General features: G+C 37.0%; 3 protein-coding genes across 6 annotated transcripts; 2 read left to right on the forward strand and 1 right to left on the reverse strand.

Moving 5' to 3' along the window:
- Window positions 1-9,813: 9,813 nt before the first annotated feature.
- LOC136759851 (UAP56-interacting factor) lies at window positions 9,814-16,292 on the reverse strand. Its single transcript, XM_066714944.1, has 9 exons — window positions 15,874-16,292; window positions 14,657-14,815; window positions 13,301-13,431; window positions 12,828-12,955; window positions 11,834-11,924; window positions 11,084-11,139; window positions 10,918-10,992; window positions 10,506-10,620; window positions 9,814-10,039 (listed from the first exon to the last, which is right to left on the reverse strand). Exons 1-9 carry the CDS (start codon window positions 15,944-15,946, stop codon window positions 9,944-9,946), a joined length of 924 nt encoding a protein of 307 aa, XP_066571041.1. The 5' UTR covers window positions 15,947-16,292; the 3' UTR covers window positions 9,814-9,943.
- Window positions 16,293-18,275: 1,983 nt separating this feature from the next.
- lrch2 (leucine-rich repeats and calponin homology (CH) domain containing 2) lies at window positions 18,276-75,586 on the forward strand. Of its 3 annotated transcripts, XM_066714945.1 has the most exons (21): window positions 18,276-18,518; window positions 46,163-46,307; window positions 48,773-48,899; window positions 49,157-49,262; window positions 49,364-49,500; window positions 51,145-51,275; window positions 51,971-52,058; window positions 52,922-53,024; window positions 56,608-56,711; window positions 57,243-57,310; window positions 57,409-57,516; window positions 58,103-58,180; window positions 59,151-59,216; window positions 59,650-59,698; window positions 61,160-61,198; window positions 67,392-67,448; window positions 70,367-70,427; window positions 72,200-72,312; window positions 72,945-73,082; window positions 73,793-73,870; window positions 74,140-75,586. In XM_066714945.1, exons 1-21 carry the CDS (start codon window positions 18,284-18,286, stop codon window positions 74,257-74,259), a joined length of 2,151 nt encoding a protein of 716 aa, XP_066571042.1. In that variant the 5' UTR covers window positions 18,276-18,283; the 3' UTR covers window positions 74,260-75,586. The 3 variants fall into 3 exon arrangements, with proteins under 3 accessions (XP_066571042.1, XP_066571043.1, XP_066571044.1); XM_066714946.1 differs by lacking the exon at window positions 58,103-58,180; XM_066714947.1 differs by lacking the exons at window positions 67,392-67,448; window positions 70,367-70,427; window positions 72,200-72,312; ... (1 more) ...; window positions 73,793-73,870; window positions 74,140-75,586 and adding an exon at window positions 61,642-62,228.
- A 12,530-nt stretch (window positions 75,587-88,116) lies between these two features.
- On the forward strand, window positions 88,117-101,975 carry il13ra2 (interleukin 13 receptor, alpha 2). Of its 2 annotated transcripts, none has more exons than XM_066714948.1 (10): window positions 88,117-88,204; window positions 93,253-93,368; window positions 94,289-94,440; window positions 95,389-95,542; window positions 96,690-96,810; window positions 97,078-97,262; window positions 97,524-97,669; window positions 99,021-99,165; window positions 99,369-99,474; window positions 99,608-101,975. In XM_066714948.1, exons 2-10 carry the CDS (start codon window positions 93,281-93,283, stop codon window positions 99,678-99,680), a joined length of 1,170 nt encoding a protein of 389 aa, XP_066571045.1. In that variant the 5' UTR covers window positions 88,117-88,204; window positions 93,253-93,280; the 3' UTR covers window positions 99,681-101,975. The 2 variants fall into 2 exon arrangements, with proteins under 2 accessions (XP_066571045.1, XP_066571046.1); XM_066714949.1 differs by lacking the exon at window positions 88,117-88,204 and adding an exon at window positions 92,061-92,210.
- The last annotated feature ends 17,023 nt before the right edge of the window (window positions 101,976-118,998 follow it).

Consider the following 118,998-nt stretch of genomic DNA (forward strand, 5'->3'; position numbering starts at 1 on the left):
ACAAAAGTATTCAGTTTTCCCACTTGAAAGAACAATTTTACAAGGGGCTGAAAAGAATGTAGCAGCACTGTGCAATTTACAGGAGCACTGAATGCAGATATATAAAATGTGTTTTTTATACTCTAATAAAGTGGACTATTAGTCATGCGCTGGAAATGGTCAAGCGGTTTGGAAGCACTTTCAAGTACCCAAGTCAGCCTTTGTCACTTTAACACAAGAACCTACAGGTTTGAGCACAGTGTAGTAGGCCTACCACAACACCATAAATAGCAGGCACTGTCTGGAAGTTGTAGTGATTGATTTATTCATTCCTAAAGATCTAGCAGCTCTTTAAGATTCCATATATATAGGTTTTATGACAGTATGTGTCTTCCATTGTTTTCAGTTAAAAGTGTGTATCTTGTCTATACGTGACAAACTTGTGCTCTACAACATTGAATCCAGTGCATTTCACAGCCTCTATCAATATTCTGCAATAGCCCCACCAAGTGGACCTTTGGTCTAAATGCATAACATTAGGATTAAAACATGCTTACCCCCTGTGTCTTTGTAGTTGTCATATATGTTTATAACTAACCTAGAAACTATCACTGAAACTAACCCACAAACGACCATGAAAATGATACATATTCATATATTATCCAAAGAGTCCTGTCACACGCATCCGGCAGATACTTACATGCTGTTTTTATTTGATCCCACTTGATGTCGCTGTCCGACTCTTTACCTGTTGTGAAGGTCACGTCAGCTTGTGCTGAGAGTCTTTCATTGGGTTGCTTCTGTATTGAACAGCTACTGCATAAACAGTAGCTTTTATATGTATACATCATTTATATGGTAATAAATCAAGAGAGCAAATAGCTTTCCATGGTTTTCAGAAGTAAACCGGGAGCCAAGCCAATCTGGGAAACACCAGTACAAAGGCCAGAAAGGAGAATAATGTTTATATAGAGTCGGATAGACATATACATAATAATTATTAATAATATTGTAATGTAGTGCAGGGTGTAGCACTACTTGGCCTGCAACCAAGGCTGTGAGCACAGAGGAACAGAGAGCCACACAGGAGTTCCCCAACGCCAGGGTGATCGGCTCCACACTGCTGTCCCGGGCCGGCACCCCTCCACACATCACCAACAGCTGCTCGGCCTCCTCTGCTCCAGGTTGCTGCACTGAGCCACAGTATCTGGACTGGGTGCCACTAGGGAGGAAATACCTGGGACTCCCAATCTAATGAGAGTTCAAATAGATAAAATACTTTGGTAACACTTTACAAATTACAGTGTATTAACATAGTAGGTACTCAGTAACTACATCTTAGTTTCTCATAATAACAGTGTAATTATGGATTTGTTAACATGTACATATATATGTCTTTATTTGTATTTATACTTTATTTCATTTTACTATATTATTTATGTATTATTTACTGTTTATTAGTTATGTGTGAAAACTGCTTTGGCAATACAATATTACTCCTGTTTGTCATGCCAAACTTAAAGCAAAAGCAAACTTGAATTTGAATTGGATATATATATATATATATATATATATATATATATATATATATATATATATATATATATATATATATATATATATATATAGATATATATATATATATATATATATATATATATATATATATATATAGATATATATATATATATATATATATATATATATATATAGATATATATATATATATATATAGATATATATATATACACACTCACCTAAAGGGAAAAACATCCAGTATGTGGCAGTCATGTGGGTGAAAATGCCTTGTTGATGCTAGAGGTCAGAGGAGAATGGGCCGACTGATTCAAGCTGATAGAAGAGCAACTTTGACTGAAATAACCACTCGTTACAACCGAGGTATGCAGCAAAGCATTTGTGAAGCCACAACACGTACAACCTTGAGGCGGATGGGCTACAACAGCAGAAGACCCCACCGGGTACCACTCATCTCCACTACAAATAGGAAAAAGAGGCTACAATTTGCACAAGCTCACCACAATTGGACAGTTGAAGACGGGAAAAATGTTGCCTGGTCTGATGAGTCTCGATTTCTGTTGAGACATTCAGATGGTAGAGTCAGAATTTGGCGTAAACAGAATGAGAACATGGATCCATCATGCCTTGTTACCACTGTGCAGGCTGCTGGTGGTGGTGTAATGGTGTGGAGGATGTTTGCACTTTCTTCTTAATTGATCAGTCAGTTGTTGCATTTCATATCCACATACTTTAGCTTACCTTACATAAATGCATATTTTAATTTACATTTTTTTAATGGAAGTATTAGAAGTATTAAACCTTCAAACCTATGTTCTATATTACATCAATATATTAAATACATTATTAAAAAAAGCTGTTTACATACAACTAACAACAGTCATAGGCAGGCTTTTGATGGGAAATGTAACTCTTGCTGCCAAGCTTTATATATTATTATTATTATTATTATTATTATTATTATTATTATTATTATTATTATTGATTTAGATGAATAATTTATCAGACTAAGGTTGCAAAAGTTACATTTTCAGTATTTTGTTTATAAACACAAAGCTAATATGAATTCAGTTATATATACTTAGTTACAGTCATTCTATGTAAACATTTAACATGTTTTAAATTTGATTTCCTCATAAAATGTATTATAGTAATTTTATGTAAGGATTATAAATATACGACGTGTCAGTTAAATCTATAGTGTAAAGAATTGTGTATACATTTAAAAATAATCAATGATAAATCAATGTTAAAAGTCTAACTTTACATTTTTCATTATATTAATAATATTCTTCAATAAATTGGCAGTGAGATCATTTCAAAAACCTATTGTAGCATATGTATATTTTTCTGGCCATGTCTTATCTTTGGCATATGCATTCAAATGTTTTAAAACAACATATTAGAATATGATTTAAAGTCTATTCCTTTATAAAGTAGTGCACTACATTTTAAAATGTTTTCTTTCCATATGGGATAACACATTTGCTTCTTTGTACAGTTCCCACTTTGCCTTTGTATCCTAGTTTTAAGATGTGCTATATTTATTATTATTATTATTATACAAATCTTGTCACTCTGTTATACAATGTGTTTACAGCTATTAAGAAATCAGTACAATTGGATCAAGGGAAGTGGTTATTCGTGTTGGAATTTAGCCCGGACTCCGGGTTGGTACCCCTACTCTATTTTTACACGTGCCATGGGATCTGTAATGACCACAAAGAGTCAGGAGCCCAGTTTAGCATCTCATCTGAAAGACTGCTTGGAAGATATTGTGATAATGTAACACAAACTATCAGAATACATTTTACAAATAGTAATATTTTGTTCTGCAGTGAAAGCAATATTGAACTTTATCGAAATATAAGGTGATGCAGTGATTTACTAGACACTACTAGTGATATACATTGCATTATGCTTGTAAACACATTTTTAATGTATTGATACATTTTGTTGTAATGTAATTTATGTTTTGTATCATGTACTTACAGAATGAACTTTTAATTTCCATCTGTATGCCTGAGTGACAAAGGAGAAGGAACACTGTAGCCTCCTCACTGGACAACGTTTATGCCAAGTGTGTGCCAATGGATCAACAGTCCTCATAGTTTCTCTTGTGCTGCATTGCTGTCCCCTATTAAAACAAACAAACAAACATAAATGAATAAAACACTACAGTGCTGGTTGAGGCCTCATCCTCAATGTGTAAAACCATTCTAATGTATTTTATGTCATTTTTTTGACAGGATCCTTTGTGAGGGAAAACACCTTCTTGTCTACATACACATACACGAGAATACTGGAAAATCAGAGGACAATGAGGAGTGATGGCAAAGGTCAGCCATCATTCAATATATCCAAGAAACAGCTAGAGCTATATCTCTCAGAATATGGTGTCACCATTTCTGAAATATGACTTCAGGTGTTTTCGCCAGAAAGAGTGGGGGGGTGGGGGTGCTGACGGTGTTTTCACCAGTAAGAGCGGGGGGGGGGGGGGGTGGCTGTCTCATGGCCCACAGGCCAAAAATGTTTGAGGGCGGGCCACCTATTGCCAAACCCTGCACTATGGTCTGTAAAAGAAACAACATACCATTGTCTGGTCACAAACATCAGTTCACACTACAGAGTTTCCATTCTTCATTTCTGTAATGTATCAATGGATTTGAAAGTAAAACCATTTGTTTCAAAACATGTTTTGTGTTTACCACTGGTTATAAAAAGACATACTATTGTTGTACACATAACACCCACTTGATGGTGCAGAAGTGTACATTTCATGTTAAAGCTTTAAAACATACACTTCTGCACCATCAAGCGGATATTATGTGTACTGCAATGGTATGTTTTTAGTTTGGTATTCAGCATATTGTAGAAAGGTGTCCAATGGCGCTGTGCAGTTTGAAGTTGAATATTTATATTTTATAATGGCCGGCTTCATCTTGTCACGATGCTTCCCGAGCACTTAACGCCTCTCCTTATGACGAGCATTCATAACTGAGCCAAGCTGCTAGAGAGTGGACATACTTTGACATTGTGAAAACCTCATAAAGCCATCTTCCTCTCGTTATAGCGAAAGCCCAGGTGTTGTAAGTGTTGTTAGAGTTTCTGTTCCAACGTGTGAAGTAGTGTGAATTAGCCTTCAAAGAAGAAGATGTTGTGGTCCTTCCAATGTGCCATTTAATGACTCCTGATTTTTTTTGTATTAATTCGAAAAGAACCTGCCATTTCCTGACAGTGGAAGTGGATTAACACAGATCTACAGCCCGTGGAAACACAGAGCAGAGGAAGGCCTACACAGCACCGGCCACGGGCCCCCACTTACTCGCCTTCCCCACCACCAGCTCTTTCTCTCTGGCACAGAGGACCCAGCTCTCTATCATTATTTTAGTTTTTTCTTTCTACCTAAGAATGTGCCAAATAAAACCTGAGGTACTTTTAAAATAAAAAACTATGAAGTGTTTTGCACTGTCAACTGTCTTGACTACTTTAAAATTTCTCAGTCAGTGTAACTAACTTACCATGTGACTTGATGGGTGGGTCCCAGTCATTCCGGTGTACCCACTGCTGCTGAGAGACCAGAGTTTGACTGGGTTTCCATTGGGAAGCGCAAACTGGTTACGCTGCTGCTCAAATCAGTGTAACAATCACTTCATGTCTATACACTCCCTCAATGTCTGGATTTAAGTCTTATCGCACTTGTAACCTGACTCAAGCTGCAAGGACTTGGTTTTAGCAATACAGCAAATTAATATAACTTTTAAGCTAAACTACTTTCCTTCCTTCTAGGAAAAGATCGGTTCTCCATGGGAGCTTCAGCCTTGTCACGCTGCTCTACAAGCATAGGTAAAAATAAATCAATCAATTAATATATTTTTTGCATTATCATCTCTAATGATCTTGGACTGGAAGCTGATTTACCTCTTTACTTCATCTTTCAGCTTTGCTTTTTTGTTCACGTTAACCTTTAGCACATCACAGCTCTATTGTGGATTATCAGACTTTCGTGACTCTCTAAACAATAAAACTGAACTCAACCTAACCCAGGTTGCCTCAGTTACTGAACTGTGTAACCAAGGCTCTGCACAACCATTAAGAATCTAGCTGTTTTAAAATGCCTTTACATGCTTTGTTTAATAAGGAGTTTTGCAGCAAACAGTACAGAGAAACCCCAGAGAGGAGAGTTACACACCATGTCTCTCAGTAGCCAAGTCCCCCCTGGTTTGGGAGTGTAATTGCATGGATTTCTTTCAAATTACACCCCTCTTTGAGGATGACTTATTTTGACCTTGAGACTTTTGCCATTTAATGTTTGAATGTAATATTTCAATGGAACTGTATTTGTACATTTTTATTTGTTATCCTTCCAAAAGCTTCCCCCACTAACTAGCTGAATCATTGTTGTATTCCTGCCATTGACTGAGGCCCTGTATTCTTTCCCTAGATTTCAAACACACTTTGTTATTTTATGATCCAACCAGTAAAAGGCTTCCCGTCTATGACTTAAGACACTGTATAAAAGTGTTTTTAAATAATTGAGAGGGGTGGGGGCATGACACAGTAATTGCTGGTCTCACACACTTCTGTGTGCTGTTGAAACTGAAACTGTGCTGGAGAGGAGTAATGTTTGTTTGAGTGTGAGTACGGGAGAAGATTTACTTTTGGTTAACAGGACTTTTTTTATGGACTATGACAACGATTGTGGATTATGGACATTGTATGGTTGCTGTTCGTCTTTTGATTAGTTATAGAGAGGGATCTGTTTCAACATGTTTAGACTCAAAAAGTAGTTAGGTTTTTGGTTTTGGTTTTGTATGTCTTTTGTTTGCACTAGTGCACGGTATAATAAACCTGCACTTATTTTCCCACATTCCTGCCTTGTGTCCCCTTAAACATGCCTACGAGCACCAACAGTGCTGGATCAAACCCTACACTTTCACTATACACTCACCTGAAGGATTATTAGGAACACCATACTAATACTGTGTTTGACCCCCTTTCGCCTTCAGAACTGCCTTAATTCTACGTGGCATTGATTCAACAAGGTGCTGAAAGCATTCTTTAGAAATGTTGGCCCATATTGATAGGATAGCATCTTGTAGTTGATGGAGATTTGTGGGATGCACATCCAGGGCACTAAGCTCCCGTTCCACCACATCCCAAAGATGCTCTATTGGGTTGAGATCTGGTGACTGTGGGGGCCAGTTTAGTACAGTGAACTCATTGTCATGTTCAAGAAACCAATTTGAAATGATTCGACCTTTGTGACATGGTGCATTATCCTGCTGGAAGTAGCCATCAGAGGATGGGTACATGGTGGTCATAAAGGGATGGACATGGTCAGAAACAATGCTCAGGTAGGCCGTGGCATTTAAACGATGCCCAATTGGCACTAAGGGGCCTAAAGTGTGCCAAGAAAACATCCCCCACACCATTACACCACCACCACCAGCCTGCACAGTGGTAACAAGGCATGATGGATCCATGTTCTCATTCTGTTTACGCCAAATTCTGACTCTACCATCTGAATGTCTCAACAGAAATCGAGACTCATCAGACCAGGCAACATTTTTCCAGTCTTCAACTGTCCAATTTTGGTGAGCTTGTGCAAATTGTAGCCTCTTTTTCCTATTTGTAGTGGAGATGAGTGGTACCCGGTGGGGTCTTCTGCTGTTGTAGCCCATCCGCCTCAAGGTTGTACGTGTTGTGGCTTCACAAATGCTTTGCTGCATACCTCGGTTGTAACGAGTGGTTATTTCAGTCAAAGTTGCTCTTCTATCAGCTTGAATCAGTCGGCCCATTCTCCTCTGACCTCTAGCATCAACAAGGCATTTTCGCCCACAGGACTGCCGCATACTGGATGTTTTTCCCTTTTCACACCATTCTTTGTAAACCCCAGAAATGGTTGTGTGTGAAAATCCTTTAGGTGAGTGTGTATATATATATATATATATATATATATATATATATATACTGTATTTATAAACACACGAATGGTTGATGTCTTCTGTGAAAATGTGGGTAATTAAAAAGGAGGGGGTTTGCATTTCGTTTTCTCTAGCTCAACAAAGAATTAGTGCCAATAATTGCAACCACTGATCACAAACCCTCCTAGCAGTGAGAAGCAGGGACTGTGTGTCAGTCTGTAGTCCAATCAATATTTGTATTCCTTGAATAGCCCAACTGGTTCTCAGTGATGGATTCTACCAACTGATCTTATTGTCCTGTGATTCAGGAAAGTTCACATAACAGACTCTACCAGTTGCTTGCTGCGTGTCATATTTGTTCACCTCCTTGTCACTCACCCCTGACATTGATTGAAAACTGATTTTGCAGCATTCTGTTTTAATGTACAGTTCACCCCCAATTTCAATTAGTCACTTTGGGTGAAAGTGTCTGCTAAATGATGAATGTTTTGTTTCTTTAAAGTATTTTTGTTTCAGGGTTGGAAAACTTTGGTTTCCTTTCATTAAAAAAACAAAACAATAGGGATATGTGAGGAACCCCTCTCTTCAGATGACTAAGAGATCTCTTAGGATCTGTGACTGAAGGCATACTGGTTTAGTATGTGCTGTTTCATGCACAGGGAGATTGACAAGCAAGATAGACCATTAATTAAAGCCCAGTTTGTGTATTATGTGCATTTTAGCTCAAGTCTAAGAGAAAATCAATTAGATTGATACTGCATGATATTTGTAACTGTGCTAAATATACTTGGATAGTGTAATGCATGCAAAACTACAACCAAACCACATTTTCTACAAGAGGAATCTATTTTAGCAAAAAAAAAAAACACAGCAATCTCTCAATCTGCCAAGATTGCATTAAGCATCAAGCTCTGTAACGCAAGATGATGTTGTAGTGTCACAGCTGGGGGAGACCAGCTCTGTCCAAGACTGTATTTATTCATGGGCCAAGGCTCCATCAGACTGCACCAGAATGTGGCATCTGACCCAATATCCTGATTTTTAAAGTTGACTACGCCACCCTTGTTATATGATATTGAGTGTATGATTTAATCTTCCCATCTTCTAGATTGTAATTTAGTTTTTTTTCTCATCTCTTGGTATCCATTCAATAACTTCCTTTGTTTTATTCTTGCATATATATATAGGTCCAAGGTCAGGTGCACAAAAAGTGGGTTCGTTAGATGGAACAAGGTGGTACACAGGAAATCCAATACACCATTTCATTCACAATCGTTTCAGTTGCCAAAGCACTCCTTCACCCTCCTACACTTCCATGCACTGAGACAACAGAAGAACGGTCATTTTAGTCATGCAATTCCTTTAATTCCAAATGCTGAACTACAGTGTGTTAGTGTTTCTGTGTTCATGTGATCACAAAAATTAAGGGCTCATACATTTGCATGACTTGAAGTCACTATATAAAAGCTGATCTCTCTCTCTGAAACTGTCAAACTTTGCTTTATCTACCTGCATGAACAATCCTAATAAGGGTTTTAAAAGTTAAATGACCATGCGTTTCAACGGTTACATAAAATATATGAAAGCGGCCAAGCTTAGAATGGAGGGCCATGAGAGAGAGAGATAAGGTCTGAAACATGCAAGTTAAACTGGAAACTGTTAAAGTCTGTGCATTTCAGATTGGAAACAATTTACTGGAAGCCTTTATACAATCTATAACATTATATTTAAGTTTGACTTTGCAAGGTGTTCTGAAATATGTGTGCAGAACAGCACTACAGCACTTAAGATTGGACAGGTATCCAGTCCCACACCAGATATATACAGGATGCTGAATAGGAATTATTGTGGGTAAGCACAGCTGACATTAAAGGGGAACAATATGGGTTATCCTGTGTGCCCCCCTGCTGGTATGTGTACCTTCATCTGTCCACCCTGGCTCCATAGTAAGTGACCATGACAGCCTTCCTTCCTTTTCCCCTGTGTGTGCGAGTGTGGTTTGATTAGTGTGCAGCCCACAGTAAGAGCTGTATAAGTGCAGTTCCTGTTTATTGCACAGTGTGGTGTGTTCCTTCCTCTGAGAACCCCCAGTTTCAACCTGTTACAATATTATGTTAGTCTTTTGTAAAGTGTATTTTGTGATAACTGTAAGTCATCCCGGGTAAAAGTGCCTGCTCTGATCAAATTGATAGCATTGTTGAGCTATTTCTGTGCGTAATCTTAAGGTGTAACACCTGTAATGCCATTAGCGCCTTACCCTAATAATAAAGGCAACATTGTGTGAGGTTTTTTTCTTGTCATACTGTTCTCGCAAAATGAAGCAGATTTTCCAATCCCCCTCCCCATTTGACTTTAGCTATACATATACATGTGTAGTAAAGACAATTTTTATTTAAGGATATAGAGAAAAAAACCGAATGTCACAGAGATAAATGAAACCGAGTTTGGAGTCATCCTCTTTTGGTGTTGGAAGGTGGCCACAAAGAAAGCGCCCGGCCCAGTCACTGCAGCATCACTGTCCGTCTCCCTCTTCGTGCCCCCCCCGAGCTACCTCTGATCTTCAGACACGTGAAGCGTTCATCCAGAGTGACTCTCGTCTTCAACAAAGAAACGTTGGTCCAAAAGTCAAGGCATTTATTATCTATTATGGTTGTGTGTGCAACTAACATGCAAAATTACAGGCCCTTTTGATTTCGTGATGCATATTATGTTGATTTATCTGCCTTTTTAACAGATTGCTGGATGATGAGATTCATGAATTTAAATTTATCTACAACTAACGGCTTCCTCATGTAATATTTTGTGTGATGACGATACACAAGGAAAACAAGGTAATCAAGTCTGGATTTTTGTGTTATTTACACAAATATTCATTTTGAGAAGAGGCAGACTGAAGATAGCTAACACTCAATTCAGTACCAATCAGCACAAAATAGAATTTAGCCAAGAGGATAACTGCTTATGATAATGGGAATAGATGAATGGCATGAAATAAATAACAGATGCATGTTATTTGGATCCAATTAATTAAAATATGTCTGTTCAGCTGCAGAACTAGGTTACCTGGTTGGCTATGGCTTTAAAGTTGTATCTCAGAGGGATTCCTTTTGGCTTAGGGGGCGAGACATGTACACCTTCTGTGGATCCTTCTGGCAAAGCTGGCCGCTTAACCCTAAAACTGGGAGATTCAGAATGTGTGAAACATTTCTATAAAATATACATCATTTAAACTCAAGGCTTATAGTAACCTCAAAATACTTACCCCTTCGAAACATTAAGATATTTGTTACTTGGACTATGCAAGCATTAGATTGGCACTCATTGATAACTCCCCTTGACTTCTGTTTCTGCATATAAAGCATTGTCCCCCCTCATCCACTTTTATTAAATAATTATATTCTTGCTTACGATCTTCATAATACTTTGCTTCCCTTCTTTAATGATGGGGAAAAGTATGAAATGTGTTCTTACTGACCCTGTTTCAGGAGCTGCCTTTGAGTTAGGGACAGAGACCGTTAAGATGGAACCAGGTGATGGAATTTGTCTCCAGCTTTAGTGTTGAAGGTAAAAACAAAATCATTAAATAGGGCATGTATAGAATTCTATAATCATTACAAAAAGTCTCAACTCTCTTCTCTTACCTTCTAGTTTTCTGATATTTCTCCACTATGTTCCCATTGTTTCTTCGAGTATTAAACTAAGAAGTTAAAAGCAGAACAATTGTTTTTATCACAGTTCATTTCTGTTACTAATCTGAATAAAGTACAGAAAGTAAAGTTGCACTGAATTTCTATGTGAAATCCGAGAGGAAACACAGTTATCAGGCTCTCAAAGAAAGCACCGACTTTTCAACAACTTGTACTACTACAACTATACATGCAAGCAACATTTTTCACTTTGATAAAGAATAATCATTATATTCAGTAAAATTATATTCTACAGAACAAGAACATGTATATATGTGTGTGTACAAGTGTGTATGTGTGTGTGCTAAACATGTGCCTTGTAGTATAAGGATTCTTATCATTTGCAATTTCAGCTATGGGAATAATATGCCTAAATAAAATAATAGTTTACATTTTACAGAAAAAATCTAGTATGTAGAACATATACAGCAAGCTTAAGTCCCTTAGGGGATCTGGGTTATTGGTTAAATAAAATTGTGTTCAAAGCCCGACAGAATCAAAAGCTGTAACTTCCTTAGATTTCAAACAGGGCCTTCGGCAACTGCACAGCTACGTTACATAGCAGCTACTATAATTGCATGCGTGATGAAATGAAATAAAGCTATTTTTGTAGCTATTTTGTTGACCCCCCAGCATCAACACATTTTGGTCTATTATTATCCCATTGTAGTGAGGCATAAAAGTGAGAATCTCTAGACTACACACCCTTCTGTTGATGCTGATTTGACTTTGCCTCCCCTGCATCTGCTGGTGTTGTATTTGTTCTAGACTTTGTCCCCTGTTTTCCTGTGAGGTCCTGGTATAACAGAAAAAAGAATAAGCACAATTACATAATACATACAATAATTAAATAGGCTGATTATTACTGCTCCCTGAGGAACAACAATGCTTAAAACTGGTTAAGCCTTGCCATTTTTAACCTTCTACATTCATTGCTTTGAAAGCTCTGTCTATTTCCTAATGACTGGTAGAGCACATACAATAGTTAATATGACTTAAGGCTAAGTCATTACTGTTAAGCAGGGGTTCCCAATCTCTGGTGATAGAGGGCCAATTTCCGGAGGCTGCATGGAATGGGGGGCCGCAGTAGAAAATGAACCACTGATGAAAACAAAATATGTCCCAATCCATACATTTTTATTAACTTTAATTGTCGTTTCATTATTTTCCCCCAAATTACATGTGCAATTTGTAACAGAAAATGTTCAGAAACTGTAATAATATAGTAAAGGTTCAGAAAGGGGTGGTTTAAGGTTGGCTTTGAGGGGTTGCACCAAACATCCTCGAGGGTTGCATTTGGCCCCTGGCCCGCAATTTGGGAATCCCTGCTGTTAAGAGTCAGGGCAGTTACGTTCCATCTACAAAAGCGGTTAGTAGGTCGAAATATTGCATCTTAATTGAATGTAATGCTTCATTTATGTATCACTTATTTGTTAATGTATTGGATAGTATTAATATTTACCATCAGTTGTCAGGATATTCCTGGAATATGTGCTGAGTTTCTTTTATAGAGGAGAAGAGCCTTTTCTTTCAATAGACTTGCCACACATTTGTTGGGCCCTGCTAGTTTCACAAATTAAGACACAGATGTTTGACCATAAAATTACATATAGATCTAATTCAGAGAACTTATCCAACCAGTAATCAAGACTGAAAGCAATTAAGATGTGTGGATACATACGCACACTTTCAGATTTACCTTCTTGACGTAGTTGAAGGACCTCTGAAAGGTTGCCAGAACTTCTTCCTGAACTGTGGTTGGGTTTTGAGTTGCCTAAACTGCTCACCCAATCTATTGGTTGGAACAACACCTCCCACTTGTTTTCCCTAGGAATAACAAAATATACCACAAAATATATTAAATGTTTGCCTTTAAATGCGAGAGACATGAGAACAGAAGTTGTGACACATAATCTGAGCCTGTCAGCATCCAAGCTGTCACACTCAGTCAGAGGTATCTTTAGGGATCTGTTTTGTTTTGGTATCTTAAAACCAAATCCCCTTCATGATGTCTCAAAGTCTGCTCTCTGAAGGCAGGATACAACAGGTATTTCAAGATCCTTTCTAGTTCATTGCAATAAATAATTAAGCAATTAACAATTCAGTATGGAACAAAAACAAGAAGCACTGTGCATCCTTTACATACCAGACAACCTTGCGCTTATAGCGTACCTTAGCACTCCAGGCTTTGCGGTTTAGGGGGCTCACTCCTTTAGTGGCTAAAGTGGTCTTTCTCAAATTATAAGGCATTCTCCTGTTGAACTCATGCAAGTCTTGACCCATGAACCTTAGTCGGTAGGGTGCTACCAATAAAGCAGAAAACAACTCTCAGTTCTAATATACCAGGACTGCAGTAAAACATATTTTTTTCCCAAAATATTACAGGTTAACGTTTTTCTTTTCAGGATTTTTGTAGAGGCCTGGACCAAATCAAAGCTCAGACTCTACCACTCATTCCACATCAACAACACAATTCTTGATGTTGGGTTTGCACTAAGCAGAAGTAAAATAAATAAAAAGACTAGTATATAAAAATATAAAGCGGACATCCATTATTGAAATTAAGATCTTCCATTGGTGAGTGAGTCTAAATTTGAAGTTGCTCCAATCCTTAGTCATGGTAATGATTTGGACATCACTGAATTTTTTTTTTTTTAATTTGAGTTTGAGCAGATTATCAAAATGATCAAATAAGTGTTACATTTTGGTCTGAACTAGCATTAGGGTTAGAGTTTTAATATAGGATACTAATAAAGGAAGGATAGGTCTTACCATTACATTTAAGTTGTTTGCATTGGGGTCAGATGGAAATGTAGTTTTGTGTACGACTGGGGTCTGTTGTTGAAGGTAATGTGTTTGGTATCTTAACTGTCATTACAACTCAGCCTTCAGACCAAAGACAGGCTGCTAGAAAACTAATCACTTTACCACCTTCATTTCAAAATGTAAACCTTTGTAATACTAAATCTAAACTTAAACATCATCCGTCACCTACTTTAACACTACTAGATCTTAAATCGACTAACAATAAACTGAAATGTACTGTTTCTTACTAAGCCATGTCAACTATTGTTGGACTAAGAAAAATCAAACTTTATACAAATAGACGTCTAAATTGAAAAGGAACCCTAAATCCTAGTTTTTAACATTTATGTTGATTTAAGCAAATTTAAGACATTTACAAGGATAAAGAAAAAACAAAAAGCCAACTCATGCACATTCTGATTCATATCTAGTATGCTGTGAGGCTGTGGCCAAGTTGTGAGCTTTGGACTCTACATCTCACAGAACATCCTGCTTCTCCCTGCATTTCCTTTGTACCCAATGAACCCAAAAGGATTGTCCTTACTAGGTGTCTACACAGTGGACTCACTTTTCACCCAGGAGAATTACATTCCTCCCCAGCCTACATCAGATTCTGAGCAGATGTGACAATCCCTGTGAGGCCATTTTCCAAGTTTCAATCATTACATTGTTCATTTGACAGGTCATGCAATGGTACAGGTGGGTCACCAAGTGGAATCGTACCTGACTGCAGGTAATATGCCCCTCTTCTGAACGGGGCCCACTGTTGTCTGTTTATTTTCCCAGCTAGTCTGTTTCTGTTAGCAATCTCCTTTTTTTTGTCCTTGAACGTTTTTTCTTGAGTGAATTTCTGTTCCTTTCTGTTGAGCTTGATAATATCATCTAAAGAAAGATTGACCAGAAAAAGGACAATTAATGTTATGAATAAGATACTGTTCCAGCAGTGATGGACTCCACTTGAAAACACTGTCGTAAAAAGCATCTGCCATTTCCAAAGGGTCAGTGGACCATCATCAGCTTTCAGATCGACCTCACCCAAATGCAGGGGAGTTGTTAACTAAGCTACAGTACTGTGCAAAAGTTTTAGGCAGGTGTGAAAAAATGCTGTAAAGTAAGAATGCTTTCAAAAATAGACATGTTAATAGATTATATTTATCAATTAACTAAATGCAAAGTGAGTGAACTGAAGAAAAATCTTCATCAAATCCATCAATTCTTCTTGGTACACTTAACATTTAAAGTAAATTAGTTAATCATTTCCCTATTGATGATAAGTGAGTTATATATATTTTTTAAATATATAATTCTATATAAAATATAAAATTCACAACATTAGAAAAATATTTCAAACATGTATTAGATGGAATTGTTTATAGATAAAAGGAAATACATTAGTGTAGTAAATATGATAAAGATCTGTAGTTTACAACGGAGTGCTTCTAGTTTTGTCTAATTGCATGCTAACAAACGGAATGCAACCTATTCGAAAGGACTGAATTCAGCAAAAGATCTTAATGAATCTTATTTTAGAAGAGATTTCACTGAGCAATAATTAGAGTTATTAATTACACACAACCTTGTCCCAAACACGATAGGTGCAAATACATAGTCCCTCGTCTATGAAATTACGTACATAATACAATAAACCTGCTTCTGGACAGAAACCAATGTTGTATTTTTATTTTAAGAGGTTTTAATATTCATAAGCATGCATAGCACAATACAGTGTCTGCAGACTGCTTCTATGGGCTTCCAAACTGACGCACACATCCTCACTGCGTTAATCCATATTTAGTCCTGAAATCTCTTGCGGAGGAGGAGCCCTCAAAAGCCCTGAGTATTCAAACTAAATACTTGTGAAAATGTAACAACAACAACAAACAACAACAACAACAAAATCTATATTAACATTTCAAAGACTTCTATTCAAGAACACCTACCAAGTGACATATCAATCTTCTCTGAGCTGCCTTCTACCTCCATGGGCGCTGGATCTGCTATGCTGTCTCCCATTCTTGTTTCTTGTCGTTTTTTTAAAGGATGTATCAGTTGAGAGAATCCAAACTTTTCAAGGGTTTTCAACTTGTACAGAATCGGCTGTGCACCGAGGAGGACACACGTTGTTTTTTGATCTTGGAGAGCCTATGTCTCTTCTACCGTCATTCACTTCAAAATGTTCTTTGACGCATTTAACAGATAAGTAGGGGGGTATTACAGAGGTATGGAAATCGTTACTTGAATGTTATTCTATTCATAATAATTACTTACAACTTATTAATAGTTAATTAAGAACAGATTATTTTTCTCTTACTGTTATTATTCTCCTAGTATTTTCACACAGCTGCTTAGTTTGACGGATGTGCCGTCAGACCCACATAGAAAAATGATATTGGACGGGATGCGTAACACTGCTTAAAATAGCTCTAACAACCGAACCCCTCACACTGTTTTTAATTTAAAGGAGCCATGATGAACTTGTAAATTACAAGTAGATCTCAATACGTATCAGTTAATACACTAATTAAATCACCCTCTCTCCCATTACATTTTAAAGATTCGTTAATATATATATATATATATATATATATATATATATATATATATATATATATATATATGTGTGTGTGTGTGTGTGTGTGTGTGTCGCTGGTATTTTTATTTTGGATCTTTTAAATGTCCATCATCTCAACAACACTTTTCTTGAGCAAACCAAGACAGATGGGAGACAGATGGGTGGAGACCATCTTGAGAGAAGGTGGTTTTATTGGTATTTCCTCTATCAGATTGTTACTTCATACTTTTAAGATGGCTAGTATGAAGTTCACAGAGCAGAAACACCAAGGCTTTTTTCAAGTGTGACGGGATTTGACAGCTTCTGCCTGTTATATAAAGGTTGCAATGAGATCAAAGGACACTTTTTTCCAAATGTCTCTTGTCCATTGTTCATCTATCTCTCTCCTCCCTCTGTGAATCTGTGAGTTTCAATCCCCCAGCTTGCTCAGGCCTACCATATTATACCTGTCTGAGGCAGTGCTTGGACTAAATACAATCCTAGATACTGCTCAAGCAGGACATTGGAACGGGATGAAGGATCTGCGAAAGCAGTAATACAGTTATATGCCTTATGCATTGTAACAATGTGGGAATGAGTTCTGCATATAATTAATGAAAACTCATAACAAGATAACTAATTTAAGGACATACTGCAGGGTCTCTAATGAAACTTGCTCTGTTCTTCTTGACTGCTCTGCTCTTCCTCTCAGTGACCTAAGCTTGTCTAAGTCTTTGCAGAACAAATGTATCTTGTTCTCAAACAGCTAAATAAGATGTCAAAAAACAAAAACAGAGTTATACTATTAACACAGCTGGCAAATAGTATAAACCCTTGGGTGCACCTTTTTCATACTGTCTAAGTAGTGGGATAGACAGATACACATAGAAATATATAATTAGACAGATAAATAGAAGGACATGGTTTTGTTAATCTCGCAACTCATACTAAGAATCATTCATAAGAAATGAATGACTTTCCTGTATATGTATAAGACTTTAAGCAGGATTTGAGGGGAGCAGAACTATGGTTCCCCTTGTTTTTTTTGGGGGGAGGAGGGATACATTCCTGCTTTCCTTTTTCATGCTGGCTAACACCAACAAATGGAGACCCTTAGGGCAACATTTGCTCCGAGTGAATGAATCAAACCATTCTACAGAAGGAATATATTTCTGGTTGCATGATGTCAGAAGAAGCAATCCATATCCTGCTGCTATTAATGTATAAATCGGGCCTGAAGACATACTGTGCCCTCCTCTCGTTTGTAAACTTTCTCATGTATGTTCTTATGTTCTATGTAAAATGGAGCCTTGAAATGCAATGAGACCTATCACACAGATATGTATTTCATACACACACACACACACACACATTTTTAAAATATAGGGTGATACTCTGGATATGCAGAGCACTAAATATCTCCTTACTACCATTAATAGGTGTTCATTCACCTGAAAAAGAAATAATATTATCAAATTAAACAGTACAGGATCAACCACAGGTCACACATCTGATTTTAATATGCACTATAACAACAGCAGTGGTATTTGTAATCTCATTATCGTGCAACTTTTGTTTTAGTGTGGCAGCTATGCATACTTTCAACATTAAAATCCATTTAATGCATAACGGCAAGAGTTTGATAAGGCTTGTACCTGTGACCGGGGGTTTTACACAGAGCCTCCCCTCCTGGGCTCTGCAATCACCAACCCGTCCCCTCTCTTTTGCATGCTCCCTGTCGTGCGCATGGGCGGGGAGGCCTCTCTGTTATTATTGTCAGTGTCACTTCTCTATTGAAAATGGCGGCGAGTCAGGGAGGCGGAGGAGCGGTAACGGCTTTGCAAAGCCACCACTACCCCAATGGACCTCACTGGGGCCCGGGGATACTCCACCATCAGCACCACCTGCACACGGCCAGGAGCTTGGACCGGGCCCTGGACGATGCGGTGTGCTCGGGGATGTTAAATCTTAGCGGGAGAAAGCTGAGAGATTTCCCGGGACTGAGCTACGACCTGACCGATACCACACAGGCAGGTGGGTCTCAGATACTGCTGGAGCTGCCCTGGATCTGGGCTCTGATCAGCATTTTTTATTTCACCCTGACTGGAGCTGATGCAATTTAAACTATTTGGCTATAAATGTCTATATCTATAGCCTACCTGTCAATATCTGTATAGTTCATTATATGGGGTCCGTTATTTGTATGCATGCATGTAGCTATCCATTGTACATTGTATCCACACAGTACAATACAGTGTAGCTCTGGCACAGTGGTTTACTTGATTTTCCTCCTGTTTCATATTGTGTGTGTGTGTGTGTGTGTGTGTATACACGTATAATTACATATAACAATTGCTTATTTTGCAAATATTGCATAATTTATCTGTGTTTTGTCTGCCTTGTGAAAGTGAATTTATGAATGAATATTTAGGCTTCTAGCATTTAATAGTAAAATTAGTCTGCGTTAAATTGAATGCACTCTGGATAACACTTTCCATTCAGATTGAGAAAAACGATTAATTCATAAATGATTGGGGGGGATGGACTGATCATGGTACCCCCCCCCCCCCCCCCCCCATTTTACGCTGCTGAGCGATGTGCAACACTGCTTTCATGGCATCTTTCTCGGATGTGTTTTACAATATTAGACAAAAGATGTAGCCTAGTCCCTCAAGGCGTCATGTGTTTAGCTAGTTGATGTGAGTGTTTGTTTCATTTTCTGTATGCTGTTTTTTGCATTGATAGAAAAGCACAGACGCCTTCATTCAGTTCCCTATTTTTCTCCTCATGACCAAATCGAAATCGAGGATGCAATGTGTCCAAATCAAATATGATTGTTGTCATTCTTGTGAATATATATGATGTAAAATCAGTACTGTCATTTGCAAAGGTTTTGTCGGTTGACATTTTTGTCGTTGTGTTTTTTTCTCTGTCAATTAGCTGGTTCAGGACAACAATAGCAGGAGTAGTTCTCGGACAGCTTGATCCTGGCGATGGTGGTTGTTGTAAATCGTTTTATTCACGTGGTGCATCGTCCCATAATATCAAATTGCCGAATATGATCAGTTAAACGTTTAATGTATTAACTTTGTAGTATCCACATGCTATGAAATACGAAACTGGTTCAGCAGCAGAAACAACATGATTTTCTGCCCCAGTCCGTCCAATGCATGCCATACACCCGCAGTCCAACGTAATGGTGCTTTTGCTTTCTTACTGCTGCTGAAGGATGCTGCACTGGAATCTGTCATTTAGAAATGTATTATTTTTTAAATGTATCATATTGTCTTTTTATTTTGTCATGCATGTTAATGAACTGATAACTATGCCTATAATAATCTTTAGCATGCAATAATGTAGGTTCATATTGTTTCCTTTTTTTGCAACAATTGATCATTGCATTTACTTCACAATCTTTTTGGGTGGCCAACATTGAATAGTGTAACACTATGTATGACCTTGCTCACACAATGTATATTGGTTGATGTAGACATATCATAACAAATGCCTTTTGGCATGGATTATGGACAAGATGCACCTTGAGTATCTTTGTGTTCAGAGTTGCACTGTATGTAAACTGGCCATGCTTAGGGTTTATTCTTTAAAAATAATCATATTTGTTTGCAGCATACTCTTCTTATCTTTTAATGAAATGCAACTATATCTAACAAAAAGTCTGTGACAAAGTGTGCACTTGATTACAGCATTAACGTCTCCTTTCAGAAACCCAGATTAACATTAGTTTTGGACTACCCAATATTTGGAAGGGCGGTCTAAGATTAATGCTATTCGGGGCCTGTGAAACCAGCAATCTCTGTTTTGGGGTTTCCTTGAGGATTAGGTTTTTTTGTCTCACTAAAGGGCATGTGATTATATCTCAAACAAAATTAACCAAAAACAAACCGTGAAACATATCCCTGTTCTACTCATTGTATACTAGCCCACATGGGGAAGTGCTAGCATGAGATCCTGAATCAGCTCAACATGGACAGTGAGACAGAAGTCAGTTAACGGTGGATTTTAAAGCAACAGTGTCAGAGATATCTCAATGCGATTGACAAGGGTATGTCAAATGTAGTGCCTATAGGATACTTTAAAACAGCTGATTGAGACCTAGAAAGGGTTAAAATAAATATTCAGCAGTTAGTGAATAAGCAGCTTAAGGAAGAGTTGGAATTAAATAAATCAGTCTGCTGGCCCAAAGAACTAGACGTGGACCCTTGCAATATATGACTGTTTCATTGTTTTACACACTTTTTGATGGAGTAATTTCTAAAATAGGTGCAATAAATTAGTTTATTACTTAGTTTGTGCATCCTACTTGAGTTGGACACACACATTGAATGAGGTGGATTTTATTATAATTCGCCAGGCACTCTACACTGAAATTACATTTGCCGGGAATGTCTGGTTATAGAGGAAAAGGCACTTATTGATCAGATTTAATCTAAAAAAAACATTTGTAAAATACAGATATCAGTCTCTTAGACAATGACTTGGGACCCAAGCATTAATGGATAACTACATGTAGGCCTAGTCAGTGCTGCCTTTATTTATTGTAGATGCTTCTTTCTTCTACATAAATATAACCACTATCAAGTTCAGATTTGAAGTTTTCCTTAAGAGGACTGGTCAAAGTTTAGATTTTTTTTAACATAACCATTTGGTTTAGGCTACGTGTTTTATTTTTGTTTCCTGTGTTTATGAGTAGATATTAAACTGATCAACTGACCATGTTGAAAGGTTTATATGACAAATTATGATGAAACTGTCCTCAACTTCAGTTACAGTGTCACTGTATTGAATATTGAACAAACCAATTAATCTGTGACTAAGTCTTGTTTTGCTCTTTGTTTTTCAGCTATGGCTTAATTTCACTTGTACCAGACAGACAACACATATTTTAATCACCAGCACTCTGTATAGCACTTGGCTTTCACATATTCTTATGTTTTATTTTTATTTTTCATGGTCCTCCACCTTCTTTGCTTAATGTTTTTCTTTCCATCTGTCTCTCTCTCTCTGCATCTCTTTGTGTGTCTGTCTTTTTATACTTCTGTCAATCTGTCAATCTCTGTGTAGACCTAAAGCTTATGTTAAAGTTGGCTAGGTCTACAGTATATATGCATCTATGATAAGTATGGTGTTCATTTTTTTTTCTTTCTCTTTTCTCATGAAGAGTCATGCGAGTGTATCATGGCAGGAAGTGTCTGTCCTATTTATAAAATGCTGGCCCTGTTATAGTCCGCAAAGCAGCAATGGTTGAGCATTAATCTTTTTGCTTCTCTGTATTGCAAAAGCACAGGATGTTAGTGCTTTTCAAGTGAAAGAAAATGAACGTATTCTCCCATTCCTATGGCTGCATTTTAGCCCGTACACATCTGCAGTGCCCTGTAATCTTTTGAAAACATCAGATTGCTGTGGTGTTAACACTATAGGCCTTTCTTACCCACTGGCAGTTTTTTTTTTTTTGTTTTTTGTCTATGGTTGTACAAAATGCAGTGTAATAAATTGTGGGATATAATTGGTTAAACCAGTTTCTGTTTTCAAGTCTTTGTTGTAATGGCAGCCTTTATACACTTCCCTATTTTGAATCAGTATTGGAATTCAGAAAGTGTACTGAGGCTTAGATCCTGTTTACAGGGAAAATTTGGCAGTTGGTCTCCAAGTGAATATCACAGATTAACATCACAACCTTAGGGAAAATACCCTTCCAAAGGAGAGTTAATTATAAATATCAGGCATTATCTCTAAATTGTGGTATATAGCCCATATTATGATTGTTACTTGGTTTTCATAATGTGCCGCAGGAGAAAGCTTCCAATTGCCTGGACTAAATCTAAATTCAGATCCATCCATCTATTGCAAATTACCAGTGCAGTTAGTTTCTCCTGATTGGTGGGCTTCCATTGCACTGGGTAGATGCAAGATGCTTCAGGAAAAAGAAAGAAACCTGCTATAGTATTGGATTATTAAGTTGCTGGTGGCAGGTGGAACAGTTAGAGAGTGTCATCATGCATTAATTTGAAAGGTGTGGTGCTCAGACCAGCCCTTCTAATGTATCATTGCCTCTGAGCACCATGTCATTTCATTTAATGGCTGTACCTTTGCACTCAACCTATCTTTGGTAGATCGTTCACCACTGTTCGTGTGGGTGTCTCTCTCAAACCCAGGTGCAAACATACAGTTGAGAGCCCTTGTCTTAAAGCATCCTCCCTAAATCCCTTATTCTTGACCTTATTGTCTTATTTTTATTTTACTATCAATTCGTATAAATGCCACCAGTGTTTCACAGTAAGATAAGTCGTTATGTCAAGCTCTTTAGTTGTTTATTGAAAAATATACATATCTAACAGGTGTTTTTTAGAAGATGAAAAAAAAAAGGGGGTTAAAATGCCTTGCTTTGTGAATTTCCTTTGCAGGTGTGATTCCACAGTTTTACTATATCTATTAATTTTATTTATTTATTTTATTTGCATAGCTTTTGTCTGAATATTCAAGATGGTGTTTTCCTACATGGTTAGCCAGCTAGCTCTTTTCAACATACTGGTCACATTCAGCGAATTGTACTCACCTGATAAGGTCCCACCCCCCCACTAATGAACACTGACAGATGGTTTGCATTCATCATTTAAATAATAAGAAAATCCCAAACGTTCAGAATTACTGCATATTGTGTGAAGGATGAAATATAATTTTACAACCCTGTTGATTATCATAATGAGAGAATTTCTGGAGGACACAAATCCATTTATTTTTACTATAAACTAGGCTGTCACCGTGCAGGCTTAACCAGATGCAGCATGACAAAGTATAACTAATCATTGTATAACTAGCTCAGAGAGTGACCGAAACGAGCGAGAGAAAGCTGATCATAGTTCGTTTTTTCAAGCTCAGTAATACAGGTAGCCCTATAGGGTTACAGTCTTGGGGGCAGCTACTGAAGGCTGACTGAAAATTGTTTCCTGTCACATGCATCTTGCTCAGCAAAGAGCAGAGGTTTAAAGATTAGTCTTGAGGCAATCCTTCTACCTTTTGAACTGCCCACCACAAGAATACTTCCCGGGCCTCAGCTCAGTGTCATCTTGGATTGTAGAGTACAAGATATTTGGACCAAGTGAACGGCCTGTTGTACTGTAATTGTAGCATTCCTATCTTTGCTGCTGTCTCTTCCTCTCATTAATTATTCCATGCCCAAGTAAGTAATCAAATGAGTAACTGGTGGACCGGCAAACACTACTGCCCTCCAGGAACTGAGTTTGACACCCCTTGTTTAGGCCTTTTGTTATCAGGTGACAAAGGAGCACAATTGCCGATCTCGGAAAATCGATTTCCCTGGAAGCTGGATTGCAGTCCTCAGAGTGACATCGGCCTGAAAGTCCTGCATAGTAACACTGGCTGAGACTGTCCTTGAATTTTAATCACACTTTTAAAATGCGTATTTAATTCCTTAGGGCTGTAATACAAGGAAACAGCCTAGATTTGAGACTGCATGACTCTGTACCGTTATCTGCAATGGTGGCCATTGTATGATTTATTGTACAGTAGTAAACGTGAAGGAGCATTCCAACAAGGGATTTATGTTGGATAAAAATAATTAATGGAAATGTGTGCCTTCATAAGTTTCTCGTTAAGATGGTTGTGCGCTGTGAAAAATCACTGGGCGTTTAATTTTACATAATGTAGGCGCAGTGCTATATTTTGTTCAACACCATTTCATTTACAGGAAAGCAGTTAATTGGCTGGAATATTGTAGTATTGTTCTCCTTGGATTTGCTCTGTTAGTTATTCATAGTTCTGTACCATTCAAGTCTACATTTATTGTTGAATTCCTTCCAAGTCTGAAAACATATTAGCATCTCCTCCTCCCAAGTTGTCTTTTCTCCTAATAATCTCAGTGTGACAGGCTATTTGGTATAACAGAGCAGTGAAGCACTTGTTGGCTTACAGGTATTGCTTACAGTTAAAATGTAATTGATTCCCTTTTTCAGGGTTAGATGGCTCCTCAATGCATGGTCTTGATTTGGGACCTGATGTGTTTGTGTAGGCTATTATTTGATTAGCCTACTGGAAGAGTTTCTGGGCAAAGGCTTGCTACTGTTGTTGAGATGCCTCCTTACATTTTTTAAATGAGCTGCATGTGTCTTCCATAGGTTCTGTCTTTTGGTTTTGTACAATGAGCAGTTTGCTCCGTTTGAGGGTGTTACGTGTCTTGATTTTGCTGTTCCGGGAAGAAGTAGAAGTAGGCCCCAGATGATTGCTTTATTCTCTCATCATAGTGTTAATCGGTGCAGGAGAATGACAAGCAGCAAATGTATCTGGGATTTGCTGTGATATATTTCTGATTATTTCTAGGTTTTGAGATTAGCTGACATCCATGGATAGTTTGAAATCATTAAAAAGTTATATTTGAATAGGAAATTGCCTGCAGTCCAGTTATAGTGCTCTATAGTGTATTTAATACTTCTGTGGAGTAGTACAATAGCTTGCCTTCTGGTAATGTCTGTGCAGTGGTACAACAGTATCCTTTCCAGACATATTCAGAGTTTCAGCATGATGTTAATTTGACCTAGTAGAAGTTTTGAGACCACTTTATAAACCCTGTTTCTCACAACTAATCTGTGACCTGTCTCAGGGTGGGAATTTGTGGCATCTAGAAACTTACAATAAGATATAGGCTAATCTGCCCATTCACAGGTTCTGATGTAAACAGTGAAAGATACTGCAGACTTTCCAGTAGTAAACCCCTCAGTGTTTTAAAATCACCGTTCCTCACAGGAAAAGGGAGATATAAAAGTGCCATCTGTTCACCATTAATAAAAACAAAGGCAGTGTATTCAAAAAGGCAATGGAGCTGGACCTTTCAAGTTCCAGGTCTAATAGAGTTGATGCCCAGAACAGAGAAACACATTTTTATTATCTCCTGATTGCCTGCAGATCATCATCAGCTGTATTGTAGTAGTATAATTCAGACTCGTACTTGTATTATTTTCCAGGTTTCAAGGACAGTTTTTATGATAGGTGGTGCTACTCATTTCCTGCAGGCTGTATTTTCTTCTGTGTGAATGTTTGAGTATTGCATAGTTTTGCAAAGCTCTATTTTAGTCCAGGAAAGAACTAAACATTGTTTTATTTTTATGTATAAAGGGTTTTATCTGCTTTCAGCATTAAAATATCATGCACTTCCCTATTTCAATGTGCCTCAGTCTGTTGAGGAACCCTTGAAGTTCCTCAGTTCCAACATGCACATAATGCTGTTATATGTGGGCCTAATTTGTATAAAAACTACAAGCATTTCAGGTAAACCAGACATTTGAAGATCTGATCAAAAAGCCTTTTTCCTCCTCAATTCCATCCAATCTGCAGTGTTAATATTCCAATGGGGTCGGTCTGTTAATTTAGCTTGGCACCATACCATAGGCTGCTTCAGTAGTTTTGGGAAGGGAAAATAACTTTAGTAAGCAACATGAAATAGATATTTTGTGCATAATTTAAATAGTATTTGACTTAGTATTAGAATATGAATTGCTAATATAAATGCCCATGTAGGCATGCAGTAGAACCATGCATTGTCTCGATTCAGGAGATACTAAATCAGCCATTTCTGGCTTTAGTTATTATAGCTGAAAAAACATGATGGTTATCTGTCTTATGGGACATCTCCTTAAGTTGATATTAATTTAACAAGTACAATTTTTTAATTACTTTCTTGCATATCTATTACATTCTATGTTTTGCATTTATTATACAGCACTCCATTGCATCCAAGACATTTTAAGGTATGGTTTAATGCTTTCCTCCTACATAATGGCCCACAAGATAAAATAATTAACATAACAGCTTAGTATTTGAACTAATTCACCTCAGAATATGATGTTCCTACAACACCTTTGCATGATTATGATCAGTCATGTAATTTGATTTATTAGATTACCAAAATAGGCCACAGGCCCACCTAATTAGGCATTTTATAATTTAAACATGGGCGTCCACCTTTTCATGTAATCAACCTTTATGAGATTAAACATAATGAACTCATAAACCTGTAAAAGAGTTACATCGTACAATTCCTTGATGAATAGTCTAACAAATTGCAGGCTACACCATAAACCTAATTTGTTGAGTTACACAGTGAAGCAAAAAATAATGTGCATGGTTTGAATTTAAGTTGTATCGGTAGCTGGGAGTCTCGAAGGGTTGGAACATGATTGGCACCAGGAGAAGGATAATGTAAACCTACTTAACCGATTTGAGGCCGATTTGAAAAACGGTCAAGACATGTTTTCATTTAGTCCAGTTCTTATTGCTTTTGTGATTGTGAAGAGAATGTCTTCGTTATTATTTTATTAAATGAAAACACGCTATATTGAATTAACTGTTCAGCCTCGGCCTTTCCATTTAATGTTGTTACCAATCAGGACTGGTTCCTTCTAATCTGAAACTAACTAATTATAATTTGTGACGGTAAGCTGTGATAAATTCAAATTGCCCATTTTAATCTCATGGCAAACATAGCAGTAGGTCTAAAGGAATTCTGACACTGACGTTATTCCCGCACTGATGCACTATACTGTGTGTGCAGAAAATCAGACAGTTAGTCTCAAAATAACACCCACATTCCTTGTCTTGTCTGCCTTCTTTATTTTGTAAACTACTTTTAGACTGATGTAATGTTTGTCATGCTTTGGTTTTAAATGCATACTAGTTGTATTTGTCTTTTTTTTATGGCTGGATTTATGGGATTTAGTAGCTTGTGAATTATTACCAAGGTCCACTGGATTCATTTACTAACATTACTTGCAGTAATCTTTTTTATTAATGATTTAGCTACTTACTTAAACAAAGCTTGCAGTTTGTTAGTAAAATGGCATCTGCAATATTTTTTCATCCACTGCAGCACAGTTGTCTGTTTCAGGCCATGACAGGCCAGGGAGGAGATTCTCAGAGCTAGCATTTAGCAATCCAGTTTCAGATTTATGTAACTAGCAGTAACCTTACATATTCCTGTCCAACATGCAGGGCAAAATCTCAGATGTCCGACTGGAGAACTGAGTATGCACTTTAAACACATTTTGTTATTTTATATGGTTTTGCCTGTATTGGTTTCATTTGGTATAAAGATTTTAATTATTTTGGTTGGCAAACCCAAAATGTGTTAATTGGTGCCGAACTGTTCTAATGAATTCTGAAGGCTTATTCAGAATGCCTTCGTACATTGCCAAATTACTCATGTTCTCTCTGCCCTATATTCTTCCTGCTCTGAATAATTTTCATCGGCATTCGGGTCACTTCAAATTTGAATCGCCGAGATCAGAAAAGACCTTCTCTTCACTGATTGTTTTATTTCACATATATTTATTTATTTTCCTCTTAATTTTGGATATGAAACCCATACCATGCCAATGATGCATCCTTCTGGGAAAAATAACACGTTACCACTAGAACCTTTGTCATTTTGTTTCTACTGAGCCCCTGTAACAGTTATGGGGAATATTTGTTTCTATTAGTTTACTATACTTAATTTTTTCCACTTCTGTCAAAGGGAAAGTAAGAAATGAATTCTTGTAGGTACTCATTCTTATCATTTTTCTGAAATCAGGATTGTGTTATACAGCCACTGCACCATTCCAGTAAGACTCCTGTCCTAACATTTGTAAAATCTGAGAAGCATATATGGAAATGAATGTCTTTCCAGCAATGCACTATTCTGTGTGGGTGGTGAGCTTCAAGTACTGCCTTTAAATGGCTTTACTTTTTTGGTCACAGCTGACTGAATTTATCTGGGCACTAAACATAAACGTGGAAATTCAGGAAGGCTTTCTAATTCAAAGATAAACGCTGCCAGAGAAGCAACTGGAAATCTTAACCATCCCGGGTTATATAATGTAACCCTTAGTGCATCAGAACACGTATGCTGATAATAGGACATATCAGTGAAGGAAAATCGTGATAAAATATTTGTATATTGTACTATAACTAGAATTTTATTACTAGAGAATTGTCTAAAAATAAAATGTATCTATCATCCTGCCCAAAGAAAATGTACATAGAATGGAACTTTTTTGTTTTTTTTATATATATATATATATATATATATATATATATATATATATGAATGTATTCAGGTGAATTCATATTTAAAGTCAGCATTTTTCATTTTTGGACATTGTGAATGCTTCTTGCATTAGCCTTTAATATATTTTGAATATGTTTGCCTTTATTATTAGGGAGAGATTGCATGTGTCTGTCATTACTCTGCCATTTGTGGACTGCTAAAGATTTGAAGTCGAGCTTCTTTGTCCACTCCTGTTTCATATTTATTTGTGTGAAAATGGCAGTCGTTTCTATCTAGAGACCTGTCTCTGTTCATGTTCTTGTAGTAATTTAAATGTCTTCATCCCGGCTCATTTTTAGAACTTCAAAGATTAAGCCAGAGCAGATGCTGGGGGAATTGCAAAATCTTTTGTGGTAATTGCTGTCTTGGAGGTGCCGTAACTGATCGTTTTAATGGTGTGGGCAAAAGAGGGGAAGCACATTCAATGCCGCTCATATGTGAATGCTTAGGCGAACCCAAACAGTGGCTGTTTTTCACTGGCGCACTTTGGGGTGTAGCAGGCGGAAAAAGTCTGTCACCCTTTTGGAAGCAGATGGTTTGCTTTGGGAAGGCATGCAAAAATGGTCTTGCCTGTCTTCTCCTCTAACATCCAAAGACTCACTCCATCTCTTTTTCTTAGAGGATTGGCAGCTTTTGGCACAGCCCAGTAGGAGGTATTTTCAATCGGATGGAAGCCTGTTTTGCAATTTCAGGGTCCAGTAAGGAATAAGCCAAATTTGAATAAGCTGTGGTCTTGCAGTGGGTAAAAGGCATTGTGGCAAGCAATATTGATCAATATCTTAACATGACTTTGTAAAGAGTGTTTTTAGATGTGGTAGTCATCTGATTATAAAAATACCCACATTCCAGTCGCAGTTTCCTTTCAATTTATTTTCATTGATGATTTTAATAAAAGCAACATGCATGTGTATTAATCATCACCATTGTGAGTCTGATGTGGCAACAAGAATGATCTAACTGTAACTAAAACTACAGTGTACAGGATTCAAACTACATGTGACAGTGAATCTATTTGTTAATACAAAAAAAACTGAAAGCTGATGCTGTAGTTGTTGTTTTGTGAAAAAGCTCAGATGTACACTAATCTATTGCCAGGCTTAAATCAGAAGCAGACTGCCTAGTAACATTGGTAGAAATTTGAAATATTCTCCTTTATGGTGTCAATTGGGCTTAAATCCATTTATTTTCAATGAAATCTGGTCAACCGTCCGGATTACTTTAGCCTCTGAGAGTGTTCCAGCCTAGATTGAAGCATTGTCTGTAACCACACAGGAACGAGAACAGAAGCTCTGCCCTGGTATGCATTTAAGAGACCATTCAGATAAGGGTAAGAACTTAGAAAGTGACTGGGAGCGAATAGAACAAAGAGCTGTACTAGACAAAAAGGTCTAGGCCTTTTAATTTTTAATGAAGTGGATTTGGGTGTATGTAAAGATCTGTTCCTTGGAGTCATCCTTCACAATGTCACAGAAAAAGAAAATCTAGGCTCACCTTTGCTTGTGGCTATTGCTGTAATGATGCATGCTGTGCTTCTGGTGAGGGTAGCCCATTGTCAATTATTGACCTCAAGGGAGACGAGGGCTTTAGAAGCCCATTGCTCACAGCATGTGGTTGGCATGGGGAGTGGGATAGAGAGGGGAGGCTTTTGTCATTTGTCCGACTGATATTGAATGGGACAGGCTTTCTTTATTAGACATCAGCAGAAAAGAGGGCACGTGGAAGACCCGGTCATCGATTTGAGCTTGATGCTTAAGAGCACTGATGTTGGACTGTATTTTGATATTTCACTGTAGAGATGAGTTCCTCCTTGCAGTATTCAACTCTATATATTTTTGTGGTAGGGGGCTGCTGCTTTAGGAATACATCTGATTTCTCAAACAGAGTTGACAATACATTTGAGCGATATCTCTTGAAAGTTGTTTAGGTTTCTCACTGCTTAGAATGCCTTAAATTAGAATCATATTCTACAAATGCAAGTCACTTATTCACCACAGGATTTGACAGGCTTGTTCTTGTACAGGTCTCTAAGTCTTGCAATGGATGCTCGTGCATACTGTTAAAATGGTCAACACCTGGATTGGAAAAAATGCCATCAGAAAGCCCTGATACAGCTGACCAAGATGGATGGCTTAAGAAAAACAGAGACGTCACAGTAAACCTTAGTAAACCATATGTCCTATTAGAACTTTCATTTCTTCATCTTGTATTTCAGTCTAGATCTGTCTGTGCACTAATTATGTTCCTTACTGACTTCTCTGTCTCAGCTGCTAGCAGCTTCAGTTCCCAGTAGCCCAATTAAGTTCAGTATGAACTGCAACAACCAGAGACACAAACCTGGGAAATAACCAGCACAGTAGCAGACAGGAGACTATCATCTGGCAGTGTTGATCCAGACGGCTTTACTGGGTTGACCCCTTCCTTCAAAGCTCTTAGTGTGTGCTTTGGATTATATACTGGAGTATAAATTAGGACATGGACTGTGGGAAATTGAGGGAAACTAGGGCTTAATAATGACATGTCCTACTATGGCAAGTAGAGTCCAAGTGGTGTCAAACTACCCATTAAGAGATTCAGCTTTGAACATGTTTAATTTTAGGTCTTCCTTCACAGCAGGCTTTTTTTGGTGTGAATCTATTGAATTTAAACAAAAACAGTACAGACATGCTTATTGATGGGATTTCAAGTATTGATTCAATCTTTATTATTATTATTATTATTATTGTCATCGTATGGTACTGGCAGTGAGGAAGTACAGTGACACGTTATTAGGAGGTTGTTTATTTGATGCACCATTCATTTATTTTATGGAACTGCAACTATTGTAATGAATGTGGTGGCGGTTTTCTGTTTCACATTTTGGTTTACATTTCCTTAAAAGGTGCCATTCCTTTTACTCTCCATGTAAAAATGTCTCTTCACCTTGACAGGCTGCTAAAAGCTGTTATGGGACATTTTCACTAGTTAACAGTTAGAAGTGATGAAAGGCCTAAATGTTCTATATTACAGGAATGTAAATGGCAGAAGCCCTTTTACAGCTTTGCCCTTTGCCATTTTCTGTGGAATCCCTAAGGTTGGTTCTGTCATGATGGATAAAAATGAGACTTCACAAAAGTCTGTGAAGCACACATGTATAGGGCCTACTCCTGGGGTGTGAAGACTCCCTGGCTGTTGTCACAGGCAAGTGTTTGCAATTCCATGTTTATCCAGTGCTGTGGAGTGAATGAAACATTTCTGTGCATTTGGCTTAGATTACCATCTGTTTGTTAAAGTTTCTATCCGGTGAATTTAGACTTCCATTTCAGTGTGGTAGCAAAATAAACTCCTCCATTTCCCCATTTAATGTTGTGTGTTTTTGGCCAATTTATAAATATCTTATTCCCTGGTCAGCTTTTAAATCCCAGCCACACAAAAATGTATTAATCTATTAATTAACAGAGATTTGCAATTGTAATTAAGCTAGAGAGCGAGTCTTAGCAATGCTTTTAACTATTTATTATTATTATTATTATTATTATTATTATTATTATTATTATTATTATTATTATTGTTAGACCTCTTTAAGGAATGCAAGCTTGTTCAGTATCACAGACAAATCACATTTAATATCCATCATGCTCTGAACTCTGTGTTAATAAAGGGCAAGTTCAGAAAGGAGATTATTTCAGCGTCTAGTATTCCATTTTAAGATTCCCATGGCCTTGAAGACACTGTATACTATCCTCTAAATAATATGTCTTTAAATGTAAATTACCTGGCAATACTTGATTGGGAAGTGATTACTTGAAGTCAAGCACAAACATCTTAATTTTTATAGCATGGCACTCTTGGACCCTGTCCTAGCTTGGATCATTCAACTGGAATCTTTACACTTTTTTCACATTCAGATCAGGGTTCAGGAAGCCCTCAACATATGTATGATTTTAAAATAATTATGTATGGATGTGTGTATCAAGAACAAACCAGAATATGTGACATCACTGAAATATTGAAATTGTTAAAATGGCAATGGGCCAGACACATTGCAAGGACATGAACAGATGAAAGATGGACCAAGGAGGCTATTGAACGGATACCAAGAGATGAGAAAATACCTAGAAGATGACCACATAAAAGATGGAAGCTTTTGCAGGCTTGACATGAAAAAGAGAAGCTGTAGATCGAAGCAAGTAGAAACATCTTGGGGAGCCTTTATCCATAAGTGGATCAATATAGACTGATGGTGATGGTGATATATAATCTTTGTTTTTATTAACAACATTGATTCAATTGTGAATCACAGAATAACATTATTTCAAATGAAGGGTGTGAATAATTCAGCTACAAGTGAATGTGTATATTTTGCATTAAGTGTTTGTTTTTCTTGTAAGTCCCCATGGCTTTCAGAAGCTGTTTTATTTGTTTTTAGATAACTCTTAACATTTAAGCAGAGAGCCATTCAACAACCTTACTTCTTTACTAACCAGACCATGCAGTCTGGTGTTATTCCACAGCACTCAGGTTCTCAGACTGTGAAAACACTGAATTAAAGGGATTAATCCTTTATAATATTGAATTACTTGTTGTTTCCCTTTGGTAGAAGAGATTTTGGCCCAGAATACAACCGAGAGAGTCAGTTGTTTATCACCTTTTGGCACAAAGGCATCAATCCTGTTATGTTTGTGTCATGGATATCTAACACAAACATTAGGAATTAATTAATTACTTAATGGTTGGTTAAAATGTTTGTTTGTTTTTTCCGATAAAGGGATAATGGTTGTACTGTATTAAAAAAAGATTTCATATGTAGTTTAGAGTTCCCTGTAGTCATTGTTAAAAGCATTAATTTGGGATCTTTATGGTTTTGGAGAAGATTGTCTATATGAGTTAAAAAAAAAAAACATTGATGTAGATATAGATACATTCATTTCCTCATGAAAAGGGTATTTTTTTACTCCAAATAAATGAGATGCCTGAGATTGCTCTTTAGTAAATGATATAACTTTTTTGTTTTTTTTGGAAACTCCCCACCTTCCCAGGGAGTGATAGGATGATGTAAACATTCAGTCGAGTAAACATTAAATGTTCTTGGTTTCATTTATCTTTTTTTGGCTGCTATCACTATAGATCCTTAGGTGACTGGTGCTGAAATTAGTACACCTGTAAAGTGATTTCCACTTCCCCGCTGTGTGTTAAATGTGACTATTGCATGTGTATGCCTGTGAGATGCCTTAGTCTTGATTATTTTTAATATTGAGTGGGTAACTGTTGTTTTGTTGGGTTCGCCGACCTGTAGGATCTGGAATATCTTTCAAAAACGTGACAACAGCTTAATGGAGTGACTGCCAAAGCACCTTTCCTTAGGGGCCATGCTTATTGTAGATGGCAGCAAGCTTTTTCGCACTGTTCATGAACGTCTCCGGCTGTTTTGAGTCAGTGCTGCTCCATTTACAGCTCGGCGCTGTGTCTCTCGGGAGAGGCGCGTGTGTCTGAGCCTTGAGACTGATGGTTTTCTGGACGTGTCATTGTGGCTGTTAGACTCCATCCTGCAGTTATGTCCCCTCAGGCATCCCTCTCCCAGAAAATACTCTTTGAAGACAGGAGGAGACCCAACTAACACAATCTCCAATGTGGAAGATAATGGTCACCCAAGGGAATGTTTGCGAAGAGGAAGCTGGGCCCATTCTAGATTGGGTTTGAATTCCATCATTCTCCTCTTCATGTGCCCATTCTAAAAATGAAGATGACACTAATGTATGGGCTGTACTGTACTGTTCTCGTATACCACATTGTGCCAAGATGTCTGGATTTGCTGTGTACTGAACACACACAAGTATGCATTGTTTTGCTAAAAATAATACTATTTATTTTGCTTTATACCCTGTTTCATCTTGATTTTCAAAGCTAATACCATGGAGATGTGTTTGAGAGGGCATTATCTTCTTGGATTATGCAATTCTATACCCTCAGTTAGATTCTAAACCTTTTATTTGCATAGGTTCCATGCCACAGGTTTTACCCTCAGGGAGTTTTCTTGGTATTAATTACTGGAAATGAAAATGAGACTATTAGATCCAAATTTAGTGGAAGGGTAATTGCTCAGATGTGGGCAAAATCAAATGTGTTTGTGTAGCATTCTGAATTTGTGTGAAATATTATACAATCAAACAGTCTTCAATTTTGATAGCGTTGCAGGTTTTTCAATTTCAGATGTTGATTTTATAACACAACAAATGAAAACTATAGAAGCTTTAAGTGTTCTGTAAGGAAATCAATACTTTTCCACACTACTGTATTGTTCTTTATCGTGAATTAAAAGCATTCTGAATGAATTCTCAATTTAGTTTTAATTACAAGAATATTTGATTAATTGTAATGCAGGAAAATCCTTTCCTTGTTGATGATAGTCATTTAGCTTGAAGATCAAGTGTGCAATTAACATCCTGTACTATAGGATGTTGATGTATATTCCTAAAAGTCTTTTACCTCACTGCTAAATTTGGCTATCAGTTGTGCATTATGCATCCACTTCTGTGGCCATGTCAGTATAAGCAAATTATACTGTCTCTCTTTTGAAACTCTTAATTCTCTGTTAGTCTCTAAAGCGTAATTCCCTGTTAGTCCCTGAAGCGTTGCTATGGGAAGGAAAAATACATTAAAATACAAATCTGGATTCCTATTTATCTCTGCCAGTTTTAAATGTTTTTTGTATTATTAGTAGGAAAATATAATTGGGTTCTCTGTTTGATATGATATGTAATACATTGTCGTATGAATAGGACAGAATACAGTGCCAGTGCAGTGTTTGCAGTGTTACAAAGGGACTAATTTATCTGTCAATAACCAATTTTTCATGTTCTGTGTACCATATTATAAGAACTGCAGTCTCTAATGGGGAAATTAAACCAGATAAAAATAAAACAAAATAAATTAGGAGTTTTTCTAGTCATGGCATGAATTGAGATGACTGACATTTGATTCCTTACATAATTTGTTGGATGCAGTACAATGCAGTAACCACATTACTTGTGGAAGTTCCCAGAATCAGCCATTGGCTATTCAACTTGCTAAATATGTTAATGGTAATTGTTTAGAACCAAGTTTAATATAATATAGTGACTGTTCTCGCTTTTCTTAAAACATACTTCTGAAATCCCAGCCCTAGATTAATGCTTTAATACATTAAGACTTATTTTGTAGTCTGTGTTAGTCAAACTTAAGCATGGATCCTATCTCCAAAGTGTAGGCCAATTGTTTTTTACTTAAGAAAAATGAAGACAAAAGTTTCATAGTAAAATTCCAAAACAATCTCTAGGATGTACAGACAGGTCATGCCAACCCACCTTACTTGATGAGTTTGAATATTTGAATGTTGGCCTTTCATTAAAAGAAAAGAAGATAAGCTTTAATGCAAATGTTTTTATCTTATGGAACGTTTATGCATTTCGTACAGAGGGTTTCAACCGATACAAAATAACATGTCTTGTGGTCATTTTGTAACAAGAACCGTATTTAAATGTTGACTAAAAGTTTAACATTGTATTTTGAGTGTATGCTGTTCAGAACCATGACAATGGCTGTAAGTTGTGACCAGAAGCAAGATTTAATAAAGCTGGTGAAAAAACATTAATTGAAAACATGCACTTAGTTGAGCATTGTATTCAATTTGATTAATTTTTTCCATTAAATGCATTTGTCTAATTAATTTCAGCACTATTAATTTGGGTTGGTAGATGCAATGTCACAGAAATATTCTCATTTTGCAAACAACCTATTATTTATGCAATTATAAATTGTCTCAAACAATTAATTTCTCTTCAGAGCTTGTGAAATGCCATGTTGACTAGTTATTGGATAGATTCTGCCTCTAGACAGAACTAACTCATACTACTTACCTAGGTACTGTAATTTGGTACTTCCATTACAGTATTCTGTATAATTTGTTTAAAGAGATCCATATTTATGTTTCCAAGAGTATGTTTAATCATAGTCCTCTTGTGTTTCATTCACTTTGAATTGCTCTGATATTTTGTAAGTCGCCAATGGACAATGACGTCTGCTAATAAATAAATAAATAATAAATATAATAATGGCAGCCTCATTTATTGTAGGCACATACATATAATGTAATGCTCTCCCAGTCTCTATTGCCCCACATACAAGTAGACATCAGTTCAGGGCACACTTGTTCTGCACTGTGGCTTTGGATCACTCTGTCAAATTAAATTCTTCATTTTAATCCATTTGTCTGGCTACCATTCAATAGCTTATGTTTTTGCTTTGCCGGAGACTGGCAGCTCAGTAATTTGACACACAGACTCAGAGGGGTTGTCATCTTGTCTGTGCCTGATGTAGTGCTGTAGTTAGATATTCAAAGATGTTGCCTGAGGGCCTAGTAGGGCACAATTGCAATTTAAAATTCATATTGTAACTCTTAGCTGTACACCATTCAGCTTTATTGGTCAATGGACACCTCCTTGGCCTTTTATAGTATTCTTTTAATTTAATTCTTATGTTACAAAAGAAGGAATGCATTTGCCTGTGTGAAATCTAGATACGCACACATGTTTGTAAACATGAGTAGCCTAAATAAGCACAATTTAATGCACAAACCAAAAATGTAATGTAAATAATTATAATTATTCTCAAAACGCTTTGTTAAGCTTCATGTAGACTTCATCAATAGGCATCTGCAGTTAACATAGATGACCTTTTAAAATGTATTAAAAATTGTTCCATAACTCTGAAAGGTACATTGTAATAAATTACACATATCTGTTGGTTTGGAATAGGCATATCGATCCACTGCTGGATGAAGCTCTCCCCAAGATATTTTCCATGCCACGCCTTTAAAGTTTATGATTTCATCTTTCATTTAGGTCTGTTTTTATCTCTTGGGATCCATTCGATAGCTTATTTTGTCCATCTTTGATCTGTTCTTATTGCAATGTGTTGGGCCCATTGCCATTTTAATAGTTTCACTCTTTCACTGATGTTGTATATCATTTGTTCTTGGATTCATTCATTTATTTTTCTTTCTCTTCTTGTTATTACAAGCATTCATCTTCCCATCCTCCATTGTTTCTGCAGTTTTTGTGTTCAGTGACCAGGTTTCACATCCATAAGTGAGCACTGGTAATATGCATTGCTCAAATACATTTATCTTGAGGCAAATGGGTAGATTTCCTATATGTAGATATATAATTTCTTTATTCCAAAGTAAAGTACAAAGCTATGCATTGCACACAGCAACTATCTGACTATATGTTATAGTATGGTCCTAGCAGTACATTTCATAATTTAAGAAACTCTAAAATATGTCTGTCTTGGTATATATGATTTGCAAGCACTGCTAGGAGCCAGAAACATGCCATGTGTACCCGGCAGTAAATCGGCATACAGATTGTCTGAGCTACAATAAGGGGAGTCCCCCTTAACCTACAAACTCAGATATGCAGGTGTCCTCTGTAATCCAGATATGGTTCATTAGCAGTGGGGTGAGTATTTCAGGCTTGGCATTTGCCATCTCGCAATTGGTAATGCCATAGTGCTGAAGAGACTCTCTCTAACCATCTGGATCATCCAATTTACAACATTTATATCTGTGTTTCCTAAACTGCTTCATAATCGGCTTACTCCAAGAAACTCTCTCATCTCTTTCCAAAGTAAAGCTTCATTTCGACAGTCAGCAGCTTATAGGCAATTGACAGTGTTTGTTTAAAGTTTGCCAGAATTAAATCGGTTACTGAGTGTGGGCAGAATGCATACGAAACATCAATTTTTATTAATTTATGTATTTATTATTCTGTATTAAACAATTTCCTTTTCATTGGTCTGTTTTGGCATTGTTGCAGCATCTTAATGTATGGTTGACTTACATTTCATATGTATATTATTTTTTTGCAAAGGTTGAATTTAAAGAACAACAGCAAACAAGCACAGGCCTTGAAAACAAATGTCCTCATCTAAAAGAGAAAAATAAAACGCATGAAAGGACTTATGTAGTTTAGCTGACATTCTTTCAGGTCCTTCATACATGAATGTACAGAAGACTGGTAAGTTGCAATAAGCACTAATACAGTAGTTTTCTTGTGTATTTGTAAGATGCTTCTGTGTCCCTTTCTTGATAAAGGTATTCATAATATAGCTGGTGCCTAATTGTAGGTTATTTCTTTGGCCTAATTTCATTGGATGGAGTGTACAACCATGTGCAAATAAATGCCAAACCCTGTGATGGGACGGTAGCATGGTAGAAAATTTAGGAGAATCATATTGCAAACTGGTTTACTCTGCTCTTACAGGTACACTTTTTCCTTGTCAAACATTGTACTAAGCAGGTGAAGATCCATTAAATGATTAAAGCATTGGATCTTCTGCTGAACCCAGTTATAATTTTACATTGCTTTTGAAATTAAATGAGAAAAATAGATGCACCCAAATGAAAAGAGAAAAAGATTTATCCCGACAGTGGCAGTAAACTGAAAAGGACTGTGGACAGCCTTTAGTCAGCTATATCTACTTGTTCTTTCATTGACTGGAGAACTTATCAGAGTACTGTTAATTAAATAGCTATTGAACTGTAAAATCTCTGGGCATGTTGATGGCTACAGTGTTACAGCAGCTCCAAGACTGTCAACTGTGAAATCGTAACTATTATGCACAGACAATGCTTACATCTTCTCATCAACCCAAGATGTTAACGGGAAGGATAAGGACAATGCCTGCTTCTGGCTTACAGGTCTTAATTATTAATAAGCATGCACAATAGTGCCGTCTTTAAAACACTGAGCAGTAGAGAGGTTAGTGTAGCTGTGTTAGACATCTCTTGGCAAGAGACAGACCCAGCAAGAATTATTGTCATTCCACTAGTTTAACAGTTTGTCTGTAGTGGGAAGCCTTTCCGTTTCAGAAGAGTATCATCTACGTGCGTCATTAGAAACCTCTTCTGCATTCAGCTGAACCACATCAGGATCTGGTCTGCATTTTGAATGGGATAGATGCTTTTTAATGTTTATAGAGTTGCAGACAGTGATTGTTAACCATGTGCCTTTCTCTAGCTCTGTTAGCAGACCCTAATGGTAAAGCACAAAAACCCCATCTCACAAATACTGTACTCACAAGTTTTATTGCATGCATCAGAAATTACAAACAGACTAGAAACACAAAGAAATGGGTGGCTAATAGGGTTCACAGTGTGACCGTAATACTGTACTGTGTGTTTTTAAATGATGCACTATTTACAGACGAGAATGTGTAATCACTATATTTAGTATAGTAGGGCAAATGGTGAAAGAAAAAAATGTTCAGGCCTCCTATAATTAACAACAGAAATGTGGCTTAAAAATAATTAGGCTGATTTATATTCAGAGGCATGAGCATTTGGCCTATACAAAAAAAATGGTCGTGTACCTCTCAATCAGCCTCAGTCCACTATAAATATAAGTTTTGTTTCTTAATAGGCTTGAATTATATTTTCATTTTTACTTCACTCGCTTCTCACATTTTGCACTACTTAAATTGTTGTTCTTAGATTATGTACCATTTTTTTCAACTGAATCTAAAAAAAGAATTGCACAGAGAGAAAATGCAACCAAAAACAAAATACTATAATTAAAAAAGGCCAGGTGGTAAACCACTCCTTTAAATATATTGCCGAATCTTGATTTTTCAATGCATGTATAGCTAGCCAGCTATGTCACCTGTTTTAGTTGAACCACATGCAGTACCTGCAGGTCTAAGTGTGAATGTTATCTAATAAGGGAATAAACTAAAGACCCTGAGGCCTGGCAACTGCTTGTGTTTCCAGGGTTTGGCTTCCTGCAGATAAGTAAAGGAAAACAGTGTTTGAAGCTGGGGAGAAAGCACACAATTATATGGCCTGCTTGAGTGCAGAGGGAAGAGTCGGCTGTAGGATTGTTTAATGAAATTACTTTCCTTTCGCAAGTTCATTGTAAGAACAGTAGGACTCTTAATGAACTTGCCAAGTTGTTTTTCTTAATATGAAGCAAGCCTGTATGTCATCTTAACATAAAGAGAAGGGTGTAAAATGAATACATAAATAACCTTAAAACGGAACAATGGCTTAAACGTTATTGATTACAGTGTGAAATAAGGAATACATGGAAGTAGAAAATATATTATTGTGTATTTCATCTTTCTGTTTTCATTTTTTTAGTCAGATTCTGAAGAATATACCAGACTGCTGTACACACAGTATGTGCTGCAAGTTAAAATGGCAGTTTTTTATCTATAAATAGGCTCATTTTGGCATTAGACAATGTTCTTGTTTAGTCTCTTTGACTGCAATTTAGTCAATAAAGCAATATAAAAACAGGCCCAATGTGAGGAACAAACTTGAACATTTGCATACTGACAAACCACTGAGAGAGACCAACGGATGCACCATTCATTTCATAGGTAGTGTTGCCATGGATTCAGGAAAATCTCTCTGTGGAATCAAAACAGAATATTTCTGAGCTTTCTCGCTCAACAACAAGTATTATGGTCTTCTTAGTCTTTCTACTTCTAAATAGAAAGGGGAATGGCTTTTATTAGACTCCAGAAAAACATGAAGTCATAGTGGTATAGTTTAATAGTGAAAGAGAAGGAAGCACAAGAATGCTTTGTAAGTGAAATGCCATTTTCTTTTTGGTTTTACACTCTTAATAAAATATAAAAACATTAATAGCAATGAACAGAGATTCTTGTTTTGATGTTGATTGTATTTTTTTCTGTCTCTGTCTAATAGGAAACACAAGGGTAATCCAGGACAAGTACTAAAAACTCCAGGCTTGTATGATAGCTAAGAAAATAGTTTAAAAGTTCTTTAAAAGTTTAAGAGCCTCAAACGCATGTTGTGTCTATATCAAGGCAGTCTTAGATTAGGTTTGCATCTATAAATAAACCTTTCTCTGTGCGTTTGTGCTGGGAAACATTGGCATTCTTCCTAAGTCTGGCCTTTGTCCCAGTGCAAATTAAATGACACCTGATACTGTACCGAGAATATGAGACATTGAGTGATGCTGTGTGTGCAAAAGCTACCTGATCAATTAGGTTCAACAAAATTAATTTTCAATATTTCAGTGCAATGCTGCAGGTAATATTTTTGTCTTACACAACATTAAACAGAAGATTATTCGGTGTAATTAATGTCATATACAGTATTATAATATAGTTTGTAGAGTTTAGTTTATTCCATCTGTCAGTGGAGGAGAAAACAATCACATGAATGGGAATAAAAACATCTTTAAAGGGAAGAAAGATTTGTATTCTGGGGTTCACTCTTATGCTACACAACCTCTCAGAGCAAGAATAATCTCACAGGTGATGGAAACTAGAGCAAGTACATGACTCAGCCTGCTTCAATTCAGTTCATTGTACTGTACATTGGAAACCGGGCCAAACTATAAAGTATCCTCATTCATTCCATTGATTATAAATAGAGTTGTTGTCCTTGTCTTTGGAAATTCCCAAAAGTCCCTGCTGATTTTTTTTATTTTTGTGGGGGGAACTACGTCATTCAGCCCCTTGGTCTAGAATCTGTTATTTACAAACCCTAAACCTGTCTCCGTCTCTCTCCATCACAACCTTACTTATACAGGACAAACACTATTTCGAGTGGCCAGCAAAGTTGTAATCCCATATCTATCACTTAACAACAGCAGGGCTAATGCACAGTTGGCTTATGCTCGTATTAAGTCTGCAGAGTAGTGGCAAGTTGGTGCATAAGATATTTTTGCCTATTGTTTTACAGACGTTAAAGGAAATGTCCAAATTTAATCAGTCTAATCTCCAATCAGTATTACATTCTTGTGAGCTTCGGTATGCAAATATATACAGCTTTCACTACCAATTGACATGGGTGTCTCAGTGCCTTTAGGATCTCTCCAAGGTTTGGATAGGGTTCCCAATGAAACCCTTTTTCTTGTGGTATAATGTTTAGATAGTTGTTACTCAGTTTAAGTCACTAATACAACATGGTTTTTGGGTTGTGTTCATCTGGCACATCAAATGAAGCCTGTTTTTACAGCTTCAGTTTTAGTTTGTAATACAGACAAAAATTGCCATGTGAATGTAAATCCAGTAGTCTGATAATAAGCAGTTTCGGTTTTAGTTTTACAGAACAAAAGAAGCTTGATTAAGGTGAGAAGACGTTAAGTTATACCTTGGATTTTTTTTTTAAACCGGCTATTGATTAAAATGTGCATTTTGCAACAAAGTATAAAAATATAATATTTGTCCATTTAATATATTTTCTTTTACATTTGCAATTGCCCCTGTTCTTTAATGCCCATGCAGTCAATACATCTGCAAATATTAATCAGCTTGGTTCACCCTCTATGACCATTTACACGCGTCCTGTGAAGCCATCCTGCTTCCATCATGCAAACAGTAGAGCTACAGTGTTGTAGGGGAGACAAATGCAGCCACCATGAGGGCAATACTGGTCACAGTTGTCTCTGAACAAGGAAGTCTTCACTGTTGGGCCCAACCTGCACTGTTTAGTGGAGACATATACTTCAGTCACTCGGGAGCTAGTTGAATGTATTTTAAATGAGGTCAGCCTACTCCTGATATAGAGCGTCCTTTATTATTCTACTCTTTTGAGACCCGGCTGACCTACTGTAACAAAACCTCTGAGAGCTGAAAGAGTTTAATATTTTCTCCAAATGTAATCCAATCCAAGACCTCTGTTCATTGGGGATATAGGTGTGTATGAGCACACATGCTTTCCGTCTGGGTCAGTAATCTCATCATACTTAATTCAATGTACTTCCCAAGATATTCATTGAATTGGTGGTGTGGGAAGCCATACTTGTAGGGAGAGCGATTTGGGTCTTCACTTAAGTCAGAAGAAATCTCTGTAACAGAACTAGACAAAACAGATCAGATATTTTGGTGAGGTTTAATTTTTAAGCAGTCCTATCATAGTTTGTGGCTGCAGTTGGGTTTGTCTTTAAAAAGCAGTTTGCCCTGTGATCAAATTGCTTTATTCAATTAAACTATTATATTTGTGGTTTGTTGTGTTACGATTTTGGCAGTTCAGACAATATAGATATGTAAACAGTGCTATTAGGGATCATTACCTACAGATATGGAAACAGGACTGTCTTCAGTATGCCGAGTCTGTAAAAATCAACTGTTAATTAGTATTTTAATGTGTTGCCTTTATAATAGTAATCTGATACCCAGTGCATTATGTTTACATAGAAAACCTTTTTAGTACTGCAAAGTGATCTACATAATTATAATAGTATTTTTCATATGCTTTACATTTTACCTTTACAGTTTGAAAAGTACCAAAAAATGCCTGTAAAGATGTGGATCTAAGATGTAAACACACAATAACTACTAAGATTCGCCTGTGTGATATTATCCAACATTAATCCTGATATGGACAACTACAATAATGCAATCCTTGTTTCATTCTTTAACATGTGATACTTAATTTGACCACTTTTACAAGTGTTTCCATGACTTGGGGTGTGCACAGTATCGGGAACTTACAGTGTGGCAGATGCTGGTTTCATAGAGACAGTTGCCAGGCAGCACAGCTGGTGAAGTGAAAGCTTCAATAACCTCAGCACTTCACATCAAATTAAGGTTAGTGTGTTAAACCTACCTTAAAATGCAGCCCCACAAACCCTGCGAATGGAAGACAGGAACCTTGAAGGAGAGGCCTTGTGTTTCTTGGGGTGCCTGCCTGGGATCTGTCTGTGTTCAGAAGATTAATTAATTAATAATAAAGCAGTGTTTACCGCATGGCTCTCCCTGAAAGCCCTGAATGCCTCCAAAGAGGTGTACTGCATGATACAATTAAGCAATTAACATCATATCATGCTCTGTGGCATGTATAAAAATGCTGAGCAGGCCCAGTTCACCCGCTTTTGCATCAAGATGGCAAGAGGAAAGGATCTAAGTGAGGGGTCATTATTGGGCCACGAATGGCAGGAGCTTCAGTCACACAGACGCTCAACTGGCTAGTGTTCTCAACAAGTGGGCAAGTGCATGTATGGTGACACCAAGAGAACAGTACAGGCCTGACTGCTTGACTACTTTTTTTTTTTTTTTTAAAGTTTCATGCATTGTTGTCTGCAAAATATTAATTGACTAATGCATGTTTTGCTTATATTGTTAAATTCTTTTTTTTGTGAACTAGTTGTCTTTCTGTTGAATAGCCATTCATGGTATTTTCATAATTGTTTAATAAGTCTTCCATGTGTGTGCTTACTGCTTAGGTATTTAACTCTAGCCACCTATTCCAGCATAAATCACTTCTGACGGGACTTAGTCATCCATTTTAAGTTGTTTGTTTATTTATTTATTTATTTATTTATTTACCTACTTATTTTGTACTACTACTATTATACTATGCCATTTCAAAATGAAACACTGGATAAGTGGCTAATGCAGGTTCAATCTATATAAACTGTACCTGACTTGCATAAATCGGATGCTATTAAATGTTATAACTGCTGAATGATCTTGATCCATCCTGGTTAATTTGTAATTTTCTGCTTAGGATGCAAATGACATTTCACAGGGACTAATGATATAGAGGGCTGTTCTATAGATCGATGCAGTAATGCTCTGGCTCGCTGACCCATATATTACACTTAAAAGCATTCTGAAGCTGCAGCTACAAGGAAAAGGATCATAAACTTAACCGAATCCATAGCAGTAAGGCCAGCAGGATGCCTGTGTTAACTCAAGGAGTCTGTTCTGAAGATTTAAACAAGACGCTTGACAAGTGAGGCTGGGAGATGATTTTAATTTAAGGGATTTTGAGCTACTGCATGGGTGTGCAAAGAGAATAAGTAATTTATACCAACATGGATTTTATTGTGTAAGGATTTTTAGACACCACCAACAAATTAAATCAACCAAAAAAGTTAGTGACAAATTGCTGCTATACACAGGGAGCTGTCAATAACCAATACTTTTTGTTTTAGGTTTACTGTAACTCCTAGGCTTCTCTTTGTTAGTAAGTTTGCTCTTCTGTGCTGAAACAGATGACATTGCAGTACTTGGTCTGTGTGAACACGCCTAAATCATTTTTCATTTCAAGCATGACATCCTTCATACTTCTGCAGCTTGTTTCAGATTTATCAGAAACCCCTTATTTCTCTCGCTCTCCTGCTTCTCTGCTCATACATTCTCTGCCACAGATATGAAGGTTATGGACTAGCCATGATGGAGGTGAATTTAATCACACCTACAAAAATTTCCTAGAGGATTCCTGTGGTAAATAGAGGATACTATATTTTAAAGGAATGTCTGACATTTCACTGTCTTGAGAAGGAATTTGCCCTCAGATACTCTTGACTTTATTAACCTGGTCTCAGATTTAATATTTGAAAGTTTGTAAGTGGCATGGTATGTGCTAGTAATAAGAGGATGGCCAGTTACATAGGTTTGATGTTAATAGGAGCTTAAGAGGGATCATGCACTTTATATTCTTTATAACAAGAATCCTCTTTCAATCAATCAATTTATCACTTGAGTCTTACTGATACTTTAGCATGCCTCTAATACAAATATTATGCTGCTCAATATAGCACTGATTTTTCCTCTTTTTCTATTACAGATCTCTCAAAGAACAGATTTACCGAAATTCCTCCAGATGTGTGTCTCTTTGCGCCGCTGGAATCTTTAAACTTGTACCACAACTGCATCAAGTGCATCCCTGAAGCGATCATAAACCTCCAGATGTTAACGTACTTGAACATCAGGTGAGTGGCCCTCCTGTAGGTGCAAGAAAAGTGATGTTCAGAGAAGTGTTGGAAATCATGCAGGCAGAGTGTCACTGCACACGTGAAAGTAGAGGCTTTTGAAAATCCTTTGCACATTTTTTAGTGTAAAAGTTGTTAAAGGATAAATGATAACTACATCTGCCTTGCTGACCATCTTCCTGCTGATCTTTATCTGTCTCCCTGTCCATATATCTGATAGACCATCGTTCTGCGTTGAACATCCAATCACATTTACAAATGTTCACTTGAACGGGCATAAAAAGCTTTAAAAAATGCATCAGTCCCTTAATGTTGACAGTTGAGCTAAAAATACGATGGAAAAAAACAAGCTTTGAGCTTTTGAAATAAGTCTGCTCCAGGTTGAATTCTGAAAATGCTGAAACATTAGAATTACCCCTAAGAGTACACTTTTACATGGTCAGAAACCATAGAGTGAGGCTAATATTTTCTATTGGAGGATAATAAACTGTCCTCAGAAAACAATAGTTGAGAAGGAATTGAATGAAATCCCTTTTCAGAAAAGTCATCCTCCTACACCCTGTGTACACTCACTTTAAATTAATATCCCACAATGAATTGGAAAGAGGGATGTTTCCAAGTGTCAAGTTAACATTTAGTAACAGAATAGACCGATTGAAAGACAATCAAGAATTGAAAGCCACAAGAAATGCCTATACCCATCTATACCCTGAACACACAGGGAATTTATATTGCCGCACTTAGTCCAGACTCTAATGGTTACATTTCTTAATTTGAAACCATAACCCTAGTCCTAATGCTGTATATACTGTAGTGTTTGCCTTGGGTAGGTTTAAGGGTCACAGTAAACTGGAGCAGGTAGATCAGATTAAGGGAATGGTTAACTACAGATACAAGTGAAGGTAGGTGTGATCTTACTGTTACATTTAGGTTGTTTCTAGAGTAATATTAAGCCTCTTTCACCACTATGTGTGCACAGCTTCTGTAAGCCTATGCCATCAATCTTTGTAATGTATCAGTGGTATTGGAAGCTTGAAGTACCACCTTACATAGCATTCAGACGTTACACAAAACATCACAAAGATTTGTATTTGGCAGGGGACCCTTTTACCATTCCTGCAGTTTGTCCTTGACACCTAGCCTGACAAACTCCATTTGGCTTTAAGCTTTAGTGTCATCTCTCCTCCTTCAAGCAGATAAACTGTATGAAAAGAATATATTTTTATAACAAAGGGAACTTTTCATATTTTTCCCTTTCAAGGTCAGACTTCACCATCACTCCCACATCTCTGTAGAATATCAGTGACCACTGTGTTTAAATGTGCACATTTAATTCTTGTCACTTCTGTTATTATGTAAATGTCATAGGTGACACTTCTGGGCAATTGACTAGACTTCTAGGTCTTCCTTTACCAAAAAAGACAAGTGCCAAGAAACGTCAAATCGTTCTTCCAGTGGGATCTCTAATTCTGCAATTTTGACAGCTCACATTTAGGGATATAGCAGTTAATTATGGAATAAAGAATTACATTAGGTTTTCTGGCACGAAACATTGCATTTTGAGGGTTATGTACTGTGATGTCTCGTGACAGTTCACTAAGAGATCTGCAGTGTAGGTCAGGCTGGAATATTTCTCATAAAAATAAATATACATTATTTATTAATTGTATGCATATACATCAAATTAAATGTTTTCCAGACTTGCAGTGAATAAAACTGTTTACCGTCATTTAAAGTTTGATTTTATTTCATATATTTCAGAGTGACTCTGTGGGGATTGACTGTTGACATCCATAAGTTTCAAATTGCATATTTTATTTGTGTGATACTAATAGAGAGCATTTGAAATCTGATACAGAATTGCTTAGCTTCTTCAATTACGAACTCTCTGGTAACATTTTCACAGTTTTGCAGTCATTGGATTTTTCGATGACATTGTTTATCAGTAGCCATAGTAAAGAACATGTATGTCAGGCCATTAAACCCTTATTGTAACAGGCACTTACATCAAGAAAACAGTTTAAAGTTCACAATTGGGAAATGTATTATTTCCAGAGACAGAGCTTGTGGTCATGGATTCTCTTGCCACTTAGGCTATCTGCCTTAACAATTATGGCAAAAAGTGTCAAGACTGTTCTTTTTTGTAGCCCATTGAATGGGATCAGGAGCATCTGAGTACATTTGTCTTTGCATTTTGCAGAATCTACATAGTATTCTAGTCACCAACGATCTGCAACCATACACAAAATGGTTTATATACTTCTGTAAGTATTATTTTTCCAGTATAACACAACTTTTACAGAAAGAAATCTTGCCCAGTCATTTATCTCCAACGCAAATTGATTCTTGAGTTTTCTAAGTGAGCGTTTTGTGTCTTGCTGCCCTATGGCTAGGTCTCCTCAACTTCTGTGAATCCAAAGCATCTTCATTAACCCCCCACCTATTTTTAATTTTCTTTTTTGCAGTCGAAACCTTCTGTCCACCTTGCCAAAATATTTGTTTGACCTCCCACTGAAAGTGCTAGTAGTAAGTAATAACAAGTTGGTGTCCATACCGGAGGAAATTGGGAAGTCAAAAGATCTAATGGAATTGGTGAGTCACCTCTCTGTTGTCTCATATTTTACCATTCCCAGTGAGTACCACTATAGATAACAACTGAGATGGTTATGTACATCCTCAACTAATTGTCCCTCTGAAATACCTACAGATTCCAGCAATACAGATATTGGAATATAATTTTCACAAGATGTGTTTGTAAAGAACTTGCACTCCAGTCTTCTCTTGTTTGGCCAAAGTGTGTGTACTGAAGTGGTGGAGATTAATGGTTTTGGTGTTTGTTTCCCATGCAGGATGTAAGCTGCAATGAGATTCAGGTGCTCCCCTCTCAGATGGGCAAACTCCATGCTTTGCGAGAGCTCAATATCAGGAGAAATTGCTTGCAGGTTCTGCCGGAAGGTGAGTTAGATATTGTTGTTTTTCTTTATTCACCTTTTGCTGAAGATTCACAGCAGAAGCAAAACCATCTCCAACTGACCGTTTTTCCCTATTCCTTCCAGAGTTGGCTGACCTTCCTCTTGTCAGGCTAGACTTCTCTTGCAATAAGATCACAGAGATCCCTATAAACTACAGGAAATTAAGACATCTTCAGCTTATTATACTGGACAACAACCCAATGCAATCTCCCCCAGCACAGGTGGGTAGAATAATTGTTTAATAAAATGCCTTGTACTACACTTAAGTACTAATAATGTGCTTCCCATACACAATTTTAAATGCACTGGATAGAAGTAGTCTAGCAGTACTATAGTAGCTGACAACAGTAGATTTTAATTTTGTTTTATTATATTATAAAAACCTCAGAGAAACTTTATGAAATGAGACACCACTGCCACCTAGAGGACTGGATGTTCCTACATGCTTACAGTTAGTCCACAAAAGAATTTCCTATAATTGTGCAGACTTGTATCCTGTAAAGTGTAAACCACTGTTTTATTTTTAGAAACCACTATTTTCAAAATACATATTTTGGGAATTCACAAGGTCCAAGAATAATACTGATGCTTTTCAGAGTACATTTCAGATATGCAACAAAGTAGTATAACATCCGGGGAATTAAGGTTGCTTTACATTTAGACCGTACATTAATTAAAAAAAAAAACTATCAATAAAATCCTATCAAACTTTTAAGAATTATCTCATCAAGATTAATCAATAGAAACTGGGGATGTTAATCAGCCAGCAATCGGTATTGGCAGATTATAGGCAAAGAATGTAATTGGTATCGGCCGACTACTTTAAAATGGCCGATTACTTGCGACCGATTGTGGTGTCTGTAAAGGCATCATGCTTACCTAATCTATATAATAGGCTAACGATTTATTCTCCAGTGACATGTCAATGACACATAATGGTGCCAGGCTGCTTTGTTGTACAGTGAGGGAAAAAAGTATTTGATCCCCTGCTGATTTTGTACGTTTGCCCACTGACAAAGAAATGATCAGTCTATAATTTTAATGGTAGGTGTATTTTAACAGTGAGAGACAGAATAACAACAACAAAATCCAGAAAAACGCATTTCAAAAAAGTTATAAATTGATTTGCATGTTAATGAGGGAAATAAGTTTTCTGTCTTTGATTTTAAAATGAAACACACTTCTTTCATTGACGTTTTTAATCTTTAAAATGCAGACGGTGTTAATAAACGGATTTTTAAAAGTAAATGTTTAAAAATTCGTTCTTTTGGCTGTCTGAAACTCGTCTGTCTGAAATATATAAATGTTCCTTCCCCGCTCATTTCAGATAACATACGCATAATGCATGAAGCCTGTGCATTGACGTGCATATTATCCTACTGCGTTCCTGTATTGTACGTTATTAAACACACTCTGTAAAGAACTCACAGATCATGTGTTCTTATTGAAAATGTTACCACAGTATTCATTAATTAATGCCACCAACGCTGGTACCGCATTCCTTTCATTTCTAAAAAATACACCATATGTCAAATTGGTGGCCTTTTATCCTGTCTGAATGGGGTGTATAAGTATTTTCTTATTCAAATATATGGAATAATAACTTGTATAATTAATATGAGCCGAATTTAGAAGCCTCATCAGAAGCAACATTTTTATTTAATTTATGACAGGGTAAATGTCAACACATCGGTATCCGCATCGGCCAATTATTTTATATGAACATCTGCTATGGTTATTGGCCAATCATTTTCTTATCGGTGCATCTCTAATAGAAACCTTTTGTGGAATTGACATGCCTTATTTTGTACACCTAGTGTGCTGCCTTGATGTAAGTATTTGACCATTCATTTGTTTCCTTATAGATTTGCTTAAAGGGTAAAGTGCATATATTTAAATACCTGAACATCCAGGCCTGCCGAATGGACAAGAAACCCGACTCCCTGGACCTTCCATCATTAGGAAAACGCAACCTCCCTCAGCCCCTCACAGACAGGTATGCTGTCCATTCTTTTCTTAAAATACACCATTATACTACAGTTCACACCGCTCCCTGCTCTTCTCCTTGTGTTCTGCTCACAAGTTTGAAATAACATAATTTGACAGTTGATCTGTCTCTATCTGGACCTAGTCAATGGTGTACAGATTTTAGAGTTTATTTCTAAATGGGGATACAAGGAAAATGACATGGTTACACTTCTTCAATAAGTTGTAGACATAATGTTGTGGCCCCAACAGAAGGGTAATAATAAGAAATAAGATCTGACCAAATATTAATGCTGTAGTGAACATATTCAATTCAGCATGTTCCTACCAAACAGTGTAGACATCCATTTAAAAAACAGTGTGAATTCCCACACACCACAGCCAACACCCATAGATTTGATCAACTACAGTAATTATATTTCAGTGTGTGTGCGTGTGTTTGTCTGTTAATGTGACATTAAATTAAAAGCAGAGTGTTAACATTAAAAAAAAAACATCCTGACATAATGCCCAAACGCTTATGCACCTGGTCTCATGGACTAAGACTATACTAATCAGTCAGTGAAATCTTGTTTCACTTAAGGATTTTAGTGCTGATAAGGCTCATACAATACAATGCTGCTTTTAAGTAAATGCAGTAAAAATTCTTGTTTTTTTTTTCATATCATATTACTCTATCATATTTTCCTCCCTTGTCCTTTCTAGCATGGAGGATTTCTACCCAAATAAAAACCATGGACCTGACTCTGGCATTGGCAGTGACAATGGGGACAAACGGCTTTCTACAACAGAGGTACACAGCTGTAATTCTTTATTTATTTGTTTGTTTGTTTGTGTATTTATTTATTTATTTATAAACTTGTGCTTCTTCCCACACATGAAAACACAACAGTTTTTTCTCAAAAGACTCTTAAGGCTTTATCACCGTATATTAAGTTTACTGCAGCAAAGACTAAACTCTGCAAAGTTTTTTGCATGAGTAATGGAAAGGGTAATTGATGTTGGAAGAGCAAATACAAGTGCATTACTAACACAAATGACTAAGTCTGTAGAGGTGTGTTTTAAAAAGAGAGATAGAAGGACAGATAACCTAAGCTTTACCTTCAAAGCCATCTAAAATCCTTTGCTCTGTTTTGCACATACTCGTGAGGACTTGACACAGTGAAAGAAAAATACTCGACTGCAGTTTGACAAGAACTTGTTTTTATTGGAAAATACAGAATGTTAATGTTATTTGTACACCTGTTGAGATTAAACTGATTACAGACGAGTTTAAACTTGCATTGCAGCACAGCCAAAATGTATGGTGAAAACAATATGTACTGGGTATACTTTTTCAGTGGGTGGTGAGACTTCATACACTTAACTATGTGTGTGATGCAGTTTATCATTTGTACAGCTTACAGAGAGTGTTGTGCGGGTTACTGTTTATTTCAAAATCAGAGTAAGGCTAGCAATATGGTATTGAGCATAGTGTCCAATCCTAGTCCTGTTCGTCATGTTTTGGTTGCACCTGAGCACTTGAGGTCTCCCATTGTGGGCGTTTTATTTATTCATTGAAATTATTTATTTGTATTAATATAAATCATTTGTATGGAAGAGGGAGGATGAGGGGAGCTAAGGTGGTGTTACTCTGATTTTGTTTCTTTCTTTCAGCCCTCAGATGATGACACTATCAGCCTTCACTCTCAGGTGTCAGAAACAGCCCGGGAGCAGGTGAAAGCGGACAGTCACTCGATTAAACTGGACTTGAGCAAAGGTACATGTTGTTGGAGTTTACCGCTTGTTTATTCAGCTGTACTTCTTTGGAATTGCATTAAATGTTGCTAGGTATTTCTTGGCATGGGTGCCATTCTCCTTTTTCACTGGAACATACATCACTCATCCCAGGGGCAGTGACCACAACAAAAAACAACAAAAAATCTTGCATGTCAGCATAGATCCAAATATTGATTTTGAAAGATAAAGCTATTCTATCTGAAACTCATCTTTGCACGCTTGGCCTTCACTTGTTTATTGGTCCAAGAATTTGGTTGAGTCCTTGCTTGAAAGATCTCTGGAAGATGCATTCAAAAATGTGGTTTGGAAGTTTGTTCCAGATACACACAGCCCTAATTAAGCCTTCATGTCCAGCCCAGTAATACTTTAGTTAACGAAAGTCGATGTTTTCCATCATGTTGCTTTCTTATCAGAAATGTGATTTCCAGAGCCAGTAACATAGGAGAATAGAATGCATCTGAAAACATTAAGAATGCACTAGGCGTGAGGTAGATTGCTGCACAGAAGACTTCACAAGCCACTTCTCTTTGGACCTTGCAATCTGCATTTTCGATTCCAAATAGATGGATTTACGATGCACTTTTGTTAAGTAAGTAAGACAACTGGTGTTTGATGGTCGTCAGGATGGTATAGCGGGGGTACTAAAATTACTGTATCACTACCAGGAATGCAATGAAACATTTCATTATGAGGAGCTTGAGCAATGAGAGACAAGTTATGTATTGCTGGAGCCCTGGAGACATTGGAATGTGTGAGGAGTAACTGTCAATAATTTTGTAGGAAAAGTTTGTCAATCACTTTTTATGCGCCACTCACTTGCAGAAGACACTTGTCAGTAATTTTTTATGCAGCCAATCGCCTTTCTCATATGCAAAAGGCATGAGAAAAAACTAAAAAGAGGGAGGAAACAAATATGCACAGGGCCCCATTCCTCCTACCTGGTTTAAGTAATTCAGGCTAATGAGCCGGATTCAGTTAATCCAATTTAAATCAGGCTATGGTAAATCTCCCATGGTAATTTACTCAGTTGGTCTTTTAACTTGCTTTGAGGAATGGAAAATGCCAGACTTCTGTCAAGTTATCCTGAAAGTTATCTGTCTAGTTAGCAGCTACGAGGAATGGTGTCCTGGTATGTTTCTTTCTAAGAATTGCGTTGATGTTAGTAAATGGATAGCTAGTAGTTTTGAGGTCATTAATCAGGAGAGGCAACTGCTTAAAAGCAGCATGATATTTTTACAATTGGACGGGTTTTATAACTTTATTATATTATTTTTACAATCATTCACTACATTAACATTTTTTAAAGCAATGGAAGTTAGCTTTAGGCAACGCTTGTGATAGGACAAACAAAATGATGTGACATTATATTTTGATGAGCATATTGACCTGGTCTTAAACGATTAGAGTAGAAGTACACTGAACAGAGCTACAAGTGTAGGTCCTTGTAGTATTACCAAGGCTAATGTTGTTGTTTATTTAAATAAAAAAATAGCAAGTGTGGTATCATGTGCATCTGTAACTGTATATAATATTTCATTATAATCAAAAGTAACAGTAAAATTAAATAAATTAAAAAGGTGATTGGCTGCATAAAAAGTGATTGACATGCATTTCCTGCAAAGTGTTTGGCTGCATAAAAAATGATTGACAGTTACTCCTCACACATTCCAATGTCTCTGGGTTTGCAGCTATACCCTACTCATGAGAGAGGGGAGCCTGACGAAGCATACTGCTGATTGAACCAGTTGAGGAAGACTCTTGGAAGTCCTCACTGATTCGCTGCTGATAATGTAATCTACTTCATTCCATTTACAGCGCAAGTGCATTGTTCAAATTTTACTCTATTTATATTGTTTTTTTTTCCCTTTATTTTTCCATGGGGAAAATAACCCCCCTCTGCATCCATTTTTTTTTTAATAAGGAAGCTTAATTCCTGTTGGATTCTTTATCTGAGGTATTGCTGTACATAATCCATGTGCCATTTTCATCGGTGTTCTTATTTAATACATTGCAGTAGTCATTGGTAGTGGTGTTTTCGTAGAAAAATAATATCCTGCCATTTCTAGGGGTCTTGAGATCCTAAACACTAATTACTCAAACTGCAGAACCTGAGGGCCACTTTTGAAAAGAAGTACAGGGGGACAGGGGTTGGTTGTTGAAATTAGATGGTAATGGTAGCTGATTTCATTTTCTTATGTGTCTGTTTTATTGTCACAGAGCACAAAATCAATGGTAACATAATTGCTCTGTAGCTGAAGGTGGCCTCATCAATTCTAGGTAGCACAGCCCAGGCTTCGTTCGGGCATGTCCCGGTGAGACAAATGAAAGCACTTTGCTCAGCATTTTGATTTGTCAAACCATGTTTTGAAATTGTCCATCAGACCGCTAAGCAGTGCTTCCATTGTTGTCAGTGCAGGTTCAGTTATAGAGACATCACACAAAGTGGGAAAGTGTAACTTGGAATGTGGAATGCACTCTTTCCAGTAAGTCCCCAACACTTTTGCTAACCCCCTGCAGTTGCAGATTTAGTTTGTTTAGGTGGCTTGTAATGTCAAAAAACACCTCACCGTTTGTGTTAGTCATTAGGTGCAAAAGGCACAGCAACTCCTCTTTGAAAGCACTACCATCAAAGTATTTCACGAACACAGACAATTATGCAGTATCGGTATTATCCCTCGATAATCCACTGATTTTAGATCTGAAAGAAAAGACAAAAAACAGTCCACATACAAAATTTCAACACGGTGAGTAATCTCATCTCTGTTTATTTCCACAGCAAAAGTTCCTCTTCCATTCCCAAAGTGCACTGTTTGACTTATTCAACATCCACAAATGGCTTGCCTTTTTTATCTTGCTCCCAAGTCACACAAAGTGAAGCAGCAGTGGCCTTTTCTTGAGCAATTGCTGCAGCTGTCAGGGTGGTTGTGGAAGCCAGATAAGAACCTTTCAAAACTGCAATATTTTCTCTTCTGGCTGTGCTACCAAGCGGGAAAACGCTGTGTAAGGCACGCCTAGACTTGTAGTGGCGCCTGATATTAGCAACCTTGATTACTGAAATAGTAGATTTGCAAATCAAACCAGTGGGTCAGCTTTGACATGAGATAAAATAAAAGCAAACTCATCCGTCCAGTTTGAATTTAATTGCCTGTTTTCGCTGTCAGTCTTTTGGCATTTGCTGCAACTCGCCATTGCTAGGTAAAGAGACAGCAACTGTTCACATGACTGGATCGTGAAGTATGCCAAGCAGGCAGTCTGAAGCAGGTGTGAGAGCAAATCGGAAATCCATTTTTAATGCAGCCACATAGTACACAACTACAGAAAAGTTGCTGTTTTAGTAAATTTATATTTTAAGAACCATTTAATGAAAAAAGTTAATCTGCAACTTTTGTTTTCACAATAATAATTCATATTTTTTTTAAGAACACTGATTGGTGGGCCAGATAAAATTGGTGTGTGGGCCAGAAATGGCCGACGGTCCAGAGTTTGAGTAACAGTGTCCTAAAAAAGGGGTTCATGAGAAACAACCATTTCTGAGGCGTGAACCTTTTTCTGTACCTTCTTAGATCAGGAGCCATATGACTACATTGACCCCAACACAGAGGAGGATACGCCACTCTCTGAAGCAGGAGATGTTCAGCTCAGTGCACCTTATGTGTCCTGTATGAAGGTATTTCACATGCCAAAAATATGAGTGAATGCTTTCCCTTGAAAAGATAAGTCAACTCCCTAACCCCAACAGAAGTTCCTCTCTGCTGTAGGTGGTCATGGTTAGGGGTGGGGTCAGGTAAAAAGTTAGACTGAGATAACACTTTCTGTTCAAAGTACATGTCACAGGTTGTTTTTTTTTTACAGGAAATAAACTATTATTCCTTGATTTATGATTATATATTTTCACGGTTATTTAAGTTTTTAATTAAGTTAGATGCATAATGTCTGCATTGGTTTATTACTGAGTACAAAACAATGGCTTTGGCAGCTAACTGCTAGCAGTGAAAGAGGAAAAGAGGAGTATTGGAAAGCAGAAATATGTAAACTGTAACTAATACATCAATTTAAAAATAATGGTACCCCTTCCATGCATACAATTTGAAACACAATGAAGTGCTTTCCTTTCATTCAGACATTTTAATGGGGGAATTGGTATGAGATATTTTTAAACACAATTGTATCATACTTGTTTTTTTGCTTCATACTCCAGGAGCTGGAGAGGGTTCTGAATAAACCGCAACCCACGGAGAAGGAGGAGAGCTGGACAGAGGAGTCAGGGTAGGGAAACATCATAGGTTAATATAGATCTACGTTGGCACTCTGCTTCCTAACACGTTGAATAAATCCCCCAGCATCCTTGTGTTCATGTGTTGCAGCTCCGAGAAAGAACAGCAGATTGCCGAGGAAGAAGAGGATGAGTTAAAGGAAGTAATCGATCTTCGGAAAATCGCTGTTCAATTACTGCAGCAGGAACAGCAAAACAGGTAGAGTCCAAACCGTGTTAGTGTCAGCTGAGCCGTTCAGTTCAAATTGTGATGGTCTATTGACCTTTACCAGCTCTAAAATATAATTATTTAAAATGCCTCGGATGCTGTGCTTAGTTCTGCATAAGGCTTTTTAAATATTTGCTGGAATGGTTTGTTACAAGTTACAAAGATGATCATCTCACCTCAACATGGTCATTCAACCCCTGACTGAAAATCTCAGGGGTATATATATATATTAATGGTGGGTGTGTGTGTGTATGTATGTAATATAATAATATAATATTATTATTTATTTTTTTTATATTGTTTTGCTAGAGACTTCTGTATTACCACTTTCCCAACTTTGCATCTGGTACATGGCCTTTCACTCCTGTCATTAGGATTAATTTTGCGCTCCTGCCATGGCAATTCATTGATAGGACACTAACTGATCTTTCTGATTCTTAATGATTCCCCTTCTTTCTCTGTACTAACAACCTCCTGTCCTTTCCTCATCAATGTCAAACTTTTCTTTTTCTTCTTTACATTACCTCGTTCTTTTCCATTCTTGGGTTTGATTGGTTGACTTGACATATGAAAACAGACGGAGGTCCTTAATTTGTAGAGCTACATTCAGTGAGAGCCTTATCCACCGCCGGAGGGCCGCAGGACGAGCACACAGGTATATGATGTTTGCTGATGGTGCTCAGAGTACAAGGGAGAAGGGTGTGTGTGGGGAGGGGGGGTTGGTGACTCTGTCGTATTGGGGGGGTCTGCTTCCAGTGTTGTTGTGTTGCAAATTTATACAGATTTCCATTGAAGTCCTTCTATACCAGACAATTTGTGTCTGTTTTTGTTTTGGAGGCTCTTGTATGACAAATTACATAACTCAGGCATAATAAAATGTTGTGGAAATATATGCACAGTTTGTAATACTCCTGCAATACACTAAGCATGCCTGCTGAAGTTCAGTCCATTTGTTCTGGGTGGTTAAGCACAGAATTTAAAAACTAACAAATACTAACCCGAAACAAGCTATCCAAGCCCTCATGACCATTTTTCCCAAAAGCTTAGGAGCATTATTTTGTAAATCAGAAAGTCAACAGAAAGTTAGTTCCTCATCATGCCACATGCAGTGCCTGTACCTTTGGTATATCCACCATAATTACAGGATTGTATGCCAAAGCTTAGCTGGTATGTTATTCAATGTTCCAGAAAATGTTCCCAATCCTAGCTTTTGCCCTGATATGAGATGGTATGATCCATTTTGTTCTTATACAATTTATATTTAAGTCCTTATAATGTTAATTGCTTTGTCTTTAACACTTCTGGAGAAAAAAACTATTCTATACGTGCATGTATCTTACTGTTTGCCAATTTGAGACATCAAAGGTATTTATCAGCAATTGATTATGCATTTGGCACATGAAGCTGACTTTTTCATAGTGTTTTAAAATTCTTCGCTGTGAATGTAAGGGTTTGTTGGAGGAATATGTTTTGTAAACTCAACTTTTCTAAGGGGCAAAATCACATTAGTAATACAAATCAAATCCAACCACTTTTAAAATTTGATTTGTGGGGATGCATAATGTCGACAACGTTATTTGGAAACTAAGTTTAGATTGATTATTTGTTGATTTGTTGCATTTTAGATTTCTCAGTCAATCTGGAAGCAGCCCAAGCAGCAAGCAAAGGTCACCATCACAATCCATCAGAAGGTAAATTTAAAGGCCATTGAAACTTTGGGGATTTTTAGATGCATCCATTTGTGTATTAATTGGGTGTTGAATAGTCAAAGGCATATTTAATTCCTATTAAGGTATATCCTTAGGTATCTAAGGATATATCCATTGATAAAATGGTGATTCTTGTGTTTGGTCTGTGGTTATAAACTCTTGATTTCCTGGAACTGATAATTCAATTCATAGGGTGTATTTCTGAGGAAAGCACTTGGAATGTTTCCAGCAAATATCTCATTCTTTAATTATACACTTACAAGTTACCTGTATTTCACTGCAACAAAGTGAAAGTATGTAAAGCTAACATAACTGATGTAATTACTGTTTATTTTTTTTTAATTAGATGTATCTTTTATAATGACACTAATGACTATGTATGTATGTATTTATATGTTTTTCTTTGTGTATTAAGTGCATCATTAGAGGAGGGAAGTACAGCCATATCTGCATTCAGTGGACAGGTACGTTATATTTAGTTGTTATTTGTGCTTTCTACAAAATAATGTTAGATCTATTTAGTTACTTATTAAAAGGTAGCTGCATAATTGTAACCAGATAAAAGAAAAACACACACATACAACTGCTTGTTTTGTTTTTTAATGTTTCAAAACCTTTTATATTTGTTGTGATCATACATATTTTACCTTATGTCCACAACAGGTTTACTTTCATGCTTTTCCCATTCCAACTTTTTTTTCTCTCACATAACCATGACTACTTGTTCCCCATGAGTCATTACCTTTAATATTCAGATAAAGCACCCCAATTGAACATTTCCTCCAGGAAAGGCTTAGATGCTTCTGATTTTGGCAGAATATTTATGAGAAATATTCCAAGCCAAAATTCAGATCTACTACACAAACAAATTATTATAAAATGATACTGTCTTTCCAAGTGCTTTGTCCAAGAGCATGTCAAGGCATATACTCTCACTTCCCAGACAAATTGCAGACCATTAGAGGGAGACCACACTAACAAACTTCTGTATGCAAACCTTCATCTGAATTTCTTATTACAATTAGTGCAGAATTGTGTGAGTTTAATATGATTTTATAGTTTCTGTCACATTTAATTTTTCATTTACTCCTCAAAACACTGACATATTCTTTAAAGAATGGAAGACCCTTACATTACTGAACACTAGTCTTAAAGCAGTCCTTGTAAATAATCTTAGGTTCTGAATGAAACCCGGTTAACTGAAAAGAGAATATTTCCCAAAGGAGGATGGGACATTGCACATTACCATTGAACTCATGAACGAATCTTCCATCAAAACTGCCTGTAGGCCGTAGTGACATCAGAGGCCAGTAGTACCAGGATGCACAGACAGGTATATATCAAGAACAGAGGTGGAAGGCCACTTGTCGACCACCAAAATGCAACAATACTGCACTAAAAGCACCGATTATCTGACACAGCAGATGGAGTTTTTCACAGTTTTGTACCAGGTTATAACGTGTGCACCAGATTGGCAAATACACCATTCTGCACAAAGCTGCACCAGCATGCACCGCACAGCAGCGAGTGAGGCAGTAACAGCAAAACCGAGGCCAGAGAATCACACTACTAGCACTGGAGATAGTAAATGTTGTTGCTCAAGATGTGCGAAGTGGAAGGTGCCAGGTTTAGCTACCCAATTGTCCCAGAGCCTTGAGAGAATATTGGGAAGCAAGATCCCTGGCTGTAGCATTTCATTTTCTGCTGCAAATAAATAACCTGGAAATTAAGTTTCCTCCTTAGTTTCGTGCAATGTCCCATCCCTCTTTGGCTAGTATTCTTGACTTGAAAGATAACTACAATTGCCTTGAAATATAAGGCGTTTTGGATATCTATTTTAAATTTATTTATTTAGGTATTTATTTTCTTAACAAAGCTGAATGACTTTTAAATCATCAATTCTCCTTTCCTTTTTTCTTTTTAAGGACCCTGAATTGACTGATGAAGACATCCCATTCTCAGAGGTCATTCTTTTAATTTATTTTTGGTTTATTTATTTATTTTTTCCCCAAATCATTTCATTCACATTACATTCACACAGAAAACATATCTGTTCACATATCCTCCACATTCACAAGCATTGTCTTTTGTTTGACTTTGTATTGTTTTGATTACAATACAAAAAACATAGTATTAACGGAATTTTATGTGGATTCATTGATCCTGTTGAAATACTTCTGACTGTTGTGAAAGTATTCGGCACATAAAGCACCCTGTGTTCGAACACAGAATACATAAAGAAATACCCATTACCCTTTGCTGTAAATACAGACATTCTTTGAATTACAAAGTGAGACTGAGAAGGAAATGTGACTCTGTACAGGTACATATGAGAAGAGTTGCTTTATTCCTACTGGCGGCTCAGTAGCTCAGTCTTGTGAGATGGTGTTTGTTGGTTGTTTTGCAGCCCTCAGGGTCTTTTGATGGTAACCAAAAGCAGGACCAAACAGACTCAGAGCAAAAATGGCCTGAAGTGCATCCAGTAGTGTATCAGAGTGAAGACCGAAGGCGAAATAAATATTTAAGGAAAGATTATATAAAGGTATTGCATGCACTATGGCTTTGACCACCATGCATTTCTATGTGACATTTCATAACATTCCTTCCATCTAAAGCATGTATGAGTATAATGTCCTGTCTTTTTGGAAGAATATCAACATTCAGTTTTTAAATATTAAGCAAGAACAGGTTATGTAAACAAGGGAGATACAGCAGGCATTGAAGTTTGTTATTTTACAGGAAATATTTATTGGCAGATGCCCTTATCCAGGGCGACTTACAACATAAGTGCAAAAATACAGAGAAGTACAAGGCATCAATCATTACAAATTCAACTTAGCTAAAACATAGCAATTCAAAATAATACATTTTACAAATTCCAATTACAAAGTAATTATCATTAGATCTAAAGCCTTTTATGACAAAAGCTTTAATTTACATTGATGTCAGGAAATGCTATACCAAGAGATTGGAGTATAAAAAATTACAACAGATCAGTTTCCAGTCAATGGAAATATTTTATGTCATATTAATTTCCCTATAATAAGTTGCAAGACAGAGGTTTAGTCAGTGGCTTACTCCTATCATGTGGAGAGTTCAGTTTCTGTAAGCCATACCTGTTCCATAGAACTACAAGTGGTGTATTGCATCAGTCTGTACATTTAACGATTTGTGTATAATTAAAGGAAATCAGAAGCAGAGGTATGGAATAATAAATAGTTTCAAAATATCCTGTTGTGGTAAAAGTATAATTCTGTGTTATGGAAGGCAGAGTTGTAACCAAGTCAATGGGTCTCGAGTCGAGTCATTTAGGAGTAAAGACTCAAGTCCAGTCAGTGACATGCCAAGCTCGAGTGGAGTTACTGAATTTGTCGAGTCGAGTCGCCTATCTGGCTCAAATCCATTGTGGTGGTGTACAGAGCCAAAATTATGAAAATTGTCACTGTCCAAATATTTATGGACCTAACTGAATATACAAATATCTGTGCTCAATTGTGTTGGATGTACAGTAATAGGTAGCATTAAATGTTCTCACTTTTTCACAAGTTTCACTACACTGTTTTTCTTTCAGACACCACATGAAAGGAAATTTGGTGGGATTTAATTCCATATGGTGACAAAAGAGAAAAATAAAACAGGGTTGTAATGTACATGTAGATGTAATTAATATAGAATGCATGTTTCCATTTTTCTCTCAAATTTCTTGCTCATTAACTTTTTTATGTACTAGACTGCCAGCATGTGTGTGTGGGCGTGTGTCTGTTACTGTATGTGTGTATCAGTATGTGCGTCTTATTAATAATAATAATAATATTATTCATATTCATATTATTATTTATTCCTTGGTAGAGACCATGATCCAGGATTTTATGTTTGCAGCGGGGGCATCGATTGTTCTAAGTGGGCATGAGTCACTCTTGTTCATCCGTAGTAGTAGCTTACGCTCTAGCCACAGTTGTTGGAGGGTGGTGGCCTCCCTGCTAACACACAGTGTTGCCACAACATTACTGTACTGTTGTGTCTTCTGAATGAATATTAGAAAACACAAGACGAGACTAGGCAGATACATTATGCGCACACACACACACATACACTGTTCAATGTTGATATTATTTTTTAGCATGCGGCTCTCCATATTGTTGAATGCACTGTTAAACACTACCTTACACCGACGTCTTCTCCCCGCCTGCATATTAGGTCGCTTTCTGGTACCGCAGATTTCTGTAGGTCTATGCAAAATCTAACAATTTTTCCAATGAATTCACAGTATCTGTGCAGATTCTGCGCAATACCCTTGTGCTTGCTGACATTATGGTCACAGAGCTGTGCTATAGGCTGGAAAAGCATTTCCTTAGCAGCGATCTTGCCAATCACTGAAGAAGCTGGTTCTGTTTATGCGACAAGATGACTGCGTGTAGAGAAGGGGCATTTTTGATTTTGTTTTGATTTATTTTTTATTGTAAAGACGAGTCAGATGGAGGGACTCGAGTGGAGTCTTTTGGAATCATTGACTCGAGTCAAGTCATCAAAAAATGTGACTTGAGTAAAGTCATAAAAAATTGTGACTCGAGTCATTACAACTCTCATGGAAGGTTATACAGTCCTTAAGTGCAATGGAGCAAAGGTTATTGTTATTGATGGCTAATTATGCATTGAACAAGGCTGTGATCCATTCAGGAGGTTCTTAGCTGAAGTCTACTTCTGCTTAAGTTATTTAAGCTGACAATAATTAACTGATGAGCAAACCTTAATTTGTTTTGCTATCCAAAGTATTAAGATTAAAAAAAAACATTAACAAAACATCTAAGATCACAAAAATACTTCCTTTTATGTGCACTAAAAGTTTCTGCAGTGCATTAGTAAAGTATGTGATTCCTTGGGTGTGGGCTCTTTCATCTCACTTCTGCCTGAAGGGAAGAAAGAAAAAAAAATCTGATGAGATAAGAATTCATTGGAATTGAATTGAACACTTTTTTACATCATAACATTGCAGTTTGTTTAAAGAAACAGTCTGTGGTGTATAAAGATAGTCATTGTTTCTTTGCATAGGAGTGGAAAGGTTGTAATTAAACCTTGTCATGAAGATGTATATTATTCATTGCAATCATGTGAAATATATTATGGGATGATGCCAAAGCTTCCCTTCCTCAGTGGAACATGATGTTGTTATCATCGTCGTCGAATTTAGAGCTGCACCACACAGTGGAAGTTTTGACATAATAATGAAAGCCATTTATTTTGCTGTTCTCTTTTTTAATATCTTTTTTTTTTTTTTTAATGTAGTTTTAGGTGGAAATCTGTACACCCTACATTTGGAAGATTACTATATGGTCCATGCAGTTGAATAAATATTGTTGATTAAACTATACCCTCATACTTACTTATCAATTATCTGCTAGCCTGCTGAACACTTTCAGCCTAGAGAAAACTGTACAAATTCAAACTCATTTGGTGTATACATTGTACTGCCAACACTTTCATTTATATTGAGTGGCATGCACAGGTATTTTGATAGAAAATTCACAAACAAAAGGAAGTTGTTTTCAAGTTTTTGTTACCATAAGCAATGTATTGAATAAACACATTCTTAATCTCTCTTGGCACAGATGATCTCTATGACTCACACAATGATGACATAAAGCAGTGAAGTTCTCTTATTTTATTTACCCCAAAGTCAAATATGGGGCGCCAAATGTAAAACAGTGCACACTTTTTTCGAGTGTCTTTTTCCACACATTTAACTTAAATCTTGTAGGGGTTTTTTCCACATTTATAAATATTTCGTTTTTTTAAATAAATACTTAAATAAATGCAAATCTGCGTTTTTGAAAAATAAATATTTATTGTTTGATTAAATATTTAGCTAAATCCTAAATATGGGATTTGCAAACTAAACATTTTAACTTTGAAATAAGTATTTAGTCTAAATATAAATGTAAATGCTAAATATAAATATAAATGTTAAATGTAAAAGTTAAATATAAATAAAAATGTTAAATGTGGAGTTTGCAAAATAAATATTTACCTAGCATGCAAATACGCCCCTCTGGTCAGGCCAGCCTCTCACAGCAGTGGGGGCAGGGCATGTTCCCTTGAATGGTGGTGGCTGAAGTGTAGTGACAACGAGTCCAATATATAATTTGTTCTGTTATTAAGAAAAGAGAGATCCTGTCCACACACTGCTTTGAAAGGAAACAAAGTCAGACTTATTTTTAGTTTTTTTGTGAAATCAGGTCTTAAAGGCTCAAGAGAAAAAGCAACTTTCATCAGTGCTTAGGAAGCACAGCTCACAAAGCCCAGTTTTTCTGTAATGAAATTAACTTCAGAGAAATTAAAAACATGTTGAAACTTCATAAATGCATATCTTACGAGACATTCTAAATTAAACTTTGTCTGAATCTCATGATCTTTCCTATATTGAGTGTTTTATACACGAGTATCCAACAATGCATCTGGTTACATGCATGACCCGGCCACTCTCACATTGTGCTGGTTCAGTGAGTGGACCAATGATGACCAGGACTGTGTGTTATTTATTATAAATCCAATATGCTGGTGTGATTGTGGACCAGTGTCTCAAAGGGGAAATGTTTCTCTGTGAGTTTATACTACACACCCTGGGCAACTGCTCCATTAACTGCTCATTGTATATAACCCTGCCCTGACACTTCTGCTGCATGTGCAGTTCGGTGAATGTTTTTAATTAAGTTTTTACTGGGAGCCAGTGTCCACTCAGTGGATCAGTGACCACTAGCTCCACTGACCGCATCACAAAAACACAATCAGACAATTTGGTGCCCCCACGATGCACCAAAACAACTCACATTACACGGGTTACTGAAGTACCGCCCCCTGCTGTGAGAGGCTGACCTGACCAGAGGGGCGGGGCTGTATTTGCATGTTAGCTAAATATTTATTTTGCAAACTCCACAATTAACATTTAAATTTATATTTAACATTTAGATGTATATTTAACATTTAGATTTAGACTAAATATTTATTTAAAAGCTATATATTTATTTTGTGACTCAGATTTAGGATTTAGTTAAATATTTTATCAAACGATAAAAACGTATTTTTCAAAAACAGAGATTTATTTAAGTATTTATTTAAAAAGAACAAAATCTTTATAAATGTGGAAAAAATGGCTTACATATTTACTAAATGTGGGAAAAATCACAAGATTTAAGTTAAATGTGTGATAAAAGACACTCAAAAAAATTGTGCACTGTTTTACATTTGGTGCCCCATAGTCATAAGCTCCCATTGAGGATTTACAAAAGAAACATGTCAAGAAGGAAGCCTTGGAGGGAAAACCCAAAACATTACAGGCTATTTTCATGGAGAAGTGTGGTTAAGCCAAACTTTTGTTGATTTGTGTACAACATATTTAAATCTTACAATACTAATCCCTATATTCCAACTGCCTGATGTAAACATGAGTACCCTTTGATATTGCTTGTGCTTTATTTCCTGCACTTTATGTTTTTAAATTTTACCTGATCCATCATTTGAATAATATAAAAAACTGGGTTGTTCGGTGTGGCATTCTGAGAGATATTTCATTATATTCTGTTGATGCCCTTGTGGAATTTCATGGAAATTCTTAGATACCTTATAGTGTTTGTGAAATGTCTGTTTTGCATAAAAACAACTCTACATTGACAGTAAAAGTACATAAGCACATGCTTGAACGCATTCCCAATGCTTATCATATTATAATGTTTAACAGTGGTGAGCATTTACAATTGAGAATTGTTATGCCCAGCTTTGACAAGATATCTGTGAGGAATGAAAATATGGAATATGTCCCAATATACTTTTGTTGTCTTAAGAAAAGTGATGTAAATATTAGTTGTGTTTTTCAAGCTTTCACACTTTCAATCCACCCTTTTCTATTATTACTTTATTTTTAATTATATATTTATTATAGTTGTGTGTAGATTAATATTCAGGTACCTTGATCCTCTTCAAAAATGTAATTTAGTTTAATTGAAGATAAGATAAAAGTATTGCATTTTTGCTTTTCAAAGCACCTTTCACAGTGAGTGTGTTGCATTAAGTTGTGAAAATCTGGTGTCAGTTCCCATGGTTGTGTGAAACTACTTAAAATATTTAAATCTTTAATGTTAATGTTTTATGTATTTTCTGTTATAGTATAAGTGCCAGACCTCTTCAAGAAAAAGTTCCAGTTCAAATGAGAATGATGGAGAGGTGAGGATTATGTTTTTGTCTTGGGATTGTGACTGAGATTGTGTTTTTCTTTGTTTAGTATTTAAGTATAACTTAAATATTGAAGATGTTAGGAGAAATCACTTTACAGAGTATTTTTGTTGTCATTTCAAACAAGTAGACCAAATCAAAACTTCAACATAACCACACATGACTAGTACCCTATCATGGTCTAATTCAATGTTAGCAGCCACTTTCTGCTGCTTGTAAATCAGCACATAAATCATTTTTTGATTCTCAAGTAGGTCATTATTTAGATTGGAATGAATAGAAATGACTGGAAGAAAAAGATTCACAAACAAAGGTTTTGGATAGCAGACAATTAATTGGAAACAACACGGAGAAACATCTGTTTAAATACGACTGGAGAAGTGAGCAAGGAGGAAAATGAACTGAGGACTGGATGATAGACACTGATACATATTTTAATATAATCCATATTGCATTCGAAAGTACCCTATGGTGGTGGACTTCAACCACACACAAGCATTTGTTCAGGGATGCAAATGACTGTGTGTGTGAGAGAGGTTAGGTGTAATGTTATGAACCAGACATAATAAGAGGATCTCATTTACAGCCTAGCAACATGCAGTGTCATGAGCAATGTGTAAAGGAGTTAGAGGCTAAAGTTAAAAGGTGAAATAAAAGACAGAATTGTGTCTCCTGCGTTTCATGCAAGTTGGGACCTGCAGATACACAATGGTAGGATTACTGTAATTGGAGCATTGCGAATGTTGCAAGGACAAAGATATGATTTATAAAGACATTTTTTTTAAAGGAGGAAAAAACATTCATTTGTACTGACCAGCATAGAACATTGAATTACACATTGTTTTGGTGGGTTTTCCCCTCAGGTTGTTTGTTTAATCTGTTAAACAAATGATCTGATCCACAAGTTACATCTGACAATATCATCGTTGGCAGTACATTAGGGCTTATCTTTTAAACGTTAGGATAATGTTGGGGGAAAACAATCCATAATACAGGAAATGCGTCATCTCCTACATTTGTGGAAACACAGGATGACAGCAATTGAAAAGTGAAGGAAAGGCTGCTTTAAATCCAGAAATAACGAGTTGTCCTTGGTTCCATTCAGCTGCTGTCGGCTGCTAGACATCAACGCATCTCCATTTGGGTAGCCTGCAGGGATCGTACAAGTAGAATAGGGACAACCTGGTACAATCCACAACTGATGTATTATAGCCAGACCTCCTTCATTATCTGGCATAAAGTCACTAAATGTTTTTTTAATGGGGATTTAATGTTTAAGTATTAAATACCGCAAAGCATTTTTATAAACTATTCACTCAATAAATGGTTTTGTGGACTTCCATTAGCAGACAATCTAGGTTTTAATGTTTTGTTTTTGTTGGTTTGCTTCCTGTTCTGTCTCTTTTGGAAAACCAGAACCTTGAACACAGCTTTATTTATTAAAATAATAATAATAATAAACCTTAACAAAAGTCATACTATAAGTGGGTTGATTTTTTCCCCACTGAAGTTCAGACATGGGATACTTAAGTATGTAATTTTAGCCTGTGTTTCTTTCCCACAGGATACTGCACCTTATGAAAGTGTTTTACTTTTGTCAAAGGATTTGAAGCTGAGATAGAATGGCCATATTGCAACTTTTTAAATTGCATTTTACCCTTTTGATATTAAAAAAAGAAAAAGAAAAAAAAAAGTACATTTAACAATTTTTCCTTACTTCATGTTGACTGCTAACTCTTTTCCAGGTCATGCCAGCAAAGCTTTTTATTTCATCTTCCCAACTTTTATGTGGTTGTCTTCTAGGCATTCTATTGAAATTCATTCTGCAGCTTCTTTCATTCATCTGTGGTCTGTTCTTCTTGCAATGTGTCCGGTCTATTGCCATTATAATATTTTCACTCTTTCAATCATATATCTATACACCGATCAGCCATAACATTATGACCACTGACAGGTGAAGTGAATAACACTGATAATCTCGTTATCATGGCACCTGTCAGTGGGTGGGATGTATTAGGCAGCAAGTGAATATTTTGTCCTCAAAGTTGATGTGTTAGAAGCAGGAAAAATGGGCAAGCGTAAGGATCTGAGCGACTTTGACAAGGGCCAAATTGTGATGGCTAGACGACTGGGTCAGAGCATCTCCAAAACTGCAGCTCTTGTGGGGTGTTCCCGGTCTGCAGTGGTCAGTACCTATCAAAAGTGGTCCAAGGAAGGAAAAGCGGTGAACTGGCGACAGGGTCATGGGCGGCCAAGGCTCATTGATGCACGTGGAGAGCGAAGGCTGGCCCATGTGGTCCGATCCAACAGAAGCGCTACTGTAGCTCAAATTGCTGAAAAAGTGAATGCTGGTTCTGATAGAAAGGTGTCAGAACACACAGTGCATCGCAGTTTGTTGCGTATGGGGCTGCGTAGCCGCAGACCAGTCAGGGTGCCCACGCTGACCCCTGTCCACTGCCGAAAGCACCTACAATGGGCACATGAGCATCAGAACTGGACCACGGAGCAATGGAAGAAGGTGGCCTGGTCTGATGAATCACGAGTTCAAGGTGTTGACTTGGTCTCCAAATTCCCCAGATCTCAATCCAATCGAGCATCTGTGGGATGTGCTGGACAAACAAGTCCGATCCATGGAGGCCCCACCTCGCAACTTACAGGACTTAAAGGATCTGCTGCTAACGTCTTGGTGCCAGATACCACAGCACACCTTCAGAGGTCTAGTGGATTCCATGCCTTGACGGGTCAGGGCTGTTTAGGCGGAAAAAGGGGGACCTACACAATATTAGGCAGGTGGTCATAATGTTATGGCTGATCGGTGTATATATAGGGGTAAAGGGGACACGTCACAACAGAGCTTTGAAAGGTGTTCATAGTTTCACTAGAGTCAGTTATTATTATTTTTTCTACAGGATGGAATTCGCTCTAGTGATTACAGCACACTTACAGTGTTTGGTCTGAAGCCAAGATCAGGTAAGAATATTGCTCTGGGCGTCTATTTAAATAATAGAAAGAATGTTCACAAATGACTGTCAATCTACTAACTTGTCATACATTTATCATCTTTATTTACAGTTTCTTCAAAATGTATTTGGTGTGGATACAAAAATGGCCTTGGATTAATTTATTAGTTTATCTTCTTGTGGGCACAAGAAACTGTTGTGTGCACATGTGAAACTTACCATGTGTGTACGTGACATTTATATATTTATCATGTGGTAGATTGTGGGTAGGTTTGTCTCATTGGGCAATCACAGTACATCCTCAATTAGGCAGAAGGAAGTAAGGTCACTTTCTTGTAGCACAGATTTCCACAGATCTGCAAATTCCCACTGATCCCAATGCGACCTAACTCTTCTCTGCAACTGTAGAGCCAGAAGCATCACAAATGGTATTTTATCTTCTTTCATTTTTTTCAACATATTAATGTAGTGTAGTGAATAAGTACTAACTTAAATGGAAAAAGCATTTTTTTTTTCACAATGTCCCTTTACGGATTCCATATACAGTATCTCAAGGGTTGAAAGTCTTTCTATTTAAGTAATTTCACTGGGGAATGCCGCATATATGGATTATTTTGCATGCAGAGATACTTACAAATACAATTTCCTTCCAAGATCATGCAGCACAATTTACTTATTTGTTGAAGTCAGCTGAGGAAATGGTCAATTGTCATAGCAACGATTATAATATTGCAGCTCAGTCCGGGCATCAGTGTATTCTCACATATTCTCTCCTTCCATGCTTTTTATTGCACCACTGAAGTGAGACTATTTTATACCCACTAGCAAAATTTGTTAGCTTTGTTTGGCATGAATCTGGTGTTTGCATTCATTGTCAGATTTTGCTTTAAATGTTTTAATTTAATCTATAGTCTATGCTGTCATATGACTAAGTAAACAATTAGAGTGACACCTCCCAAGAAAGACAGGAATATCTGAGACGCTAAGAAATACGGGAAGACGGATGAAGTCACTTATTACAAAATATTTAATTGGCATTGTAGAGACTCTGAAGAGAAAAAACATTGATTCATCCTGTAGTATTGCCATCAGCAATCAGTTGTTCACACTTGTTTTTATATGTGGTATGCTAATTCCATAAATGCTTTTGTTATACTATGGGAACAGAAGAAAATAAATTGGTGTCTCAGACTAAGAAAGACAGGAAGATCTTTCTACATCATATTAAATAGCAGTCACTGTATGGGAACCATCAACACATTACAAACTTTTTTTCCCTTCTTATTCACGTCCCATGTTATTGTTATTAACTCTTGCAGATGCAAAGCATTATGTAGCTACTATTTTCTTGGACTTTCTCCCTTGTTGTACTTCCCTACTATACATGTTATATTAATCATTTCACCCATGTTCATGGCTTATTGATTTATTTATGGCTTTATCTGGTTTTCTTGAGTGTGTGTTTATTTATGTATTACTCTCATGCTTTAATTTCTTGATATCCCATGTATAATCTCACTAAGTGTGTAATGTTTTTCCATTTCTTCATCCATTAAGTATTTTAACACACTATGAACTTTTTAACTTTATGAGCTGAAAGGTTTATAGGCTTGCTTTATGAAAGATTCAGCAAGCTGCACCTTTTATAGCAGAATACATCCATAATAGGATATGCACAATACCACTTTAATGGGTTTGTTGAATAGCTATACAAGATCCTTAATTCTGCTCCATTTGCCTTTGTGGTTTGATGTTTTGGTTTCTTTTTTTTCCATTTGGCAGCCTTTTCTCGAGGTAGCCGTCAGGAGTATACTGCTGCAGATCCAGGATTTACAATGAGGAGGAAAATGGAGCATTTGAGGGAAGAAATGGAACAGATCCGACAACTTCGACATGTACGTAAAAAAAACATAGTTGAATAAGAACATGATCAGTTTGCAAACTGGTTTAACTGGTCTTTAGGGTATCAATCAGAGAATGTCTGCCCAAGGCTACTTTAATTCACGAAAGTTCATGTGTGATAAGTGCTCAACTCTACTACCAACTGCACTGAACATAGTCTTAGAAACATGTCTTAACTGCTAAAGTGAGCCTTTAGAAAAGCATTTGGTCAGCATTGGTGTATCTCGCCAAAACAAACATCATGAATCAGGGCTTTGGAGCTCAGAGTGGAGCTGGAGTGTACAACAGTGGGGCAGCAGGATTTTGCTCGGAGCTGAAGCCTGGAAATTCTTGTCTGCGGTTTGTATGTGCAGACGCTGTATAAGGCCCTTTCCCACTGGATTCTGGATGCTATAGCAAAGGCCTACATATACAAATACATGGATAGATAAGAAGTTGGATGGATTGACATATGCATATTAGTATTTTCTTGACCTGGACTCTTTAATTACTGAGTAGACCTTGATTTGATGACTGACATTTTTCATGTATTTTTTTGTCAACTATACTGTTGAATTTTTGCTGTGAACCTTTGCTATGAAAAAGTAATCATGGTATTTTTTCCTCCTGTTTGTTCTTTGTACAGAATCTTGAGTCCAGGTTGAAAGTCCTGTTGCCAGATGACGTAGGGGCAGCATTGATGGATGGTGTTGTCCTTTGTCATTTAGCCAATCACATTAGACCTCGATCTGTGGCCAGTATTCATGTACCTTCTCCTGCAGTGGTGAGTTCTGGTTTTATTTCTTCTCAAAAGACCTGGGCTTTTCAATCTTTGACAAGGCATGTTTCTATCAAAAGCTCCAGAAACAGAAATGTACCTCTGCAGATTACATGAGATTTCAAGAGCACTTAAAGCCCAGTTCAGCTGTTCAAATATCAATATTGGCAGTATAAATCGAAAATCCTGAAATTTCCTGAAGAAGTTAGTAACTAATAGGCATATTTGTTTTTGTTTGGATGACGAAAGATAAATGAAACAAAGAACTAACAAAACTGTGAAAATGTGTTGTGAAAGGTCAAACGAACGTCTTAAAAGTGCAGAGGAAATCCAGTGATATCACAGGATACACAAAACATGAATGAATGTTTTTATTTATCACCATTTACTGAATTTAGTACTGTTGTTAAAGGCAAACCCATTCATGTGTTAAAGGATATGGTACACAAGGAGACAATGTTTGTTTTGTGAATACTATTTTCCATTCCTGAAAGTTTTTCAAAGGAGATTTGTAATCTAAATGTTAGTGCACTCCACCCCATTGGGTTTATAGTGACCTCTTCCTAAAATGTTACAACATGCATCCTAGTAGGGTTCTGTATTTATTTTAAAGACAGATGCAAAAAATAAAAAATAAGAAAAACTTTGTAATGTATCCTGCAGGGTTCTGAAAGAATCTTGTTTGTTTTTCTATAGTATTTTTCCTTCCTTTTCAGCCTAAGTTAAGCATGGCAAAGTGCAGAAGAAATGTGGAAAATTTCTTGGAAGCATGCAAGAAGCTGGGTGTGCCACAGGTAATCTCAGTGGTTGTTTTTGTTCTATGTGGACAATGTTTTTATGAAACGTTCTCTTTTCATGTCTTTTACCAGTGTTTCCCATCCCCCAACCCCACCCCTCACCTTTTCATAGATCAATGTTAACTTTCTTGATACAAAACAAGCTTCATAACATGACATGTAGTCATCCTGTTTAGATGAGCTGTAATACAGATTTTCTCTGCCACTGAAACAAAGCAGGTATTCTGAAATGTTTGCTTTGTCTTTCTTCCCAATTTTTCACTCAGGATAAGTTGTGTTTGCCCCATCATATTTTAGAAGAAAGAGGACTGGTGAAAGTCGGCATAACGGTTCAAGCACTTCTAGATTTGCCAACATCAAGACCAACACAGCTTTCTGCAGTATAATGACATCTTACCACAATCTACTTTCAGTCTGAACTGCTTCATTCATCATGCCAGTTGCAGAATTTGCAAATCCTTTTCAGACCCCAAGAGGAATGTTTTCTATATTATTATTTTTAATTTTTCTTACTGCCAAGAAATAGTCATCGTAGTGCATACACTAAGTGCTTACCACTGTGTAAGAGGTGAAACAAGCTGTAAAGAAAATTGCAATTGGAAAACTTATTTGTGGAGCCATAGTGCAGTGGGAAATTTATTCAAGTCTTACTTTAATTTCTATATCTTTAAAACAAGGAATTTAAATACAACAAATATGTTTTAATTCTTGTAACCTGAAATACTGAAGCCATAATGTGTTGCCTATCTTAAAATAGAGTACATGAACATTTCGAAAGCCTTCAGAAAACAATAGGAATATCAGATATTTTTTTGCCAGATTCCTTTACTTTTTATTCTCCGTTTACATTGCAAGTATCTTTCATTATGGCATTTAATAATGTTCCTTGGCCATTACATTGAAGAATTCGGCAATTAAACTAAGTACATGGAGAAGCTGTGTTTTTATTTTAAATGTTGAACCTTTTTCAGGTGAGTTTAGTAAATGTTCATTTGCATTTAGTTTGACTGTTGTAATATATGTTTTTACATATACATACATACATACATATGTTTATGTGGGTATAGTTTTTTTATTTTTTGTAATTTTATCTTATGCTTTTGAAAATAAGAAATGTACATAACTTGTTCGTTGTTATTTGTTATTTAATTTTAATTTAGTACAATTTTGATTATGACATTTAAATTGTATAGTAGACTTTTAAACTAAAGAGGGAGCATTTATTTCCAGACAGTAATCCTTTTTCCTGCCTTAGACCCTGGAATGCTAGTTGCATAAACATTTATATATATATTTATACGTTTACATTTTTAACTACAAACTATTAGTTGAATTTAGGGTAAGTCATTTTGTGTAAACATGAAATTTTAGGGTTCTCTTAGAAGCATTAATTCTGCATTAAACTGGAATGACAACTTTGAGTGGAAGGAGGAACTCGTTATCAGGGATTACTGATAAATATACATTGAAATTCAGAGTCCTTCTTTGGCCTTATAGTGTTGGTAATCTAAATCGATATTTTAACTGCCAATACTTATTAAGCCCTGTCCTGCCATTGCTAGGCAAAATCGTTCTAAGATTGATAATGAAGTCAGTATTTCTTTTTTTGAGAGATTGACTGTGCTTTGGTTCAAGGTATACTTCACAACATTTCTCAAAAGGGGATGTTGGCAAATATGTATATATACAGTGCTGTGCAAAAGTTTGAGGCAGGTGTGAAAAAATGCTGTAAAGTCAGAATGCTTTCAAAAATAGACATGTTAATAGATTATATTTATCAATTAACTAAATGCAAAGTGAGTGAACAGAAGAAAAATCTACATCAAATCAATATTTGGTGTGACCACCCTTTGCCTTCAAAACAGCATCAATTCTTCTAGGTTCACTTGCACACAGCTTTTGAAGGAACTCGGCAGGTAGGTTGGCCCAAACATCTTGGAGAACTAACCACAGTTCTTCTGTGGATTTAGGCACCTCAGTTGCTTCTCTCTCTTCGTGTAATCCCAGACAGACTCGATGATGTTGAGATCAGGGCTCTGTGGGGGCCATACCTGTCACTGTTTTGTTTACTCACTTTGCATTTAGTAAATTGATAAATATAATCTATTAACGTGTATTTTTGAAAGCATTCTTACTTTACAGCATTTTTTCACACCTGCCTAAAACTTTTGCAAAGTACTGTGTGTGTGTGTATATATATATATATATATATATATATATATATATATATATATATATATATATATATATATATACAGTGAGGGAAAAAAGTATTTGATCCCCTGCTGATTTTGTACGTTTGCCCACTGACAAAGAAATGATCAGTCTATAATTTTAATGGTAGGTGTATTTTAACTGTGAGAGACAGAATAACAACAAAAAAGTCCAGAAAAACGCATTTCAAAAAAGTTATAAATTGATTTGCATGTTAATGAGGGAAATAAGTATTTGACCCCTTCGACTTAGTACTTGGTGGCAAAACCCTTGTTGGCAATCACAGAGGTCAGACGTTTCTTGTAGTTGGCCACCAGGTTTGCACACATCTCAGGAGGGATTTTGTCCCACTCCTCTTTGCAGATCCTCTCCAAGTCATTAAGGTTTCGAGGCTGACGTTTGGCAACTCGAACCTTCAGCTCCCTCCACAGATTTTCTATGGGATTAAGGTCTGGAGACTGGCTAGGCCACTCCAGGACCTTAATGTGCTTCTTCTTGAGCCACTCCTTTGTTGCCTTGGCTGTGTGTTTTGGGTCATTGTCATGCTGGAATATCCATCCATGACCCATTTTCAATGCCCTGGCTGAGGGAAGGAGGTTCTCACCCAAGATTTGATGGTACATGGCCCCGTCCATCGTCCATTTGATGCGGTGTAGTTGTCCTGTCCCCTTAGCAGAAAAACACCCCCAAAGCATAATGTTTCCACCTCCATGTTTGACGGTGGGGATGGTGTTCTTGGGGTCATTCCTCCTCCTCCAAACACGGCGAGTTGAGTTGATGCCAAAGAGCTCGATTTTGGTCTCAACTGACCACAACACTTTCACCCAGTTCTCCTCTGAATCATTCAGATGTTCACTGGCAAAGTTCAGACGGGCCTGTACATGTGCTTTCTTGAGCAGGAGGACCTTGCGGGCGCTGCAGGATTTCAGTCCTTCACGGTGTAGTGTGTTACCAATTGTTTTCTTGGCGACTATGGTCCCAGCTGCCTTGAGATCATTAACAAGATCCTCCCGTGTAGTTCTGGGCTGATTCCTCACCGTTCTCATGATCATTGAAACTCCACGAGGTGAGATTTTGCATGGAGCCCCAGACCGAGGGAAACTGACAGTTATTTTGTGTTTCTTCCATTTGCGAATAATCACACCAGCTGTTGTCACCTTCTCACCAAGCTGCTTGGCGATGGTCTTGTAGCCCATTCCAGCCTTGTGTAGGTCTACAATCTTGTCCCTGACATCCTTGGACAGCTCTTTTGTCTTGGCCATGGTGGAGAGTTTGGAATCTGATTGATTGATTGCTTCTGTGGACAGGTGTCTTTTATACAGGTAACGAGCTGAGATTAGGAGCACTCCCTTTAAGAGAGTGCTCCTAATCTCAGCTCATTACCCGTATAAAAGACACCTGGGAGCCAGAAATCTTGCTGATTGATAGGGGATCAAATACTTATTTCCCTCATTAACATGCAAATCAATTTATATCTTTTTTGAAATGCGTTTTTCTGGATTTGTTTGCTGTTATTCTGTCTCTCACTGTTAAAATACACCTACCATTAAAATTATAGACTGATCATTTCTTTGTCAGTGGGCAAACGTACAAAATCAGCAGGGGATCAAATACTTTTTTCCCTTACTGTAAATATTTATATATATTTATAATATTCTCTTACAGCTACATATACATACTCTTAAATCTGAATTCTAAATACTATTCCGTGAAAAAACATTACCTCTCAAATAGCACAATCTCATTCACTCAAACTAATTCATGAATTTTTTTATTATTTTTATTGTGATCCTGGACACGCCCAGTTAAAAAATATATAAACTTGAAATAAACATCTCATGATGTTGAAGGGCTCTTAATATTCTTTAAAAAAATGTATCTTATTTTATTGTTTTTTGGAGGAGAAGCCTCCCCTCTCAAGTATGTTTTATTGTTTTTTTATGGTAAATTATAAAAGGAAAACCATTCTCCCTGAGGGGTTCTACTGATAAAAATATATGAGAGGAATTAAATTAAAAGGCTGTGGTAGAAACTTGTAATGTCTCATTGTCTTATTAAAAGACAAAATCAATAGATATTTACTTAATTTTGTATTGTTTGGTTTATCTTTTACAGCTGTGCCAATAGCAGCCTAGTCCATTCAATGTTAGAGTTAATGTGACTGAAATTGCCATTAGTAATCCACATGTTGCGTATGTCACTTGTGAGCTGTATGTCACAGTGCTTTCATATTTGTATAATAATTTAAAAGCCTTAATGACTTATTTTCTATGAACATCCATTACTTGAATTCCATACATTATGAAGATTTTCACATACAGCTTCCATTTAGGTCAAATAATGAGCAGCACGGTTTAAGAGCAAGTATAAAATTAGGATTGCATTTAATATCAGACATTTTATACTGTTTTTTAAATAGGCAAAGGTTTGTTTTGTTTAATATGTGGCTATTTGTCCTTAGAATATGTTTCTGAGCTCATTTTTTTAGCATTGCTTCATCCTGGCATGCTGTCAAATCAAGATCAGACATGTAGGGAAAAATGCATCGGAGCAATCTAAGGCAGTGTTTCTCAGTTCAGCTCGGCAAGGCGTGTCACCTATGGCTTATTGCATATTTCAGCACTGGTGAAGAGAGAAAGCATTGAAATATACGGGAAGTAAAGGGCCCAGCTCTCATTTCCCTGACATTACCACTGTGCTTAGTGTAACCTCAAACACTGAATATATCAATATAACCTTTGTTATAGATGCCAAACTACATGACAACGTGACAAGCGGATAATGCGTCCCATTGTGATGTAGGGATGCCCTGTCTTTTTTAATTTTCTAGCTGTGCATCAACCCACAAATGGGAAAACAGCTTCACTTGTCATGGTATTGTAATGCCCCATATTATTTATTTATTGGTATTCACCCGTTTTGCTACTGTTAATCGTTAATCGATGGTGCACGTTTCTACTCATGAATCAGTCAGCTTAACCTTTAATTCAGATACCTTCTCCACACTTGAAATCAGCTAAAATTTCAGCCTAGGCAGTGGACCTTTCATCTTTGTTAGTTAATTACCGCCGCTGTATTGTTATGGTATAAATAAGTCTGTTTTCCTTTTCTGTTAAGTAAGAACAAATGGGTTCTATTCCAGTAAAGAATGGCATTTCATTGTATTTTTATTCTCTACATCTTTTCTAGGCAAGTCGATAGCGTCCTTTCCTTTTGTTGCCCCATGTGAGGAACAGTTTGTTGCTTTGTGCTGAAATTGTGTGTGAGGAATATGGAAATGGAGTTGTCGTGGTTAATTTTCCTTGTGGGAGTGTATTCAAAGTACCAAATGCAACTTTATCTGTCACTCAGGATTCATTACCATCAGAGCTATAATAGGTAATGGTAAATGCAGAATTGTTTTCTACTAGATATAGGCATTCTTTCTTTTTTATTTCAGGGCCTTACCTTAGCTTACTGACAGATGTGCCTTATACTTCGTTTTCAATAAGCCACAATATCTAATGTTACTACTGAAAAATGTGTTTAGTGATTTAAGTAATGAAACAATATTGTGCATGTATGCCTAATTGTGGATTATAACCAAGGCTATGAAATAATTTGGGTATTCTTAAACAATCCTCATTGGTGTGCCAATTCATTGTCCCAATCTATCAAGAAAGGACTATATTATGTGTGTTTATTTTATTTTATTTCCCTAGGTAACATCTCTCGCTCTCTTATTAATGACCAGTGCCAAATCAAACACAAAAATCATTAGAGTAATCACAATCTTTAGGTAATTAATACCATTCAAAATATATTTCTGCAGTTAAAATTCAAGTTATTTAGGTAATCGGTCCATCCTAATATACAACAAAACTTAAAACATTCCAAAAATATGAACTCTCAGTCTTTGATTAATAAACACCAGTTTCCCATGAGTATGAACCAATATTATAATTTTTTCTTCATTAGTAGTTCTTTTTGTTTTCTATGTTAGGGTATTAAAAGAGTTGCACACAAGGAGAATAAAAATGTACTAGATTTGCATTAAGCATGACTTACTTTTGCTTTTTACAGGACATGCTTTAATTTTTATTTTCCAGTTTAATTATTACCAGTTCACAGTACTGTATATTGAACACTGGTTTATTTGTATAGGAAATCTTATTTCAGTTTGAATGATAAAAAATAACACTACCTTAAAGACTACTAATATGTTGGCATTAGAATGTTTTACATGCATTATCTTATGTGTATTTATTTTCCAAGAAGAAAGTTTGGGATTTTTCAGAGTTCTTTAGTTCCGGTTGTTTCAAACTGAATAATAATTATTATAATTCTTCATTCTGAATTCATTTTTATGAATGAATTACTTGTTTTCATTACCTGTTCCCTAGAAATTGGCTCAATTCCTCATGTAGTCACTCCCCTAAAGAGGATGAGAAGGGATGATCTAACTCTTGCAAGATCAAATTTTATTCACTCTGAGTAGACCTTAGGTACTGATGGCCAACTGAACTTTGCAGTTGAATTATTTGACCCCACTCCAGTTTGTTTCATTATATCTAGGACTGAACTATAATTTAAATTAATGTCTTAATCTGAGATAATGGATTCAGATCTGGAACTGGTTTTGTGTTCTTTTACTGAAGGATTAAATGAATAACCCCTGTCTTGCAAGTCCTGATAGCTAAACAATTGTTTTCTAATATTTCAAGTAACCCTACTCTTCTGTGTTCTCAACATCTTAAGAAACAGTTGTCGCATTCACTTGTCATTCTGTTGTATCGTGTAGACTTCTGTATTTTTAAGAGTGTACTGACTGTTACTGTGATCAATGAAATAAGCTGCGATCCTTGTACTTGTATATATCACTGACATGCCTTTTTTGGTAAAATACATAGACATTCCACTCCTTTTCACCTCACTAAACAAATGTGCTCTGTAAAACTGTGCCAGTTTTTCTACACCCTCTTGTAAAAAAAAAAAAAAAAAGTTTCTTATCAGTTCTTCAGCTGTTAATTTGAGCTTCCAAATGTAAATTTCCCTTTACAAAAAGACTTCAAATGTCTGTGTATATAATTGTTTTGTATAAAAAAAAATGCATGCCAAGAAAACATTTGACCAAACCTGAGACCATGTATATATCCTCTGTATAAATTGTAGGATGTTTCTTAAAATGTTTCATGGATTAAAAGAACAAAGTGGTCTTTTACAGTTAATGTTGTTCTCTTATTTGGACTTCTTTTAATTGGGAGTTTTGGAAACAGTTATGATTTTTATAATATTGATCCATGTGTTGTTGTTAATTCACCTCAGGTGTCACTTGATTCAATTTCCATACATTCATTCCTGCATTTAACCAGTCAGTTAAATCAGAAATGTATTATCTTGAATAGTGAGTCTCTTAAAGGCTCTAAAACACTTTAATCAGATGAAAAATGTTATTTAAAAAATATTATGGAATAAACAAATAAATCAAATTACCTTAAATTTCTCTGAAGCTATTAAGGGATTCGACTTTTGGTCACCACCCAAGGAATAATCTGTTCTAGCATCTAACAAAAGATGTCTATAAAACAAATACTTGGTGAACATGAGGTCAAATCAACTGCAGGTGAGAAGCAAATGAACCCTGAGTCCAGAAGCAGAGTCATTCTGGTCCATTTCCACACCAAAGCAACCTATCATCCTCACACCTCAATCAGTGTGTTGCATTCGGAGGTGGCTGCTTCAAATCTCTGCTCGCTTTCCATACTTAACCCAGTGAGAGCATCACCCTACTCCTAATGAAGGATGTGCGCTAAACTTCAGTGTAAACACTTGCTATCTGCTCCAGTCGTAAACACACATTAAATCCTCCTGCCTTTCTAAATGCCCAGTGGAACAAACCCATATGCAGCTGGATGACCTATCGCTATGGATCTTCTACAAGGCAAGAGATGTCTACAAGGCTGAACTTCGCTGATCCTGTAGCCCCCAGTTTTGTGTTGCTGTACTTGAAGCAAGCTTCACCCTATCCTGAAGGTAGATTATGTTCCTCTCGAATTTGAGTGTGCCACGTTTATGTATCCGCAGTAAAGGTTGTTGACATATCAAGAAATGTTTACACTGAGAGTTGCAATGAATTTGAACTTCATCAACAGGGAATTAGACTGTTGTCCTGGCATTTTACTGCAAATGTTTCTTATCAAATGACTGTGCTGTAGCGTTTCAATTGCGTTTCCAGCTGTCTTAAAAATGTCTGTCATTTTTATTTATTTATTTTTAGGAGGAAACCTAAACAAGTCAATCTCATATTCACTGTAATGGCATTTCGATGTTTAAAAACTTGGCTGTTACATAATACTATTCTTCTGATGTTGATTTCCCCTCAGTTGATATCAATGATGATAAAGTTACTTGAAGCATCACAAATTAATACATTTACATTAGTTATATTATTCTAAAACCTACAAGACTCATATTTTCTTGGTTTGGCGACCAGTGGCCTAAACTTTCAGGACAGCAGTTTCCCCTGTTAATATATTGAATGCCAGCTTTTGGAGAAAAATATTGTTTTTGCATGTAACCATAAATCCTTCTTAATGTTGTGTGATGTATGTTATCTGAAACATGTGTAGGTGTAGGGTGGATCAAATACATTTTAAAAGAAAGTCCCTCATGCTAGTATTATTCTGCCATGCTTCAGTTCAACTTAAGTGTCTGCAACTTTGGTTAGTTATGGCAAGACCAACAAAAGAATTGAGCTTAAAAGTCTTATCGTGATCCCAGCATGTCTGTAACTGATTATTCACTTATTAGTCAACTGCTGGAAGGAGCAGTACATTTTCAGTGGCGCACAACAAAGGACATGCTTTTACAAAGAAAATTACAGTTCCAGTCATTTATTTTCATATGTTTTCGCAGAAATTAGGAAAATCTGCTGATATGGTCAGCCGGGTCAGGGTGGCCACTAGCTCACTGTAACTGAAAAAAGGTGTTCTCTCATTTCCATATAATAAAGGTTTAATCATCAACAGGAGGACCAAAAGTAAGTATTTTCTTTTGTCAATTATTGTAATTGGTGGATGGATATTGTTAAGTAACTGGTAATAATTATAGTCTTTGAGCTTTGTCATTGTGCTTGCTATATACATACATTTTGTACAATAGTTTTAGATTAATTGATGATGTTTTAAAGTAAAATACTAAAACTAAACAGAACAGAACATTGATTCTCCTTAGTATAAATTATCAAGACATTTAATACAGCATGAGCTATCTTCTGTAGCTCAAATAATACTCCCTAAAGAGCACACAAACCAAGAGAGGGGATTTACTGAAGGGAATCCTATAAAGACACAAAACTGTACTACATCATGTTACAGAACGAAAACTGCTTGGTTGAAACTTGTGCGGGTTAACAGAACATCTACGGAGCAACACTTAAACAGTTCTTGCTGTGTGCACGCTTTTAGTTAGCTAGCAAATATACATACCCTACAACGTAGCTCTGCAAACGAGAAGACATTACATGACAACCGTCTCTCTCAAACAGCTGATGAAAGCATTCCATCAGAAAAGCAATCAACTTCCAATGAAAATAAGCCTACGGGAAATGAGAAACACAAGGGTAAGGCCCTCCAGCCCGACAAGCCATCCAAACATCGAAAATATCAAGATGAATTTTTACAGTTTGTATTCACGTGCTTTACCATTAACGATGTGCATCATCCCCAATGTGTTCTTTGCTCAGAGGTTCTTGCACACAAAAGTTTAAAGCCAGTGAAAGTGAAAAGACATTTGCAAACCAAGCATCCCTCTCATGTTGATAAACCGACATTATTTTTTCTGCCGAAAGGAGGCAGAGCTACATTATTATTATTTTTTATTATTATTTTTATTTCTTGGCAGACGCCCTTATCCAGGGCGACTTACAACATAAGTGCAAAAATACAGAGAAGTACAAGGCATCAATCATTACAAATTCAACTTAGCTAAAACATAGCAATTCAAAATAATACATTTTACAAATTACAATTACAATTTACACAAGTACAGTAAGAGAATTCTACATCCTGGACGGTGAAAGCTAGGTGCTGTCAAGAGGGTTACAGACTAGGGCTACGGGAAAGGGAGCAAGGAGGAAAACAATCAAGAACACGAGGAGCATACATGGTCAAAAGCAAGTGATAACTCTGCAAGACACAGTCCCCCCCAAAGCACAAATTGCATCATATGAGGTAGCATACCTAATTTCACAGGTCAAAAAGCCACATACAATTAGGGAGACCCTTATCAAGCCGGTAGCAGTGGCTATGTGCCAGGCCATGCATGGTGATAAAGTGGCCCGTGAGCTTCATACAATCCCGCTATCTAATGACACCATTGCTAGGTGAATTCATTACATTGCTGTTGATATAAAGTGTCAGCTTACTGAACGAGTGAAGGGCGAAAAATATCAATGGATATATCACACGCTGCCCACTTACTTGTATTCATCATATAGTTTTAATGGGACACTTCAAGAGGACATGCTATTTTCTTTTGCTTTGGAAGGTTCTTGCACAGGCAATGACATTTTCACAAAGCTGGATACCAAAATACAAGAGGAGGGCCTCTCTTGGGACAAGTGTGTCGGTGTCTGCACAGACAGTGCAGGAGCAATGTTGGGTAAAATAAGGACTAAAAACGAGAGTTTTACAAGTGGCACCTCACGTTAATTTTACACACTGTATTATACACAGAGAAGCTCTCGCTGGCAAATCACTCAATCTAGAGTTAAACCGTGTTCTCCAAAGTGCTATTAAAATAGTAAACTCCATTAAATCACGTCTCGGGAACACCAAGCTGTTCGCCACCCTCTGCCAAGAGATGGACTTGGAACATGAAGCCCTGCTGTTCCATACCGAGGTCAGGTGGCTTTCGAGGGGAAAGTTCTCACCCGCCTATTTGAGCTGCTTCATGAGGTGTGCATTTTCCTGATCAAGTCTGGGTGTCAGCTCACGGACTACCTGACAGACCCCAAATGGTTGTTAAGTCTTGCTTATTTGGCGTGTATATTCGACAAACTTAATGTACTCAACTTATCACTACAAGGCACAAATACAGGCGGCAATGTCGGTTTGTTTCCCGAGCTGGTAGAATTTGTGGAAGATAATGAACTGGATCTCAATAACATGACGGGAATTATCACTTCACATCTCAAAGGCCTTCTGGATCACTTTATGAAGTACTTCCCAAAGGAGACAACTCCACAACGATATGACTGGATACGACAACTGTTCACGGCAACTGGGGATCACCTGTCATCCAACCTGGAGGACGCGCTGATGGGGCTGTCCAGTGATTGGACCTTAAAGGCAATGTTTGCCGCAACCACACTTGCAAATTTCAGTTGCAGAGGAATGCTCAGGACTATCCAAAGCAATGATGGATGTACTGATTTCCGTTTGGATCAACCTACTTATATGAGGCAACATTTTCCACACGGACATATATCAAAAATAAATACAGATCATGTCTCAATGTGGAGGATGATCTCTGAGTTGCCATTTTGATGATCAAACCCATGATGCTGCTGTTGTGCTCCAAAAAGCAGACCCACCCATCTCATTAAATGAGTATGTTGCTCAGACTTAACTTACTAATAATAAACATACATGAAAGAACAGATCATTAATATGAAATAGTTGATAAGGTTCTTTTTATTAGTTATCATAATATGATCTACTGAGCATGTCTACATTTGTGTTGCATTGTGTGAGTCCTATTATGTGCGCATGCGTGTGCGAGGGACGCAAAATTTGAAACATTTGTTTTTTTGGGGGGGTCTTGCGTGAATAAGTTTGAGAACCCCTTTACTACATCACAATAAATAGTGTGTTGAGCACAACCTAAAGACAAATTGTGTCCAGTCAATTATGGTAAATTGTGAGGAAAATGTGGGCTTCCCAGAAGTATCCCAAGCAGTTGGCAATGGTGAAAACTACCACATAGACAACACCTGCTATGTTGATTCCTTGGAGAGGGAAAATACAATAGTGGAGCTGGCTAATGCTATATTCCCAGAAGTACATGCCTCAAATTGACAGAACAATTGGAAATGGAAAAATCGCCAGGCAGACCGAGGCAGAAGCAAGCATCTCGCAACTCAGTGACCACAACTGAGAATTCCCGTTGGAAAAAGCGGTTCCAAGAACCCAAGGAAGAAGGAATTGAAACGCATTGAATGTTGTGTGCAGCCAAGACCATAAATCTATGACTGTATACTGTCTGTGTCTTTCAGTAAATGCCCCAGATGATATCACCCTGGGAGTGGATGGTCTAAAGAAAGGCAAGAGTGGATCCAGTGTTTTTTTGTTTGTTTTGTTTGTTGTTTTAAAAATATAACATGGCTCTAATGAGCATGCATGCACCTAGAAGAAGCCACACTTACAGAAGTGAATACAAATTATGTGAAGTGCCCCTGCAGGAATCTAGTTCCTTGGTCAGAGGGGTTATTTCAAAAACAAAAGTCTTACACACAAGATGAACTGCACTTTAACAGGAAACCGTTACCGTATGCATAAAATCTGGAATATGAAACCATGCTCTGTTTATTTAGTTAACAATTCTCAATAAGTGAAAGCAGCAGTATAACAGCTATTTATAAAGGACTTGTCAGATGCCTTTAAGTCCCCATTTGTCCATGAAAAAATGTTTTGATCTAATTGAGATGAAGGGTAGCAACTATCTCATTAGCTGTTTTATTGATCTTGAGTGTCAACCTTCCACCAGTAGGTGACAACAGAAAATAATAATATTTAATATTATTAATATGGACATGATACATGATGCCAAGAAATAAAAATAAAAATAATAATAATAATAATAATAATAATAATACACGCTCACTGAAAATGTCAGGAGTCATAATATTGCTGGTCTAGGGGAAAATGCTCTATATATTCCAATAGTATTATGCAGGCATCCTTTTCAAAATGGGGTTATACTTTCCAAGAAACTTCATTAGACTAGTCATGGGCGTTAATCTATGGGCATTGGACATCCTGTATCATCCAGGAGCATCTGAAATACATTGGGAAACACATGAGTGTACACCTGTGACCAATTGCATGAAATACCAGTATTGAATCGAAATTAGTTAAACACAGCATCTTTTCCATGTAGACAGGCAGTGCAGGCACAATGGACAGTTTTCTTCGGATCATCTTGCCATATACAATTAGATGGGTGGAAGAGGATAGATCATTGTGTGAGCTGAAATTAAAATATCTTTAAGGATAGACATATGTCACACTTGATGGAAGCCAGTTATAGTCAGGCTTTATGCTGGTGATATTGGCTAAAGCTTTATTTTAATTTAAAAACATTAAACTATTTTCACTTTTTGTGTTGTGAATGAATCAATTAAGAGCATACTTGGACATGCTTCAGACCACAAGCTCTCCAAGATTTCTCAGCTGTGCAAATGTATTGTCAACATGGCATTGAGTAGCATCGGGCCTGCATGGTTCTGTTCAGTCACATCATTGTTTTATATACAGTGAGGGGAAAAAAGTATTTGTTCCCCTGCTGATTTTGTACGTTTGCCCACTGACAAAGAAATGATCAGTCTATAATTTTAATGGTAGGTGTATTTTAACAGTGAGAGACAGAATAACAACAAAAAAATCCAGAAAAACGCATTTCAAAAAAGTTATAAATTGCTTTGCATGTTAATGAGGGAAATAAGTAGGGGATCAAATACTTTTTTCCCCCACTATACATTCTTTTCCCACTATTTTCCAAATGTTTAACTATATTAAATCCAACAGCCAATCAGTAGGTGAATCTGTAAGGACACTTTTGTTAATATATGAATTGCTGAGACCTTTAAAGTATTGTTTATTTGTTTTACAAACATTTAGTTTTCCATCTCATGAAGATCCTTATGTATTCCAAAGCCACAAGGTGGGGCTATAATACTACTACGCAATCCTTAAAAAATCCACTCTAACACACGCACATGCATACAGAAAGTCAATCACCTTTTTTCTTTTTTTTTCTTCAGGTTCCATGGAATTTCCTTGCTGACTATCATTTATCTGCATTTACTTCTCTGTTCATCAGTCACAAATCACTTCATTCTGTGGTGGCTTCATTCAGGTATGTGTTTTCTTCATCTTCAAATATTTCATACTCAACATTAACATTAAATGCATGTTTGTCCTGTTTCAGTAATTATATTAGTTAATTTTTTTGTTTTCTTTTTTCAATATATTGATGTATATACAAAAGTTGAATATACAAGTAGCAGAAGTAAGAATTTAAAATGAATGTAAGAGACTCATATACACATTTAAGTCACTTTCATTCAACTGTAATTGACAAGGGATGCAAGAAACAAATTTAGTTTGATTTTGAGAGTTGGTTTGTTTTGATGGAACACAATGGTATTCCTCTATGTAGGAATTACCTCATATTTAACCACATTTCAACAAGCTGACAGTTTAAAACAAACTGCACTAAAGAAGAATACATTTACATTTCAATGGTGTTCTCCCAATGGAAAGATTAAAGATTGTGGCTAATAACAGACTTTGAATTTGATGGCATTTTGACAAAATACCTTGCGATAAGTTGGTTTTATGAGTCTTTGTCCTATATATACAGTTCTTATGTTAACAATACTATTTGATAAGAATTGAATGTTTGGCTTATGTGTACATGTTGTCTAATTACTTTCTATATATAATTCTTGGAAACCACATGCACAGTTAAAGTTTAATTTTGCTTGTCTAATGATTTTCTAACAAATGTATACAATTAGTCTTAGTTATTTAACAATATTCAATAAAAAAGTACTATGCAAGAAAACATAAAATATCTTAATTTTCAACAGCTGCAAAAAGGTAAAGCAGGAAAACTATGTAGAAATCAGACATAATTTTTCCAGAGAATATGTTTCTTCTTATAGAATTACCAGATAAATTATGGATTTTTGGTGGAGTTCCCCAATGAATAAAATCTGCACTAGGACAAAACTGCAGGGATTTAAATCAGGGCTTTTTGTTCTAAAACTTACAGCAAATGATTACTCTCTTGGTAGTTCTTGTAGCTTTGATAAATGAATTTGCATTTCAAGCTCTCCATGATTCTTTAGGTTAAACTGAGCAAATTCATCTGGTTGCTTTGTGTATCACATTGTGTAACACCAGGCTTGCATGGTTCTGTTCGCTTTCACAATGGGCAAGCATATTGGACATGACTGTGCATATAAATGTAATTGTTTGTAAGGTCATGCTTTCGTGTACCTTCTTTTCCCACTCTCCATAGTTATCTTAGCAGTGTTAAAGGAATCTGTAAATAATGAATGTGCTTCTGGATCAAAGATTGATTGAACCAGACTCTAAGCAAGGTGTGAATATCTTAAAGACTACATCAAATCAAGTATTTTTCATAGCCAGCAAGACAACCAGAATTATCACTTTATTTATTACATTTCCTCAATGCCATGAACCAGATCATGTCTGAAATGCAATTATTATTATTATATTTCCTATCTAAGGCGACTGACAATTGTTACAATATATCACTTTATTTTGACATACAATTACCCAATTATGCAGTTGCTGGTAAAGTTGCTCAAATGTACAACAGCAGCCCCCCTACCTGGGATTGAACAATGTAAATCCCAAATAATAATTAACATTGCAGCACTATTCTGATCTGGTTTAAATCTGTTTAGCCTGTTCAACTTGTAGTTGCAAAATGCACCATCTTAGAACTTATTAATCTACAAATATACAATAATTATCACTGCAGGATGCTTCATATTATTATTATTATTATTATTATTTTGATTTCTTGGCAGACGCCCTTATCCAGGGCGACTTACAACATAAGTGCAAAAATACAGAGAAGTACAAGGCATCAATCATTACAAATTCAACTTAGCTAAAACATAGCAATTCAAAATAATACATTTTACAAATTCCAATTTACAATTTACACAACTACAGTTAGAGACTTCCTACATCCTGGACGGTGAAAGCTAAGTGCTGTCAAGATGTAGGGTTACAGACTAGGGCTACGGGAAAGGGAGCAAGGAGGAAAGCAATCAAGAACGCGAGGAGCATAATAAGCTGAAGTGCTATCTAGCAGGGATAGAGGACTAATATTACAAGTGCTGTCGGAAGAGATGCGTCTTGAGTAAGCGCTGGAATGAGGTCAAGGACTCTGCTGGTTTGACTTCGGTGGGCAGGTCGTTCCACCATTTAGGTGCCAGGGATGAGAAGGAGCGGCTCTGGAGGAAGGAGAGTGGAGAGGAGGCAGAGTTAGTCTTCTGGCACTGGAGGAGCGCAGTGGTCTGGAGGGGATGTATGGAGAGACGAGTGACTGAAGGTAGCTTGGTGCAGTGTGGTCAAGACAGCGGTAGGTGAGGGTCAAAGTCTTGAACTGAATGCGTGCCACTATCGGGAGCCAGTGGAGGGAGTGGAGCAGTGGAGTAGCGTGTGCGAATCGTGGCAGAGAGAATACCAGACGAGCCGCAGAGTTCTGGATGAGCTGGAGCGGGCGGGTAGTGGATGCAGGCAGGCCGGCCAGGAGGGAGTTGCAGTAGTCCAGGTGGGAGAGGAGCAGTGACTGGACGAGTAGCTGAGTTGAGTAGTCGGTGAGGAAGGGACGGATCCGGCGTATGTTGCTTAGGAAGAATCTGCAGGTGCGCGTCAGCGTGGTGATGTGCTGGGTGTAGGAGAGCGCAGGATCGAGGGTGACTCCTAGATTTTTAGCAGAAGAAGGAGAGAGTGTGGTGGATTCCAAGGGGATCGAGATGGGGAGGTCAGCAGAAGGTGAGGAAGAGTGGGGGAAAAGAGGATCTGATTTGGAGAGGTTGAGCTTGAGGTGGTGCGAGTGCAACCAGGCGGAAATGGCAGACAAGCAGGAAGAGATGCGTGAGGGGATGAGAGGGTCAGAAGAGGGAAAAGACAGGAAGATCTGGGCATCATCAGCGTAGAAGTGGTAGGAGAAGCCATGGGAAGCGATGAGGGGGCCCAGGGAGCGAGTGTAGAGAGAGAACAGGAGCGGGCCCAGGACGGAGCCTTGGGGAACGCCTGTGAGGAGAGGTTGGGGGGTGGATGCGGAGCCTCGCCATGTCACTTGGTAGGACCGGTCGCTGAGGTAGGAGGAGAACCAGGTGAGAGCAGTCCCAGAGATCCCAAGGTCAGCGAGGCAGGAGAGGAGGATGGAGTGATTGACAGTGTTAAATGCTGCAGAGAAGTCAAGGAGGATGAGGACTGAGGAGAGGGAGGCCGCCCGAGCGCGGCTGAGGGAGTCAGTGACAGCCAGGAGAGCCGTCTCAGTGGAGTGAGCTGTGCGGAAGCCGGATTGCAGAGGATCAAGGAGTGAGTGTTGGGACAGAAAGTCCGAGAGCTGACAGTGGACCGCCCGCTCCAGAGTCTTGGAGAGGAAGGGAAGTAGGGAGACAGGGCGGTAGTTCTGAGGAGAGGTGGCATCAAGGGTTGGTTTCTTGAGCAGTGGGATGACAGCAGCTTGTTTAAATGCAGAGGGGAAACCGCCAGAGAGGAGTGAGGAGTTGAGGAGGGAGGAGATGAAGGGGAGAAGATCAGGAGCGGTTGTTTGGAAGAGACGAGAAGGGAGAGGGTCCAGGTCGCATGTTGTGGGTTTGTGACGTAGGAGGAGAGCAGAAACTTCAGCATCTGAGGGAGGTGAGAATGAAGAAAAGGAAGCTAGGTCGGTGGGAGGTTTTGATGTGATCGGAGATGAGGGTGGAGTATTGAAGAGCCTGCGGATGTCTGCAATCTTGGAGGAGAAGAAGGAGGCGAAATCATCAGCAGTGAGAGATGGGGGAGGAGGAGGGGGAGTGGGGGCAAGGAGGGAGGAGAAGGTGGAGAAGAGTTTGCGGGGGTTGTTGACAGTGGATTCAAAGAGAGATTGGAAGTAAGACTTCTTGCCTGAGGTGAGAGAGGATGAGAATGTGGACAGTAGCGAGCGGTAGAGTTCGAGGGCGGCTGGGAGTTTGGTCCTTTTCCACTTCTGTTCGGCGGAACGCAGACTAGTTCGGGTTGCACGGAGAACAGCAGAGAGCCAAGGCTGAGGAGGGGAGGGACGGGCAGGACGAGACGTGAGAGGACAGAGAGAGTCAAGGGAGGAGGTGAGGGAGGAGAACAAAGAGGAGGTAGCACAGTTGACAGATAGTTCATATATCACAGTTCACAGTTCATATATCCTGTTGAGGTTTGTTTTTGTATAAGGCTGTTGAATTAAATACAAAGCACAACCACAGTTGGAATACATATGGGTGTATTCTTAGTTTCTAATGTTACTACGCAGAAACTGTTTATTATATATAGGAAAACCATAACAAATCCCTATATGTAATTAATCTCACTTGCTCTCACAGCCCTGCAGCTATAAGTATTTTGTTCATTTATCATCAGGAAAGTACTAGACCATTTCCAAGGAAAAACACTCTTCCAATTGTGTCAAGCACTCATGCAGATAAGAGGAATTGAGAATTTCCAGGAATCTACTGTGTTTAATCAATGTATGGCTAAGCTGCCCTGAAGTTTTTTTTTTTTTTTTTAAAGACTATTGTACTAAAATTGTGTTCTTTATCAACAGTATGAAATGTTCATTATGCAGGTCCACTTTGGCAAGCATTTGTATTTGGAAAGAAAAGTCTCGCATTCCTGTCTGAACAGAATCTCTCATCTTAGATAACATAGGACTATGTCAGTTAACTCGATTTAGTTAATTGTTAACATGATTTCCAATTTATTTGCTTCAGTTCCCACAGTTCACTTTTTATTAAAATAAAAAAATGTCATATGTATCACAGTAATTGGCATAACTATTCATTATTCTTGTATATATCTTATATAGATGATTTCTTTTTCAAAATATATTCTAAGAGGAGTTTCATGCTCTGCCTTTTATTGAAAAGCTATTTTAGAAGCTAGGTTAAACTCTAGTTTATAATCTAGTGAAAATGCAGCTTTCAGAAAAACCTCCAAACAGGAGATTTGCTAGCCTAGAAAATGTATTTGTGAATGCCTATATGTACCCAGATACCTCCTTCTGAAACAACTCCTAACCAAAAACACAGAATTGTGTACAGAGCATGTAAACCCTTCCAATCAAGTGTATGCAACACTTCCATTCTTTAACTTCTGTATATTGTTGTATCTTAACAGGTGACCAATAGGAGACCATATTTAAGACATGATAAACAAAACTACCTTGAAGATACCTGTGTCTTTGGTTATTTTAATTTACTTGACAGTATGCAGCTCAGCACATGTAATTACAGGTAAGCTTCTTATGTGTGTGTGTGTGTGTGTGCGTGTATATGTATATATATATATATATATATATATATATATATATATATATATATATATAGCCAGGCATCCAAATCCTCATTCTGGGTAATTGAATTGTCACAGTACTGTCATCCTGGGTTTCTACATTTGTACCACTCAATTGTACCACTATGTTCAAAGAGGATATGACTATACAGTGAAAGGTAAATACCTAAACAGTGAGTCTTGCATCACACAGGGGTCACTGCAGGGTGAATTTCAATTTCGTATGCGAAGCTATGTTGTAATTTAAAATGACATCTTCCAAAAGCATATTCCATATTTCCATGTTTCAGTCAACAGCTAGATTACTGTGAAGTCTGTTCATGTATATCACCTGCACCAGCAACTCAAATTCCATCCATCCATCTTTGAACTCAAATTATATACTGTTATTTATATAAAATGTTAAAGGGGAACTATTTCAGTCCCTAAAATGATTGGTTTATTTTTACAGAATTTTCTGTTCCATTGCATAATTTTAGCAACTTTTAAAACTTAAAATTGGAATCATGGCTGCTGTAAATACATTCATTAATTAAGAATGGGTGCCTATTATTGCAAAGTTGTATTATTTAATTTGAATTTATTTTTTATATCTAGAATAAAAGACAAAAAAAATGTCATATACATGTTTATAATTTAAAATGACATGACGAGAATCAAAGTCGGACAGAGATTAATGGAGATTATTCAAAGTTTGCAATAACAGCCTCCTGACTTAATTCAATTCAAATACCTTTAAATATTCTACACCTGTGAGGGAAATATGTTCTGCTTTTGAATGAAAGTGTGGAAGAAAAGTGCAATGAAATGATTCAGTCCTGATTTGCTGAAAATTGTTGGAAGAATCAACTTTTGGTTTCAGTTAACCCTCCTACAGACCTGCAGATAATTGACCCTGGTCATCTAGGACAACTTTACGTTAGATGGCATCCCCCAGCTAGCTTGGAAAATAGGAAAGACTGCACAGTGCGATATCAGCTGCAGTATTTCAATACCTATGATGGAGAATGGGAGGTAAGACAAGTTTTCATACATGTACATTGATCCCCCTAGCTTCCCTCACAGTTTTCATAAACCAGTCAACTTCTAAAAAGCAAAGGCGTGACATCACAATGTGTTCACGTTTATACTTTATTTGTACATTACACACTAAACACAGAATTAAAGTCAGAGAAGTCATGCTCTAAATATGCACTAGTTTGTTCAAAATATTCCACCTTTGGGATTTGAGTATGAGACTTATCCTATTATGCAATACATACGGTTCAGTCTAGGGACTCTATTATGGTGCAGCCTAAAATGCATTTCAAGATATCTTTAAATATTTTGAATTTAATTTCAGATATCTTTAAACCATTTACATATATTTAATTATGGTGCTTTGTAAAAATATCTCTAAATCATTTAGAGATATCTGCAAATAATTTAAAGATATCTTTCAATGTACTTTTAAATATCTCTAAATGATTTGCAGATATCTTTATATATGAGGAGAAATCTGGAATTATTTGAATGTATATATTTAAATGAATATTTGAATTATAATTTGGCTTGCCATAGTATGGACTAGACCCTCCAGATGGAATACCCTGCAAATCCCTGTAGCCTTCTAGCAGGAAGTCCAGTTGTGAGTGCACAGAGCCCATTCTTTGCAAGTGAGTCATGAACTCAAACAGAACATGATTATTGTTCTGTAGGACTCATCTTGTATACAAAATGGTGCTACCAAATCTCCATCACATGACAATCAACTGTCTGAAGTGAAAGGATGACACTGAAGTTACTGTTTCTGAGGAAAGCAAGTTTTATAAACATAAGCATTTCATGACAGTATGTTTGTTTATTCCATGTTGTCAGACAATTTTGCTTGAATTGCCACACTCTCTCAGCCTGTCTGCTCTCCCGGGACAGTTCGATTTGACCCTGATATTGTTGAGCTGAAAATAATGTTTTCCCATGCAGACTATCAGAACCAGTCACTTAAACTACACTGCGCAATTCAACCTTGGCAAAGAAACAAGAGTTAAAGTTCAGACCCTGTTAAGAGGACAGTGTGTGAATGGAACTGATTTGTTAAGCGTGCCAACTGAGAAAACACTGCTGTCTTCCGAGAATGGTAGGTGACCGTTATTAACGCAGTGAATTTTGTGTGTTTTAGTCATAATGTTTCTGAGCACCAGACGGTCGAAATCAGAAGTTTGACCTACCTCTGAATCACATAGTAAATGTAAATACATATAATCATGGATAATCTTATTGTCAGAAGCCACTTCACACAGCTGTGACTGGGGTTGGGTTTGTTCTTTGAGATTTCCTGTTAAGTCAAAAATGTGATTTGAGACACAAAGAAATTTTGCAGTTCTTAATATAGTATATTATATAAACCTAGTATCAACCTCACATCTGTCTCTCTTCAAAACGGAGGGTATGAGTCATCCCCCAGCAGCTGATACAACTAAATGTCATTACCTCCCTATTGCCTATGAAAGTTCATTTTGAATCACAAGAAGAGGTCAAACAAATATAAATAAGAGACTTGATGAGTAAAACTATTATATTTCTTAGCAGACCCCCTTATCCAGGGCAACTTATAATTGTTACAATACATCACATATATTTTTTACGTACAATTACCCAGTTATATATTATTATTATTATTTTTATTTCTTGGCAGACGCCCTTATCCAGGGTGGCTTACAAAATATAGCGCAATACAAAGTGCAAGAATACAGTTAAGTACAAGGCATCAAACATTACAAATTAAAATTTACATTATACAAAGCATAATACATTTAACCACTTCCAATTTACACAAGTAAATACAGTAAGTGAGGTCCTACATCCTGGAAAGTAAAAGCTAAGTGCTGTCAAGATGTTAGGTCACAGTCAAGGGCTACGGGAAAGGGAGCAAGGAGGAAATCAAAAATACAAGTATTAGTAATGCAAGAAGCATGGTAAAATGTTGTGAAGTGCTATCTTACAGGAGAGTAAATGGACTAATATGACAAGTACTGTCTGACTTGCTGAGTTCTAGGTAAAGTACCTTGCTCAATGTCCCCCACCTGGGATTGAATCCAAGAGCCCCACACACTACTCCACACTTCTGCCATATAAATATAATTCACTGTTCTTCTTGCATAATAATACTACTAAAAAAACATCAATTGCTTCAAAGTAGTGTGTTTTCCAGAACAGTGTTATACTTCCCCAAGGGTTGCTACTACTGCTACTGTAATATATATTCTTTAATGTTCTGAATACAGGGCCAACAGAATCGAAGGTCACAGACTTTGCCTGTATTTTCTATCACCGGGAATATATGGAATGCAATTGGAAGAAGGGAAAAGAAGCACCACCCCACTCGAAATACTCCTTATTTTATTGGTAGGTTCTGTGTTTGGAGAATGACTAAGCAGAATAGAATGAAACCAGGCAGTTTTCAGAAGATACCATGGGCCAAATATAAAAGTAAGAGGGCTCTTTGTATTCCCAGTGCTAGTAAACTCACTTTAGAGATGTCAATTTCTATTCAGTATGACTGAGGCCATGTGCACAAGGAATATTACAGGTTTGTTTTTCATGTATTTAAAGCATATTGTGTTAATGTAAGGAGTTCTATTTAGCTGACAGTGCTCTTAAATATTTCATCAGGCATAAGAAGATGAACCAGGCAATGGAGTGTCCTAAATACATCCAGACCAATGGAGTAAACACAGGATGTAATTTCACCAGTAATAGTTTAATGGAGTTCACTGAATTCAACATATGTGTGAATGGATCTTCAAAGGAGACCCCCCTAAGGCCTACCTATTTTATGCTGCAACTCCAGAATATAGGTAAATTCAAATTAAATTATTTCTGCCTTTTTCTAAAAGATTGTCTTATACAATATACTTAGGGACATTCAAAGCTCAAAGTTCTGAGCGAGGGGAAAAAGTAATCAATTTAGACACATCATAAATGTTTTGGTAACACAAATATTCATTTCTAAATACAGCTATTGACACTGAATTTTTGTATCATTTCACCCATATCTTATCATGTTCAGTATTATTACTTGGTGTCACCTATTCATATGCTCTTTTCTGTGTCCTCAGTAAAACCAGCTGCTCTTGAGATTCTGAACATAACTGCCCTTGAAAACGCAAAAATCAGATTGAAATGGACACCTATAAAAGGGAAAATCCCAAACCATTGCTTGGAGTATGAGATTCAACACAGACAAGAAGGCCAAGAATGGATTGTAAGCCTTTTAATACTAGGTCAAGTATTTTTACTGAAAATCAATTATTGGCAACAGAGAAAACAGGCACATAACTATATTGCAAATGTTGAATTCTAAAAAGAAATTTGAACTTGAAACTATATGACCAGAGTATTGAAGCTGTTTATTTGATTAGTGTGAAAGGTAGGATGCAGGTGATCTTGAAAACAGATTTATACTTTCCACCTCTTAGCAATTTAAATAATTCTGTATGTTTCTCTACTATTAACATAAAAACATAGAACATAAGAAAGTTTACAAATTAGAGGAGGCCATTCGACCCATCATGCTTGTTTGGTGTCCATTAACCACTTCATACCGCATAGCTGCCGTAACTTTATCCTGAAACAAAATTACCTGTACCCAGATATCAGCTGTGGCTTGTTTGTGACAGACATAACGCTATTTTAATGTCTATACAACTTTGGTGATTTGTTATATATTTAACTATTAGATGCTCCTTAAAACATCAGTACTTAACCTCATTTAGACAAATGCAAACATTGATTTTGTTTATTTTTTTAATGAACGTCCCTCTGTAGGAGTTGCTACATAATCTATCAATATTTTACCTCAGATATTTGACATTTGAGGTTTTTGTTTTATTCATTTAGATGTTGTAGATGTATGTTATCTCAACATCATTTCATAATAATGTCACATCTTTATAATAACATTTAGAAAATGGTTGCAGAAACGCTATGGTTAAGTTGCCATTTTAATGTTGTCCAAACATAATAGGATGTTTAGACAATGTAGTAACGACATTAAATTACAAGCTGTGATATCCTAGTAGCTTGTATCCTAAGACACATAAATATATGTCAATGAACTACAGTGCCACTAAGGACTAGAAACTTAAAATTATGCCATAGTTCTGATCTAGCTACATGTAATGGTAGTGGAATGGTATTGCTGTGGGCTTTGATTTACTGCCACCTAAATACTGTAATTTTTGCTTCTAAACAGGGGAAAGACTAGTGTGTACATGCAATCCCACAATTCTTTTTATAAAGGCTTAACAAGAAAGGGCAGGTGTGTACCCGATTCCATATAATGAGGAAACCTTGACTTACTAAAATAGTCATTATAGAAAGAATATATATTATTTATGGCCTATATCTTAGGCTGATATAGATACTATAGTCTAAAATGGTTTCAGTTGAATACTTCTAGTACTACTAATAAGTAGTACTAGAAGTATTTAACTGAAACCATTTTTGAGCCACAATGCCTCGACAAATAACTACCTTGGTCGATGAAGTCAATATTGTCAACAATGTCATCATTCATGTAATTCCTTCTTTTTTGTAATTCCTTTTTTCATTAGAGTCAGCAAATTACAGAATCAACATTCATCATTTTCAGTATTGACCAACATGAAAAACACTGCTTTCGAGTGAGAAGCAAGTTGAACATTTACTGTGCGGATAGTAATGTCTGGAGTGACTGGAGCAAGCAACACTGCATTCCTGGTAAAACTCAAGTTTATTCATATTGACTGTTTTGTTTGAATGCCACAAAATCAGAAGTTTATTTATGAACACCAGACCAATCCAGAAAATAAATTAGGGATATGATCTTACATGATTTTTCTATACCATATCGCCTCAGTTTTTTCTGGGTAGGGCACTCAGAAATGCAAAAATATAATTAGTTTCTTTTTTTCCCTTTAAAGATGCAAGGGACCCAAATGACACTTCAGTACAAACTATGGCATTGTGTGTCCTGGCTACCATGATATTGTTCACCCTTACGCTTTTCTTATGGATTAGGAGACAGATGTAAGTATATGCAAGTGTGGTTAATCTAGCTCATCAGAAAGTTAATTGATAAACATTATCATTATACCATTATAATCCAGTGTCTAACTAAAATGTACAGTTAGTTTAATCTGACCTCTTTTTTCTCTTTCAGTTCAAAGGGAAAAGGTGTTAAAGAAGGTATTTTACTTGGAGTTGAATGTGAACAGAAAATGAATTCTCCTTAAATGTCTTCAGATTTCCTTCAGCTGGCTAAAATCTCTGCTCTCTCTCTCTGCATATTCAGTACCATAAGCATACACAGGTACAGTGCCTTGCAAAAGTATTCAGACCCTTCCTATGGTGTCCCATTATGTGAAATTACAAAATGGTGCATACAGATTCAAATCTTGAATGCTCAGACTGATGCAGGATCACTCAGGTGCTTTGTTGCAAACTCTATACAGGCTTTGAAACTCACTACCTGACTAAGGAACCTCACAGAGACGGGTGTCTGTATTCTGAAATCATGAGAACCACTATTACTGCACACAGACAGGGGCCATTCAACTCATTGTGTGGTTCATTATGCTCATTGTGTGTACCTGAATTAATTTAGGTTTGCCATACCAAATGTTTGATTACTAGAGCAGTCATACCTCTTCAATTTTTATTTCATTTTCATGATCTATTTATGTCTTTCTTTTTGTATTTGCTTTGAAAGTGTGAAGTGTGGAGTTAATTCCTACTTCAGAGTGTCATCACTACAAAATGCGAAAGTTGAGAGAGGGTCTGAATACTTTTGCAAGGCACTGCATGTTCTTGCAGAGTCTAAATACTACAATTGGTATTTATTAGACTTCTAGGCATTTCCAGATAAAAATGTGTCAAGCGAACAAGAAAACTAAATCAAAAACATAAAGTATCAAGCTAATGTCATGTAATTCCATACTCAACAGGCGTTCCTTCCATTTCAAACGTATTGTAGTGCTTCCTTTGAAAATTACCAGGATATCTGGTGCATGACATTACAGATCAGAATCTGGATCAAATTTACACTCTTACAATGAAACCAGTGTTCTTTGTATTATCAGGCTGATACTGCTTTCATTATACAGTCTGTCTCTAGTGATTTCTTCATAATAATAATTATAATGTTAAAAATAATGTTCAGTGTTTCAGCCGAAGAGAAGAAATAGTCAGTAAAACCTCAGGGATTCATGCTCAGACTCGTACAAATAGCTATATCAGAGGTAAGGTGTAATTGTCATCAGACACCTGCACTGACATCCTGGCATACACATCGTCCTCAGAGCATTCTTTAAGATAACTGAGTGCTCTCACTTATGCCGGAATAATTAAATGCCTATTCTACTGTTGTTGTTGTTGTTGTTGTTGTTATACTGATTACCAGCACCAAAATGCTAAAAATCCATTTCATTTTACCATTTCTAACTTCTTCTTTTTTTAGCATTTTCATGGATTTTCAATTACAGTAGTTCCTTTGGGCAAAAGTTAACTGCCACATCAAAGGCAATCAATAATTTTGCAAGCAATTTTTAAATGAAATAGTAATCCAAAATATATTTAAATGTATTCACACTGTAGTCTAATATTCTATATATACACAAATGTAAACAGCCTCTATGACAGAATTTAATGTATTGCCAATGTTCTTGCCAGTCATTTTTCTATTGTACACATTTGTATTTGATTTTTGATGCATTGTATCCATTCCTTGTACAATGTTTATTGAAATGAAAGTCTGTTACAGGCCAGTACTGTACAGTACAGACCAGACTGCTGTAAAGGGCACACAAAGGGGAGTTTCGTTACACATTAAATAGCAATAGCATATCCAACAAAAGAGCCTGCATTGTATTGGGAGGGTATAGACCCCTTTTATGACCTCAGATTATCTTCTCACACTATACATGCTTACAGTGGAATGCCAAGAAATATTTGTCAGCAGCTAAATGTCTCTAGTTCAATAACACATACTTGGAAACTCCCCAAAGTCTCATAAAAAGTGTGTGACTTGAGTGACTCAGCACTTACAGCCTTCCATAAAAAGCCAATTCCAAGCTGGATAGTTTGAATCATGTTAATCTAATACATATCATCTATGGGATGATACACTTTTGGTCAAACTGCTGTATTATTTGCAGTATTATTAGAGATGGGACTGAGTCATTCTTACATCTTTGGTTTGCTTGCTTGTGAGTGTGTGCTTACAGCAGTGCAGAAGACCAATGTGTTTTTCAGAGGAAATATCTGTTGTCTTCATCTTGGCATGAAGGTGGTAGCAGTAAAATGATATGTTTAACAGCTGTTTTCAACATGTCTGTAACTTGCCAACTTTCCGATGTTTCTCCTTGTGCAATATGTCTTGTTGTGTTTAATTTCTTTAATGACTAATCTGTCGTTTTGTCTGTATCCCATCTGTATTGTTGGAAGTGTTTGTTGGAGAGATGTCTTTTCTAATTCATATTTATGTGTAAACATGCATACATTTTGTGCATTAAAACAAAAGTTTTCAAACATCCTTGCTTCATAGTGGCTTGACAAAATTACTTAAACATTATTTATACTACATCTACTAATAATGATAAATATTAGAGATGGTTTTCCCAGGTTCAAATAGATTGTGCTGGGCATAAATACTGTTTTGACCAAACCTTTGAGCTGCTCATTCCCTTCAGATTACACCAGTATAAAGTGACAAAATAAAAATAAAAAATCTTCTTCAGGAGGTAGTTTTGAAAATGTATATAAATAATATCCCCTGATTAAGTGTGTGCGTGAAGCTAGGTTTAGTCATTTTCATTTAAATTTTTAACCAGACTAGGGGCCTGATTAAATCAAAACTTTGACTCCCTCATTAATTAATTAATTAGCCAAACAACAAATCTTTAATTAATAGAAGTAATATTTATTTAGAGCAAAGAAAAATATACCAAAATAAAATATATATACAACCACAGAGTACAGGTTAGTCATTGTGTGTTAGCTGGCCTGGTCTTCATATTTTGATTGAATCCCAGTCCTATGTCTGTTCTGTATATTCATGTTAGTTGTTCGTTTATGCTGGTCTCTGCATAGCTGTAAGGGTTTTTAACAAGGGTGTGATCACAGTATAATAATCGTTTCACAGCACAGACTCACTCACAGAAAATAAATGCAAAGTTTTACCTGTAAACTATAGGCTATAGTTTTACTAGTATAATTAAACCTGTAAATAAAAGTTTTACATAAAATGATAATTGTAAAACCAAATAATATTTGTGGTTTCTATGTTGCTTTTTCCATAATTATTTATCTATCATGCACTGCTTGTGAATTCTAGTACTTACAGTGCCTTGTGGAAGTATTTACCCCCCTAGGCATTTTTCTTATTTTGTTGACTTACAATCTGGAATTAAAATTGATTTTTGGGGGGTTTGTATCATTTGATTTACACAACATGCCTACCACTTTGAAGATGCAAAATATTTTTTATTGTGAAACAAACAAGATATAAGACAAAAAAAACAGAAAACTTGAGCGTGCATAACTATTCACCCCCCCAAAGTCAATACTTTGTAGAGCCACCTTTTGCTGCAATTACAGTTGCAGGTCTCTTGGGGTACGTCTCTATAAGCTTGGCACATCTAGCCACTGGGATTTTTTCCATTCTTCAAAGGCAAAGCTGCTCTAGCTCCTTCAAGTTGGATGGGTTCCACTGGTGTACAGCAATCTTTAAGTCATACTGCAGATTCTCAATTGGATTGAGGTCTGGACTTTGACTAGGCCATTCCAAGACATTTAAATGTTTCCCCTTAAACCACTCGAGTGTTGCCTTAGCAGTTTGCTCAGGGTCATTAACCTGCTGGAAGGTGAACCTCCATCCCAGTCTCAAGTCTCTGGAAGACTGAATCATGTTTCCCTCAAGAATTTACCTTTTTTTAGCTCCATCCATCATTCCTTCAATTCTGACCAGTTTCCCAGTCACTGCCAATCAAAAACATCCCCACAGCATGATGCTGCCACCACCATGCTTCACTGTGGATGGTGTTCTCGGGGTGATGAGATGTGTTGGGTTTGCACCAGACATAGCCAAAAAGCTAAATTTTAGTCTCATCTGACCAGAGTACCTTCTTCCATATGTTTTGGGAGTCTCCCACATGCCTTTGGTGAAAAGCACACGTTTGCTTATTTTTTTCTTTAAGCAATGGCTTTTTTCTGGCCACTCTTCCGTAAAGCCCAGCTTAAAGCGTCCTATGGACATATACTCCAATCTCTGCTGTGGAGCTTTGCAGCTCCTTCAGGGTTATCTTTGGTCTCTTTGTTGCCTCTCTGATTAATGCCCTCCTTGCCTGGTCTGTGAGTTTTGGTGGGTGGCCCTCTCTTGGCAGGTTTGTTGTGGTGCCATATTCTTTCCATTTTTTAATAATGGATTTAATGGTGCCCCATGAGATGTTCAAAGTTTTGGGTATTTTTATTTTTTTATTTTTTTTATAACCTAACACTAATCTGTACTTCTCCACAACTTTGTCCCTGACCTGTTTGGAGAGTTCCTTGGTCTTCATGGTGCCGCTTGCTTGGTGGTGCCGCTTGCTTGGTGGTGCCGCTTGCTTGGTGGTGCCGCTTGCTTGGTGGTGCCGCTTGCTTGGTGGTGCCGCTTGCTTGGTGGTGCCGCTTGCTTGGTGGTGCCCCATGCTCAGTGGTGTTGCAGACTCTGGGGCCTTTCAGAACAGGTGTATATATACTGAGATCATATGACAGATCATGTGACACTTAGATTGCACACAGGTGGACTTTATTTATTAATTATGTGACTTCTGAAGGTAACTGGTTACACCAGATCTGATTTAGGGGCTTCATAGCAAAGGGGGTGAATAATATGGACTTTAGCCACTGACTAAAGTCAATAAAATCTCCAGAGCCTAGGGATTCATTCAAAGGGTTTTATATACCTATTATATAAAAAGATTATACATGGAAACTATTTGGTCTCTCTGCTGCTCTGCTTTGTTTAAGAAGCGTACTGCTGCAGTGGAAGAAAGTTTTTGTTGATCAGTTGTTAGTGAATAATAGTTATTCTTTCATTATCACAGTAACAATATAAGTTATTTGAGATTCATAACCTTAACTTTCAAATACTGGTTCATGAACAGCATGCTAAGAAGGGTGTGTTTTGAGAGAACTTGCTTTAGCAGTTTTAAACTTGTTTTTCCATTTCTTTTGATTAGACTTGCCAATAGTTAATAATTGCTGTAGTAAATCTGAAAAAGAAGACCATTTTGTTAACATCAACTACCCCTCAGAAGCTCCACCAAATCCCCTAGGCCTAGTGTATATTCACTAGGAAATAGCATGTGTTCTCACACTGTGTATAAGGGGCGATGATTTTCTAGCAATATGTCATTGTGTCAAAATTGAAAGGATCTGTCCAGCATGATTAATTTACTTTTTACCCAGCAGAATTAATGGTATAATAAACATGGTGTAACATGTTTTGACTTAATGTGACTGACTAATCTTGAATTCACTATAAAATTGTCTTACAAACTAAATGTATGGAAACAGTATATTTGACTACAGATGGCATCCTTACATGACAGTATGCCCTCTGTATAAAACACACTGGTTTAGATGCTGATTTTATAAAACAAACATGATTTACTTGGAAACTCAGATTACTTGGGAAATTAGAGGTATGCTACTATTTTAATAATATCCTGTGTTTCTGGCAAGTTGTGTGAGGAAAACAATTCAAGGTAACTTGCTACATTTCTAAAGAAAGCTTTGGAGTCTCTGCCTTGCCCCTGCTTACATCTCCAGCCCTTTAATGATTACTTTTCTGTCTACATCTACTCCTGTTTTTGAGGAGTTCTTATAAAAAAAAACTATTCTCCACCACTATATTTAATTATCGTCTTTGCAGTTTCAAAACTAGTGCATAACACAGACATTTCAGCTGTGCTTTATTCAATCTAAGTGGCATTACAAGTTGACTTGTAGGGTTTCTATACATCAGGGATCCTTTAGCTTCCTGTGGAAGTTCTGAGTTAAATAATTGAACTAAATATAGGCTTTATTAATTACACTTCACAGGATTTAGCCCATGATTGACATATAAAATGCAAGGGGGATCAGAGCACTGTAGTGCCTAGAGTTAGAAGCCACTACCATACATAATTTATTGTGTATTTAGTTCTTATATTGCTGTACTATCAATATATGTACTGTAAACACAAAAACATACATGTGTGACAGTTTTCACTGATCAGCCTCTACAAACCAGACAGATTTTCATTTAACTTAGAACAGTTACAACTAAGATTAGCAAAACAGTAGATTTCGTGTATACAACTGAGTGGAACTTGCTTAATTGTTATCTTAATCTCATTACACATCAATTACATCGTTTTGTTAGCAGAAATATATTTTATGTATAATATAATATTGTTATATTATTAAACTGCTTTCATTTGGTCATTTACCTATATATCACTGTTAATTTATTATTTACTCCTTTTATCATGTAGTATAAACTACCAGTCAAAAGTTTTAGAAAACCTAAATGTTTCCAGTTTTTATTGAAATGTACACAGTTTAATGTCTCATCTCTGAAATTAAAGCATAGAACAAAGAACAAGAGCACCAAATCCGTGTACTTCCCAATCCCAATCCTAATGGGGAGATACAGTGAGGGAAAAAAGTATTTGATCCCCTGCTGATTTTGTACGTTTGCCCACTGCCAAAGAAATGATCAGTCTATCATTTTAATGTTAGGTGTATTTTAACAGTGAGAGACAGAATAACAACTAAAAAATCCAGAAAAACGCATTTCAAAAAAGTTATAAATTGATTTGCATGTTAATGAGGGAAATAAGTATTTGATCCCCTATCAATCAGCAAGATTTCTGGCTCCCAGGTGTCTTTTATATAGGTACCGAGCTGAGATTAGGAGCACTCTCTTAAAGGGAGTGCTCCTAATCTCAGCTCGTTACCTGTATAAAAGACACCTGTCCACAGAAGCAATCAATCAATCAGATTCCAAACTCTCCACCATGGCCAAGACCAAAGAGCTGTCCAAGGATGTCAGGGACAAGATTGTAGACCTACACAAGGCTGGAATGAGCTACACGACCATGGCCAAGCAGCTTGGTGAGAAGGTGACAACAGTTGGTGCGATTATTCGCAAATGGAAGAAACACACAATAACTGTCAGTCTCCCTCGGTCTGGGGCTCCATGCAAGATCTCACCTCGTGGAGTTTCAATGATCATGAGAACGGTGAGGAATCAGCCCAGAACTACACGGGAGGATTTTGTTAATGATCTCAAGGCAGCTGGGACCATAGTCACCAAGAAAACAATTGGTAACACACTACGCCGTGAAGGACTGAAATCCTGCAGCGCCCGCAAAGTCCCCCTGCTCAAGAAAGCACATGTACAGGCCCGTCTGAAGTTTGCCAACATCTGAATGATTCAGAGGAGAACTGGGTGAAAGTGTTGTGGTCAGATGAGAAAAAAATCGAGCTCTTTGGCATCAACTCAACTCGCCGTGTTTGGAGGAGGATGAATGACCCCAAGAACACCATCCCCACCGTCAAACATGGAGGTGGTAACATCATGCTTTGGGGGTGTTTTTCCGCTAAGGGGACAGGACAACTGCACCGCATCAAAGGGACGGTGGACGGGGCCATGTACCGTCAAATCTTGGGTGAGAACCTCCTTCCCTCAGCCAGGGCATTGAAAATGGGTCATGGATGGGTATTCCAGCATGACAATGACCCAAAACACACAGCCAAGGCAACAAAGGAGTGGCTCAAGAAGAAGCACATTAAGGTCCTGGAGTGGCCTAGCCAGTCTCCAGACCTTAATCCCATAGAAAATCTGTGGAGGGAGCTGAAGGTTCGAGTTGCCAAACGTCAGCCTCGAAACCTTAATGACTTGGAGAGGATCTGCAAAGAGGAGTGGGACAAAATCCCTCCTGAGATGTGTGCAAACCTGGTGGCCAACTACAAGAAACGTCTGACCTCTGTGATTGCCAACAAGGGTTTTGCCACCAAGTACTAAGTCGAAGGGGTCAAATACTTATTTCACTCATTAACATGCAAATCAATTTATAACTTTTTTGAAATGCGTTTTTCTGGATTTTTTTGTTGTTATTCTGTCTCTCACTGTTAAAATACACCTACCATTAAAATTATAGACTGATCATTTCTTTGTCAGTGGGCAAACGTACAAAATCAGCAGGGGATCAAATACTTTTTCCCCTCTATGTATTTGGTCTGAGTAGGAATACAAAATCTCAGAAAATATTGACAATTATGACATATTCTGGAACCAGACAGTCTACTGATCATAATAAGACCATCCATGTTTTGGTAGAAGCAACACACACCCGTAGAGAGCTCAAAATGCCAAAATGAAAAACTCTGTTTACAGTGTACTAATACACAATGATTTTACATAACTGGATCTGAACGTCTCTGTGTTTATTAGAACATCAAATAATATATACTGGATTAATTGTTAGGTTGTTGATTTGCAAAGAAATACGATCGAAACTGAGTGATCTGTGACCATCTAAATGAGAACCCCCCCCTTTCAAATGATGTGCGCATTGTAGGATTACAGTGTAACTTCTATGCACAGGAGCTGCACGTAACACTGCCAAATAATGCTTAAGAGGGTGTAGTAACACAGTATATAACTCTGAAACGTACATTAATTTTCAGTTTTTGTTAACCTAATCTTTTTTCAGGTTATTCACTGGACTTGAACTGCTTGAATTTCAATAAAAACTGGAAAAATGGGGGTGTTCTAAAACTTTTGACCTGTAGGGTACTTATGCAGCTACACTGGGGGGGACAGTCAGATAAATTTAAACATATTGGGTATTTAATGCCTTTCACTACATTTAGGATACTGTATTCATCAATGTTTTTAATGTTGCAAGACAACAAGGGCTACATGATATACTACTGTTTTTTTATTTAATTCACACTCCTACATAGACTTGGAATAAAATATTTCAATTGAAAAAAAATGGTGGGGCACGTGCTCCGATGGCAGGACGCCACTGATATAAGTAATGATTGTTTTTCGCTTAACCCTGATCTTCACCTATTTATTTTGGCTTGAGCACAAAGGTCTGTGGAAATGAACATAGTTCCACTGAATTTGCTTTTGGTTTGTTTATCTGACCCGATGCTCGGAAAATGTTGACAACCTAAATTTTCTTATACCCTACTTTTACTTGTATTTTTGAAAACAAAGTAGATGTGACCTCTGTCAAAAATAACAAGCAGCGTTTTCTGCAACAGTTTCTACCTCTTCCATGTAAACACATCCAAAGATGCAATGATCTAATTCACAATCCTACACTTCAAATTTGATGTTGGGATTTACTGTACTGGTGTACTGTACAATCAATTAGAATCAAAACTATACCATATCTTCTTCAAAACACCAACCCTATTCCTTTACATAAAAGTTGTTTTTGTTATATACTCAGTTTGTTATTAAACACAAATACATATCAATGCAAAGTTTAATCTATTTATCCAACCAGGTGGCTGTCCTTTTTGGGTGAAGAATACATTGAAACTGGTCTCACTAAACCAGATGTGTGTGTGTGCACAGAGAGCTGTTAAAGGGTTGTATGGCTTTGTTTGTTGGGTAAATTAAGTCTTATGGAGCCATCTAGTGGATTAAAATTAAAAGAGCATATGATACTATCAAAACAATAAACATTTGGTTGTAAAGTGATTAAAGCCTGATTTCTGTAACTATATCACATCCTTATATATTCAGGTGCAGAACATACACTCACCTAAAGGATTATTAGGAACACCTGTTCAATTTCTCATTAATGCAATTATCTAACCAACCAATCACATGGAAGTTGCTTCAATGCATTTAGGGGTGTGGTCCTGGTCAAGACAACCTCCTGAACTCCAAACTGAATGTCTGAATGGGAAAGAGAGGTGATTTAAACAATTTTGAGCGTGGCATGGTTGTTGGTGCCAGACGGGCCGGTCTGAGTATTTCACAATCTGCTCAGTTACTGGGATTTTCACGCACAACCATTTCTAGGGTTTACAAAGAATGGTGTGAAAAGGGAAAAACATCCAGTATGCGGCAGTCCTGTGGGCGAAAATGCCTTGTTGATGCTAGAGGTCAGAGGAGAATGGGCCGACTGATTCAAGCTGATAGAAGAGCAACTTTGACTGAAATAACCACTCGTTACAACCGAGGTATGCAGCAAAGCATTTGTGAAGCCACAACACGTACAACCTTGAGGCGGATGGGCTACAACAGCAGAAGACCCCACCGGGTACCACTCATCTCCACTACAAATAGGAAAAAGAGGCTACAATTTGCACAAGCTCACCAAAATTGGACAGTTGAAGACTGGAAAAATGTTGCCTGGTCTGATGAGTCTCGATTTCTGTTGAGACATTCAGATGGTAGAGTCAGAATTTGGCGTAAACAGAATGAGAACATGGATCCATCATGCCTTGTTACCACTGTGCAGGCTGGTGGTGGTGGTGTAATGGTGTGGGGGATGTTTTCTTGGCACACTTTAGGCCCCTTAGTGCCAATTGGGCATCGTTTAAATGCCACGGCCTACCTGAGCATTGTTTCTGACCATGTCCATCCCTTTATGACCACCATGTACCCATCCTCTGATGGCTACTTCCAGCAGGATAATGCACCATGTCACAAAGGTCGAATCATTTCAAATTGGTTTCTTGACCATGACAATGAGTTCACTGTACTAAACTGGCCCCCACAGTCACCAGATCTCAACCCAATAGAGCATCTTTGGGATGTGGTGGAACGGGAGCTTCGTGTCCTGGATGTGCATCCCACAAATCTCCATCAACTGCAAGATGCTATCCTATCAATATGGGCCAACATTTCTAAAGAATGCTTTCAGCACCTTGTTGAATCAATGCCACGTAGAATTAAGGCAGTTCTGAAGGCGAAAGGGGGTCAAACACAGTATTAGTATGGTGTTCCTAATAATCCTTTAGGTGAGTGTAGATACGGTAAACATTGTATATACACTTTGAAAGGAAGTGACTCAATAAACCATAATAAACTAGATTAATAACTGATACCAACAGGAGATCAATATACATTGTTTTGCCAAATGTTTGGTGGTCAGTTTCGTCTGCTACTGAGATATGATGTTAGTGGGAAAACTATTCATATACATTTAAAGGACTTGCTGATCCAAGCCTGACCCTGGCCATATAGGGAAGCTATATTTAAAAAGAGATTGGAAATAGATTGCTGTAGATTACCAAGTCTACCAACAGTGAATATCATGTTTAAAAACTGAAATTAAAGTTTGAGAGCCATTGTCATGAGTGGTATTTTGGCCTGATCTGTTGAAGAGAGATTGAGTACATGGAAGGTCAGTTCTATCTGGTGGTATCTTGAGTTAAATCATGAAACTAGATTCATAATTTTAAAGGGTTATGGGGATGGAGGAAACAGTAACAAAAATGTGCATACTGTGTAAATCAACTCAAAAGTCAATACATGCCTTTAATGTATTTAAAAATTTAAACAAGCATTCAGCAACAATTAATGTTGTGCTTTTGGCTTTAAAAAGTTATATATTTATTTTTAAATCAAGTATTCAGCAGCCTTTTTTTATGTGCAATTTTGAAAACCATGCATGCCTCTTTGTGGGACTAATTAAAAATACATATATGCCAGCTAAATGTTATACCAAAAAACTGCTTAGGTTTTAAACCCATCTAGAAGTACAAAATATGACCACACTGGTACATTTTCTAATGACAGCACCACAGTCAATTTCTTACATTCAACATTTAACATTGATATTCTCCCTGCTTATGCTTATTTATGAATCTTATAGACTCAGACAGCTTATTTTTGTTGTTGTGTGTATGGTTGATTGTTTGTAGGTTTATTGGAGTTTTATCCTGAAAGTTATACACATTTATGGAAAGAATTGTTAATTTGTGGTGTAGCCTTTACGAAACACATTCATACAGCATTTATGGTTCTGGCTGAGGAAACCATAATATAATCAAAGATTGTGGTTGGAACCTTGATTAGGACTCATTAAATTACATACACAGTGGTCAAAAATGTTTTTCTTTAAGGAACATTTGGATAGCTATGTTGTTTTAAAATATGGCTTCACACAAAGACATGCATAGGTGATTACTATGTTAACCTGATATCTGACCAGGTATCTTAATTCGAAATATAATAAACAAGGTACATTGAATAAATATCAGTATTTCTTTATGGCTAAAATTCATATGGCATGTTATGATAGTAACATGATGTTTAACAGTTTCCATGGCTGTGTGAAAAACAGTGAACATGGTGTTATTCTTTATTACTTTCCAATAACTAGAGGAGATTAATGCGATGTGCAGGGGAGATTGTAAGTATGTAGTCCCAAAATCAAATAGGAAAGAAATTTGGCAAGTATGTTGTTGGAAAGTAAAAAAGAATAACGCCATCTTCACTGTTTTTCCTGCAGCCGTGGACACATTAACACTTCATGTTGTCTATGGAAACTATAAGTGCTAGGAGTAAGACCATGCAACATGAACACTTGGTTGACTTGATAATAGTTGCCATGATGAAGACAAATCTGTTGATTGTGTAGTTTTTCCGCAATCCAGAGTGTCATGACACGACACATCCGGACACACTGATGGACATACAATTTGGAGTTAGATATTCACCATTACTGGGTAAGTTTTAAATTTTCCTTTTTTTTTTTTTAATTGTTAGCATTGATTTGGAAGAGCAGAATGTATCCTTATACACCATAACAACACATAAAACTATGATTTTCGAAATTACAGGAGTTACGCCTTAGGAAACATTAAGATGTATTCATAACTTCATGGTCTTAAAATATTTCTAGGGTATTTTCCAGCACCAAGTGTGACAAAAATGCAGGAGTAACTTGAACACTTGATCCCTGTAATCCCTTGCTAATATTCATGGCATGTGCCTTGTCTATAGTGGCTTCCGTTTCAGATTATGTACAGTGAGGGGAAAAAGTATTTGATCCCCTGCTGATTTTGTATGTTTGCCCACTGAAAAAGAAATGATCAGTCTATAATTTTAATGGTAGGTGTATTTTAACAGTGAGAGACAGAATAACAACAACAAAATACAGAAAAACGCATTTCAAAAAAGTTATACATTGATTTGCATGTTAATGAGGGAAATAAGTATTTGATCCCTTCGACTTAGTACTTGGTGGCAAAACGCTTGTTGGCAATCACAGAGGTCAGACGTTTCTTGTAGTTGGCCACCAGGTTTGCACACATCTCAGGAGGGATTTTGTCCCACTCCTCTTTGCAGATCCTCTCCAAGTCATTAAGGTTTCGAGGCTGACGTTTGGCAACTCGAACCTTCAGCTCCCTCCACAGATTTTCTATGGGATTAAGGTCTGGAGACTGGCTAGGCCACTCCAGGACCTTAATGGGCTTCTTCTTGAGCCACTCCTTTGTTGCCTTGGCTGTGTGTTTTGGGTCATTGTCATGCTGGAATACACATCCACGACCCATTTTCAATGCCCTGGCTGAGGGAAGGAGGTTCTCACCCAAGATTTGACGGTACATGGCCCCGTCCATCGTCCCTTTGATGCGGTGCAGTTGTCCTGTTCCCTTAGCAGAAAAACACCCCCAAAGCATAATGTTTCCACCTCCATGTTTGACGGTGGGGATGGTGTTCTTGGGGTCATTCCTCCTCCTCCAAACACGGCGAGTTGAGTTGATGCCAAAGAGTTCGATTTTGGTCTCATCTGACCACAACACTTTCACCCAGTTCTCCTCTGAATCATTCAGTTGTTCATTGGCAAACTTCAGACGGGCCTGTACATGTGCTTTCTTGAGCAGGGGGACCTTGCGGGCGCTGCAGGATTTCAGTCCTTCACGGCGTAGTGTGTTACCAATTGTTTTCTTGCTGACTATGGTCCCAGCTGCCTTGAGATCATTAACAAAATCCTCCCGTGTAGTTCTGGGCTGATTCCTCACCGTTCTCATGATCATTGAAACTCCACGAGGTGAGATCTTGCATGGAGCCCCAGACCGAGGGAGACTGACAGTTATTGTGTGTTTCTTCCATTTGCGAATAATCGCACCAACTGTTGTCACCTTCTCACCAAGCTGCTTGGCGATGGTCTTGTAGCCCATTCCAGCCTTGTGTAGGTCTACAGTTTTGTCCCTGACATCCTTGGACAGCTCTTTGGTCTTGGCCATGGTGGAGAGTTTGGAATCTGGTTATTCTGTCTGTCACTGTTAAAATACACCTACCATTAAAATTATAGACTGATCATTTCTTTGTCATTGGGCAAACGTACAAAATCAGCAGGATCAAATACTTTTTTCCCCTCACTGTATATGTATATGTATATGTATATGTGTGTGTGTGCGTGTATGTATGTATGTTACGGTAAATGTGAGAAAACGGTAAATGTATACATTTAACAATTAGTATTCCCCACGGATAATCTGTGCAACTCACTGTTGACATGGACAGAGACGCACATTTGAACAGTGGGGTCAGGTGTGCTTACCACTCACTCGCAATGCTCCGACATTATGGTCATTATGCAGAAAATAGTCATTCAAATGAAAATAGTTACCCTAACACTATCACAAATTAGTCTGCTGAACTGTTTGCTCATTATTGCTTGTAGGCTGCATTTCGGTATAGGCTACAGACCTATCTGTCAAATGCAGATCACAAAACTGCAGTTGCATGAGGATTATATTTTTTTAGCAATGACACATGTAGAATAAGGACAGAATCAGACTAAATGATTGCTGTTTGAAATGTTTTTTTAGATGAATAGAACAACAAATTAAATGTTGATGTAAAAACAAGAAGCTACCAGTATAAAGGCTTTTAGTTAATTTAAAACAGGCTTATTGGCAGTCAAAAAATTATTTGGATGAGTAAAATTGCATATGATATAAATAAAAAGAGTGAGGGGCCATTAAGGTTTATCATAAGAACATAAGAAAGTTTACAAATGAGAGGAGGCCATTCGACCCATCATGCTTGTTTGTTGTCCATCAATAACTGAGTGATCCAAGGATCCTATCCAGTCTGACTTTAAATGTTCCCAAATTCTACCACATCGCTGGGGAGTTTGTTCCAGATTGTGACGACTCTCTGTGTGAAGAAGTGTCTCCTGTTTTCCGGTTTGAATGCCTTGAAGCCCAATTTCCATTTGTGTCCACGGGTGCGTGTGTCCCTGCTGATCTGGAAAAGCTCCTCTGGTTTGATGTGGTCGATGCCCTTCATGATTTTGAAGACTTGGATCAAGTCCCCATGTAGTCTCCTCTGTTCCAGGGTGAAAAGGTTCAGTTCCTCAGTCTCTCAGTAGGACATTCCCTTCAGACCTGGAATAAGTCTGGTTGCTCTCCTCTGAACTGCCTCTAGAGCAGCGATATCCTTCTTGAAGTGTGGAGCCCAGAACTGCACACAGTATCCAGATGACCTCTAACTAGTGCATTGTACAGTCTGAACATTACTGCCCTTGTTCTCAATTCTACACTTTTGACAATATACCCTAGCATTTTGTTTGCCTTTTTTATTGCTTCCCCACATTGTTTGGATGGAGAAAGTGAGGAGTCCACATAGACTCCTAGGTCTTTCTCATGTGTTACTTCATCTAGTTCTATTCCTCCCATAGTGTAATTATAGTGGACATTTTTGTTCCCTGAATGTTATACCTTGCACTTGTCCACATTGAATTTCATCTGCCAGGTGTCGGCCCATAACTGAATATATCTAAGTCCCTTTGAATTGCATGTGCTGCCGAGATTATATCTGCTGAGCCACCTATTTTAGTATCATCTGCAAATTTGACAAGTTTGCTAACTATCCCAGAGTCCAGATCATTAATATAGATTAGAAAAAGCACAGGCCCTAGTATTGATCCCTGTGGAACACCACTAACAACCTCACTCCAGTTAGAAGCAACTCCTCTAATCGACACTCTCTGCTTCCTATACATCAACCAGTTCATAATCCATCTACTTACATTACCCTGAATGCCTACAGCTTCCAATTTGAGGATCAGTCTTTGGTGTGGAACCTTATCAAGAGCTTTTTGAAAATCTAAGTATATCATATCATATGCTTTCACGTGATCTACAGCTGCAGTTGCATGTTCAAAAAATTCTAATAAATTAATAAGACACGATCTGCCTTGTCTAAACCCATGTTGACTATCTCCAAGAATATGGTTTTCATTAAGATGCTCCTCTATTTTCTCTCTAATCATTTTTGATGCAGTGAGTGATGCAGGTGAGACTGATTGGTCTGTAATTTCCTGGCTCGGTAGATTGGTATGACATTTGCCGTCTTCCAGTCAGTTGGCACATCCCCTGTTCTAAGTGTCATTTGGAATATCTGAGTTATCGGCCTATAAATACTTTCCCTCATTTCTTTAAGTACTGTTGGAAATATACCATCTGGCCCAGGTAATTTGTTTGTTTTTAATTCTGCTAGTCCCTTTAGTACCTCCTCCTCATTTATCCTGATCTCTCTTAGGGTTTGACTGGACTGGTTGTTAACCTGTGGCATGTTATCAGTTTTTGTTATCTGTTTTCTCATCATCATGAGGTTGCTTATGTTAGACACAAGAATGTAGCCCTCTTTGTCATACAAATATTATTCATAAGGCTGAAACCTCTTTCCCATTCTGCTGTACTGCAAGGGAATGTCTGCATGCAAAACAATAGTGGTTTTCGTTTTCGACACTATACAAATGTAAATGGATGTTTAATATTATGTTTTATCTAAATACTGATGGAGATTAAATGATTAGAAAGTAGTTATTTTAAATTAATTCCACTGCCTACCAAGGAGATTACTGGTGAATTATTTTAAAGATGCTTTAAGCTGGTTTTGCTGAAAGTTTAATTCAATTATCTTTAATTTTGTAGTGGTTTCAGTAAATCTCAGGATACACCAATGAAGGAGTAACAAGTTTATTATGCAAAATAAGAAATACAAGTTAACTTGGAGCTCTCCTCTCACATGAAGTAAAGAAAAGAACTAGAGATGTGAGCTGGAAAAAGCTCCTCTGTATCTTTGATAGACAGTAGGTTACAGCAAATCCAGTTAGATCCATAGCTGTATGAGTCCAATTTACTCCATGCATACTAATACAGTTGTTGATCAGGTATTCAAAAGACAATAGCTGTAGGCCTATATATTCAAGAAACAGTGAGCCTTGAGGCAGAGGCAGAGTGACTTGAAGACAATTGTTTTCTATACAATCCAAGAAACCTTGAGGCGGAGGCAGGGTAGCATGACTTTGGTAGATTTCTGTAGTATTCTTGCATGTAAACTAATAATTAAAGTGGTTCACACGAAGGGCTAAATACAAACAAATGATGGGTGCATAGATAAAACTAGAACAATTAATACGATACAAATATAGGGTAAATATTAATTAAAGTAGTTCCCACGAAGGGGTAAATACAAACAAATGATTGTTTCATAGACAAAACTGAAACAATTAATAATATAGAAATAATATACAGAAAAAATAATAAAAGTAAATTTTCCCACTACAATTTTAATGTTTAAAATTAAACATAGATAACAGTTTGAAACATTATTTAGCCAACATGATTAATCTCATTAAATGTAATATATTGTTTGGACAAGCAATATATTACATTTAATTAGATGAAAATCTGAAATCCGAATGTGTTCGATTTCGTTGGATTTCATGAAATGTGAATGCGTGAAATCGCACGAATTCATCATGTGAAATCAGATGAAATCAGATTAAATCGGGATGCAATCGTACACTATATAAAGAGCGTTTGGCAGCGAGACTATGTGGTGAAGTTTGGAGTTTGGAAAGACAAAAGCAAGAAAGAAGATCGAGAGTGTAAATACTATCTGTACAGGCATATTTAGTTATGGCAGCTTCAGCCATGCTGTGCATTGTGGCAGAAAGAAGACACTGAAGTCTATGCAAGTGTACACTCAGTATTTGTTGCAGAAATGAATGAAAGCAATACTAGTTTCAGTATTGTACTTTGCAAAAATATACTTGTCCAACATATTTGCATATTTGTTCAAAACGTGTACATTCATATTTTTGCAATATCTAACACTGATAGTCTTACATTGTTTCATGTGTGCATGTATTTATACAAAACTAAAACAATCAAAAAACATGTATAATTTAGTTTGCTGATTATAAAGTGCACGATTAATGAACTAATGCCCATTGATTAACTGATCAAATATTTTAATCGACTGTCAGCCCTATATATAGATATATGTGTGTGTGTGTGTGTGTGTGTGTGTGTGTGTGTGTGTCTTATTGTAATTAAATGTATGGTTTGTATTATTATTATCAACTGTATGCTATCCAAAGCGGAGAATATTTTGCTTTTAAAAAGAAAAAGACTTGAACAAAGACTAATCAAGGCTAACTAGAGCCGTCCCTGATTATAGTTTATTATAAGTCATTTTTAAAGGATCAGATAAGAGAATACATGTTTTATAATATTATGATTAATTTCATTTGATCTTAAATCTAGGAACACAAACCCTGTTATCAGAAATGCAGTTTTGATAGGTTGAGGTGAAAAAGAGCAGGTGATGAGCATTTTCCAAAGCATAAACATCTCAGTTAAGGTTGGACTTGACTATCACTATCTACTGTACTTGTTTTCCTTTTTTCACACGTTGTACAGTTGAGCCACTTTCTTCACTGAATGAATTTGAAGGCTCTCTTTCATATAAGATGCCTGCATGTTTTGCATTTGAATTAAATAATAATAATAATAAAATAATTTCATTAAAATATGTATCCTATTTAATGAGGTTCTCGTTTTACTAACTCGAGTTAGTACAGTAATTCTACTTTGTCTAAAGTGCTCGGTAGTTTAATGTAGTAGTCTTCATCTGGAGATTGTTACAAATTTGAGTATTTGTAATCTGCACTTGGGGATTATGTAGAAGTTATTAGTCCATTGCAATCACGCACTGATTTAGTCCTGGTGTCATCAGCAACTTTGTATTCTTTAAATAACAAGTATATTTATAGTCTTAGAGATGACTTGACCTAGGCTGGGACAGAACTGTTATTTATGGACATAAAAGAAACATGGGTTGTGTGTGAGGGACAACTGTTGTATTTTCTATATGTGTCCCAGGGGCATGTCATTTGCCAAATAAAGACCGTAAGGTATCTTGTTAGGCCTATTTGAAGGTCATAAAATTAAGTACATAAAATCAATGCCGTTTGTTTGCCGTCTCTAATTAATGTATGCTTGTATGTAGTGAGTTTACAATTAAAATATAAATATGATGGAATGAGATCTGGATTAAGAATGTTGATGCAGGTTTCTACGTGTATAATTTAATCTGTCTTTTCCTATTCACACACAATCACAATACAACTCTCAAAACTAGCTAGACTCGACTAAAGCGTGTCCCCAGGCATGATTCAATAACGCTATAAAACAGGGCGTGCTTTTCTTAACGGTACTTCACTTTAAAGCTTGGGCAGGTGT

Source organism: Amia ocellicauda, chromosome 10, assembly GCF_036373705.1.
Source record: "Amia ocellicauda isolate fAmiCal2 chromosome 10, fAmiCal2.hap1, whole genome shotgun sequence".
Classification (NCBI taxonomy): domain Eukaryota; kingdom Metazoa; phylum Chordata; class Actinopteri; order Amiiformes; family Amiidae; genus Amia; species Amia ocellicauda.

Excerpts from the sequence above, each read along its gene's own strand:
- LOC136759851 (XM_066714944.1), bottom strand. The coding sequence starts at position 15,946 with ATGGGAGACAGCATAGCAGATCCAGCGCCCATGGAGGTAGAAGGCAGC. Across the intron at positions 13,432-14,656 it reads GGCATATTACCTGCAGTCAG|CACCCTACCGACTAAGGTTC; the intron begins GTACGATTCCAC and ends CTTTATTGGTAG. Across the intron at positions 11,140-11,833 it reads AAATCAGCATCAACAGAAGG|TTTAATACTCGAAGAAACAA; the intron begins GTGTGTAGTCTA and ends TTAACTTCTTAG.
- lrch2 (XM_066714945.1), top strand. The coding sequence starts at position 18,284 with ATGGCGGCGAGTCAGGGAGGCGGAGGAGCGGTAACGGCTTTGCAAAGC. Across the intron at positions 59,217-59,649 it reads CCATCACAATCCATCAGAAG|TGCATCATTAGAGGAGGGAA; the intron begins GTAAATTTAAAG and ends TTGTGTATTAAG. Across the intron at positions 70,428-72,199 it reads TGGTCTGAAGCCAAGATCAG|CCTTTTCTCGAGGTAGCCGT; the intron begins GTAAGAATATTG and ends TCCATTTGGCAG.
- il13ra2 (XM_066714948.1), top strand. The coding sequence starts at position 93,281 with ATGATAAACAAAACTACCTTGAAGATACCTGTGTCTTTGGTTATTTTA. Across the intron at positions 94,441-95,388 it reads CCTATGATGGAGAATGGGAG|ACTATCAGAACCAGTCACTT; the intron begins GTAAGACAAGTT and ends TTTCCCATGCAG. Across the intron at positions 96,811-97,077 it reads AAATACTCCTTATTTTATTG|GCATAAGAAGATGAACCAGG; the intron begins GTAGGTTCTGTG and ends ATATTTCATCAG.